General features: G+C 43.5%; 4 protein-coding genes across 8 annotated transcripts in view; all 4 read right to left on the bottom strand.

The window, feature by feature from the left end:
• Nucleotides 1-7,940: 7,940 nt before the first annotated feature.
• LOC311232121 (sushi domain-containing protein 6) lies at nt 7,941-23,023 on the bottom strand. The gene is made up of 5 exons (XM_084318811.1): nt 22,903-23,023; nt 16,058-16,169; nt 14,826-15,029; nt 10,209-10,350; nt 7,941-9,556 (listed from the first exon to the last, which is right to left on the bottom strand). The coding sequence occupies exons 2-5, from the start codon at nt 16,131-16,133 to the stop codon at nt 9,277-9,279; spliced, it is 702 nt and encodes a 233-aa protein (XP_084174937.1). The 5' UTR covers nt 16,134-16,169; nt 22,903-23,023; the 3' UTR covers nt 7,941-9,276.
• A 14,026-nt stretch (nt 23,024-37,049) lies between these two features.
• On the bottom strand, nt 37,050-41,164 carry LOC311236548 (uncharacterized protein). Its single transcript, XM_084324226.1, has 4 exons — nt 41,032-41,164; nt 38,787-38,866; nt 38,079-38,372; nt 37,050-37,182 (listed from the first exon to the last, which is right to left on the bottom strand). Exons 1-4 carry the CDS (start codon nt 41,054-41,056, stop codon nt 37,171-37,173), a joined length of 411 nt encoding a protein of 136 aa, XP_084180352.1. The 5' UTR covers nt 41,057-41,164; the 3' UTR covers nt 37,050-37,170.
• Nucleotides 41,165-44,506: 3,342 nt separating this feature from the next.
• On the bottom strand, nt 44,507-110,772 carry hif1al (hypoxia inducible factor 1 subunit alpha, like). Of its 5 annotated transcripts, none has more exons than XM_084323234.1 (15): nt 110,646-110,772; nt 68,315-68,505; nt 60,345-60,532; nt 57,382-57,466; nt 56,701-56,813; nt 55,518-55,714; nt 55,074-55,180; nt 54,614-54,761; nt 53,483-53,733; nt 53,205-53,371; nt 52,013-52,102; nt 51,356-51,507; nt 49,893-50,037; nt 49,680-49,806; nt 44,507-47,400 (listed from the first exon to the last, which is right to left on the bottom strand). In XM_084323234.1, the coding sequence occupies exons 1-15, from the start codon at nt 110,678-110,680 to the stop codon at nt 47,330-47,332; spliced, it is 2,067 nt and encodes a 688-aa protein (XP_084179360.1). In that variant the 5' UTR covers nt 110,681-110,772; the 3' UTR covers nt 44,507-47,329. The 5 variants fall into 5 exon arrangements, with proteins under 5 accessions (XP_084179360.1, XP_084179361.1, XP_084179362.1 ...); XM_084323235.1 differs by having other exon boundaries at nt 49,680-49,803; XM_084323236.1 differs by having other exon boundaries at nt 49,920-50,037.
• A 6,507-nt stretch (nt 110,773-117,279) lies between these two features.
• LOC311227892 (WD repeat-containing protein 20) overlaps nt 117,280-121,885 on the bottom strand; it is an 18,507-nt gene continuing 13,901 nt past the window's right edge. Inside the window, exons 3-4 of the mRNA XM_084313741.1 lie at nt 120,650-121,885; nt 117,280-119,290 (exon numbers count right to left, since the gene is read on the bottom strand). The exon at nt 120,650-121,885 is cut by the window's right edge and continues 279 nt beyond it. Of these exons, the coding sequence (XP_084169867.1) occupies nt 119,243-119,290; nt 120,650-121,885 (1,284 nt within the window). The 3' untranslated portion in view covers nt 117,280-119,242. The remainder of the gene's footprint in view (nt 119,291-120,649) is intronic.

Here is a 121,885-nt window from a genome sequence, read left to right as displayed (position 1 = left end):
AATCCCTTCTCAGGTAGTAGTCAAATGACATCAAATAGAATATCTATTCTCTGGAGCCTGTGGAGGACCTATAATGGGGGGGGGGGGCGGATTTGGCCTGGTATATTGTTTCTGAATATAATGACGCCTCAAAAATGTCTATAACCCACTGATGGTCAATAGAAAATATATACACCTGGCTATATTAAGGAAGCCTTTTTCATCACATGCTGATTAATATGACCCCTTCAAAAGCAGAAGCTAAATCAAATATACACGCACGCACCACAACTCTCCTCCGACCCACTCAAAAGGACCACACCTGAAACCCAAATTCCTTTTCTTTTGACTTTGCCTTGTGCAAGCCAAGCAGTCGATACGTTATGTTCAATATACCAGTAAATGAAAAAAAAAATCATGATATTGGGCTGAATGGTCGATGGCTATGTCAGCCGTGAGAGTGAAGATCTGGTCGACGCATCCCTTTCCTTTCCTAAAACCGACTTGTTCATCAATGATTTTACAGAATATTTAGCTGGGAACAGAAAGAAGTGAGTTTAGGATATTAGGAAGATCTTATGATGGCTAGGTAATTGCTTGTGACCTGTAGAACATAGTTTAAAAGTAGTATGTTTGAACATGATGTACGCACGTGAAACCGGTCTCATTTGACATGCCCTGAGTGGGAGTAAAACCCCGGTCTCCCGCACCACGGGCGATATCGCAGACCACTATACCAAGAGGTGAATTTGCTTCTAAGTAATGTGTCTGGATGCCTTTTAACACTTTCAGTGCCCAGCAGGGGGCTCACATTTAGTGCTTGAATGCCCACCATCCACTGCAATGTTAACGTTAATATCGCCTAATCTATGTTTTAAATTGGGCGGCTACGTGGCGTAGTGGGCAAGGCGCTCGCTACGAATGCGGAGACGCTGGGCTCGCCTGTTCGAGCCCAGCGCTCCACATTGCTTTCTGTTTAGCTGGTCGTTCATACTAATACACATTGGCCGTATTAGGGGGTGGGAAACTGATGGGTGGGAATCGGGCGTTGTGGACAGCGACTCCTACAGGTCGGTTGGTGCGCCTGCGCAGTAGAATCGGGAAGTGTCGGGGGCAGCGTGAGCCTCCCACACGTTACTCCTCGCCACTGAGAGATCGAGCTGCGCAGGTGAAAAAATGCGACTGCTGTTACCTCAAGTACCGGAGGGGACTTGTGCTATGTATGACTTAGTCCACATTGCAGCCGGCTTGTGGGAGGCAAGAAACAGCGTTCGTGACAGGGGAGGGTTGAATTGGATGATATGAAAATTGGGATGGGAGAAAAATATAGAAAATGGGAGAAAAAGTGGATAAAAAAAAAATCTATGTTTTAAATTATGGCTATGTGTCTAATCTGCCCGTCGCTTATCAATGACTCGTTTTCCAGTCAACATTGTCGAAGCGGATTGTTTTTTTATCGGTTCATTTCCATTTTATAGCATTTTGAAAAGCCCTCGTTTTTCAAGAAGAAAAAAAAAGAATCCCTGATAAACGCTGATGTACTGTAATATTCTAGAACGTTGTCATTTTTTGGCCTATTTATGAATCGTTTTCAAATAAACGCTAGATTATTATATTATGTGTACGTGTGCACGCTGGTGCCGCACGCTGAAAATCGATTCTCTCAGTTCCTGATCACTCTTACAGTCAAACAGCCATATCACATTATAGGGGAAAAGCTTATATCTCCGTGAAAACGGGTCTGATTATCCTAAGACTGGTAAAATAGATTCCTTACCTGAGATCAGATGGTATCCAAATGGATTATTCCAATTCCTGATCGCCATTCCAAAAATCGATCCTTTTATTGATCCCACGCATATACTCTAAAACACATATTACACGCTGTGCTGAGGGTCCAGGATGGGTCTGATCGGCTCCGGTTGCATGCGTGAGAGGTAAAATGTGGATTCCGTATTTTTTTTTTTCTCGTCCATTTTCATTGAGTCCAATCCAAAAGGGTGCGTTGCCATCTGGGAGACGATAGGGGGCGCTTTCTTCACATCTGAGCGCCTGGTGGGGCAGGCTTACCAACGGTAGACTCGGTTGATGAAATATGAATTCAGATCGCTAATAAAAAAAATCAAACGAGAATTCTCGTTATGGGCATTCAACCCGCGGGGTGATAACCCGAGAAATCTCGTTATGGGCATTCAAAGTGTTAAGGGGAGTGAGTTTACTTGCAGTACCGCTACGTGCCACAGTCACTTCACAACACATCAAGTCCATCGTGATTGTGGATATACTCACGGACCTCCGTTACACTCACCGCCCTAAACTCACTCAGGGAATCACAGCACCACTGAAACCGGTCTCATTTGACATGCCCTGAGTGGGAGTCGAACCCCGGTCTCCTGCACCGCGGGCGACATCGCAGACCACTATACCAAGAGGTGAATTCACTTCTAAGTAATGGGTCTGGAATCTGGATGCCTTTTAAGGGGAGTGAGTTTACTTGCAGTACCGCTATATGTCACAACACATGAAGTCCATCGTGACTGTGGATATACTCACGGACCTCCGTTACACACACACCAAATGGAAGGTTAGCAAAGTCCTTCATTACCTAACTGCTACAGGGTTTTCCTGGATGTACAGTATCTGTCACCATAGACCTGTTCACTGTTTACAAACATGCCATGTTTGAGCCAATCAGCAATACCAACTGAGTCACGTGACTAAGTTCGCCATTACCTGCACGAGTACAACAGGCGTACGAAACCAAGCCGCTCTCTGATTGGCCGACGCCTGTTTCTACACTGGTTAAGCTTAGGCACTCTTCGAAGTTGGTTATGGTTAGTTTGTCTTAGAGCGTGACGGCAAGTTCTTTCGACGGTTAAGCTTAGGCACTCTTCGAAGTTGGTTATGGTTAGAGTTTGTCTTAGAGCGTGACGGCAAGTTCTTTCGACGGTTAAGCTTAGGCACTCTTTCGAAGTTGGTTAAGGTTAGAGTTTGTCTTAGAGCATGGCGATAGAACGCCAGGCTGTTTGAAGTGGAAATGGGCAAAGACACAGCTCGTCACGGATTGGGCAAACGCGCCCTATCAGAGAGCGTCAGTCAGTGCCAATCAGAGAGTGTCTCCGAGAAATGCGGCTTGGTTTCGTAAGCACGCGTACAACAGGGCTCTATGGAGAAACCATTGATTGATTGATTGAAAACTTTATTAACAGATTGCAAAATGGGTACAATACAGTACAGCTCAATACAAACAACTGCTAAGAGGATGAAGACCAGGGCCCCGTTCCCCGTACCTGGATAACTGAGTTAGCCGGATAACTTTCGGTTAAGTCTGACTTAAGCCGGACTTTCCGGTTCCCCGTACCTGGATTGTCCAAATCACCATGACAACAGATCCAAAAGTTTGAGCCTGGTCGAAAGCAGGGTTTACGTTCAAGTTAGCCGGATGAAGCACAGCCACGCCCCCGCAAAGAAAGTGACAGCGCGTTTCCTGAAATTATTCCCACAGTCTAGGATCTGCTTTATACCATTCTGAATTACGTTTTTGTGCTCCATTCTTCCAGAGGGGGCTTTTGAAATGTAAAATAGACCCAAAATGCTGATACTAAATTCACTTTGTCCTAAATAATGCATGTTATATATACCGTGGCGCTCGCTCTGTGCGATGTACACATTATGTGGTTATTTTAACAACGTGCAGCATTGCAAATGTGAATCCCGCGGGGATATTTTTAATGATTGAAACCTATCGCTCGTTTGGCTCTGATTCCTTTCATATTCTCCGCTGTGGATGTTTAATGGAGCGCCTGGATTGTGTTTCATTCAAGCATAAAATTGAAGTGTCTATGCGTGGATTGTGGATCTTGTCTCGTTCATTAATGTATAAACAATGAATTTATCCCATCTGGCACAGTGGCGCAGCGGTAGTGCTCAATCCTGGCAACCCAGCGACCGGTGTTCGAAACCCCGTGTTTCCAATATAATTTTTTGGAATATAATATTAATGATTATACGCCAAAGTAGCCTAGTTTCAAGTTAAAATATTATAAATCTACATGCATTGAGGATGTCATTCTTTATATAGCTCTCAACGTGCACCAAATTGAATTATTCCTACATCGCAAAAAGAAGGGAAAGACTAGGTTTCGAACCCCGGTCGTCTGCGTGAAAGTCAAAAGAAGAACCCGTTACACCACAGTGGAGATAAGTAAAAGATCGACCATACATCAATCAATGGGAAGAGAGCCGTATCGTTATTTTGTATAACAGTTTAACTAATTATTTTCGCTAGCAAGATCTCATTTGATTATTCAATCCAGCAGGCAAGTTTAAAGAAATATAATCTGATTGATTGAGGTAATGAGGGACTTAAAATTAGCCTATAGATAACGCATTTAACTTGTCGGCGAGGCGATTGAGCCGTACTGCAATATGTTAATAAAGTTTTAAATCAATTAATCAATCAATGCCGCTAGAGAATCAGGATCTCTGCTATCGATACGTGCTGGCTTTTCAACTGGAGCGGCCGCGCGCACTTATCCTGGGTCTCAAGTCTGGCTTGAGTTAACGAGACTGAATCCACCTTCGAGGAACAGGAAAATCCCGGCTTCAAACATCGGGTTAACTGAATCTGGATAATGACATCTTGATCGACTTAGTTGAACCAGGTACGGGGAACGGGGCCCAGAAAAATACTTTCATCTTGTTTACATAAGGCTTAGAGTAGACGACAGAGTACAGAAACCTGCAATGGGCCTGGTCTACAAGATACACTACAGTACACCACTAAGATACCCATGTACATGTCGAAATACTTCCCAAAGGTCAGTGAATTCCACGACCACAACACCAGAGGGAGTTCCACAAATCATGTTCAACCCAGATTCGGCTCAAACAAGGGACTAAACACGGTTCACAATTATGCCACAACAATGTGGAACGCCCTACGGGAGGCTGCAATTCGAAACTGGCCCCGGTAAATGTCCAAACCCCCCCCCACCCAACCCCCTCCAATGTACAGTTTCTTCCTCCTCAAATGTATATATTCTCTTTTAGAATCTCTCTCTTAACAGTACTGTATATTTGTATGTCATAAATGTCATGATGAATTGAAAATGGGGCACCCTGATGTAAACAAGACGAAAGTCTTTCTCTGGTCTGCATCCCCTTAACAATTGTGTGTATTGAGCCGTACTGTATTGTACCCATTCTGCAATCTGTTAATAACGTTTTTCAATCAATCAATCTAGGGTCCTCCATCTTCAATTAATCAAGACCATGATACTCCCCTGACTAGAAGTTGTTTTCAAATGAAAACGGCTGGATGTCATTTAGTCAATTCAGCATGGCTGTGAGTGTGAGTCTTTCACCTTTTACATATCTAGCTTTGGCATGGATTGATTGTTTAGATCGCTAGCATGGCTAACACATGCAAATAATATTGTAGTCTGCCCCGTTGTTCTGACCAGGATTGCGTTCCTTTTGCCCCACTGATGCATTCACACATCGAGTCTGACGTATACAGCGAACAGGTCTATACAGCTGTAGTTTACTGGTAGCTGCATCACAGGATGGAAGGTGAGCCTGATGACCCTGTCTGCATGGACTGACAAACCACTCTGTATTAGGGGTGGGAAATCACCAGAGGCCCCACAATACCATATCAGTATCACCATATCATGATACGATAATTTCTGGATATATATATATATATTATCTAATAAGTAATAACATAAAGTTCAGTCTGTTCACCTCATTCCAAAAACATTTATTGCAGCAAAATGGGATTGTCAAGCAAGATTGTCTTTTTTTAATATTGATACTTGGCAAATATAATAGTGGCACACAAAATATTGCAATTCTATGCAATATCGATTTTCTCCCCCCACCTCTACTCTTTAGCCTTCTCTTTCACGATCTTGCTCTATCTCTCACACACATACACAGCCACGTTTTAGGCCTACTAGTCTGTCCCTTGACTTATATTCATTCCCTAACCCCCCACATTCGAATCTTACCAACATTGTGGTTTACCTACAAACACAACCACGGTTTTTCAGCACTTGACACCCACTGTGATGCCATTCCAACCCGCCTCACGTATCATGTAATAATGACCAACCCGCCTCACGTATCATGTAATAATGACCAACCCGCCTCACGTATCATGTAATAATGACCAACCCGCCTCACGTATCATGTAATAATGACCAACCCTCCTCAGGTATCATGTAATAATGACCAACCCTCCTCAGGTATCATGTAATAATGACCAACCCTCCTCAGGTATCATGTAATAATGACCAACCCTCCTCAGGTATCATGTAATAATGACCAACCCGCCTCACGTATCATGTAATAATGACCAACCCGCCTCACGTATCATGTAATAATGACCAACCCTCCTCAGGTATCATGTAATAATGACCAACCCGCCTCACGTATCATCTAATAATGACCAACCCTCCTCAGGTATCATGTAATAATGACCAACCCGCCTCACGTATCATGTAATAATGACCAACCCTCCTCAGGTATCATGTAATAATGACCAACCCGCCTCACGTATCATGTAATAATGACCAACCCGCCTCACGTATCATGTAATAATGACCAACCCGCCTCACGTATCATGTAATAATGACCAACCCTCCTCACACATCATGTAATAATGACCAACCCGCCTCACGTATCATGTAATAATGACCAACCCGCCTCACGTATCATGTAATAATGACCAACCCTCCTCAGGTATCATGTAATAATGACCAACCCGCCTCACATATCATGTAATAATGACCAACCCTCCTCAGGTATCATGTAATAATGACCAACCCTCCACACGTATCATCATATCATGCCCTACCCACAGCCATAAAATAATGTCCCTATACCCTCCTTCAAAACCGCTCTTAAAGAGAACCTACGGGTGGCTGCAATTAGAAACTGACCCCGGTAAATGTCCAAACCCCCCCCACCACCCAACCCCCTCCAATGTACAGTTTCTTCCCCCTCGAATGTATATATTTTTCCAGGTATCATGTAATAATGACCAAACCTGCCTCACGTTCACGTATCATGTAATAATGACCAAACCTGCCTCACGCATCATAATAATAATAACCAAACCGACCTCAGGTATCATGTAATAATGACCAAACCAACCTCAGGTATCATGTAATAACAATCAGTGCTTGTGTCTCAGTCAGCGGTCAAACGAAGATTGTTTGTTTCCATCTGTGACTTCTCCGGTTCATTCACCCACGTGTTGACCACAGAAGGCAGAAGGTCACTTTACTTCTCTTTTCATCTATTACGGTATTAAAGAGGATGTGCCAACTTCTTCATTTGGCAGTAACACCGACAACCCCTTCCAAGTGACCCAGGTATGTTGAAATAAAATACTTCCACTTTTACTGCCTACTATGTTGAAATACTTCCCTTATTAGTCAAAAATGTATTATAATATGTATCGTCTTTCCTTGTGACCTAGAAACACCTGTAAGGAAAGCCAGAAGGAGTGTAGACCTGTGCCACGTAGACCACAAGTATCCTCATTGAGAATCCATACAATATAATATTAGCATTTCATATATTCCTGAAGACACTAAAATATGAAAATCGGGCTGACAGTGGCTCAGGAGGTAGAGCAGTCGTCTGATAATCGGAAGGTTCCCGGTTAGATTCCCGCTCCTCCCGGCAGCGTGTTGAAGTGTCCTTGAGCAAGACACCTAACCTAACTGCTCCCAATGAGCAGGTCGGCACCTTGCACGGTTGCAATCTGTGTGTGAGTGAATGGGTGAATGTGAGGCATAATTTGTAAAGCGCTTTGGATAAAAGCTGCTATATAAATGCAGTCCATTCACGATTCATGAAAACCAGACCAAGCCGTTACAACAATTAAAACATTTCAACTTTTATTTAGCATATAATTCTGTGCAATAATACAATTTAAAGTACCTCATCACCTTCATCATGTAAATGTTACATTCCATATAATAGATTAACTTGATCCCCTAAGAAGTAAAACATGGAACAACACATTCAAGGTCTCTTGAGCACGTCCTCGCTCAGTGGAGGAGAATGAGTAACAGAGATCTGCACCAAACCAGCGAGGTAAAGAAAACAAGGGTAATGGTTTGGTAGAATCAGTCAAGGACTGCATACTAAACCCACTGGGGTGCGTTCCATTTTGGTTCCTGAACACTTCATAATGACCCTAAATATCTCGTAGACAGGAAAAAATCATCATTCCTGAACTGATCAGATAGCGTTTCAAGTTCACGTTCAAGGTGAAGATCAGAGTGTTATTTTCCACCCAAAGTGCCGTCTGCTCGTTTCAGATCAGCAGCTACAACATGTAACATCATCGCAAACCAAACTCCCTTTTTTGTCCTAAAGCTGAAATGACAGAGCTGAAGGAGATTCTAAAAGGGAATGTGTAACTGTATGGAATAGAGTTAATCACCGTGGAAACACACAGGTTTCTGGGATGGCAGTGGTACCACCTGCCGGCTTCACAAAAGTCATGTTAACGAACACCTCGGCCCCATCACTGACGAACAAGGCCTCGTCCCCATCACTGATGGGATAGACAAACGTCTCCAGCACAGCACTGGAAACACACACACTCACACTACAGACCTATATGTGTGTCATTCACCCTGATAAGTATACAATTCAGTGTTCTGTCTGTCTCTCTCTGTCTGTCTGTCTCTCTCACACTACAGACCTATATGTGTGTCAATCACCCTGACATATAAGTATACAATTCACTGCTCCGTCTCTCTGTCTGTCTCTCTCTCTCACACACACTACAGACCTGTGTGTCATTCACCCTGACATATACAATTCAGTGCTCTGTCTGTCTGTCTGTCTGTCTGTCTGTCTGTCTGTCTCACACACACACACCACACACACACAGAGACAGACAATATCTCACGCAGTATCTTACAATCATTACTTTTCCACTTAGAAACACACACTGAAAGTCGTCCTCTCCTTTAAGGCGGGACCTCCGGACATTGCAGCCAGCCAATCAGAGCTGTATCCGCTGTATATATATAAATAAAAGATAACCTGATAGGACACTTGGTCCTGGCGCTGGTGAGCTGCAGTCAAACCTATAGAAAGTGCTGGAGGAGGAGCTTTAGAATCAAGCCTGCTCCTCAGCCCAGCCGGGAGGTGGGAGGGGCCTCGAGAGGCTTCAGTGGGAGGCCCCTTCAGCTGCATGGTAGATAGGAGTTTAGTGCCGTCTAGTCTAGCTTCATCCTGCTCCGCGCGGCAGCAGAATGCAGCCGCTCAAGTGTCCTTGTCGTCGGCCTCCCCGCCGCTCGTCCTGTCCCGGCGGCGCGGGGGCACCTCCTCGTAAGGGGGCGGGGGGTGCTCCGGGCTCGGGTCCGACGGGTTCGAGTGATCGCAACCGGAGGGGGCCTCCCGAGCCAACAGAAGCTGCGTGGGGCCGGGTCCCGGGAAGGGGGTCACGCGTTGCCCCCAGCTCCCGTACACCGCCTCCTCGTAGGAAGGGAGGGAGACAGGGAGGCTGTCCACCACCAGGTCCATCTGGTCGGATGAGCGGCGGCTGGAGGCACAGGGGGAGGGAGGGAGGGAGGGAGGGAGGGAGGGAGGCAGGAGAATGTTACATTACAAGAGACACACACACATACACACACACACACACACACACAGCCACCATTGATGCAACCATGATAAGTCGATAACTTGTGGTAGTTCACTTCCCATGTCTGCAATCTTTCACTTCTCTCTCTCTCTCTGGCCTCAGCCATCAGATTAGCCGGCGCACTCCGCCAGAGATGCACTCTGACAACAAGGGTGCTTTCACATCCCCTGTCAATTTATAAGACTTCTCAAATTGGACAAAGTAGGTAAATCTGGCCACCTGAGACACCCATCACTGCTTTAACCTTTTCACTGCCACACTACAAATGGTTAAGCCTTTCACTACCACATTACAGAAGGTTAACCCTTTCACACTACAGACCTCTGTAGTGTGGTAGTGAAAGGTTAACCTTCTGTTGTGTGGTAGTGAAAGGTTAACCTTCTGTAGTGTGGTAGTGAAAGGTTAACCTTCTGTAGTGTGGTAGTGAAAGGGTTAAAACAAGCGAGTTTCTCATACTCTGTTGTGGAGGTATGTGCATCTCTCTAAGACCTGGATTGAAACACTCCAAAACGAGTCTAAAACGTACTTCAATTAGGGAAGGGCCTGGTTTTACCTGTTTGAGTGACAGGGGAAGAGGCGGGACTTAATGACCATGCAGGCGGTGGTGGTTAGCAGGAAGATGGACACACCCACTGCTGTCGTGGCGACGCTTGGGAGGGAGTGGGCGACTCTGTCCTCGTGGATAACATGCCTCTCTGAAGGGGAGAACAAAGAAAATACAATAGGTCATCAGAGGCCACATGGTACATAACTGTGCCTGTACATGCATTCCAAAACATTGTTATTGTTTACCTTGTCCACTTTGCTGCTATCTATTTTATGCTTGTTTTATATGTCTGTTTTATGTCTGCACTTCATGCATTGCTCATTTTATGCCTGTCTTTTTTTACTGCTGTGAAGCACTTTGAGCTGCAATTTTTGTATGAAAGGTGCTATACAAATAAAGTTATTATTATTATTATTATTATTATTATTATTATTATTATTATTATTATTATTATTATTATTATTATTATTATTATTATTATTATTATTATAAATGGTAAAAGGGTCTATTATGTAATACCATCCCCTTTTAGTCAGTTAGTCGACTATTCTGTCTTTATGGTCTTAGTCAATTAAGATTTTATTCGTTGAATAGTCGTTTTTCTTGTGCTTATTTACATGCTGGATGAATTATTACCAGGAAAACTACAAGGACACCTCTGGTAAGATTTAAAGAGGTCCTTCTGCACGACTGCATGTAGCAAACGCTATTTTACAGATTTTTCTATTTAAAATCAACTAATCGATTAGTTGACACAATTCTATTAGACTATTACTCAACTAAGAATGTATTGAGTGCAGTCCTACTCTTATGAGATAGTTGTCATGGTGTGTAGTCCCCTTATTCTAAAAACACTGTACGCGGTACCCCTAACATAATATGGGGCGACAGTGGCTCAGGAGGTAGAGCGGTCGTCGGAAGGTTCCCGGTTCGATTCCCGCTCCTCCCAGGCAGCGTGTCGAAGTGTCCTTAACCCCCAACTGCTCCTGATGTGCATGGTTGCCTCCTCTGTCGGTGTGTGAATGTGTGAGTGAATGGGTGAATGTGAGGAACAAAATTGTAAAGCGCTTTGGATAAAAGCACTATATAAATGCACCATTTACTATTTACCAATAACATTATACTACGGCTTGATAAGTACAAAACCGGCTAAGTATATCAATACGTGCACGCACACATACACACACGCATGCACACACACACACACACACCTCAAGTCAATACTAATCCAGGTCATGGCAAGACATACATGCCAGTATCTAACATGCAACCTATGAAACAGAGTTTGGGGTCAAGTGGTTCGTCTGTGACGGAAGTAGCTTTCCACGAGGTGCTGGCATCCAGCAGTGTAGCGGAAGGACTAGGCTTGATGGTTATTATGGTCGCTTTGCCCACTTCCTCTTTTCTCTGTACTGGCTCCCTGTCTTCCTGTCACGTCACAGTGTTAACTCATTCAGCAGGGCCACGCTTTAAAAGATAGGCATTTTCACTGTGCGTCACGATGTTTGCAGAGCTATATCTGACTATATTCTATATTATAGCTATGGAGACAATACTATGGCTCATTTGACAGTCACTATCTCTCGTCCAACATGTAAAAAATAGTACATTTTTCCATGTATACGTTCACGTGTTATCCCGTGGTGAATATTGTATAGTTTCAGAGTGATCCGGGCTAATTCCTGGAAGCTGAGTTATGGAGCGCTATGTGCATTTTGCGAAAGTCGTTCGTGTTGCTCACCTGGACACGATATTATTTCCAAATCAAAGGTATATGGTAATAGGTATTATGTTTCATCATGAAGGCATCAAAGGGGGGGGGGGGGTCGTTTTGTGATGCTCTGATCGTCAGCAGGGGCGGACCTTCCTACAGGCGATATAGGCGGTCGCCTAGAGCGCCACCCAGAGGTGGGCGGAAGAAAAAAAAATAAAATAAAAATCCTTTTTTAAATCTTTTTGTTTAAATTTAAAAAAAAAATTCTCTGTGCAGTTTTGGCGCCCCCCTCCACTCCCCATCATCACACTTCAAGGTTAGCCTGTAGCTCCTACTGGTTTCCATTTACAGTGCAATCCTTCTGGCCTTCCTCGCTGCAAAGTCATCAATCACATCAAATTGTCCAACTCCTGAGCCAGCTCCTTCCCATCCAAATCAGATTGCCCTCCATGGTTTAAGGTGTGTACAAGTGCCTCTGCTTGCTTCATCAGCTCTTGGTGTGGCAGGTCTTGGAGGTTGTACAAAATTGCATACCTTTCACCTTGGCACGTTTCTCGTCTTCTTCTTTTCTTCTCTTTTTAAACTGGATGGCCGGATGGCTTTTGCCTCTTCATAGTTCTCTAACGTTAGTCTTTCTTTCCTCAACGCTCAATTCTATAAACACTTGACCGATACCCATCAATGCACAGCGCTCTAGCATGTTCTGACTGTGAACACCTAAAGCTGAGGCTCAGACCGACCGACCGACCGTTTAGATTTTTGGCTCATTTTCCCTTATGTTAGAATTTTTTTTATGTAAAAATAATGGTTGCAGATATAGAGCAGAGTGGTGAATCTCGCCTAGGGCGCCAAATGTGCTAGGTCCGCCCCTGATCGTCAGCAATGGCATACGTTTTGAATACTACATACGTTGATCGTTGTGATCGATGTGAAATCATTAGGATTGATGTCATATAGTCCTTACCTTTACTAGGAGTTATTCCAAAATTAATATTCCAATTGTCTGATCGCGATTTCCAGTATTGATGTCCATCGGGTCTGTAGTGACCGACTGTCACTCCCCGATAGTGTTGACAGGCGTCACGATGCACCCATAATTAGTTCTCTACTCAGTAACACAGTTTGTGATGTAAATATAGAAGAATGTCCCAAGTTGCGGCTGGTACGGTTTACAGGGTTTTATTGTCCAAAAGTGAATGATAGTGAATGAAATGGTTCAATTCGAGCAGTTGTCAGTTGCTCTGTCTATCAGTTCCAAACAGTGAAACAGGTAGGAAAAACGAATCTCCATAACAGGTGCATGAATTACAGTAATCAGCTAGGTTACTTATAGAGGAGGTGTGCCCCTAGAGTTCAAACATAAATACGACACCTAGTCTAAACAATATAAATTCTAACATTTTAACAATACAATTCCACCAAGTCGGTTTCTGCTTCTACAGGGTCCCTGACATGAAATGGCACAAAATATGCATCAAGTGTGCTGGACGCGTTCCAAATTGCTCGGATGAAGCGTTTCACTTGCCGGGCTCCAAATTCTCTGCCCGGACCATATCAAATGTAACACAGTGTGAAATAAGTTTTCAAAGGGTAGGCGATACTGCCACCTAGCAGGATTCGGCCGGCATTGCACTCTGGAGGTCTCAGAATGAGTTCCAATGATAACACAGAGGTCCGTGAGAGTGTATAGAATATTAAAATCGAAGAAATTATGAAAACCCGAGAAATCTCTGGTTTTGGCGCTCAACCGCTGGCGAGATAACCAGAGAAATCTCGGGGTTGGCGCAGAAAGTGTTAAGAGAAGGAAGTAAAAAAAAACGAGGTCATAGCAAATAAAACGAACCTAGAGTCTGTATGTGTGCTTTGCATGAAGTAGGTCAGCAGATGAACAAGCTCTGTCGCTGTTGAGTGTATGTTTATCGAGGTGGTATATATATATATATATACCAAGAAGCAGCTCTGGGGCTTAATACTGTATTAGTACTGCATTATGGTGCTGAGGTAATACTACCGCCCTTCCTGGGGGATTTACGACCACTCAGGCACCATGGGTCAAGTAAGTGTGTGCGTGTGTGTGTGTATGTGTATGTGTATGTGTATGTGTATGTGTATGTGTATGTGTGTGTGTGTGTGTGTGCGCGTGTGTGTGACACAATCCATGACGAACATGTTGACAGCGAAATGCAGGTCAACTTCTTCCTAGCCAAATGAAACCTGGAGGATGATTGACGAAAACAAGTCTGAACTCATTTCTGCCACTTGTAGCCCAAACGTTTATTAAAATCAGGTATGTCGTTGAGTTAAATAGTCATTGCAGCTGAGTGGACTTCACACTCGAAGAGGGAAGGGGCAGAGTGAGTCATGGCACAATCAGTCAGCCTAAAAATACCACTTCTGTGATGAGCCATGTGGTAAATGAGTTGTGAACGCTGTAATACAAATTGGCTGGTTAGTCACTGAAACTGAAATCTGTAAATCTTGTTAGAGCTGGCGGTGGCCACCTCTGCCGTTGAATCTGGTGTCCATTCAGGTGAGAGGTGTTGGGAGTTCAGGAAGGTCCACAGCAGCGAGGTATTGACTAATCATCCAAGAGTAACCTTTAACAGTGTAAACAAGAGCCAGGCAAATAGCCGACACTGGCTAGGTTTGACTTCAGGCCACGCAGTCTCCAATCAGTGATGAGGGCAAATTTCAAAACAATAATTTGGTCGTCTGACAAGTACAGCCTGTACCCTCTTTACGCTCGGCCAACGTGTCCATTAAAGACATTCCGACCTTTGACTGGCTCTGTCTGTCCCTTTCATTACTGTCCCTTTTCTTCATGGAGATCCTTCACCACCACATCAATACAAATATAAACCGCATATAACATTATAGAAGACTAAACGCTGCGCCCTTCGCCGACTCACCTTTGAGCGGTACACAGACGGGCACAGGCGGCATCCAGCGGCTGTGTCGGCACCTGGAGCTACGGATCTTGCCGGGGACGTGGTAGCCGGGCTGACAGAAATAGTGTATGAAACTCTTCTGGGGGAAGCCTCGGCACGGGGAGGGGTCACAGCGGAAGCCCCCGTGTTCCGGCACCAGGGGGTGGCTGCAGTTACCCAGCCTGCCTGCGGGACAGAGCGGAGCAGACATCAAACGTGTGTGAGCGCGTTTCATCTGCTTCCTAAGGCTTTCTTGTGTGAGAATCGTGTCACCATATTGTTAGTGTGACACACCGTTGAATATCCTTTCACACACAATGCTGATTGTGTTTTGTGCAACCTGGGAACCTAGAGAGGAAGAAACTTGCACAAATTTCTCTCCAACTCGTGTGAATCATTTTCCTTTTTGACTGCAATGTTAAGAAACACCTCGCAAGTTGTTTATGGCAGATGTCACTCCCTGAGACCGATTTGCCATTGAAACAGCTGTTGTGTAAATGGCCCTTAATCATAATAAGCACATAGCTGGTTATGGTGCTTGGTGTAGTTTCTGTACTAAACTTGATGAAAATAGGGACATGGCAGAGGAAGATGGTATAAGCTACTTGTTCCCTAGATGTCTCATCTATATGACTTGCTGCTATTGGAGTGAAATGCATAGTTTACATACTGTTCACATACTGTATAGCCTGTTAAACTAGACTAAGATTTCAGCACCACACATAGTAATAGTAGCGTGTGTCTATGTTTGCTTCCACTTGCACTGTTGAAAAACGGCTTGAATTTCCTTAATGTCGTAACTCAATGGAAGTCCCCCACCGCTGCCCTCCTACCCTCCACCCCCACCCCCACATCAAGTGCATTCACGTGAGAACATGGGCCCATGTCAGTGCCCATAAACTTCTATTTTCCTGTTAGTTTCTATGCCATTTTGAAATAATTCTAAGCGGACGGTAGGTGGACTGAAGGAGACTAGGTCTTCTATATAATTCTGTGGAGGAGACTTATGCTACCAAGACAAAGTGCATAGCCGCTCCAGCAACAACTCTTTCACCGTTACTATGGGAATTTTGCACTTTTTATAATGAATCAAATTAAATTAAGAAATCGAATATAATTCGATTGCTGTACATGCTAGCTTGAATCCTGGCAACCTTAGACCTTATCCATGCAGTAGGTGAAGGTAAAGGGACGAGGGGTGATAGAGGTCATACCTGCGGTAGGATGTGGCAAGGAGGCCAGCAGTAGGAGTCCATAGCCCAGACAGAGAGACAGAACTGGTGTAGACATCAAAACAGACTTGCTGATGGCACAACAGGGAGCCACCTGCACAGAAGACACACAAACAAAAAGCACACCAAGTCTAAGGACACCAAGGCCTACAGAACACTTTTCGGCGACAGATTTATTTATGACTACCGCCATCATTTTACTGTTGACATTTTCAGCTTTGAGTGGAAAGGTTTTCATTCTAAACAGACTCTCAGCGCCTGTGGGACCGCCAGCCCTTTGTTGAAGCCCACCTGTCGGTCCCAGCTCTGGTGTCCTCCGCACTGTGGCTCAACAGAGACACGGGTGACAGCAGGTCACAGCTGCTGCGGCAACAATACAACCAGCAAGCCAGGGGCACCACTACTGTGAGGCCGGACCCCCTTTGACGTGACGCGACAACAATCAACAAATGAAACCACAGGGCCATCATCGGAGAGACTTATTAATACAGACCTTTTGGGGCCTGTGTGGAATTCGAATCGATGGAAGGTGGGAACGGGGTGGAAAGGAATCCCAAAAGGCGCGTGGCATAAGAGCGAAATGGCCGCCGTGTGAATACGGTTCAATGGCCGTTCTCGTTCAAATCAACATTCCTTGAATGGTGTTGTATATTTTGAAGAAAAGATGTCCGGACTCCGTCAATGCAGTTTCAACAGACTTTATTGAATACGAGCATCTTTAATGCTTCACAGCCAAACGCGGAACCCAAAGTGAACTCAGCGAGGAACATGTTACGTTTTTATATAATTTGGGACAGCATGATCACTTTACCATTATTTGGCACCACAACTACCCTTGGTGTAAATTACGACTCTGCTGGTTCAAAGGTCACTGTATGGAGAAAGGGTGCTGGACTGTCTGTGTTATAACATTCATCACTTTAGCGACAGTATATTGTAATGATCGGATTCCTGTGAACCTAAGAAAATAAAGGATTTGCACACCAGGTTGTTTCCTGTAACAAGTCTAGCGTCTAGGAGAGAAGACTCCTATACTATATATCATGGGCCCTATTCTAATTACAACTTGCAGCTGTAATAACGACATGGGTTGGTCTGTCATACAAAAAAGATATACCACAATGGTAATTTTGGCTAGTACACCCCAAAATGGCAACCGTAGGATTTTTGATATTGTACGGTTGTCATGGAAATCAGGACATGGACTCAGGACCAGCGTTCTAGTACATGACAAAGATTACACACTGGAAAGGCAAATAATGGTGAATGATAGCACTAGCAGCATAATAGAACTCTGGTTCTAGTGCTATAGACCTGTGGTTGCCGGAACCTCCTCATTTTTGTCCTGGTTGTCAAGGAAACACCCTAGTTTGGTCTTTCGATACCTAAATATTCTCTACAGTGATGGGAATAACGGCGTTATAAATAACGGTGTTACTTTTTTCAGTAACAAGTAATCTAACGGATTACTCTTCCAATCTTAATAACGCTGTTACCGTTACTGCCTAAAAATGCGGCGCGTTACTATGATTAAAGCAGTTTTTTTTCATCAGACCAACTAGATCAGGGGTTCTCAACCTTTCTGCTGCCAAGGCACCCCTGTGTTCAATAAAATATTCCAGGGCACCCCTACATACGATAAAGACTTTTCCGGTCTTGTCTTTTTTGCTACAATGATGACAAAAGTGCTTGCTTTGCTATATAATGCATTATTAACAGGTGTTTCAGGTCTAAATGGCTTAGTACTGTTGACATTACACTGCTTGTAGTAGTAAATCAAATAGCATATTTCTTTAAATAAAATTACAGAAAATTATCACTAAAGTGCTATCTGTTGCAGCTGCACACTTTTCCATAAAAATAGCATATTTGGATAAGTGTGACCATTTCTCAAACTGAAAATCATGTATTTTTTTTAAATACAGAAAAGGATCACTAAAGTGCTATATGTTGCAGCTGCACTGTCTGTTCTCCATAAAAATAGCATATTTGGATAAGTTTGACCATTTCTCAAAAACAGAAAATCATGTATTTTTTTTAAATACAGAAAAGGATCACCAAGTTACCATTTCTCAAAAAATATAAATAAATACAGAAAATAAGCACTCGTTCACTCAGTGGAAATGTCTAGCTCAATGCGAGGTCCGCTGCTGCTGGCTAATAATACGGTCAATACGTGGGGAGATCTTTGACAAGGCAACACGCATGTCATCCTCAAGGCTCAACTTGGCCCTATATTTTGTTTTCAGAGCTGTCATGGATGAAAAGCCAGCTTCACACAGATATGTGGGGCTGAATGGTATCAACACCTTAACTGCTGCATCATGAGATACTTGGTACTCAGCACCACACTCTGAAACTAGCTCTCCAGATGGTATCAGATGAGATTTCAATGAGTTCTTCCAAGAGTTTGGATGGAGATGTGTCAGGAAGCTTTGTCTCAATGTTGTCTGTAAAGTTTTTTTTTATCCAGAGTAACTTGGTGATCCTTTTCTGTGTTTTATTAAATAATGATTTTCAGATTGAGAAATTGTCAAACTTATCCAAATATGGTATTTGCATGGAAAACAGTGCAGCTGCAACAGATAGCACTTTAGTGATAATTTTTTTTTTTTTTTAAATAATAAATAATAATTGGTTTCAACATTAGGGGGACCACTTTAAGCTGGGGCTCCTTCTGCAGGACATTCTTTCTGGTGTACTTTTCTGCACCAATTTGTGCCTTTTCTGCATCAATTCATGGTGGAAAGAAATGTCACTCTTTATTTATGTAAAGGAAAAGACAACATTCAGGCACCCACTGACACAAATATAATGGAATATAATGCAATAAGGCTCTCAGGCATTCTGTATCGCTTTCAAATATTTATTCTCCTTTAATGGGGGGGGGGTCATCGTCATTTACCACGTCATTTACGACTGAACGTCACTGTTCCCTGTACCGCATACGATGTGGAGAAATTTTCTGAGCAATCATGAGGGCCGATTAAGTTACACTTACCCATGCTATTTTGTGGTAAATCTGTGGTGCGCAGTGTTGCTTTGCACATCCCAACTATCCTCTTGTGTTCTCCTATTCTATACCAACAACAAGACATGAATTGAATGCCTGTAACCCGGCAGGGTCAGAACCTTTCAGTCGACTAGAAATGATGAGCGTTGTCCTCAATGCTGATGCTCACCACTGTATCACTCAGCCCTCAGATTAATCACCTCAGGTGTGGTATATTACTCACCACTGTCTCCTGTACATCGAGGTTGGACAGTCCTCTCTGGCGGAGAGATTTTTTTGCACTGGCATCTATTTATATATAAAGCCATTGTTGGAGCTGTCCCCCCTAATATCACTTAATTATTGGACTGGTCCTCTGGGCCTTCTCATCCTCGCTCCAATGATTGGTTGACACTTCAGCCCAGAGTTTACACTGAACCCGGGAAATCCGCTTCTAGCTTCTGTGCCCACTGCCCCCGACATGCGGAACTTAAAACGTCTTAAAACTCAATACACTTTTTTTTTTTATCCACTTTTTCTCCCATTTTCTATATTTTCTCCCATCCCAATTTCGTATCATCCAATTCAACCCTCCCCTGTCACGAACGCTGTTTCTTGCCTCCCACAAGCCGGCTGCAATGTGGACTAAGTCATACATAGCACAAGTCCCCTCCGGTACTTGAGGTAACAGCAGTCGCATCTTTTCACCTGCGCAGCTCGATCTCTCAGTGGCGAGGAGTAACGCGTGGGAGGCTCACGCTGCCCCTGACACTTCCTGATTCTACTGCGCAGGCGCACCAACCGACCTGTAGGAGTCGCTGTCCACAACGCCCGATCCCCACCCATCAGTTTCCCACCCCCTAATACGGCCAATGTGTATTAGTACGGACGACCAGCTAAACTGAAAGCAAATGTGGAGCGCTGGGCTCGAACTGACGAGCCCAGCTTCTCCAGCATTTCGTGGCGAGTACCTTGCCCACTACGCCACGTAGCCGCCCAAAACTCAATACACTTAACTATACTAGTTAATATACTAGTTTAAATATCCAACGAACGAACATTTCACCCCAGTCTGCGGTTGTTTTCATTTGTTTTATTGATTTGACTTTCTTGTCTTTTGGTATTTGTTGTGTACTATTTCTCGACGTCATCTGAAATGAGAGTTGAACTCTCAATGCTTTTCGAGAACAAATAAAGGTTGGACGATGGAGAACTCTACCAGACGATGGAGAAACTCTACCAGACGGGTAGGAAAGATCTCATAACCGCTCCATCACAGCTGAGCAACAACAGAGTTGAAACAAAAACCTATCAACATGAATCCCTCTCCTTGTATGACTAACCCAGCACTCAGCCCAGGTTACCACCAGTGGGCCGAGCAGCACCCAGATAGAATACCAGCCCAGGTTACCACCAGTGGGCCGAGCAGCACCCAGATAGAATACCAGCCTTAAATACCGCCGTGTGTTTGATGTGTGCGAGTGTGTTTTGGCGTTCCACGTTGTGCCAGCGTATTGTGGGCCTTTAAAGTCTAGCAGTCATCTCAGGCTCAGCGGGGGAGGGCCCTCTGCCAACACACACACAGCTCCGTCTGACCCCAGTCTATGTGGGTGGCTGGGCTCTTAGTCATGGCTCTCTGTGGTATTATATAGGACAACTTCTGCTAACACGCTCGCCAAGTTCGAAACAGGGAGGCTCCAGCACCATTTCCCTGCCACACAGTCTATAGTATAACTAGTGGTGTGGTGGCACCGTGGCAGCTGCAAACATAGCTATATATGATCATGGTAATTAGGCTGAGTTGTGGAAATTCTCATATATACCCAGAGAAGGGGGCAGATATACTCTATACTTCCATATACCCAGGATTGCATGGAGTTCAACCCTGACACTGAGAATACGACGTTATCCAGAAAACTGGCATCATTCCAGTGCATTATGGGCAGCGGAGGTATTGGAACTGTAGGGTGAAATAGTTCCCTTTGTTTTAAACTGGGATTTGTATTCTGATTAAAAGATGAAGCACATAGAAACAGCAGTCCGATGCAGCAATTTTTTTTTTTTGCCTCAAATAACTTGTCTGCTGTCAGCGTTTGCCCCATCGACCCTGGGCCTATATGCAATAACACTGAAGGCTGTCTTCATATTTTTATATTCAGATCAAATTTGTATTGCCTATATTCATGTCTTTCTACTATTACTATTACTCTGCCTATAGTACCTCCCCTCCCCCCTCCCTCATGCTGCTATGACGCCCGAAATTCCCCAAAGGGATCAATAAAGGAATATCTTATCTTAATAAGCAGATAACCAGTCAAAAGGCGTTGCCCTTCCAGCACCAGTACATGTATGTCATGTACGTCATATATGTCCTGATGAATTGAAAATGGGGGACCCTGGTGGAAACAAGACGAAAGTCTTTCTCTGGTCTGCATCCCCTTAACAATTGTGTGTATTGAGCTGTACTGTATTGTACCCATTCTGCAATCTGTTAATAAAGTTTTCAATCAATCAATCAAACCATACACCTGGTCAACCTCCTCCCAAGTCTTCAAATGAACTCAACTGCTGACACAACTGCATAACTTGTGCTATTCAAATCTGGGCCAAAGGGTTGTGGTTGTTGGGTTCACGACAAACTCCATACAATACAGTTATTAAAATGGATGGCAGATCACATATTAACTTCAAATTACTTTGAGCCGCTTGTTTAACAACACATTAAAGTTAAACTGACCTCCACAAATCTGATCGGCTGGTTGATCAGTAGCCACGGGGTTGAGAGTCCTGATGCCGTACGTTGCTTGTTCTGCTCGGATTGTCAACTTGCTATACCGTGCGTTACGGTGTCATTATGAGAAAATAAAATTAACTGAACCTCACACCATGCATCACTGACATCATGTCCTGTTAACCACTTTATTCATTATAATCCGAAAGGCAAAACCGAAAGACTGATCCAAGATTATACAATAATAGCCTAACAATCTGGTCTCAGCTTTTCTCATATTCAGATCTAATTGTATTGCATGTAATTGTACTATCCCATACCTGTACCCCCTCCCTCCCCCATGTTGCTATCCAAGGGGATCAATAAAGGAATATCTTATATCTTATCTCAGCTCTGAAATAAGGATTGGGACCTATCAGAAGTTGGAACATAATAATATTTAGCATTATTATTCTTTCTACATCTCGGACACTTTGCCAGGTATAGCCCAAAACCAACTCGTCTAGTTAGTTGCTTTCCATGTCATACACACTCACACACCGTCCACCGATCAATGGGGAATTTGAGCTGCTCGCTGTTTTACCAATAATAACCCATGTCGTTGATTAGTGTCGATCAGAGGAGCGCACCCACACACTAATCAACGACATGGGTTATCCAGTAAAACAGTCAGCACTGCAGCTCAACAAATGCCCCCATTGTTCCCGACTCTGAGCTACAATCAATAGACGAGATAATATCCGTGGAAGGTTCATGAGATCCGCAACAATATGAGAGTATGTAAATACTATTGGGCCGTTATGTATCCCCCCCCCAGAGAGACCACCTCTGCATGCAGCAGTGTGTGAACCCTGGATCATGCCCGGGCAAATTCTACTCCCACTCTCCCAGCATCACTAATCACAGTTCACACATAATTTAAATGTTTCCTTCAGTCAACTTATGACAATATAGGTATAAACATTTTGATCTGGACAGCGACTACTGTAACAGTACTGTAAACAGTATATAACTGAAATAAGTACGTTATAAGTACACAACGCCTTAATTTTTTGGTTTATGCATGGACCAAATGAAAACCTTATGAAAAGATAAATTGCTTACCTGAAAAACGTATGCTACAGTGGATAAGATCCTGATCGGGCAATCCTCGTCTAAATGTAGTCCTGTGAACGACTGTAAAGCCTACAGTTTCAGCCAGAGCAACAACACACTATAAACCAATGGTCCTCACACAGCAACAACAAATGGACCTGTTTGGCTGCCGCTCGCCTTCACGCTCGACTTGTCGGTCAGCTGTGTTTGACAGAAGCATCGCGACTTCTCATTGGCTCCTCGTCTTCCCAAACCCCGCCCGCCAGGCGTACCGAGACTTCTCATTGGCTCCTCGTCTTCCCAAGGCCCGCCCAGTAGTACGGCGTGTTATATTCTGGAAATTCATATTCTGCCAATTCTCTCTCGCACATACAAGTCGGTTGACAGTTATTATAGACTCTGGACTCTTTTCGTATCACAAACAGTACTGTATTTGCAAATCTGGTATGTCATAAATGTATAGATGTAGCAGTACTGTCTATCTGTATGTCATATGTTACGATGAATTGAAAATGGGGGACCCTGATGTAAACAAGACGAAAGTCTTTCTCTGGTCTGCATCCCCTTAACAATTGTATGTGTAAGGGCAACCTAACAAGAAATGTTGCCAGTGAGGGAAATACTGGGTGAAGCTCTTTCCTACGCGTGATGCTTGTTGATAATAAAATGATGTCTTCTCCTTGGTTACTGTTGAGAGTTTTATTATTACTTGCGGTGTGGACAAATATAAGCATACAAAATAAACTCAAAAAGTGACTCAATGTAACTGAAAACAAACAAACGAGCACGGTAAAAACTAAGATAGTGTGGCTTCCCTGTGGTAATTACCCAAATTCCCTGCACACCTGTGAACCCATATAGACTGCACCTAAGCGCACATGAGCCCCGCCTCCTGAGCCCACTGCCTGCTAATTGGTCAACACTTTCATGATGACACGGTGCCTTCATACAGTAACATAAAGGCAGAAAATCATTAAATTGGCTACAACAGTATGTATTGAGCTGTACTGTACTGTACCCATTCTGCAATCTGTTAATAAAGTTTTCAATCAATCAATCAATCAATAGCCGCTAGATATCCACGACACCATGACCGCATGGCCCATACAAACTGAAACACTATACACTGATACACGGCAAGAAAGATTGATAAAATAACATTCATATATAATCCAGGTTTATATATAATACAAAAAAAAAAGTATGAACAGTACTGTCGATGCTAGCGTGTGTCACTGTGTTCTTTTTTTACTTGGGCCCACCTTCATGCCATTTGTTTTTTTTTATCCACTTTTTCTCCCATTTTCTATATTTTTCTCCCATCCCAATTTCGTATCATCCAATTCAACCCTCCCCTGTCACGAACGCTGTTTCTTGCCTCCCACAAGCCGGCTGCAATGTGGACTAAGTCATACATAGCACAAGTCCCCTCCGGTACTTGAGGTAACAGCAGTCGCATCTTTTCACCTGCGCAGCTCGATCTCTCAGTGGCGAGGAGTAATGCGTGGGAGGCTCACGCTGCCCCCGACACTTCCTGATTCTACTGCGCAGGCGCACCAACCGACCTGTAGGAGTTGCTGTCCACAACGCCCGATCCCCACCCATCAGTTTTCCCACCCCCTAATACGGCCAATGTGTATTAGTATGAACGACCAGCTAAACTGAAAGCAATGTGGAGCGCTGGGCTCGAACAGCCCAGCGTCTCCGCATTCGTGGCGAGCGCCTTGCCCACTACGCCACGTAGCCGCCCACCTTCATGCCATTTGTTTACCGTAAAAGTATTGCCAAATGTTCCCACTTTGTAAAGAAGTGTAAAGCTTCAGCCAATTCATCCTCTGCTGCGGAGTTCACTCAGCGGTTGAGTTATTCCATCACATAATCTAATGAATGACAACATGACGGAAGTGCTAAAAATATAATCATGCAGACTTCTCCGAATGTGTTGCTCCCTGGGGTTATATAAATGTCGACAATACAGACAGTCTAAACGTTTACCCTTATCATGTCAGTTTCCGGTTATGAAGATTAAGAAAAACCAGACACATATTAAATTTGAGATCATTATACAATTTATTGTACTCTGTTATTACCTATCTAACTTACTGTATAGAAACTTGGGGAAACACATACAAAACTAATCTGAATCCCATTATTATTTTACAGAAAAAGGCAATAAGGGTTGTGAACAATGTTAGTTATCTCCATCCTATAAACACACAGTTTTTTGAACTAAGTGCATTAAAGTTCATTGACTTAGTTGACCTTAAAACAGCAGAGATAGTTTTTAAAGCTATAAAGTTATCAACTGCCAAGTAACTTACAAATTTTGTTTAAAGAACGAGAGGTGAGGTATAATTTATAGTCAGGGGGCCAATCCTGAAAAGTGCTTCCGTTAACACTTTTGCTGCCATGTTTGGGTAGAAGCTGTCAACATATTGTTTTGGTAAGAGGGGACCTATGTAAGATGTTCTAGGGTGGTTGACAAGTTTGAACAATTATTTTGTGACTTTTAGAGGACATTTCAGGCAATTTTTTCAGATTGCCTGCTCGAAATGACATGCCCACAATAAATATAGAATATCTCCCCAATCACAAGGGCCATATAGATCATCCTGGTATCAAAAGAAAGGTGACAGCAGTGGGATGGCTGCAGCAGTGTCAGAATGTAAATGGATGTTACTGTGTCAGAGAAAATAGAGCTAGACCATTGAAAAAAGTTAAAGATTCAATTTCCGCCTAAAAGAAAACATGTTTTTAGAGTGAATATCAGCTTGGAAACATGAGATAGTAGCTGTACATTGGAGGTGGTTGGGTGGGGGGGTTGGGTAGGAGGGGTGGGTGGGGAACACTGTACAAGCAAAACTGTACATTGGAATATTGACAAAACCATACTTGGTCATTTACTGTACATTGGAGGGGGTTGTGTTAGGACATTTACAGGGGCCAGTTTCAAATTGCAGTCTCCCGTAGGTGTTCTTTGAGAGTGGTTTTGAAAGTGGGGTGATTCACATTCCTTTACAGCATTGGGTACGGCGTTCCACATTGATGTGGCATAATTGCGAAACGTGTTTAGTCCCTTGTTTGAGCCGAATCTGGGTTTAACATGATTTGTGGAGCTCCCTCTGGTGTTGTGATCATGGTATTCACTGACCTTTGGGAAGTATTTTGACATGTACATGGGTACCTTGGTCGTGTAGTGCATCTTGTAGACCAGGCCCATTGCAAGTTGCTGTACTCTGTCGTCTACTCTAAGCCATCCTAGGTTGTCAAAGTGGGCAGGGGTGAGGTGGGTTCTAGGAGTAAGGTCAAGCAGTAGTCTGACCAGTTTGTTTTGAGATGTTTGTCATTTTGTTTTAGCGCCTTTGAGGTGCTTTGGTACCATGAGGTGCAAGCATAGTCGTAGTACCCTTGAATGAGTGCTCCTGCCAGAGTCTTCAGGGTATTCTTGTTTACCAGAGAGGAGATCCGGTACAAGAATAGTGTTCGTTGGTTGACTTTTTTTTATTACATTGGATGCCATTTTGTCACAGGAAAGATTAGCCTCTAGGATGGAAACCAGGTAGGTAATTTCATCTTTCCTTGTAACAATATTGTCACCCACTGTAACTGAGAAGCCGTCGGTCTTGCTGAGTTTGTTATTTGAAGCGAAGAGAATGGACTCTGTTTTGCCCATGTGTAATGTTAGTTTGTTATCAGCTAGCCATATGCAGATTTTGCCTAGTTCAGAGCTGAGGGTTTTTTCAACCTGTAACTTGTTCTTTCTTGTTAGAGACAAGCAGGGCTGAGTCGTCCGCAAACAGGAACAAGTTGCAGTCACAAGCTGACGACATGTAATTTGCATAAATTAGGAACAGTAGCGGTCCTAGTATGCTTCCTTGTGGAACACCACAGCTCACTGGGAGGGGGGGGGGGGATAGGGTACCGTTTACCTCCACCATCTGTTCCCTCCCCTCAAGGTAGGATTGCATCCAGCTCACTGATGGACTATATCAAAACCAATTGCTTTTAGCTTTTCAATCAGAATGGAGTGATTGACAGTGTCGAAGGCCTTAGTGTCAGCTGTACGCATGTGGATTGTACAGGTTCCTTGGTAAGAAGCATGGGGACCAGCATACCAATTGAGTTGTGGATGTGGATGGGATGTGTCACTAGTGACTGTTTCCAAACCTTCGTTTGGTAGTGGGCCCTCTTGAGGTGCATTGACAATGCATCTTCTGTTGGTGGTAATGTATCAACATTGGCTTTAAGTTTTCGAAAGAGAGCGCAGCGAACTTCTTGTATCGAGTTGATGGTTGACTTAAGGTCATAGAGCTTACATAGGAACTGTTCTGCCAAGGATAGGGAAGTGGTACTTGGTACTTCATCCTCACCAAAGTTGTGGAGAAGACGCGGGTACTGCTGTCCTTTTTCCAATTCTGGTGAACTGGCTTGTAGTATCACATCCAGTGATGGCATGAAATGCCAACAGACCATCGAGCATCTCATTTGGTAGTGTGATTTGATGGACTTTGATGTAGCGTGTTTTCTTAGCTGTTCCTGCTTTCATCCAAACTGCTTGGCTTAGTTGGTTTGCAAATACAAGTAATAACAGCAACACATCTGTGTCTCTGCACTGAATGATTAGCCTCTGAACCCCTTTCGTTGTTGCATCAGCTGCATGTAGTAGTATGCGTGTATCCGCTTCTTCATGTGTAGCTTGTAGGGGAGATACATCAATCCCAGCTGCTGACTTGGCTTTTTCAGGATCCTCAAACCCTCCACTGATAACAATTTCCTCATCATAAAGCTGCACATGATTCTCAAGCTCAGTTGATAGGAAATGGGTAAGGTTGGCTTTGTTTTCATCCATTTCAATGAAGCTATTCCAGTTAGCAGGTAGCTTTACATCTCTACTCACAATTGTGCGAACCTTTCACTGAGTAGTGCTGCGTTTTGTTCTTGTTCCACTCTTGATGGAGTTTTGTTGGTACCGATCAAACACTATATCCACTCGGTGACGTTCCCATGTAGATTAGATGCCACTCTAAGGTTGATTTGCATTTTGAGGTCTTCCCATGGCGCTTACTAAGGCCATTCCATCAATGGTGCATGTTCTCATAACAGATGGACTGAGCTCTGTTTCCTTTGCACCAGCTTGTAGTATGGTGGCTAAGTCAGCTTTGTTTGTAGGCCTGAGCACTGAATCTGTTGTGGCAAGTGACAGGGGGACTGCACACAGTTCTTTTTGGAGAAGCTCATCCATGTTGACCTCTCTGCCACTCTCCATGGATACAATGATGCGGCAAAAAATATCCCTGTCAGGCTTCACATACTTGGATCGGAGTTGTTCAAGCTTGGTATCTGTGCTGTATAGGCTTGAGAATGTTTTCGGTTTTCTCTTGGTGAGACTGGCGTGGAAGTCTGTGTTCGTTTTGCCCAGTCGGTTTTTCACCAACTCAGTGATTGTTTTTTTTGCCAGACTCTGCAGCATGTGTAAGGTCATTCAGTATCTCTTCTGAGGCAACATCACCAGTTGTCAGGGACACTAAATCATACACATGCTCTTGTTGGAAGACGTATCTCTGGAACTGATCAACAAGTTGAATGACATGATTATCCCTCTTGATTCTTGATTGAAGGCAGTCTTTGTGAGTCTTCTCATCATCGTCGTCATCATGCGTCAGTCCAAACAGGGATCTGGTATCCTCTGCCAAGGATGCACGTTCATTGTAGGTGATGGACCAACGGATTTACCATTGGTTGATTTTTTTGTATCAATAGTTAAGATCATAGGAGATATTCACAGGAGATATATTGAGTGATAATATTACAAAATTGTTAGAAATTACAGAGCAAAGGCGGCTGGGTGGCGCAGCGGGCAAGTCGCTCGTCACCAACGCAGGAGACACTGGTATCGAGCCCATCTCTCAGCGTTGCTTCCGGCTTGGCCTGCCGTCATACTAACACAATTGGCAGGGGAAAGCCGGTCGGTGGGTCCTGGTCGTTGTAAACAGCGACTCCTACAGTTCGGTCGGGGCGCCTGCTCAGCGAGGGAAGGATCTGAGAGAGGTAGTGTGATCCTTCCACACGTTACACTCTCTCAGTGAGAGTCCGCGCTGCCAGGTGAAAAGAAGCGTTTGATTGGCTGGACATGTGTCGGAGGAAGCATGCGATAGCCTCCACTCTCCCAGACCGACTGTAGGGGGTAGGTGCGCAACAACCAGGAAGGAGCTCATGGACATCCAACGCCGAGGACGGGGGTTCCAGTATCTGGTGGACTGGGAGGGATACGGTCCCGAGGAACGGAGCTGGGTCTCCCGCCAGCTCATCATGGACCTCGCCCTGATCACCGACTTCCATCGTTCCCATCCGGACAAGCCGAGGCCGGGCAGGTCGCCAGGTGGCTCCCGTGGAGGGGGGGTACTGTGAGGGCTGGTCCAGCACTGCGAGCCTCTCAGCACCAATTACCATCACGCACCTGAGAGGAGTTTCCAATCAGCGCCTCGGGAGGACTCTTATACACGGTTTGCAGAACAATCAGTGTCGGGTCGTTTTGTCACTACCAACTCTACTGCTGTTCCCTCTCATGTTCCTCCAGTACGAGACATTTCGCTTCTCCGCCATCCCTTGGAAGTTGTTGCCGTTTTCTCTCTCTGCCTCCATGGACCCGTGCCTCGTTTTCCACTTCGAACTTGCTCCTGGTGAGTCTTTTGGAAGACTATTTTTCTATGAACTGATATCCTCGTTTTTGTCCTGGACTCACTGCCTTCGTCCGTTTTTGTGCGTTTCCTTAAACACTGAAGAATTGTTGATTTGTTTTGTTTCTGGACTCTTCCTCGTAAATTCTACATTTAGGGACTAATGACATTCTCTGTTTCTTTTTCCCCCACGAGTGGGTTAGCATAGAGCTGCAGAGCCGCAGAGTCAACCTTGCTAGAGGCAGAGCCACAGAGTCAACGCTGCTAAGGGCAGTGCTGCAGAGCCGCAGAGTCAACTCTGCTAAGGGCAGTGCTGCAGAGCCGCAGAGTCAACTCTGCTAAGGGCAGTGCTGCAGAGCCCACCTTGGCTAAATGACATTCCCCTCAAATGGATTAACATTATTGTTGCACATTTCTGTTTTGTGAAAATAAACACGCCCTTCGTTTTTGGCTAACTCTGAACTACCCGTCTGTGTCGTGCTGTTGGGGTTGCTTACAAACCATAACAATTAATTTGCATATACATGATACATGGGACACTGACAGATTTTTAACATAGCCTATCATTTTATAAAAAAAAATCCTATCTAGAAACACTGGTTAACAATATATTTCCAGGGGGTGCATGATAGTATCCGCTTTCCTACTCGACTAATTAGTAAAAATGTGATTATTTTGTATTGACGGCACAGATTTGCATGGGCAAAATTACATAGAAATGTGATCACTCTATTGATAGTGTTATTGTGATATTTGACCCTCAAAACATGGCTCTAGACACCTCATTTGTTCAGTTATCTGCAATATTGGCTGAGATAAACAGATTTTTTTGCGATTCTTTGATAATTGCGTCCTTAATTTGCATATAAATGATACATGGGACACTCTGACAACTTGTTAACATAGCCTATAATTTTTTTCACCTTTTTTCCATTCTAGAAAGTCTGGTTAGAAGTATATTTCCGGGGGGTGCATGATACCCCCCTCTATCTAACTAGACTATCCCTCATGCTGCTATGACGCCCGAATTTCCCCCAAAGGGATCAATAAAGGAATATCTTATCTTAATAACCAGATAACCAGTCAAAAAGCGTTGCCCTTCCAGCACCATACACCTGGTCAACCTCCTCCCAAGTCTTCAAATGAACTCAACTGCTGACACAACTGCATAACTTGTGCTATTCAAATCTGGGCCAAAGGGTTGTGGTTGTTGGGTCACGACAAACTCCATACCATAGTTATTAAAATGGATGGCAGATCACTATAACTTCAAATTACTTTGAGCCGCTTGTTTAACAACACATTAAAGTTAAACTGACCTCCACAAATCTGATCGGCTGGTTGATCAGTAGCCACAGGGTTGAGAGTCCTGATGCCGTACGTTGCTTTTTCTGCTCGGATTGTCAACTTGCTATACCGTGCGTTACGGTGTCATTATGAGAAAATAAAATTAACTGAACCTCACACCATTCAAAGTTGTGTGTGAATGTATCTGAGGACGTATTTGAACACACCTGACAACCTGACCTATTGTTATGCAAAGTAGCCAGGTGGGTACTTGGCGAGTTGGCGCATCAGTCAAGTGCAGCGCATTCCTGTGTGCATGCGCGTGCTTCTGCTCACAGACCCGGTTGCATGGCGTGCACCCCCCACAGGTCACACAAAGTAGGTTTCAACATTTATCCCAGGGCTTGCACAGGCTGGAGTGTGACACCATTGACATTGCATTATATTTAAGCATTACATCACACGCAGGAGTGGTTTGTGACCAATAAACCATGCCTAGGGGTGGTTGTTAGGCCCGAGGCGCAGCCGAGGGTCGTTAGACCCCCCTAGGCATGGTTTATTGGTCACAAATCACGACTGCACGTGGTGTAAAGCTTTTATACAACTGCCAGATTCATCCAACCTTATTTCTATACAATAAACACACATTAATCGAAGATTTATTGAAAAAACCATCCGCCAGAAAAAGTAGTTCCCACAACTCCATGTGGAAGCAGCTTGAAGTGCATCCAACCAAACTAACACATCCAACTGTGTATTATTGGAATGATTGAGAGAAGTTGCCTCATGTGGAAGCAGCTTGAAGTGCATCCAACCAACTAACACATCCAACTGTGTATTATTGGAATGATTGATTGAAAATTTATTAAAACGTTTTCTTTGCCCTATAGGAAAAAAACGTTTTCTTCGCCCTATTTTTTTATTTATTTCTTTTAGCCTAAACTTAACCAGTTGGAAACCAGGGGTACAGTAATAAAATTAGCAATCAACCAATCAATCAATTCAATAGACCATGCTCACTTAAAACAGCGCTGCTTCTCTCTCAGTCTGACTCCCCCGCTGTTGCAGACAGGAGTGTGTGTGTGTGTGTGTGCGTGTGTGTGTGTGTGTGTGTGTGTGTCACAGTGTGTGTGTGTGCGTGTGTGTGTGTATGTGTGTGTGTGTGTGTGTGTGTGTGTATGTGTGTGTTTGTGGGTACGCCAGCGTCGGACAGTGTGAGAGAGAACGCTGCAGTCGGAAAGTAGGAAGGAAGAAATTTAAATCAATCAATTAATCTATCAATCAATCCGCGATTTTTCTTTTGTTCTAGATTGAGTCAAGACCCATCAATTACATCATCCGACATTGTTTAAAATACTAACACATTCCCCTTGACAGAATCGCTTCATATTTAGTCGTTATGGTGCTTTCAACATAACCATTTGTTGTTCGCGATCCTGTTTTCTCCCGGAGTGAGCCGGGGAGGGTTATGTGATTTGGTTGTGGGCGGGTCCTGAGCCCAGGACCGTGGATTGTTGTCAATAAAGACGTGTGAATGGCCAATCAGAATCGAGAAATTTGCATGCCGTTGTATAATAGTGGCTAACCTGGCGGAGTCGTCGGTATATCAAGCATGAAGAGCAGCATGGATTGTGCTGAGAAAGGACTCTGCTTACCTATCCTTGGTAAGTAAATGGTGCTGGGGGTTCAATATTCAGAACTTACCCTTTAAATGTCATCAGCAACCAACGCCTTCCGCTATCTTTCAACCCCAAAGCTCTGGACCTTCTCATACTCTCTCTGGTAATTGGCTTACACTTCAGGTTCCTAGAGGCCCGACACATGGAACGTTTGGCAATGCACTTTAAAACTCAATTCTTAATTAGTATCTATTGGTCCGTTTAAATCTTTAATAGCAAACCACTTCACCACAGTCTGCATTTGTTTTGAATAATTTTTAATCTTTGAATTTACATCAATTAGTGTTAGTGCATGCAACAAATTCATTTATAATAATTTTGTGATCATGTTTTAATCAAGTAAACTTCCGTTGTTTATGGAGAATGTTGAATTTACTGGTTTCTCTCGCATTGATTGAATTCTGAGATCAGTTGAGTTGAGTTGGGTCACCAAGCGGAAATAGTATTCGACCGCCAAAAAGTGTGACAGACTCGGACTTGAGAAAAGAAAGAACTTGTCCCGAATTGAAAGTAAGTTCATCAAATTGATTTATGTTGGTGTTCAAGTGGGCGACATTTCCTCTAACGTTATATTGCTGTTTTCGTACAGTATGTAACTTAACCATTTCAAAAGTCTTGGTGTCTCTTGCCAATGCTAACTTGGCTAACGTTAGTCCCTCTAGCTAACGTATGCTTACTGTAGCTGGGTAGCTAGCTAACGTTAGTTAGTGCCTCTAGCTAACGTATGCTTACTGTAGCTGGGTAGTGCAAGTGTAATTTCATAGTTCTCCTAGACACCAAGGTTGGTCGTTAAGTCCATGAAGTCATGTGAAGTCATGCTTATGGCTCGTTACAAGACTGTGTTACAACACTGCAGGCATTCATCATAATCAGGATTCATACGCAGGCTTGATAAAGTAGCTACACCACCAAGGCCGCAGTGTTCCTAGCAAAAGGGGCCCCAATTCGCACCTTTTCAGAATCCCGTCTCCCTACTTCCTGATGCCCATATAAAACCTAAACCAATCAGAACGATCCTCCCAAACTAAAACGCACCAATGATACGTCTCTATTCGCTATGCTTTTTTTTTTATCCACTTTTTCTCCCATTTCTATTTTTCTCCCATCCCAATTTTCATATCGTCCAATTCAACCCTCCCCTGTCTTTCGAACGTTGTTTCTTGTCTCCCACAAGCCGGCTGCAATGTGGACTAAGTCATACATAGCACGAGTCCCCTCCGATACTCGAGGTAACAGCCGTCGCATCTTTTCACCTGCGCGGCTCGATCTTTCAGCGTCGAGGGTCTGGGCTTTGGAGGGGCCCCGCCCCCGTCGCTTCTTGATTCTACTGCGCAGGCGCACCAACCGACCTGTAGGAGTCGCTGTCCACAACGCCCGATCCCCACCCTTCAGTTTCCCTCCCCGTAATACGGCCAATGTGTATTACTGTGGACGACCAGCTAAACTGAAAGCAATGTGGAGAGCGGGGCTCGAACAGGAGGATCCTGATCGAGCCTAGTCTCCAGCATTCGTTGCGAGCGCCTTGCCCACTGCGCCACGTAGCCGCCCCTCTATTCGCTATGCTTATAACGTAACACTATGCTTTTGTTTGCTTTTGCTCTGACAAACCTGTGATATACACTGGCAGACTAAAAGTCCCTCCATGGATGTACTGTACACTTTCTTTTTCAAATAAACCAACTAACGTGAGTATTCAGAACCTTTATCTCCTTGCTTCATTTGATTACTTGATTCTTGTCCGACCTTGTTACTGTTTGCTTTAATGCCGGGCGAGAACCATCGTGGTCTGTACATTTAGATGCGCTCATAAGGCCTGTCCTGTGTTATTGTGCATTCATTAACCAAGACGACCAGTCGAAATCCACGACAGTAGCTAGCTAACGTTAGTTAGTGCCTCTAGCTAACGTATGCTTACTGTAGCTGGGTAGCTAGCTAACGTTAGTTAGTGCCTCTAGCTAATGTATGCTTACTGTAGCTGGGTAGCTAGCTAACGTTAGTTAGTGCCTCTAGCTAACGTATGCTTACTGTAGCTGGGTAGCTAGCTAACGTTAGCTATGGCTAATTAGGGGCCCGGTCAAACATGAGCGAAAAATAGAATGGGAGGCGCATTTTGACGCGAATGTGTGACTGGGCCCTAACGTTACTTAGCTAGCTAGCTCACTGTGTTATTGTCTAACTACTAGCTAGCTAAATTAAGTCCCATAGGTGATGAACAGAAGTAAGCTCAATTTCATCAGTGAAATTATTGTTTGTGTTTCAGGCTCATGGTAGAGGGGTCTATGGTCAAATTGTCTCCTTGTATTTAAAGTTATATCAATTAATTATAAACTAGTACATTTCCATAATGTTTTGAATAGTTAGTGCAGTAGACCTTTTTATTAGAATTATAGATCAGAGCTTTAATAATGTAACTAATAATGGTCTTGATTTATGTTACAGGGTTAGGTGCTGGGAATGTGGAGATGTAAGCGTGCACAGAAACTATCAAGTAGGTCCAAGCTTTTGCATCACTACAGGTTAAGGCATCCTTTAACAGCATCATAACACATTAAAACACATTTGGCTGGTTAGTGTTAGTGTCACGGGTGGGGGTGTGTCTGTGTGTGTGTGCTGATGTACCTGCTGGACCCTGAGAGGAGGACACGGCCCAGTGATGGTCCTGTGAGGATCTATATGCTTACCTGGCAGTGTGTCAGGCAAGTGCGCATGCAACAGATTTATTTATTATAATTTCCTATAGCAGTGCCATGCTATGCTGTCTATTCTTCCCTGGTCAGATGAGGTCCATGGAGTTCCAGTGGAGAGGGGAGGAGCAGTCCTGCTGAGATGGTGATATGTGCGGGAGCCAGTGACAGCAGGTGAGTACAGGGCCACCAGGTGTGGGTAGTTGATTTCATTGATGAATCTACACATGGAGGTGCCTCTCTCTTACGTTGCAGGGGTGTGTCGCTGGAGGGAGCAGCGGATTGGCTGGCGGGCGTGTAGGGGCGGTGCCATGAAGCCCCGGGAGCTGGTCAAAGGGAAATGCGTTCTTGACAGCTGCAGAATGAGTCGGAAGGTCTTTTTCAGTCTCTTTTTTCCCCCTCCTTCTTTTTTCCGATTTTTCTCCCATCCCACAGTTAGTCATTATGCCAATTCCCAACCCCCTTCCTGGTTGTTGCGCACTTTCCCCTACTGTTGGTCCGAGAGGCCGGAGACTGTCACATGCTTTCCTCCGACACATGTGCAGCCAGCCGGCAGCCAGCCTGGCCGCACAGATTCTCACCGGGAGAGTGTAACGTGTGGAAGGTCGCACTACCTCTCTCCAGATCGTACCCTTGCTGAGCAGGCGCCCCGACCAAACTGTAGGGGTCGCTGTCCACAACGCCCAGGACCCACCCACGGCTCCCCTCCCCCTAACTCAGCCAAACGAGTTAGTATAGCGATCAGCCCGAGCCAAGGCAATGCTGACTCTCCGGGAGTCGAGACCGCAGCCTCTTGCATTGGTGACGAGCACAATCTCCGCTACGCCACCTGACCGCCCTCCTGCTGCCGTGTTCACCCTGCTGTAGAACGAGTGGAGCCTCAAACAAGAGATACATTATTGCAACGCTGCACGCCATGAGTAAAAGGGATACAACATATCAGAATGCGCGCCTGACAAGCGAACTGTTTCCAGAGCAGTCAGTGATATCGCTACAGCAAAGCTCAGCAGTAAATTAGCACTTGTATTTTTCACAGCTCGCAAGCCTTACTGGCCTCCCAACACTTTCTTGGCAACAAGCTATATCTAACATAATTATATCAACGATGTGGACAAACAACTTTTGAGGAAATCTTTTTTCCCGTACTCAGCTCGTTTCCATTTTGCGATGAGAACTCAGAGAGATGATGAGAGGGCATGACAGGAGGCAGTGTTCTCCATCCCGCTCTCTCCATTGCTCATTTTCCTTTCGTTTCTGCTCCCCCTGGTTACTGCCAGCACTTCATAGGAATTATGCTGTCACAAATCACAAGTTGCTTCAGAAGAAACAACCAGTTGGAAGCCTATACCTCCAGTGTATGTTCACCAGGGCTGTGGCTATTCTTCCTGACCACGACACCCAGGACATGAAGTACTGATTATTGACTGAAGTTAGTAACGCACGCTTAATGTATGGTGTGCTTTACCAACCCTTCCAATGTCAATATGAGGGGAAATGAGCACATGTGCCGTGTGAACACAAGATGCTATCAAACTGAAATGAAAATCACCACTTCTCGTTTGTAACATTTGAAAAAAAAAAAAAAAAAAAATGCAGAAGGCTATGTAGGTTGTCGGGAGTAAAAACTGAAGAAGAAAATAGATATATATTTCACTTAATGATCTAAAAGTATGTTAACTATTTTAAAAGCAAGAGACTTGGGAGAAATGGGCCACAGCAATGTGTACCTGGACTAAACAGATTTAAAACTTACTAAACACTGCCATCATCTGGGCAAAAGTAGACAAGTCACTTGAGGACAGCTGTAGGAAAAACTCTTGCCATCCATTCTGGTTATGATGTTCATTGTTATGTTTATTACATCAGAGGAAGTATGTTTACACACCAAACCAGTAAAGCAAGCAGGGGGGCGGCAGTCATTAGCATAGTACTCCCCAGGGCAGATGTCACTCAGTGCTTCTTCTGAAATGACAAAAACACATTACTGTGGCATGCAAACATGACAGGTGAATATTTGGTTTGTCAGTGTTCATTTGTTTGTCACCGTTTAAATATTTAGACATATGGGGCATAACTTTTGACGGGGGCATAAGCCATAACAACATGCAGCACTGAACTGGTTTTGGACGACTGAAATATGAAGGTTATGTGGTCTCAACAGGCCTACTGTAACTAGAGTGTGCGTTTGTGTCCCGTTCAATCAGATGAAACCTCGCCTCCTTTATGACTCCTACTGTAGGTTATAGGGCCCCGTTTCTCTCACACACCCTGGACAGTGTGCTTCCCCTTCACTGCAGTAGTTTGCACAGAAGGGCCATTTACTCATAAAGCACTAGTGACCAATGCTAAACACATTCCTCTATCTTCACTCCATAAAGCAAATAAAATACAGGACATAATGACGGGAGAAAAAACAAAATAGAGGATGCAGGCTGTTGTGAAGTTTTCAAACAAAAATTAGAGTATAGTTACAGTACGAGTTAGTATGGTCTGGGGCTATACATACTAGCAGTGAACAAGGTAATGTAAAGTTCAGGCCTGTTCAACTGACACATCCGTCATGACCAGTTCTCGCTCAAACCCCTACAATTCACCGTGGCTGGTAACCTTTGAAGCTAGGCGTGTTACCGGTTGAGCTACATTCTACTGATTGCAATCATTAACATTATGCAACTACAAGGAGGGGTAAGACTGTGGACTATTCACCTTAAAAAATCATGCACTGATTAGTTTACTGAAGAGATAAAAAGACTGGTGCCCAATTTTGAAGGTTGCTGAATAATAAATCAAGCATTTCTATCAATTAGCTGCCACCTCATCTTTCACAGAATGTATGCGTGTGTGTGTGAATGTCCCACCTTCTCCTCATCGCTGCTGGAGGAGGAGGAGGAGGAAGATGATGATGATGATGAGGAGGAGCTGTTTGAGCCATGGTGCTCCTTATTCTTCTTCTTCTTCTTGTGCTCCTTGGAGCAGTCATCCTTTTTATGCCCGCAGTCTTTATCCTTTTTATCCCTGCAGTCCTTCTTATCCTTTTTATCCCCACAGTCTTTCTTATCCTTTTTATCCCCACAGTCTTTCTTATCCTTTTTATCCTTGCAGTCTTTCTTATCCTTTGACTTATCCTTGCATCCAGACTTGTCTCCGTCACCCTGAAATATGCATAAGAACTTTCATGAAGGTAAAAGGAGAATAAAACATTGATTCAGTTCATATAGAGTGTAGATGAGATCATATGGGGTGTGAGGTGTCCCGTTTCAATCAGAATATTAAATGCCCACCACCCTCAAAAAAAAAAAGCCACTAGTCCAGTTTCCACTACACTTACGTACGTACTGCAGAGACATTAAGAGTTGTCCCTGGCAAAGCCCTTAGCCAGCCCACCAGCCTTGCTGTCAAAAAAGCAGCTAGATTCATCCGAGCTCTGTAGGCCCCTATTCCCCATCATACAAAAGGCAATCCTGCAGGCTTTGTTCTTGAGACAGGTGGATCATATCTTGCAAGACAATCGGGACCGACGTTGAGAATTCTCCTGAAACGTTACATAAGCAATGATACGTTCTTACCTTGGACTTAGACTTCCCAAAGAGGCCCCACTCCTGTTCTCTACCAGATGCATCTACTTTCTTCACATCATCGTCCACAGCTATGGGGATTGGGAGGAAAGTGGCATGCGTTACACAGACTCTGGCAACTGAAATGATTAAGCAGTCCAGTGTGTAAATCCCTATAACCATTATACAGTCGAGAGAAACTCCACAGATAAACCTTTAGGTCCAGAGATTGGCGGTGATGCGTTGCATAGACATGATCGATTTAAAAAAGGTGTGATATTATGAAGTTACCTGCACAGGGTGCCTGGATTCTTAAAAAAATCGATTTGATCACTTTTATTCTTAGTCTCCTCTTAAATAAGGGCTGTAGACTACAGCTAGGTCTACTCTTAAACAAGGTCTGTAGACTACAGCTAGGTCTACTCTTAAACAAGGTATGTAGACTACAGCTAGGCCTACTTAAACAAGGTCTGTAGACTACAGCTAGGCCTACTCTTAAACAAGGGCTGTAGACTACAGCTAGGTCTACTCTTAAACAAGGTCTGTAGACTACAGCTAGGTCTACTCTTAAATAAGGGCTGTAGACTACAGCTAGGTCTACTCTTAAATAAGGTATGTAGACTACAGCTAGGCCTACTCTTAAACAAGGTCTGTAGACTACAGCTAGGCCTACTCTTAAACAAGGTCTGTAGACTACAGCTAGAACTACTTAAACAAGGTCTGTAGACTACAGCTAGGCCTACTCTTAAACAAGGTCTGTAGACTACAGCTAGAACTACTTAAACAAGGGCTGTAGACTACAGCTAGGCCTACTCTTAAACAAGGTCTGTAGACTACAGCTAGGCCTACTCTTAAACAAGGTCTGTAGACTACAGCTAGAACTACTTAAACAAGGGCTGTACTGTAGACTACAGCTAGGTCTACTCTTAAACAAGGTCTGTAGACTACAGCTAGGCCTACTCTTAAACAAGGTCTGTAGACTACAGCTAGGTCTACTCTTAAACAAGGTCTGTAGACTACAGCTAGGCCTACTCTTAAACAAGGTCTGTAGACTACAGCTAGGCCTACTCTTAAACAAGGTCTGTAGACTACAGCTAGGTCTACTTAAACAAGGGCTGTAGACTACAGCTAGGCCTACTCTTAAACAAGGTCTGTAGACTACAGCTAGGCCTACTCTTAAACAAGGGCTGTAGACTACAGCTAGGCCTACTCTTAAACAAGGGCTGTAGACTACAGCTAGGCCTACTCTTAAACAAGGTCTGTAGACTGCTCTAGGCCTACTTAAACAAGGTATGTAGACTACAGCTAGGCCTACTCTTAAACAAGGGCTGTAGACTACAGCTAGGCCTACTCTTAAACAAGGGCTGTAGACTACAGCTAGGCCTACTCTTAAACAAGGTCTGTAGACTACAACTAGGCCTACTCTTAAACTCTCACATTTGACAGGTGGCTGTAGGTGACCGACATTGAAATGTAATAAAAGGGAGATAAAACAGATTTCAAGAATCCACAGGTGAATTCATAATAGCCTACCACAAGGCTTCCATTCAAAGATCTCATACATCAGCAATAGACAAGTCACTCCACCACATGGTCGTCCATGTACTGCGAACTTGTGCCATGCAGGACATTTTTTAAAGAGCTTGCTCTAGTCTATGGAACAAATGAGCCTACCTACCTGGTCGGTTAAAAAGTGCATCTAACAAAAGGTAATTTAATAACAACTATAGAGAGATGGTTAGGCATGCAGTCTGGCACTTGTTTTATGGTATTCGTTTGTATTATAGTGTCCATTATTTTGTATATTGTTTAATTCTTGATTTACATTTTTATTTCAATGTGTGTCAAGTGTCAACTATAATTGTATTCAGTGTGCGTGCGTGCATGAGTTTCCCTAAGTTTGATTTTTGAATGATAGAAAAGTGTCTTACTTAATATAATAGTGTATGCATGTATAGCTGTTGCCTATAGTGACAGCTAATAGGGATCCGAATAAACAAATAAACAAAAGACACCCATCAATTTGTGTCTGCGTTACACGGAGCTCTGGAGTTTTACCCGACTGTAGCGTCTACTCTGCAACAGCCTGAGTTTGCTAACGCAAATCTGTTTGAAATACCGGTCTATCAGATAGCAAGCTGGGACGGTCAATCAATCAGTCTACATAGACAGACCCTGCTAACCAAGTTAATGACTTGAACACTTAAGAAGTTGAAAGTGTACAGGTTTTGCACAATAAAAAATCATATTAACTTACCGCTCGACAGGTCAAAATCTGCCATTGTCAGGTATTGCGCCGCACCTGTGTACAAATGATTATAGGCAATAGGCAAGTTCACTACAGGCAGCTTTGAACAGGAAACCCGAAAAAGCCGCACCTATGATTGACCACACCCCGCAAACTACTGTGGCTGGATGTGCGCCGTGAGCGGTTGTTATTGGTTTGTTTGATTGATTGATTGATTGAACATTTTATTAACAGTGTCCTTTTGACGAATGGCATCTAACAACAACAACAGTCGAACTATCAGAAATAACCACGTCTAACTTGACTGTTTCAGCCAATCAGAATCGAGAAAATTGCATGCCATTGTATAATACCAATTTGGCCTCACAGAGATGTCATTATGGCAAATATGCCAGACACCTACAAAACGGATTATCCATCAACATTTGCAATATTGGATTGCACTGAACTAAAAATGGAACGGCCTACCTCACTGGTGTTGCAAAGTCAGAGCTATTCGAGTTACAAAAGCACAAACACTCCGAAATCGTTAGTTGCCTAATGATTGACAAGCTAAAAGCAATTGGTTTTGATAGTTTATCAGTGAGCTGGATGCAATCCTACCTTGAGGGGAGAGAACAGATGGTGGAGGTAAACGGTACTCTACCCCCCCCCCCCCTCAGTGAACTGTGGTTTTCCACAAGGAAGCATACTAGGACCGCTACTGTTTTATTTATTTATGCAAATGACATGTCGTCAGCTTGTGACTGCAACTTGTTCTTGTTCGCGGACAACTCAGCCCTGCTGGTCTCTGACAAGAACAAGTTGCAGGTTGAAAAAACCCTCAGCTCAGAACTCGGCAGAATCTGCACCTGGCTCGCTGATAACAAACTATCATTACACCTGGGTAAAACAGAGTCCATTCTCTTTGGATCAAATAACAAACTCAGAGCGGTCAGGTGGCGTAGCGGAGATTGTGCTCGTCACCAATGCAAGAGGCTGCGGTCTCGACTTGGCTGAGTTAGGGGGAGGGAAGCCATGGGTGGGTCCTGGACGTTGTGGACAGCGACCCCTACAGTTCGGTCGGGGCGCCTGCACAGCAAGGGTAGGATCTGGAGAAAGGTAGTGTGACCTTCCACACGTTACACTCTCCCGTGAGAATCTGCGCTGCCAGGCTGGCTGCCAGCTGGCTGCACATGTGTCGGAGGAAAACATATGCGACAGTCTCCGGCCTCCCGGACCAACAGTAGGGGGGGGGGGGGGGGGGTGTGCAACAACCAGGAAGGGGGTTGGGAATTGGCATAACGACTAACAGTGGGATGGGAGAAAAATCGGAAAAAGGAGGGGGAAAAAGATAAAAAAAAAAATAATAATAATAACAAACTCAGCAAGACCGACGGCTTCTCAGTTACAGTGGGTGACAATATTGTCACAAGGAAAGATGAAATTACATACCTAGGTTCCATCCTAGAGGCAAATCTTTCCTGTGACAAAATGGCATCCATCTCCTCTCTGGTAAACAAGAATACCCTGAAGACTCTAACAGGAGCACTCATTCAAGGGTACTACGACTATGCTTGCACCGCATGGTACCAAAGCACCTCAAAGGCGCTAAAAACAAGATTACAAACATCACAAAACAAACTGGTCAGACTACTACTTGACCTTACTCCTAGAACCCACCTCACCCCTGCCCACTTTGACTACCTAGGATGGCTTAGAGTAGACGACAGAGTACAGCAACTTGCAATGGGCCTGGTCTACAAGATACACTATACGACTAAGGTACCCATGTACATGTCAAAATACTTCCCAAAGGTCAGTGAATACCACGAGCACAACACCAGAGGAAGCTCAACAAATCATGTTAAACCCAGATTCGGCTCAAACAAGGGACTAAACACGTTTCGCAATTATGCCACATCAATGTGGAACGCCCTACCCAAAGCTGTAAAGGAATGTGAATCCCTACCCACATTCAAAACCACTCTAAAAGAGCACCTACGGGAGGCTGCAATTCGAAACTGGCCACCGTAAATGTCCAAACCCCCCCACCCCCTCCTAATAGACAGTCTCCTCCCCACCGTATGTATACTCTCTCCCCACCGTATGTATATTTCTCTCCCACCCACCCACCCCCTCCTAATGTAGTCTCCTCCCCACCGTATGTATATTCTCTCCCCACCGTATGTATATTTCTCTCCCACCCACCCACCCCCTATTAATGTACAGTCTCCTCCCCATCATATATATACTCTCTGTCAGGATCTATGGGTAACAGTACTGTATATTTGCATATCATATGTCACAAATGTATCAGTACTATATACCTGTATGTAATGTATGTCCCTATGCCATAAATGTCATGATGTTATGTATGTTGTGTATGTCATAAATGTCACTATGAATTGAAAATGGGGGACCCTGATGTAAACAAGACAAATGTCTTTCTCTGGTCTGCATCCCCTTAACAATTGTGTGTATTGAGCCGTACCGTATTGTACCCATTCTGCAATCTGTTAAATAAAGTTTTCATTCATTCATTCACACTCCTGTGGTGCTGTGATCTTCTCTTCTGCACTTTTCACAGGCTCTATGTCTGACATGGAGATAGTCAGAGAGAGTGGTCTCATCCCACTACTGGAGAAACAGATAGAAATTGGCAAAGAGGCGATGGCCTAATGGCCGTCCGATAAGGGCTTTTTGATAGAGGACGATATCAAGTCTGTCGGACTGCAGTTAAACCTGCCACCCTTTGCAAGGTCTAAGAGGCAAATGCCATCTGGAGATGTGCTCACAACTAAGCGCATCGCAAAGCACCGTGTTCATGTTGAAAGGGCCATCGCTAAGATAAAGAAATTCAAAATGGTGTCAGACCGAATTCCCAATACTAGGTTGGGGAATATAAGTCAGATCTGGTATGTGGTGAGCATGCTCTCAAACTTCCAGCCACACATTCTCAAAGAGTGAGGGCACCGGACTGTATAAATCCTTGTATCTTCCTGTACATTTTACTGTATATTTTAGAATGTATGTACATCAAAGTGACTAGTAACTGCAGGGTTCAGATAAATGTAATGGGTTAAAAAGTACAATATTCAAAACGTACACGGACCCACACACAGTCCCGTTTAGAACAGGATAAACGGCACAGAGAAAGTCTTGCTTTGAAAAGGTAGAGAGTTAGATGATAAAAAGGCACAATACATTTAGGAAGAGCCAATATTATTACATATTATGTAAACTACACCTTTTAAAGATGGTAGTGGAGGGGGCTAAGATTTACCATTATGCAAATGTTGACAGCTTATTCTGGGTAACAGATAAAAAAGGAAATACATTGTTCAAAATCCAATCCAGTCTTACATTGCACTTTGAAATGGCATTGATATTCTGAGATTGTAAAAGGGCCAAAAATTCAACAATTCATATTTAGCATAAAGACGAGAATCAAACATATACTCTTATAAATCCATGGATGAACACACACACACACACACACATAAAAGTTTATCTGAGAACTGTAATGACATTGCAAATATTTCACATTAGCAAAATACTGCAACTGAAACAAACTGTGCTTTCAACCAATATTTCTGTTTAGTTTAGCAGAATCCTACATACATGATCTAATTTCAACGTTAAAATCACAAAAAAAAGAAACATGAATAGTAATATTCAAGAACGTTCAATTTTATATGTGTATAATGTATAATATGTGAGTACTGCAAGGTAACCAGATTACATAATAAAATATATAGCAAAAGGAACAAACATGGTGGATAATACCGTACTAGAAGTGCCACTCACAATAAAAGAGCATTAAAAAAAACTTTCAATATATAATATACTTTTTTTTCTCTCAAAAAGTTTAGTATGTAAAGTATATAAAAAGACCGGTAGAAAGATGCCACTGACAGAGAGAAAGTCCCTTCCCTTCCCCTTGACCACCATGTGACCCTATGAACGGTAGTCAACGGCGACAGACAACTCTTTGAACCGTTTGAATTATGCGATGTTTGTCTGTTTAAAAGTGCAATCGTCAGCCAGCTAACGTTACGTTGTAGCATCAAGCGCTATCGATAATGTTGGCTAACGTTAGCTTAACTTAGCGGGTCAATCGGCTTTAGTGACTCGCAAAATGATCTTTTAAATTGACAAACGTTGCGCGTGTAATTCGTGTCATGACTCAAACGGGATCAAATTTTTTTTGTCTCTCGCCATCGACTATCGTACATATTCCTCTCGAAAAACATGGTCCCATTGTGGTTGGTGGAAGGGGAGCGCCTTCGCATCTCCATTATTAGTTGTCCGTTGTTGTCCCATAATGTGCGCTGTTAGGAAATCAGACGAGGTAGAAGCAATGAAAGCCTGATCTCCCTCATCTGAGAACCTCGAGTGAGTGAGACTGCGTTCAGATTTCATACTATAATCCCTTTCGCACAGTTTATTTGACCTCAGGAAATGTAAAGTACTGTATAAGTCTATAGCTGAGGCCAAGCAAAAAGTAGTACGTTTTTAAGAAAAGAAAAAAGGTTGCATTTTTATAAACAACCCGACAGTGTGTTGAGGCACGGCAGCGTTTAGAAGGGACACTTGGAAGGACTGGATGGGATCAAATCCATCAATGGTGTCAAGAAGACCCTATTACACGGTATAAACGCTACCATGAAATGGCATGTCTTAACAACCCCCAGCCCTTTATCCTCCACCTCTGGGTAGACCTGATAGTGCCGCTGTAGGCTACCAAATGAATGGCGACATCGCCGCCAACACTGCGATTAGATCGAATGCATATCTGAACGGATGACGTGGGATACATGTTTGGACAAGTTTCACAGACCGATGGTGTACAGTTTAGAGGTTCAACTGCCTGAGTGTGTATGCTATATATTTCGTACTGCACGTGTGTACTGCTGTAGTTTGCATTAGAAAGACCAGAGAGCTACATTATGATTAAGATTTGATCCTCTGCTTCTAATCCATGCCACTGTGTATCATGAGGTAAGATTGGAGTATTTCGTCTGACGTTGAGACGTGTGCGCTTGTTTTGTTGCGTTTGCTGTGCGTCATTAACTGAGTACTGAGACCATAGTTATCCATGGGATTTTCTCCTGCTTTCTCCTACTGCTTTCCGTCTGTATATTTCGTTATTTACCCTCGCTCCTGCTTTTGATGTGAAATGTAGGCGCCCCCGTCTATGAAAGGAGAGTATTTCTTCACGGCAAGTCACTTGGGGAAAACTCCAAAACGAGGCCGAATGTGAACACAAATAATTGGAGCTACTGTTAGCACTGGTGACAGCTAACTACGACCGGAGGCGCTGCAGGGGGGTGTTATAATCACTTGTGCCTGAGTATGTGTTTCTCTGTCTGTAACCACGACAACCTGCACATCTCTTGTCCGTTTTGGCCCAAACCTTGTGGAAAGGTTGACGATCAGCCAAAGACCTTTGCACCGTTCATAGTATTCCACCGCAGAAATCTTGGTCGGCAAACACAGGTGATTGTAATCAAGTAACAGGTGATTAGCATTCAACGACAACCGTGGTCAATGGGCTGTGGCATTGCGACATATCGGTTGGTGTGAAATGTCATGAGAATACTATAAATTTAATAAAAGATTTATCAAATAGTGATTTATGATCAAAGTTTGGTGGAATACTAAGGATCAAGATGGCGAAGTACAATATTTCCAACGCTAGGTGGAGACACAAGCTAGGTCTCAGCCTACACACTAGGCTACAGAGCGTCTCCACAGTCTATCCTCTAAACATCCAGGACTAGAGGGTGCGTTTACAGGTCATCGTGTCACGACTAGAGGGTGCGTTTCCAGGTCATCGTGTCACGACTAGAGGGTGCGTTTACAGGTCATCGTGTCACGACTAGAGGGTGCGTTTACAGGTCATCGTGTCACGACTAGAGGGTGCGTTTACAGGTCATCGTGTCACGACTAGAGGGTGCGTTTACAGGTCATCGTGTCACGACTAGAGGGTGCGTTTACAGGTCATCGTGTCACGACTAGAGGGTGCGTTTACAGGTCATCGTGTGCTGTAGCCCGGGAGGCGCGTCTCTCTGAGAGCCATGATCGTTTTTCCTATATGCATTCTCACAAGTTCACAGTGATTATATTAAACCATCCACATCAAATCTTCAAAAACCCTGAATGTCTTCGGTTCGGTTTGACCTTAAAAGCAACAACGTCAAACGTGCTGTTTTAGCATTACGTAAAATTTGATCGTGTGCAGACTGTGGCGTTTGTGAATCCTACGTCGACTTCCTCATCCCGGCAAAGCGTCCGGTCCGATGCTTGATTGGCAGGCGTTCCATCAAGTTAAAGGTGACAGAGGTGCCAGGTCCGGGTTGGGAGGGCGGGACAAAAAAACGTCTCTCATGAGAGCTGGAAGAGGGAGAGAGAGAGAGAGAGAGAGAGAAGAAATTAAGGAGGAGTGAGGAGAGGAAAAGAGGAATAAAGAGGGTTGGGGGCAGAAAATTACAAAAAGGAAAACATTGCTAGTTTGGTCATAAGGACTTAAAGATAACATTCAGCCACTATATGTCGCACTAGAGCACCAGCATGTAATTTATCCAATCAGGTGCATTCCATGTGGGGAAGTCGGAAGGGGGGGGGGGGGGGTGGGGGGGGGGGGGGTAATACTAATATATATATTAATGATTACTCTACATCAGTGGTTCTCAAACTTTTTACACCAAGTACCACCTGAGAACGTAGCTGGCTCTCCAAGTACCACCATATGACCAGTGTTAAAATACAGTCTATTCAGCTATGCACAGTTCACGCAGGAGGCAAATGTATTCCTAATACCATTATTTATTGTTAACTTTTGTCAGACACAGCCACAATGTACAAAGGGATAGCACTAGAACTAGCAAACTCTTCCACACAACTCATACAATGCAAGGGGCATTGAGAACATAATAACTAACATTCTCACCAGGGACGTGCACAAGACCTTAGAAAGGCAGGTGCCTGAAATCATAAAAGGGCATCAATTAGTAAATGTAATGCGAGCGCGCGCAGCGCGCGAGCCCGATTTTTGGGGTTAATACAAGTATATCATGGTACATTCAGTTTCACCGATAGATGTCACCAAAACTACATAGTGTCCCTTTAATAACACAATATGCGCTCCAGACCAACAGCTGCGAGAGAGAGAGAGAGAGAGAGAGAGAGAGAGAGAGAGAGAGAGAGAGAGTATGCTCCGTGATTTTCCTGCACTAGCAGCAGCAGACAGGGAGGGGCTGGCGACGTGTTTCACGAAAATATACAGTGCACTGCAAACCCGACATTTTATTTTGTTGGGCAAATACCTTACCTGATGTGTACTCTTGCTTTGTTTTAGTTGAAATAGTAACTGTAAAAAAAGAGGTCTCGACTCGAGTGTGAGGGCACCGTGAGCTCAACAACAGCTGGATATCAATTTCCTGTTCAGTGCACTGCTGGCCCTGCGCGGTTTACATGTTGGCTGGAAGGACCTATTATTTACGAGAGGGGTGGCATTTCTCTCTCTTTCTTTACCTAATATTTAGATTCTATCGTGACATCTTTCATTTGGAAGGGCAGGGCAGTATATATATATGTGCAACTGTATAAAAAAAAAAAAAAAAAAAAAAAAAAAGAGGGTGGCATAAAAAGGGCACTTTCTAATGAGAAACGAAAAAGGCAGGTACCCGGGCACCCCTTCACCCCTATGTATGCACGTGCCTGATTCTCACATAGCAAGTGAGAAAATTAAGAACAACTGTATTTCAGCAAATGTACACAAAAAGTTAAATATTTTCAATATATCAAATGCAAAGTAAATTCTGGGGGGGATTATTACAGGCTAGGCATGTGTCAATGATTAGCAACAACACAGATTTTGATGGATTTTTTGTAATGTCAGATTTAACACCAACTCTTTTCAGAAAAGTGACAGAAAAGTTATGATCAGGGCTAAAGTTGAATTAAAGATTTATTACTGTTTAAACTGCATTACTCTCCGTCACAGTGATCTCCTGGTTGTTCCCCACTTAGGTTATCTAACTATCGCGCCGCCGCAACCAGAAACACTGGCCTGGCCTGCTTCTAAGTTCAGTGGCCTGACTGCAAAAAGGAAAAAAAAATTAAAATTGTGCTTTTTTGTAAATGTTTTCAAGTACCACCAGCAGTACCACCAAGTACCACTAGTGGTACGCGTACCACAGTTTGAGAACCACTGCTCTACATAACAATTAATCTATAGCACCATTAAATACTATCTTAGTGTGTGTGTGTGAATCTTCCTGCCTTTTCAAAGGATCCATTTCATCATCTCCATTGTCATGAAGGAATAACAACTCCCCCACCACACACACACACACACACACACACACACACACACACACACACACACACACACACACACACACACACACACACACACACACACACACACACACACACACACACACACACACACACACACACACACACACACACACACACACACACACACACACACACACACACACACACACACACACACACACACACACACACACACACACACACACACACACACACACCCGGTGACCTTTGCTTTTCTGGCCACGAGGAAAGTACCACAGCTGCTGTACATGTGTTTACGCATGCACGTGTGTGTGTGTGTTTGTGTGTGTGTGTGTGGACATGCCAACCTGCTGTTTCACATAGTCCTGGCATCCCTCCTAAGATCGGGTCCCTGTCCGTCAACAGCTGACTCAGCCTTTGGGGGCTTGGCTCCAGTTCCAGATCTGATTGGTCAGCTTCCCTCAGGCAGCCCTGCTGAGTCCATAAACACACGAGAAATCAGAGGAGACAACAGAAACAGGTAGATATATTCATGTTCACCTGTTTCAAGCACTACCCACCCCGTCCTTAATGGGACGTCTTCTCACCAGTAGCTTGTGACTGAGCAGTAGTTCCTGCTCTATACTGAAAGAAGAGGCAGCATGTCTCCGTCTCTTGTCTTGAACCACAAGCTGGCAACGCATGTCCTCATCTGGGTCATGAGTCCTGAGAGAGAGACGGAGAGGAGAGAGAAAGAGAGAAGAGGAGAGAGCAAGAGATGGAGAGGAGAGAGAAAGAGATGAAGAGAGAGAGAGCAAGAGAGAGAGAGAGCGAGAGAGCAAGAGATGGAGAGAAGAGAAGAGAGAGCAAGAGACGGAGAGAAGAGAGAGCAAGAGACGGAGAGAAGAGAGAGCAAGAGGCGGAGAGAAGAGAGAGAGAGAGGAGAGAGAAAGAGACAAAGAGAGAGAGAGCAAGAGAGAGCGAGAGAGGGAGAGAGGGAGAGAAGAGAGAGCAAGAGACGGAGAGAAGAGAGAGAAGAGAGAGAGCAAGAGACAGAGAGAGCAAGAGACAGAGAAGAGAGAGCAAGAGAGAGAGAAGAGAGAAAGAGGCGGAGAGAAGAGAGAGCAAGAGACAGAGAGAGAAGAGAGAGCAAGAGGCGAAGAGAAGAGAGAGCAAGAGACGGAGAGAAGAGAGCAAGAGACGGAGAGAAGAGAGAGCAAGAGACAGAGAGAAGAGAGAGCAAGAGGCGGAGAGAAGAGAGAGCAAGATGCGGAGAGAAGAGAGAGCAAGAGACAGAGAGAAGAGAGAGCAAGAGGCGGAGAGAAGAGAGAGCAAGAGGCGGAGAGAAGAGAGAGCAAGAGGCGGAGAGAAGAGAGAGCAAGAGGCGGAGAGAAGAGAGAGAGAGGCGGAGAGAAGAGAGAGCAAGAGGCGGAGAGAAGAGAGAGCAAGAGGCGGAGAGAAGAGAGAGCAAGAGACAGAGAGAAGAGAGAGCAAGAGGCGGAGAGAAGAGAGAGCAAGAGGCGGAGAGAAGAGAGCAAGAGGCGGAGAGAAGAGAGAGAGAGGCGGAGAGAAGAGAGAGCAAGAGACCGAGAGAAGAGAGCAAGAGGCAGAGAGAAGAGAGGAGAGAGCAAGAGGCGGAGAGAAGAGAGGAGAGAGCAAGAGGCAGAGAGAAGAGAGCAAGAGGCGGAGAGAAGAGAGGAGAGAGCAAGAGGCAGAGAGAAGAGAGCAAGAGGCGGAGAGAAGAGAGGAGAGAGCAAGAGGCGGAGAGAAGAGAAAGTGAGGAGAGAAAGTGAAGAGAGGAGAGAGAAGAGAGAGATAGAAAGAAATACAGAGTTATCATCCAATATCACAACATCACGTTCTCGTGTCAAAATCTAAAACCGTCTCATGTGGTTCATCTGAAGTGTCTCAACATCGTTCCACAACATTATCACAATCGTCATTCTATCGCACACCGTAGCCTGATGAGATCAGTGGTGACCTCATGGCGACTGACACAACCTACATGAGCAATGGAAACACACAGCGGTGGTTAGTTAGGTACCGTTTCCTGCTGCGTTGTGGGGGGGCAGAGGAGGAGGAGGAGGATGGTGGTGCGTCATCAGTGTCAGGCATGGTGCTGAGGAAGGTCAACTGAAAGTCGTCGTCCATGGAGATGTAAGGAGCCAGCATTTCTAAGTCCATTGTCTCCGCGTCCTGTGACGAGCACAGATTAGATTCGATTCAAATGTATTGTCATCATACAGCACAAGTACAGTACAATGAAAGGCGGTTTGGCATCCAACCAGAGTGCAAATGTAACAGTAAAGACAAGGCAGGGGCTTAGACACATTTATGTTTTATGCCCAGTTCTGGAGGATTATACTTAAAAACTAAAAATATATAAAATATTTGTTTTTCCCTTTTCTCCCCAATTTAGTCGTTATACCAATTCCCTACAGTGGAAGGTTCATGCTATCTCCCCCAGATCTCCTCCCTGCTGAACAGGCACCTCGACCGACCAGTAGGAGTCGCTATTGCAACGATCAGGTCGATTACCCCCACCGGCATCCCACCCGCGAACTGTGTTGGTTAGGACGTCTGACCAAGCCGGAGATACCACGACTGGGAATGGAAACCAGGTCTCTGTGGTGGTTTCAGACTTTTCCCCCCCAACCGTCTTATTTTTCATCTTTTGTGTTTTCCCACACGCTGGTCCTACCTGCATCTCTCCATCCTCCTGGCCGTCTGAACGGACGGCAAAGAACCGCTCCACCTCGTCCGTCTTAACCGCCTGGTCCTCACTGGGACTCTTGAGGACGAAGGATGAGGAACGGAAGACAGAGAGAGAGAGAGAGAGAGAGAGAGAGAGAGAGAGAGAGAGAGAGAGAGAGAGAGAGAGAGATCAGTGATGTGATATCTATTGTAGAAGATGACCATCACTCTCATCGGGTCAGGCTCATGTAACTCCGAGGAACATTGCTTTTAAAACAGATGTTGACTATGTTGAAAGGAGCTTGAACTGATAAACAGTTAAAGACATTTATAAACAGCAGATTGACACCTTCTGGACTTTTGACAGTATGCGTTTGGACATTTACTGTACTCACACATGCACACATGCACTGTACTCACACAGGCACACATGCACAGAGATTCCCCTTACTGTACTCACACAGGCACACATGCACAGAGATTCCCCAGGCCTGAACATGCAGGAGAAGTACCTTCTTACATGGAACAAGGGACAATATCTGCCACCTGCTGGGGCTCCAACCTTCAACTATTTAATTAACTTTGTTTGTATATGGAAGTGGATAATTATATTGATGTGATGTATTGGTGGTGGTGATGATGGTGGTAATAATAATAATAATAATACTTTCTGATGCTGGAAGAAGGTTTGATCAAACAAATGACCAGCCCTGGGGTTCTTGATAAATTAATATAAGGGTTTCACTCCAAATATATCAAACATATTAGGCTATATGACACATTTGTTTACACATACTATACATACATACAAGCAACTTTCATACACCAAGGAGGGTCAGGTTTCACCATGTACTGTATATACTGTACATAGATTTACACCAAGGAGGGTCAGGTTTCACCATGTAATGTATATACTGTACATAGATTTACACCAAGGAGGGTCAGGTTTCACCATGTACTGTATATACTGTACATAGATTTACACCAAGGAGGGTCAGGTTTCATCATGTACTGTATATACTGTACATAGATTTACACAAAGGAGGGTCAGGTTTCACCATGTACTGTATATACTGTACATATATTTACACCAATGAGGGTCAGGTTTCATCATGTACTGTATATACTGTACATAGATTTACACCAAGGAGGGTCAGGTTTCATCATGTACTGTACATTTTACACAGAGGTTATCTTACCGATGGGGTCACAGGATAAGACGGTGAGGATGATGATGATGAAGGTGGGCTGACGACATCAAAGATAGGAGAGAGGAGCTGCCGTAGCTCCGGAGTACACAGGTCCTGGGGGCAGTCTGGTACTGAGGAGGGGCTGGGAACACTGGTGAACGACAGCTGCGCGAAGTCTGGCGAGGGGAGGAGGAACGTAAGTACAGTACCAAAGACAAACAGAGTCCTTCCTCTGTTTGTAAAAAGAACGTTTGAATGTGTGTGCGTGTGCGTGCGTGCGTGCGGACCTGCGAGCGGTACGATGGTGTCTCCACACTCTGGCGCCAGCTGCAGAAGATCCTCTGGGTTCTCTTTGAGCTCGAAGGACACCTGCGCGGGACTGGAACCCATGGTCTCGCTGCTGCTCTTCTCTGGACTGGCTTCACCGGGGGTCGCGGCCGCGGCCTCTTCCGCTTCCGGGGGCAGGGGTTGGGCTTGAGGCGCCGGGCTGCAGCGGGTCTGCTCGGTGGAGAACACCACGCATGGCTGCTCCACCGCACTGGAGAGGAGCGGGGGTGGAGCAGACATGATGATTGCATATCAGAGTGGAGAGTGTGATTCAAGATTCAAGATTTAAACAGACAGTTTGTCGTTAGGGTTGGGTACCGTTCACATTTGAACCGATACCGGTACCCAACGGTACCTTTTTTCGGTACTTTAGTCTCTAAAAATGTAATCTACCTACCTCAGTTGTAAAAGATTTGTCCAAACTTCTAATTATTTATTATCATTATTTATTTAGAACAATTTGTATATATATATAATATATAATATTGCAGTGAATACTGCATCTAGCTTTGTAAAGTGTAACCACACTTGCGACCGTTTTCGGCTTGCCCCGACTGCTTTGTTGTTGAATCGAGTCAAATCCTAGGTAAGTGTGTATTGTGCGTGTGAACGTTGACGTGAATGTGCAGCAAACTTCATATATTTTTTTAAGTACCGAAATGTGGCACCGGTGGATCTCACGTGAATCGGCACTCGGTAGTACCGACGTGATTCGGTCGGTACCCTTAAAAGTACCGGATTCGGTACCCATCCCTATTTGCCGTACAATGAAAAACTAATTCCGTCCGCCCTACACAACATCACACAGAGCACACAATAGAATGAACAACTTAAATACAAGCAAATGTTAAATGCTAAAAATAAGGAGATCTTGGTAGAAGATATATACAAGGCAAGGCACGAGTGAGTAACATTAACATTATTGCACGTTCCGTTCACAGTGTAGGATCAAGTCGTTTACAGATATAAATATATGGAGGTGACACTGGGTCACAGCAGCAGTGATGTGAAGATACAAGGGAATAACTTTATTAAATCGACTGTGTGAGGATAATGGTTGGTTTCAGCCGGTGGGATGAGTCACTGCGTACCTGAGGATGAAGTTGAGACAGACCACGGCCTCCGGCTGGGAGGTCTTGCTGTTGTAGAGCACTGTAGCCTGGGTCTCTGCCCACACGAAGCCACCGCTCTTGGCCAGGAAGCGGTAGTGGCTGGTGCACACCTGGCCCTTGGACAGCACTGGACAGGATGGACAGACGGACAGGAGATTTACACTCACATTCTTTATTTTCTACCCGCTACAAATGTCAACATTTGTGTTAGACCATCATAGTGGTGTATGGGGTTAAATCCTGGGTGATTAAATGTACTAATATGCAGGTATATAAGCAAGCAAGCAAGCAAGCACGCACACACACACACACACACACACACACACACACGCACACACGCACACACACACACACACACAGTGAATCCAACACGCCATCTTGTAACACTACTGCAGTGAAGACACATGCACACACACACACACAAAGCTTGGAAACTCACAGGTATGTAGGCTTTTGTTGACATGATCAGAGTCCAAGGCGTGATGGAACTCGTACGCTGAACGGCCAATCAGATCGTCGGGATCGTAGCCAACCAATTCTGTTACCCTAGAAACAGAAGCATGGCGGATCGACAAGGAAGGGTAAATCTGATGAATGAACAAATACCCTCTCATATAGAGGACAATGGGCACAAGCGAATAGAATAATCTAAATTTTTTTTATATGTACAGGACCTGTTGAGAGACAGAGGAAGAGAGAGGGAGTGAGAGAGATATTCTTGTGTGTAAAGACAGTTATGTGATTCTGTGTTTGTGTCTGCTTGTGTCTGTGTGTGTATGAGTTTATGTGTGTGTGTGTGTGTGTGTGTGTGTGTGTGTGTGTGTGTGTGTGTGTGTGTGTGTGTGTGTGTGTGTGTGTGTATGTGTGTGAGTGACCTCCATACCTGCCCTCACAGTGAGTGAAGCAGAGGTCCATGCTGTGACGTGTGAGGAAGGTGCTTGTGTCCAGGGGGAACTCCACACTGGAGGGGTGAGGGATGGGTTCACACAGTAGTGTTATCACACTGCCTAGAGGGGGCGACGTGGAGTCACTGTTGCTGCTGCTGGTCATGGACCGTATGTGACCTGTACAGTGGAGAACCTGGAAGAGAGAGGGTGTCACACAAACAGACAGATACACTGGGCTCCTAAACATTCTTGCACAGTTCCATGACATATTATGGCTGCATTCCCATGAATATTTGTCACTACTACTGCTACTACTGTTATCACTATTATCATTACTACTTGCTAGTTCTATGTTCTATTATTATTACTACTACCTATCCTACCTGCGTGTAGTCTTTTACCAACGCACTTGCAGTTCCGTGTTCGGGTTCCGCGATCTGATTGGCCACTGACGTTTCTCTCAGCGCCAATCGCGCTACGCCTATTTCTGCCTCTAACAGCCTGCTAGCTAGCTAACGCCTAGTTCTATCACTGGTTAAGCTTGGTGACTCTTTCGAAGTTGGTTAAGGTTAGAGTTTGGAATCAGGGCTGGTGGTCTATCGCCCTGCTCTAAGACAAACTCTAACCTTAACCAACTTCGAAAGAGTCGCCAAGCTTAACCAGTGATAGAACTAGGCGTCACGCGATTGCACCAGAACCAAAAATCAATTGGTGCTAGTGTGTGTGTCTCTGTGTGGACCCACTGTACTAAACTGTATCCTCATAACATACTCTCTGGAGTAAAGGTGTCCAGTTACAGTCAACTGGACCCCTGTCATGTGTGTGTATGCGTGTGTGTATGTATGTGTGTGTGCATGTGTCTGTGTGGACCCACTGTACTAAACTGTATCCTCATAACATACTCTCTGGAGTAAAGGTGTCCAGTTACAGTCAACTGGACCTCTGTCCTCTGCGTGTATGTATGTGTGTGTGCATGTGTCTGTGTGGACCCACTGTACTAAACTGTATCCTCATAACATACTCTCTGGAGTAAAGGTGTCCAGTTACAGTCAACTGGACCTCTGTCCTCTGCGTGTGTATATGTGTGTGTGTATGCGTGTGTGCGTGTATATGTGTGTGTGCGTATGCGTGTATGTGTGTGTGTGTGTGTGTGTGGGGGGGGTGGGGGGTCATACTAACCTTCCATGTGGCAGACTTGATGTTGACAGTGCGCCCTCTGTTGGTCAATGTGCTCTTCACACGCAGGAAGAAGTTCCTTTCTGTGTGCGGCTCTGGGAGGGGCTTCCTGCAGCCTGCAGGGATCAGACTGCTGCTCAGCATCGGACTACAGGGGTACAGCTAGAGCTAAAGCTTTCTCTGATCTTTGCTGTTCTCGCGTTTTTACATTATGTGAGAAAATCTCAAATAGAAGGAAAGAAAGAAAGGAAATTGTATCACAAAAAAAAGGGGAAAAGGAAAAAGAAAGAAAGAAAGAAAGAAAGAAAGAAAGAAAGAAAGAAAGAAAGAAAGAAAGAAAGAAAGAAAGAAAGAAAGGGAAAAGAAAGAAATAAAGAAAAAAGAAAGAAAGTAAGAAAGAAAGAAAGAAAGAAAGAAAGAAAGAAAGAAAGAAAGAAAGAAAGAAAGACAGAAAGACAGAAAGAAAGAAAGAAAGAAAAAAAGAAAGAAAGGAAAAAGATACATATTTTTTTAACGAAATCGTGAACTGGGAATAATTATAGTCAATATTATCGGTTAAAACTGTAGGTTGCTGTAATAATTGTTGTTGTCCAAATGATTGTTGTCTGTGCGCATCGAGGCTTTAAAACATAACGTTAAACACATAACGCTGAAACATGTGGTCTACTGGCGTGTTTGTCTGACCTGGTCGAGGAGTCAGTAGGTCCCGCAGCTCCTCCTGGTCACAGGGGTGGATGAAGTCGTACACGCTCTGCCCCAACAGCTCCAGCTGGGCACAAACAACAGACCGTGAGCTCTCCTCTCAGCAGCACTTTGTTTAAGTGAACACTTCACTTTGTTTAAGAAACCCTGAATCTGAATGATCACAACCTGCTTGTCATTTCAATCTATGCGAAAAGTACTGGCACCAGTGTTTAGGTTTTTGAGTTGGTTCAGAGTAAATATTCTGTTTCAGAGCTGAGACCATGACTATAGAATAAAGATAATTTGGATATAAAAAGAAAAAGAAAAGGTGCAGCTGGGTGGTGCAGCGTACTAAGCGCTCGTCACCAACGCGAGAGACACTGGTATCGAATCCGGCTGTCAGCGTTGCCTCCAGCTTGGCCGGCCGTCATACTGACTCAATTGGCGGTGTCAGCGGGAGGGAAGCCGGTGGGTGGTATTCTGGTCATTGTAAACAGCGACTCCTACAGGTCGGTCAGGGCGCCTGCACAACAAGGGAGGGAGATGGTGAGGGTAGTGTGACCTCCCACACGTTACACCTCAACCAATGAGAGTCCGTGCTGGCAGGTGAAAAGATGCTGCTGGCTGTCTCCTATGTCTCGGAGGAAGCATCTGATAGACTTCAGGGCTCCCTAGACCGACCAGTGGGGGGCACATGCGAGCAACGACCAGGAAGGGGAGGGGGGAATTGGCATAACGACTAAATTGGGATGGGAGAAAAACACAGAAAAAAACAGGAGGAGAAAAAGTGGATAAAAAAAATATATGTTCTATGGGTCTACAAAATCAGTCTCACATTCATTGTGAATGGAGCAGCTCCAAACTTAAAATTTGATGACATCACATCTTACTTCTCTGGTTTCTGGCTTTGGGAGAGAATAGCTCATATTCACAAATACTGATTGAAATGCAATGGAAATAACATATTAGAATATTTTATTTGAGTGGTGTTCCCCTTTAACTACATAAAAGGACTAAAACCTTTGAGAGACACATGCTAACAGGCTCAATTGTCTTCCGCTAACAAATGCCAACAATTTCTACTTTCATCATCTCAAAAACACAACACTGGTGCTAAAATATCTCAATTCCTTAACAACAAACAAATAGCAACAGTGGTTCAGGAGGCAGAGCGGTTGTCTGGTAATTGTTGGAAGGTTCCTGGTTTGATTCCGTCTCCTCCCGGCAGCGTGTCGAAGTGTCCTTGAGCAAGACACATAACACCCTAACTGCTCCCGATGAGCAGGTTGGCACCTTGCATGGTCGCCTCCACCGTCGGTGTGTGAATGTGAGGCATATGTTGTGGAGCGCTTTGGATAATAGCTGTTATATAAATGCACCATTTACCAATTACCATAGTAGGGGAAAAATGTGACGATACATATTTTCAGAGTGCATGTAGTGTAAACTTTGATGTTCTATTCTAATCCATTTTATTCTGTTTTTCTATAGGGTATAGCAACTACAGAGAATGCATTCAGAATTTCCATAATCTCCTCTCTGTGGCAGCAACAAACACTCTGAAGCCCTGTCAGTGAATTGCCAGTAAATGGAAGGGTAAATGGACGCCTTTATCCAAATCGATTTACGTATGCCTTACATTACATTTACATTTTGTCATTTAGCTGAACGCTTTTATCCAAAGCAACTTGAAAGTTGTGTACAACAAGTCAGCAGGAAGGGTAGAACTCTTTCAGCTGAGTAACAATGTTCATTAAACAGTGTTGAAACTTGGGCACTGCGGTGTTGAGTGCATAGTAGTAGAGACATATTAGTATAGTAGGAAGAGTGCATGATAGTAGAGGACAGTGAGAAGTATGTTTTTAGTCGACGGCGAAAGATTGGTCAGGTTTCGGCTGTCCCAACTGTGGTGGGAATTTCACATTCACACACACATCCACTCACCGACGGTGGAGGCAACCAGGCAAGGTTGCCAACCTACTCATCGGCGGCGGTTACTTCGAAAACGCTGCTGGGAGGAGCCGGAATTGAACGGGGAACCTTCAGATCACCAGACGACCAGACTCTACCCCCTGCGCCACTGTCGCCACCAGTGGCAGTAAACTTTGGGTACAGTATGTCACCTATTCCGGGTAACCGAAGCTAAGCAGACGTACTGTGGCAGGGCATATGATAAGCCAGAGGGCCCAGGGCAGATAGCAACCATCCATCTATTCTGGGCTCTGCATCATAGAACATGCGTACTATGACAACACGTCTAGGCCGATACTGTACATGCATGATGAGAGACCTAAGGAGTTCACAGTCTGGTAACTTTGCTCTGCAGGTCCATCCCTCTGTGTAGATCTAGTAGTGTAGCTGTAGCCTAAAGTGGATGTGTTGGATAATTCTGCTTCGTGTTTGTTCACATTTAGGGAATTACCTTGTTGCATAAGTGACCATGAAATGAAATATTAACGTTGTGGCTCGACGTTGTGCACTTAAATGACAAATGACCCATGACTGCATTGTGCTGCATAGTTCGCCATTGCTATAAATAACAACATTAAGGCTTTGGTTATGGATTTTGTGCTGTCAATATCTAAATGTAGAGGTTGCTTTGTGTAACGCTATTTTGCAGAGCTTTTGCGCTCCCGGATATGCTAATAACAGACCGTTATCCAAATTTAACATTACTTAATTTACACTTGTGGTGCGCAATTCTCACACAGTCGATGTTTAATACATCTCTATGATAGACAAAACTAAATCTGTAGTGAGCCCAAACAACACACTGTCAACATTACGTTAGAATAAACTATTTTTGATATTTGTGAATCGTCCAAGAATCGTCCAAGAATCTAATGCCCCCCCCACTCCTATACAGTACCTGTGTGATACCAATGTGTTCTAGAGTATATACAGTATACAATATGTACCTGCGTGATGCCGATGTGTTACAGAGTACACAGTGTACAATATACCTGCGTGATGCCAATGTGTTTGTTGACTCCTTCAGAGAGGTAAATCATGTCTCCCTCATCTGTCAGCACCATGAGGAAACCAGCCAGAGCGCAGGGGTAGAACGCATCCATTGACTCCTCCTCCTCTTCCTCCTCCTCCTCCTCCTCCACGTCCTCTTCCTGCTTAGGTTCCTCCTTCTCCCTCTCACCTGAAGTCATCATCATCAGATGGCACACAGACACACTGAGGATTTGTACATAATGACCTTCTTGTACTAATATACATTTACAAAGTGTGAAAACTATAGCAAGCTCATCCACATTTTGACAGCATTGCAGTTGGGTTTACATGCACATTCATATTCCTCAGGATACTAGTATTCTGTCTATGATTTGGTGCATTAAACAACATATTCCATTTACAATAGTCCTAATAACTTGGATATGATGATATTAGGCAAGATACTGAGGTACTGTATATAAACACTAACGATAGGTTATGAATATAACCGTAGTTCTATTAGTTTTAGTGACGCTCAGCGTCATATTGCACATATCTCGCTCCAGTGTATATGCACTGAATAAAAACTTCACAATGTACCTTTACATACTAACATCCGTCTGACCACACCCCCATCTGCTACCTACATAAGCAGGGGTGGGGCCACACACTCATCTCCTTCTCAAATCATTTCACCACAAGGAAAGATCAAGGGCCGCAGTGGCGTCTAGACGCTGAGCGTCACTAACACTAATAGAACTACGGTTATATTCATAACCTATCGTTCTATATCGTGTTAGCTTCCGCTCAGCGTCATATTGCACAACAGGAGCTGAGCGGGAGCTAAAAGCTTGACAAATGTACCCCGCTGAGGCCCCCCACAACCATCAGAACCGGGGAGGACCGAGCCCCCCGACCCTCCCTAATGGAGGGATACCCTCCCTATTGGAGGACGGGAGGGAGACAGATCCGATCGTGTGAAGAGGAACTCGAGCAACTCAACGCACAGGGTGAGCAGACCGTGGCTTGACCCCACGACTACGCACACGCACAACCCGCATGCCACCAGGGAACGAACGGAAGAAACAAACCTCGTTACCGCCCCCAAAATCACAGGGTCAAGAGCAAACTCAACCCTGTGGCAAGGCCGTAGCAGCGGAGCGCGAAGGAAGACCCAGACCCAGAAGGGACTGGAGCCCCCCGGAAAAAGGGGGCCCGGAGAGGTGAACGACGCCACAGCATCAAGAACTCACCAGGCGGTCACTAGTGACACCGCCCCCCACATCGCCAGCGTATTCGGACAGGGCCCATCCAAGAGCGGGCCCTTCCCCCCACTAGCACGCCGCCTGGCACACTGACCCTGGCATACTCAGGCAGTCAGCACGGCTGTAACTCGAAGCACTCAAGAGGCTACACTACAGCGGGAGCAGGCAGCGTACCGGGGAGACGACCTCCAGAAGAGGTCGATCCCTCAATCCAGGCAGCAGGCACTTGGCCCTGAGCCTGGAGCACTGCTGACGAGACAGGCGCCAAAGGGGTCAACTGAAAACAGCACCCCGGCGGAAGGGGCGTATGCTGGCATTGTTGCGCACCATGACAAAGCCTCCACCAAAAAAACCCGACTCTCCAGAGGGGCCGAGGCAGAGAAGGCTGACACGATTGGCAGACGTCATGAACGTGCAGGGGCACACTCAACCGGGTAACCCGGGAGTTGACTCCGCTCCAACACACCAGGGAATCAACCACCCTCTTGGTATCACATGCAGTGGTTGTTCCTATAACCCCTCAAGAAAAAACTCCAAAACACACCTGCGGGTATACACTGGCTATACCGCAGTACAAGTGTTTCAGTTTTCAAAAAGGGGTTATCCCAGGCCTACGGGTCGACGAAAACGACTTCGGACCGGGCCCGGCGGACCGGGACGTACACAGGGATGCCAGAGGAGTACTATAAAAACCACCTCAACAGCCCCCTCTCAGCCATGCGTAAGCGGGAGAAGAGAGGGGCGAAGAGAGCCCCTTTATGACAGCACAAGGTACAACATGTACAAAACAACAGTGTCTCCATAACGCCCAACCCTGTGACACCCGGGCCGACCCGGCATTTTTCCCCCTGAAAAAAGCACAAGTCCCTCAGGGTACCAGAACAGAAGATCTGCGTCCGCGGCGGACAACGGGTTAACTGACCTGGACCAGCGTGACCAGACTCAGTCCTGTGCCCTAATCACGCCGACATCCCCACTCCAGGAGAGGGGGTAGGTACGCGTGTCAATCTAAACATTATAGAGGGCGCCACCCAGACGGTCCCATTTGTACCGCGCTCAGTGGCCCACCCCAAGGGCGTGAGACCCCTCTACCTATGTTTTGATCTATTCCGTTAGCATCCCCCAGATATGAACGAGAATTCGTCGAGACAAACCTAGTAAACTGGCGCTCGGAAGAGACAAACTCCATCCCAGTTGCCCTATAAAAATGCAGTTTTAATAAGGAGCAACCAAGGCGCACCAGCCTCATGCGTGATTCCTATCAGAAACACCCAGAGCCAGCACTATGTACGCGTCGAGACCCAAAACACATCAATGGATAGTCTAACAAGACACCAGATACCGTTCCTCCAAGCCGCATGGGGAACGACAAGAAGCCGTTTTTTTTATTTAAAATTTTTCAGAAAAAGAAAAAATAATACGGACATGGGTCCTATGCGACACGGCTGAGAGAAACACCACCCCGTCAACCACACTTCATAAGAGGGGACAGTGAGCGACGTATCCCTATGACGGGGGAAACCCATGACTCAACAGACCTGTAAGGCGAGGAGTCAGGGAAACCCTAAACAATACCCCGTCCACCTACTCCAAAAAGGAGAGGACGGGGAACCCCCAGAGAGACTTCCCACGCGAGCTGTATAGATTGAAAAGAAATATTGCAACATTGAGCTATGTAACACTTGGGTTAGGACTCTCCGAGGAGGAGGCTCTGAACCAATACACACTCAATAATGGAATTGAATCGAATACACATACAATAGAGGAGAACTCCTTTTTGAAGTTCTACTCACCTTGACAATCTGAGGAGGAGGCTCTGAAACTCTGAGGAGGCTCCCTCACTGGGAAGGAGGGTCCGAACTCACAGAAGGCACTTCTCCCTGAGGAGGAGCTTCGTGAGGAGGAGCTCTGACAACTCCCTGAAACAGATCCATAACATGGAACCTGAACAACTCACGGAAGTCTTACCAATAGAAACGCGCTCAGTGACGTACTCTATGGCGGGGGAATTTCCGCGGTGCACACGCCCAATCTTTCAGGGCGTGGGACCAGGAAACTCCCTCCCCCCCCTACCCTGTAACGTGCCGAACAGCAACGTGACAGGAACCCTGAAGGACAGGGGGTTTTAACCCCTGACCAATCAGAAAAGGGGAGGAAAGGTTTACCAGTTCACCCCTTTACGACCCCTCACCCCTGATACGATGCAATGACAAAGTAGAGCATGACCCAGTCATAGCATGCTACATGAAGCATCTAACAGCTTCACATAGCTCATGTGCTAACCTGCTATCTGATTTTTACTAAGGAAAAAACACAGAACAGAGATGGCCCCTTTAAGAGCCCCGGTACCAGACTTACACATGTGCTTCTGTGGGCCCAAACCTAACCCAGTTGTAGATCTCAACGACACACACAACCCTTCATCACAACAAAAAATGGCAAAAGTACACTCTTACTACAGAGGAACGCCGTTTTTCATAACGAGAGAGACATAAGTCCTTGATTACGTATTGGCCACAGGCCTTGCTAAGCACACATGATAGTGACCAAACAACCTTTTCCCTAGGAAAAGAATAGTTTCTCAAGCGGAAGCACAACCCCAGCAGCTTAAGCTGAGGGTTACATCGTATCCCCACAAACACAGTGACACAATATATTGTAAACAAACATGTCTGAGAGGAGGGGGGGAAGCCCCAGGGAACCCGGGGGGGGTCAACACCTCCTACCTTACCCTTGATACGACCAGGTTGAACAGGTACCCCTGTTAATATGTGAACATGCTGTTCATTGTCATCACAGGCTGAGAAAAGGATTCATTCCTCAATCACATGTCACTAAGCATAGCTTCACAGGTTAATTAACCCACTTAGTTGTGAGTTCACCCACGTTACAAACGTTACATGAACACACATGTTCTCATCACAACTAACCAGTTCATTTTTACACAAAACAACACCGATTTTCTATGGAGAGAGAAGCTATACCAGTGACAAGACAATTCACACTAGGGCTGCAACTAATGACTAATTTGGTAGTCGACTAATCTGCCGATTATTTTTTCGATTAGTCGACTAATCGAAAACCAATGTAAACAACAACAAAAAAAAAAAAAAAAAAAAGGATTTTTTTTTTTTTTAATTACCTATCTTTGTGAAAGTGGCTTCTCAGCTCTGGTCCAGCTGAAGACAGAGCAGAGGAACAGATTGGACATTGAGCATGACCTCAGAGTTGCTTGTCTACCATCACCCCAGACTTTGAGACTCTTGTCAGGACCAAACAACAACATCATAACATGATGATCCCATAGCAAATTAAAATAATGACTCATGAAACATTTGAATTTGGATCTTTAAGCCACTTTAAATGAAAATGTATTTGAAGAACAATACAGCAATCACTCATAACAAGATAAATAAATTAAATAATACAAATTAAAGTGGAAGTGTACTTTAAATAACTTTTGTTTGCTGTGTGTGAGAGGAGTCCGTGTGTGTGTGTATGTGTGTGTGTCTTACTCTGATCGCTGTGTGAGTGAGAGGAGTGTGTGTACTGTGTAATTTGTGTGTGTGTCTTACTCTGATCGCTGTGTGAGTGAGAGGTGTGTACTGTGTAATTTGTGTATGTGTGTGTGTCTTACTCTGATCGCTGTGTGTGAGTGAGAGGAGTGTGAATGTGTGTGTGTCTTACTCTGATCGCTGTGTGTGAGAGAGAGGAGTGTGAATGTGTGTGTGTCTTACTCTGATCGCTGTGTGTGAGTGAGAGGAGTGTGTATGTGTGTGTGTCTTACTCTGATCGCTGTGTGTGAGTGAGAGGAGTGTGTATGTGTGTGTCTTACTCTGATCGCTGTGTGTGAGTGAGAGGAGTGCGTGTGTAATGTATTGTGTGTCTAGTCTGATCATCATCTCCTGCAGGGGAACAATGTTTTCAATGTCCAAAATTTGCTATGGGATCATCATGTTATGATGTTGTCTGGAACCCTGAGAAGCCACTCTCACAAAGATAGGTAGTGCAAAAAAAAAAAAAAAAAAAAAAAATGTATTTTTTTTTTTTTATATAATTTTTTTTAATGACTAATCGACGCAACAATTTCTCGTCGACGATTTTTTATAATCGACGTCGTCGATTATGTCAACTAATCGTTGCAGCCCTAATTCACACACAACATGCGTCGTATCCTCAATGTATTGCAGCAACACACGTTTTGGAAACATCGTTATTACAAAACATTTAGAAGGGAAGGAAAGAAGAAGTGTTTAAAGTCCGGTCAGGACTCCTACCTCCACCCTGAGCGCAGGCCGAGAGGACTGCAACACTGGTTAACGGGACACCGAAGTCGAACCCGGCATCTCCTGCGTTGGTGACGAGGGTAATGTCCGCTACGCCACCCAGCCGCCGTTCTCCATGTTGACGAAGTCCTCGCTGGCATGGCACCCGGGTGTAGGGTCGACTAACATCCTCTGTCAAAGATGACGTCGTAGTCAGAGTGTTTAAGGCATGTTATAGTCACAGTAACGTTCAACAGTGTAGCATTAAGCTAACAGCCGCCCGCCTGATAGCAACAAGCTAACGTTTCCTAGCCTAGTGAACGCAACAAGCTAGCGCCGCAGCTAACAGCTGACTGGCTAACAGTAGGCCACAAACTAGCACGCCAGCTAAGCAGCTATCACCTGAACTGTACACAACGACATAACAAGCCACACTTCAGACAGGCCACCGCCTGAAACCCCCCTCATCCTAAGAGAGAAGAGAAAAAGAAATGCCAACACAGTTTTCAACAGTGATTTACCAGACATACAGCGGAGTCGGCTCAATTCCCATACGGGCTGCAGCCGACTTGAGCATGGAACTACCGATAAAGAAGATCCATGCCCACATTTCCTCGTGTTTTAGGGTGTACTCTCACATTCATGTGAAAGATGGGGCCTACACGGGACAGAGAAGCATCCGCTTGTCCAGAGAATCCCGGGTTCAACCAGGTCTCGGTCGCGGCCCACTAGTTTGACCATCATGGGCGTCAGACCAGGATCCTCCGTCCGCCGCCTAAGAAGCCGATCAGAGGACCCCAATCTGGGACCGGCCTTCGTAAAATTGTCAGCTAATCCCCATAGCATTAACAGACAACTGGCGCTCGAAAGCAAAACATTACTCACCCAGCTCGGAAGCAACCAGTTTCAGGTGCCTCCCACAGTCCAGCTGTATGACCGGAGGTTCAATACCTAACCAGCCACAGCAAGGAGGACTGCAGGTGGGGAGTATATCAGCGACGCGAGCCCCTAATACGAAAAAGCCGGTGGAGGTCAGAATGATCATCATCTTCCAGACACTCCAGTGACGAAGACATTATCGCCGTATTTTCTCGAAATAGTGAGAGAGAAAATAAAGATATAACGTCAACGTATCTCCTTGTTCTTCCTTTCTTCAGATAATACTTTCTTTCCCATTTCAAGTGATTGGTATACAGGCACTCTCTTGGGGTGAAATTTGAGAAGGAGATGAGTGTGTGGCCCCACCCCTGCTTATGTAGGTAGCAGATGGGGGTGTGGTCAGACGGATGTTGGTATGTAAAGGTACATTGTGAAGTTTTTATTCAGTGCATATACACTGGAGCGAGATATGTGCAATATGACGCTGAGCGGAAGCTAACACGATATAGAACCTGTTTACTGTATATAAACACTGTAACCTGTTTACTGTTGGGTTTTGATACTGAGGTACTGTGTATAAACACTAATCCGTTTACTGTTGGGTTTTGCATAATAAACCCCTCATCCCACCTATGACCTTAACCAGGATATAGCTAGTATGTAGTATCCAGACCAGAATATTAATATGCATGTTTAAAAGACAAGACGGCCACAAACAGAGTTGGTAATGAATCTTTAGCACGCTGCATACTGAGTTGATAACTTCACAAGTCTTTTATTTTTTATGTTGCAAATTTAAAACATAGCTAAAATAAACATTCTCACAAGTAAATACACCACTCACAAGCTTTATTGGAGTATGTGATACTACAGGTATATATCATGTAATACTGAAACAGAAACCTTCAATTGTTTATGATCCATTTCCATAGGAAGCCAGTCTATCGCATTTGAAAGTAAAACGTTGTCACTGCAAATCCCTGAAGAGTTAATGCAAATCCGCTTATATACTAAATCCATTATACCAACAGCAATTGCTTTTATGAACAAATAAACACTACATGGCCTACAGACTTTTTAATGTAAGCTATATTATACTCGTTAGAAAATATTTGTATAAAATGTGTGTGATATAGAGTGCTTTGCGCTCTCCATTGAGTTAAATTCCCACTGGAGCCATACTGAGCAATGTTTCCAGTCGCTCCATTGTAAAGTGCTTTTAGTAGTACTAGTACTACAAATATGCTATGGAAATACAGCAATCAATTAATTTGTATTGTGTTTTAAAGACTATGAGCTGTTAACCCTTTCACTGCCGCACTACCAAAACGGTTAACCCTTTCACTGTGACAATACACAGAAGGTTAACCCTTTCACTGCCACACAACAGCCGGTTAACCCTTTCACTGCCACACGACAGAAGGTTAACCCTTTACTATCACACAACCGACGGTCGAACCTTCTGTCGTGTGGCAGTGAAAGGGTTAAAGCGAATAAAACAGAGAGACTCATGGCTCACTCTTCTCAACACTGTGGGCTGTGGGTTCTGCTTGGCTCTGAAAACCCAACGGGCTTCCTTACCTGCTCTGAGGAGGTGCTGCATGCGCAGGAAGCTCAGGGTGACCCTCATGATGGCGGCCTTGTCCAGGTGGGAGGAGACTCTCCGCGGGAGGGGCAAGGCGTGGGCCAGCTCGTAGAACACCTCCGTCTCCTGACTCCGCCTACATCTGGCCGCATCGCGGGAACGCACCTTCCGCTGCTCCGAGCTGCTCCTGGAGGGCAGGGAGAGAGAGATGAAGAGGTGTAAGAGAGGAGGAGAGAGAGAGATGAAGAGGTGTAAGAGAGAAGGAGAGAGAGAGATGAAGAGGAGGAGAGGAGGAGAGAGAGAGATGAAGAGGTGTAAAAGAGGAGGAGAGAGATGAAGAGGTGTAAGAGAGGAGGAGAGAGAGAGATGAAGAGGTGTAAGAGGAGGAGAGAGAGAGATGAAGAGGTGTAAGAGAGGAGGAGAGAGAGATGAAGAGGTGTAAGAGAGGAGGAGAGAGAGAGATGAAGAGGAGGAGGAGAGGAGGAGAGAGAGATGAAGAGGTGTAAGAGAGGAGGAGAGAGAGATGAAGAGGTGTAAGAGAGGAGGAGAGAGATGAAGAGGTGTAAGAGAGGAGGAGAGAGATGAAGAGGAGGAGAGGAGGAGAGAGAGATGAAGAGGAGGAGAGGAGGAGAGAGAGATGAAGAGGTGTAAGAGAGGAGGAGAGAGAGAGATGAAGAGGTGTAAGAGAGGAGAGAGAGAGATGAAGAGGTGTAAGAGAGGAGAGAGATGAAGAGGTGTAAGAGAGGAGGAGAGAGAGATGAAGAGGTGTAAGAGATGAGAGAGAGAGAGATGAAGAGGTGTAAGAGATGAGAGAGAGAGATGAAGAGGTGTAAGAGGAGGAGAGAGAGATGAAGAGGTGTAAGAGAGAAGGAGAGAGAGAGATGAAGAGGTGTAAGAGAGAGAGAGAGATGAAGAGGTGTAAGAGAGGGGGACCCTGATGTAAACAAGACGAAAGTCTTTCTCTGGTCTGCATGCCCTTAACAATTGTATGTATTGAGCTGTACTGTACTGTACCCATTCTGCAATCTGTTAATAAACTTTAGTTTTCAATCAATCAATCAATCAAGAGATGAAGAGGTGTAAGAGAGAGAGAGATGAAGAGGTGTAAGAGAGAGAGATGAAGAGGTGTAAGAGAGAGAGAGAGATGAAGAGGTGTAAGAGAGAGATGAAGAGGTGTAAGAGAGAGAGAAATGAAGAGAGAGTAAGAGAGAGAGATATGAAGATGTGTAAGAGGAGAGAGAGATGAAGAGGTGTAAGAGAGAGAGAGAGATGAAGAGGTGTAAGAGAGAGAGAGAGATGAAGAGGTGTAAGAGAGGAGGAGAGAGAGATGAAGAGGTGTAAGAGAGAGAGAGATGAAGAGGTGTAAGAGAGGAGGAGAGAGAGAGATGAAGAGGTGTAAGAGAGGAGGAGAGAGAAGGGCAGGAAGCAGGAGGGAGAGTGAGGAAGGAATAAAGAGAGAGGGGAGAGAGATAGAGAGAGAGATGAAGAGGTGTAAGAGAGGAGGAGAGAGAAGGGCAGGAAGCCGGAGGGAGAGTGAGGAAGGAAGGAAGAGAGAGGGGAGAGAGAGATGAAGAGGTGTAAGAGAGGAGGGGAGAGAGAGAGATGAAGAGGTGAGGAGGAGAGAGAGAGAGATGAAGAGGTGAGGAGGAGAGAGAAGGGCAGGAAGCAGGAGGGAGAGTGAGGAAGGAAGGAAGAGAAATGAATCGGAGGACGAGGGAACGGGAGTGGGAGAGAGTAGAGTATATTGGAGAGGACACAGGAGGGATGATAGATAGACAGATATAGATCGATAGATAGATAGATAGAGACAGAGAAAGACAGGAGCTGGCCGACAAACCTCCCCTGATCATAACCCTGCTGCTCTCAACCCACTGTCTCTGTCTTATAATTCTATGGTCTCCAACCTCTCCTCTCTTTATATCTCTCTCTGTCCCCCCTCTGCCCATCCTATCCAGGGTTTCCCATTAATTACCTAGACTGTGGCGGCCCGCCACCATCTAATTAATTAGTCTCGCCACGGTTGTATAATGAACAAAAAAAAAACAGTTCAACACAGGTAACCACTTTTGCGTAATTTCTTTGATGGCTCAAATGTATGCTCTAGTCCAGTGGTTCCCAAACCTCTCCTCGAGACACCCCAGCCGTTCCATGTATTTGTTAAATTCCACCACCACACCTTGATTCAACTAATAAAGGGCTAGTTAAGTTGAATCATATATACCATAAACACGGAGATATTGTTTATGTCCTTATTTCCTCCCTCTTTCCTTCCCTGCACCAGTTCATATTGGAACGTCCTGTACTGACGGGGCGAGGGCTAGTCAGGCTAGAGCTACAGGACTCACTCTCTCTCTCTCTCTAGTCTACAGACACATGCTCTTATTCACAGAGGGCATTTGTACAGATGATTATATTATTATAGTGTCATGCACGCAGAGTACCTAGCCCACATGCACTCACAAGACATTTACTGTGCAGGCAATGCAATGTTGTATTATGCAAGAAGAAAAACAGTAAAACAAAAAGTACCTTTCCTGAAACATAGCTCACACCATAATTGCAGAGCCAAAAGAAGTTTAGCAGAGATAGATTGTGTTTTACGAAAAAGTATACTTGTTATTTCATCAAAAGCACAGTCAAATAGAAAATAGGTTTTGTTTAAATTTCTCCCAAATCACATAAGCAAAATCCTTCCTCATTGAAACTACCCGTTCCTATAGCGATGTTCCTATAACTGAATGTAATCGTGCACAAAACAGTCTTTGTCTTTTGGATATATTTAGCATAATAATGGTTCTGCGCTATAGTTAGTCTTGAGGCAATATAGCTATTCCTAAGACAATGTGTTCTTCATTTTGGGTTATACCACATGTAAACAGACCATCTTTATTTGTAATATTTACTCATATTCTCCTGAATATCACACTCGTTTTCTTTTTTAAGTAATGGTAAATTGTTCTTTTATTTCACTTTGCCATCAGAGGTTTACTACTGAAATATCCCTCTAGTGAGTCCCTGCTGTTCACACATGTTTACAACAAGCCTATTCCAAAGTCCATTTGTGTCTGATATTTCCCAGCCAATACCTACACTAATAGCCAGAAATAACATGAGTTTATGAACTCCCAGAAACGATCGATCTGTATAGAAATGTATTACAATTTGCACACATGCGGACACAGTGCACACATAAACACACAGAGCACACATAAACATACATGCAGACACAGTGCACACATAAACATACATGCAGACACAGTGCACACATAAACATACATGCGGACACAGTGCACACATAAACATACATGCAGACACAGTGCACACATAAACATACATGCAGACACAGTGCACACATAAACATACATGCAGACACAGTGCACACATAAACATACTATGCAGACAGTGCTCACATACCAGCCAAGAAAAGATATGTCCCTTTAGGAAATCCTTCCCCACAACCAGCTCACGCCCCCCCCCCCCCGACCCCTCTAAAATAGAAAGACAACACTTCCAGGATCAACACACTGAGGAACGACACACTGAGGAACAACACACTGAAGATCAACACACTGAGGATCAACACACTGAGGTACAACACACTGAGGATCAACACACTGAGGATCAACACACTGAGGTACAACACACTGAGGATCAACACACTGAGGATCAACACACTGAGGATCAACACACTGAGGAACGACACACTGAGGAACAACACACTGAGGTACAACACACTGAGGAACAACACACTGAGGAACAACACACTGAGGATCAACACACTGAGGAACAACACACTGAGGAACAACACACTGAGGAACAACACACTGAGGTACAACACACTGAGGATCAACACACTGAGGAACAACACACTGAGGATCAACACACTGAGGAACAACACACTGAGGAACAACACACTGAGGAACAACACACTGAGGTACAACACACTGAGGAACAACACACTGAGGAACGACACACTGAGGATCAACACACTGAGGAACAACACACTGAGGAACGACACACTGAGGAACAACACACTGAGGAACGACACACTGAGGACAGGGTACAAAATAGTCACACGCCCACCGCCACAGGCTTGTAGATATAATGTTTGGCCGTCATAAATTAAGGCCTGGGCGCCATCTGGCGGCCAACTAAATCCACTGCATGGGTCGGGATTAATATGATGCAGGGAGTAGTCCAGCTGAGCGGGAGAAATGTCGTGGGAGCGGGCGGAAGTTGCCCAATCTGGAACAATCTCCGGGGCTGCAGCTGGACCCTATTGGATGCGGGCGTGGTGAGTTGAAACGAAAGTGAAACTGTGTGTGTGTGTATGAGATGCGCTCTGCTCACGAGATCAAGTTTGTAACATGAGACGCACATGAGATCTGTCTTCATCCGTTCTTTAGCCTACTACAAAAAAAACCTGCAATCGCGTTTTTGATTGTGCTCTGATATTTAATTTTGCATTTGATTTGACCAAATATGTGGAGGCATATTCCCGGAGTAGCTCCCCCGGGTCCCCCCTCAAAATTAAGAAAAACAGGCGACAACATTAACGTTGACGAGTCAGTTGCTACCACCAGCACCACCGATAACACTGCACCTGCTACTAGCGTCGGTGTAGTTAGGAAATTTAACCAGAAATGGTACACATCTGATTCCGGGAAACCACGAGAATGGCTTAAATTTGAGGGGGGGGGGGGGGTAAAGTTTTGTATACCATGTCGTGCCAAAGCAACGGATAAAAGAAAACGAAATTCATTTGTCATCGGGACGTCGGTGATGAAACTGGAAGCCATCAAAAGCCACGAGACGTCACGCTGTCACAGGGACTGCTCTGTTGTATACAAAGCACAGTCTACTCCGCTCCTGGCTGCTCCGACTGTTGACCAAGCTGTCAGAGTCGACTCTGGCTAAAATGCGGATACTATTCCGTAACGCCCACGCTATCGCGAAAAAATCAAGACCATACAGGGACTTCGCCTGGATGTGCGAGTAAGTTTATTGTGTTTTTTTTATAACGTTAGTCCAGCATGTTCATATAGGTGTGTCGGCTTTCACTTTCAGCTAATTATGGTTGTAAAGCCTACCCAGTGGAATTGTTTACATAACAATGCATGATATTATATATTATTATATTATTATTCCATACAAGGCTGGATGCATTACAGACTCCGCTAACATCCCTTGTTGCCTTGTAGGTGGCAAGTATGGATTTGTTTATCTTGTTTGAAGTTGTTTTAATATGTTCTTTAATTCTTTTGCTTCCATATTGTAAATAAATTCGCAATAAATTATTTGCATTTAAAACTATTAACGCTGACTCATTCCTTCAGTCCACTCAAAATTAGGCTAATATTCCTTATGTTGTTTATGATATTAATTGAAAATAGCATACGAGAGTATTATATAGTAATAATAACACATGGCGATATACTAAAAAGCTATTTATAATTTTTGGCTTGTAAAAAATCTGGATGGCTGGTAAGTCAAAAAGTTAAGTTTGTTCCCTGACTGAGGATCAACACACTGAGGATCAACACACTGAGGATAAACACACTGAGGAACAACACACTGAGGAACGACACACTGAGGAACAACACACTGAGGAACGACACACTGAGGATCAACACACTGAGGATCAACACACTGAGGATAAACACACTGAGAAAGAATAAACGCAGCCATGAAACCTTTATCGCCACAATCACTGATGTCAGCTTGCAACGCTGGTTGGAACAAACACAGGCCAGCTGTTACTGGGCTCCACGGGCAGATCATAACTCACTAGTTACTGCTAAGCTCAGCTCACACTGCAAACAAGCAGAATCTCCCCACAGCATCCTTGCTTTTTGGCGTCATATAGAGCACCATAGATGAATGAATGATGATCATTACATTTATATAGACACTCAAAGCGCTCCCCACAATGTACCTTGTTGTTTCTCCTTCACCACCACTGGTAGCACCCAACCTTGGGCTACGCAGGCTTAATGGCTGCCATACACCCTACTCTTTGCGATAGGCGTCCTGTCCTGGGTTCTTTAACGACCGAATTCAGTCAGGACCTCGGTTTAGCGTCTCATCTGGAGGACGGCGTCAATATAGAGCACCATAGATATACTTAGATACTGATAACCACAGCTTCCTTGCTTTTTGGCGTCATATAGAGCACCATATATATACTTAGATACTGATAACCACAGCTTCCTTGCTTTATGGCGTCATATAGAGCACCATATATATACTTAGATACTGATAACCACAGCTTTCCTGCTTTTTGCTAACTGATATTACTGGACAAATGTACACAAATTCTTGCATCTGTATTGGAACATACAGTAGATATACGTAGGTATGTGTGATGTGTATTGTGCTGTTTGGTGGTAATTGTGTTCATTAACAGGCGCTAATGAAAACACACATTTCTTTGAGTGTATGAGTGTTTGAGCCTAGGCCTAGTACATATAGCCTACATAATACAAAGATACTGAAATGCAGAATTTGTAAGCATACAATTTCTCATCCCATTGTAACTTCCTCCAGTGTATAGGTTTAAAACTCTCCCTTCTATCAGGAATTCTGTCAATAAACAGAGTGGAAAACGAGGTGTGACATTTTGATGATGTGGTTGATAATGTTGTGGTCCTTAATGTAGCTTGTAGCGACAGCGGCTCAGGAGGTAGAGCGCTTGTCTGGTAATCGGAAGGCTCCAGGTTCGATCCCCTCTCCTCCCGGGCAGGGTGTCGAAGTGTCCTTGAGCAAGACACTTAACCCCTAATTGCTCCAGATGAGCAGGTTGGCACCGTGCATGGTTGCCTCCGCCATCATAACCACAACTATCTTCATAAGTGGAGCGCTGCCCCATGCCACTATCCCCACACCACCAACCTGCAGGAATATTGCTCCGTCCAGCAGTTATCTCATGAAAGGTGGGATAGAACAAAGGCTGACCACATGATATAATAATAATAGGGCTGTCAAAATTAATGCTTTAACTTGAGATTAATTTAAATTATTTAAAGCATTAAAATAAATTAATCTAGATTAATCTATGGAGTGAAACATCTTCAATCTTAGCGCCGCGGATATAAGAAAGAGGTCTAGCTGAGTCAATGTTGATGGTTTTGTTTTCACAGGAGAGAAACTGTATTCAAAGAAAGCTATTAAAATAGTCTTTGAATCTAAATATACTTTCTTTGTGTTGATTTTACATTAATTCCATGATTTTACTAAAGTAAATATCTGTTACAAGCTTCGGTCTTAAGTAGAAAAATGCTATTTTGAATCTAGATTAATTACAGAAAATTGTGAGATTAATTAGTTAATTATTTTTATCTATTGACAGCACTAAATAATAATAATAATAATAATAATAGGCTACATGTTTTATGTCTAATTAAAAGAATATGCAACATAAGACTCAACCTTTACTTAGTTTTGGTAAAAAGCACAAAGCAGTCTGAGACACAACAGCATCTACTTCGAGATTAAGCAATTTTTGTGACATGGAAACGTCACAAGGTCTGGGTGTGACATAACATTTAATGACTGTTTAGATGGAGCCTACCTACTGTACCTAGCATGAGAACTGGGTTGCAGATCTTTGTGGAGATATACCAACTTTTTAATGGAGTCCCTGCTTGTGATTTTCTAAACCAGAAAGTTCAAGTTTCACCTCTAGTTTACGTTTCAAAAGCCACACGCTTTTCAGAGAAAACGGATTATATTTCCCTCAGCTATTGTGTCTCCTGCCTCAGCAGCCTGTGCTGTCAGCCAAATGAAAAGCACATAGATAGTTTATCATCACGTGAACACTCCCTACTGTAGGGCTGGGCGATATGGCAAAAAATCATATCGCGATAACGATATGATAATGTTATCATATTTCTCGATATCGATAATTATCGAAATTGTTATAAGTAAATTTTTTTATTTTTTTTTAAACAACAGATGTATGTTTATTTTGCAGCAATTCTTTGTCGTTGCCGCCATCTTTAGTGTTACATCCCCTCACACTCCAGTTCTCAGGCTGCAGCTGGTTTAAAAGTAAACCGGCTTCTCTGCTGGCTGTGGCTCCAGGGGAGTTGAACAGTTCTGGCTCTGCTAGTTTATTTTCGATCTTTTGGCGCTTTTTTGGTGGACTCGTGACTGGAGTCTAGCTCTGCTAGCACACATAGCCTACTGTGTACAGACGGTTTCAAACTGTATTTTAAATTAGAAAGCAAACAAAATAAATGGACAAGAGAAAAATAAATCTCAATTTGGTCAGTATTGTCATTTGGACAAGCAAAGCCATTACTTTAAGTTGCAGGCAAGAAAGACAAGTCTGTCCACTGTCTCTGGTTTTAAAACTGCCCTGTTGCAGGTCAAAAAAAAAAAAAAAAAAATCCGATATTCGATATCGATTATTAAAATATATCGCGATATTTATAGTTATCGTTATATCGCCCAGCCCTACCCTACTGTCATTCGAACTGCAGCTTATCATTTCAAATAAAGTTCAAATAAACCTACAACGTATGAAGGAGTGGAAATAAAAGCAGTGTTTATTTCCAACAAACAAATTAGGGAGAGAAGAACAAATACCTGCTGCCAAACACTATTTCAGCACCACAGACCGCTGCGCCGTAGCCAAACCTGTTTCAGCACCACAGACAGCACAGTAGCGATCTAGCTTTTCATTGTCCAAAGAAAAGCTTCTGGTCATTTTCTAAAGGTCCACGTTTTTTGAGGCTATGGAGGAAGACAATAATTATGGTCGAGGGGTTTAGTGGTCATGTCATATAGACAGAAGACCTGAGACGTGCTGCTTCTATCCATGGTGTGTTTGACACGACCCCCACCCGATTTACACACTTTCATAATAGTTGTCAACAAATGTATTTGCGGTTTTAAGAGGTTGTGTTGTCTAGGTCAAATCTGTACTAGGGTCAATGACGTGACGCCTATTTTTTCTGTCCCACTGAATTTCTTACCTTAAAAAAAAACATTAAAATTCATAAAAAGATTACATGTATCTCTAATACCTTCCCCATATACAGACCCACTCTAACTCCTCCAAACATTTGAGTTATTGGTCATTTTTCTGCTATCTGAAGTGTCAAATGTCCATGTGGGGCGACCGTCCAGCATTGACTTCTATTTGGACAAATCAAATCAAATCAAATCAAATTTATTTATAGGGCCCGACAACACACGTTAATGTCCCCATGGGCCGTACAGGTCTTCTTTAAACAGGTCAAGAAGACAACATAACAATAAGTCAAGAACAGAACAAGAACACCATAGGGTCCAAACATTTTTTAGATGAATGCAAATAAATGAAAGAATGCAAGCACTCCCAGACATACCCCACGCGAAGGTAAGGAAAAACTCACTAAAACCTAACAATAGGGAAAAAAGCTCCACAGGCAGTGTGGAGGAGAGAAACCTTAGAAGGGCCGTTCAAGGGGGGATCTCCCTTCTTAGATGTTGGTGATAGTAGTGTTGCAGACGGACAGTTGGTAAGCAACAACAAACAACCGGCTTAAAATCACTTTAAATCTATTTAAATATTTCCCTTGCCCTATTTGGCATAATTTCAAACATGTTTTGCATTCATTGACAACATTATGAAGCATTTGCACATATACTTCCATCATAATATACAAACGAATGTTGTCCGCATATGTTAATTTTATGAAATATCATCTGGGGCGACCATCAAGAAAACACAATTGTGGGACTTTTATTTTGAAACCACCTCAAGGACAGGATGTTGCATCAGCCAGTCACATGTGAGGGACCCAGAGAAACAACTAGCAGGTTAGTAAGTCTCTTTCATATTGGAAAATAAATCAATTTTTTAACTGCTGTAATGTAGTTGCCACTTTTGGATGTCTTGTGGGACGACCGCCCCAAAACTGTGAATAATACGTTTTATCTGAAAATCTATATTTTGATGATGAATTTGATAGTGACATGTGGTAAGAGCTAGCTAGTTTGGTTTATGTAGCTAATGGTTAGCCTGTAATATTTGACTGACCTTAAAAACATCATCTGGGCGACCGAGTATCATGTGGGGCGACCACTGCTGAGTGTTTTAGATGATAGATATATGTCCTGTATTTGTAGTTTCTGTATATTTATATTTTATTCATGATTTATATACATAAAGTTCTTTGTTTTAGCATAACTCTTTGTATACTTTAACATATATTTTTAACATTTCTGTAATTTTTCATTCCTATTTAGGAATTAACGTTTCTTTTTTAGTATTGTACAATCTTACGAGATTTTTTTTTAAACGGTATAGCATGACATTCCATTTAGGTAATTGTACATGTATTAGTCATGTTTAACTAGTTTAACCTATTTTCTAGATGGCACAAACAAGCAAACAGAAGACTGCTCACTACAGACAGCGGGTCAATGCAGACCCTACAGCAAGAGCCGACTATCTTGCCAGGAAAAGAGAAGGTAAAAAAAACTATAGGTAGGTAACATGCAGTATATTTTTCTCTGGTGTATTTCAAACTGTCATGTTAGTAGGATTAGGAATGACCTTTTCTGTAATATCTTGAACTTAAGTTTGTATGTAATTTAGCCCACCATAATCAGTATCACATTATACACCATTGTTTCAGCTACCAGAGAAGAAAACAACAGGGCAAGATTCCATATGTGAAGTCAGATGAGCTATCGGAGAGGGAGAAGGCTGCATCCAGAGGTTACAGGGAGAAGGAAAAAGATGGAAAAGGCGATGCTGGACCTGACACCACTATCCATGGAGAACACTCCACCAGTTCTGGCTGGTGTAGAAGTAGAGAAGAGCAGCAGGGCAAGCTGTGGTGGATCCCCTACCTCTAAATGAGGATTTGAATCACTAACATTTACTTTGATTCTACAGTAGGTTTAACATCCCTTGAAACCATAGGTTATATACCCAGCTCATGATCAACAGTAACATATTTCAACAATAAATGTTCAGTGGATTGCACTGTGCAACATCTCCATTATAATCTGATCAAAGTTTGTTTCGTGTTTGATATATCTTTGGGGAATGTTGACTGTAGGAGCCAAAGCTATATTGTATTGTATGGATGTTTATATATTTATTTTTATAACCTTACATTGACACGGCATTAGGAATATTGATTGGATTTAGATAAAGTCATTGAACCGTCTTTTTGTCATAATAACACATTCTAGAACATTTGTGATGTCACAGTATGATGTCATGACTGAACGTTCTAGAACATTTGTGATGTCACAGTATGATGTCATGATCGAACGTTCTGGAACATTTGTGATGTCACAGTATGATGTCATGACCGAACGTTCTAGAACATTCGTGATGTCACCGTATGATGTCATAACCGAACATTAATCATTTAACTTAAATGTAAAAAATATCAGTGTTTAGTTTTTTGGTGTGCTTCTTATTCTAGGTGTTCAGGTTGCCTGATTTGTTAAAACATGCACATGTACCTCAATTTGAAATGCCTGCAGTTTACCATGAGATAATATAAAAGGAACTAGGGATGGCACCAATCCGATACTCAGTATCGGTATTGGTCCGATACTGGCCAAATTCACAGGATTGGAGATCCGATACAGGCCGTAAAGCATGCCATCACGTGAACAGTAGTAGCGTGACAACAACGTTAGCATTAACTAAACGTAAGTCAACTTGTTAGCAGCGCGCCGCGATCATGTCAGCTGTGTGGAGTTATTTTAAGCTCAAAGAAGAGAAAGGCAAAACAGCCTGTGGTGTTATGCTAATGTGTGTGCATTAATACGACACAGAGTACAGGCCACCATACTGGGGTCACAGACAGGTACACAGGGCAGAGTAGACTAAGAGCGGATAATAACGGACCTGTATGGTGGAGCTAACAGAATGAAGACACGCACAAACAAATACAGAGGACTTGCATGTATACTTGTGGAATAACACGACACAGCCAAGTGTAATATCTGCGACGCAAGTATTTCTAGGGGTGGCAGCAACACTGGAAACTTCAACACCACACAACACTTGCAGATTAATCATGGAAAGGGAGTATGCCGAGTTCATATGTGCAACGAATGCCAAGAGGAAAAGTTTTGTTGCAGCAGCTAACATAGCTGGAAACCATTCAGAAGCGAGAGAAACTCCCTGCAGACAGTAACAAAGCAAAGCTGAAGAAAACCGAGAAAATAACCACATTTATTGTGCTGGACGACCAGCTCCTTTCTGTTGTTGAAAATGTAGGTTTCCGACGCTTAGCCTCACTTCATGTTGCCAAACAGTCATTATCTCTGACACGGCTATCTCAAATAAGTACAATGTTGTGTTTCTTTTTCAAATGTAGCCAAGAGTAAAGACCCTAACCCTATCAAAACAGCAGTCAAAGTGTATATTTTCAGCACTATGTTTGTTTACCAATGATTGGAAACTCCACGCATTGTACCGGTAAACAGACGTTTTAGACGTGAGGACAGGAAGCCGTCATGGAATCGCTGTAGTCTTATTAACGTATTAACTAAATAATTTGAACAAAATAAAAAGCAGCAGCACTATTGCATAACTGAGTCATGTGTGGTATGTATTTCTTCCTTTAGGGGAGTTTTTGATTTGGCTTTTTTTTTTTATAGATGGCTAGGTTAAACACAGGTTTTTGTTTTTTAAGGGAGTATCGGATGGGTATCGGTATTGGCAGATACTCAAGGCTGTGATATCAGTATCGGACATGAATAAGTTGTATCGTGCCATCCCTAAAAGGAACTGATACAACTGTGTTGTAGTTGTTTAGCGTTGATTTCATCCATGCAACTATGTTGGTGGTTATTGTTTATTGACTATAGAACTGTGTTGGTGTTTAATTTTTATTCCATACATACAACTCTGTTTACCTTTTATTATTGACTTAAATTGTTAATCCCTGTCCAATGTGACTACCATCACAAAAGTGATGCTACTTAATCCACCTTCTTGCTCTCATACATTGACAAAACCAATGATGATATGAGGACATGAAAATGGACATTTGTGAAATGTTCAAGTTCCTGAAGCATGTAATGTGTATTGCACTTTAACTTTTTGAATGTTTAATGTTTTTAACATTTGTGATATTTGAATGTTCCTGACGAAGCTTGTAACCTACCGTGCCAACTGATTGACGGAGCTAGAGCCCCGGGAGTCGGTGTTGTATTTGTACAACACTGTGTACTTCGGCGCACACCTCACATATCGGCATGTAACTCGAGAACCGCTGAACGGATTGTGTCACGCTTTAATTCGATATATATATTGTATTAAAATATATGCACATAACCAATGATTGTCAATAACTGTACTAAATTCAAAATAGAATATCCATCAGTTTTGGCTCAAATATTAATCACTGGTATACTATGCTTAAGTGGATACTATCTGTACACATTTTAAATCAGTTTTATGGGTTTTAGAGCATATATGGGTATTGTACTGTAACTGCATTACGAGGGAGACACTGCCATTATAGAATAAACTTGTGAAATCATGGTTTACAAAAAATTTAAGGGCACACAAGCCTGTCTTTCTTAAGATGTATATTTAATTACTGATACCTGTTAAAATATTAGTAATGTTAAGGAAATATATTAATTTTGAGATAAATTACGGTCGCCCCAAATGACTTATTAAGGCCATGTCCTATTAATTCAACTTTAAAAACATTAAAATCTCTTAATTTGTTTTTTTTGCATAAATGCATGTATACACTACATTCCAAATGTTTGAAAAATGGCCAAATATATCCTTATTTTTTGTATTTTAAAATTGGCCTATTGAAAAGTCTTATCCGTCAATGACCCACTACTGCTGTGCCACACCTCGCTAACCTTGCCTCCACACAGTACTAACTAGTAACTAACTAGTAACTAGTCTACTAACTAGTGTGCCTTTGCCTCCACACTGCAAGCAAGTCGCCGTCAATGTTGTCATTCCCTTCTTCGTCATTTGTATTTATAATCGACAACATAAAGGCTACCTGCGCGCTACACTGTATCAAAACCTGCTACATTGCATCAGCGTGGAAGTAGGACAGGCCGATGAGTCATCATCAGCGTGGAAGTAGGACAGGCCGATGAGTCATCATCATCAGCGTGGAAGTAGGACAGGCCAAGGCGTTATCATCTGGGTCTGTGCTCGTTGCTTTGACAACCTGGTTTTAGAACGTTTACTATCAGACGTCTTGGAATTCTTTTGCGAGTTGCATCCAGTCTCGTTGCGAATCTTGATCTCAACTGGCCTTCACACGTCACACCTCTTGATTCGGGAATGCTGGTGTTACCGGCAAGCTGTCTAAGATCAGTGGTTCAGTGTAAAAAAGCAAGCCGGCATGAGGGCCATATAACTCTGTATGATAGCAATCATGCACTATAATGCTGTATATACTATATATAAATATATTTATTCTTACCGTATACCGTATTATACCTGCATATAATCCTTTTTACATATCTGTAGATAGATACTATACATATTAGGGATGTCCCGATCCGATCATGTGATCGGTATCGGGGGCCGATCACGCGATTTTCCGAAGATCGGGATCGGCAAAAAAATAAATAAAAATCTGGAATTTCTTTTCTTTTTTACCTTTATTTTTTTTATTCAACAAACATGACCATGTTCACGTCTTAAACTCATACTGAGGCCTTAGTTTTGGTTTTAAATTGCATATCATCATTCATTTATTTATTGTCACACAGAGCAGAAGAATTTTGCCAAAACAAACCAATAGTATCCAGCTGCAGAACGGCAGACCAGCCACACTCTCAGACCCAAATAATTTTTTATTTATTTATTTTTTTTAATCCCAATTTCTCACATTACATTCACCATGAATGTTGACGTTATCCAGGTGAAAAGTTAACTTAATTTAAGCGAGGCATTGCAATCCTTGACATAAATCATTTGATGTATAATTAAATCAAAGGAAATGCATTTGGGTCTGAGAGTGTCTGCCGTTCTGCAGCTGGATACTATTGGTTTGTTTTGGCAGAATTCTTCTGCTCTGTGTGACAATAAATAAATGAATGATGATATGCAATTTAAAACCAAAACTAAGGCCTCAGTATGAGTTTAAGACGTGAACATGGTCATGTTTGTTGAATAAAAAAAAAAAAAAAAAAAAAAAAAAATCCAGATTTTTTTTAAATTTTTTGCCTATTCCGATCTTCGGAAAATCACGTGATCGGCCCCGATACCGATCACATGATCGGATCGGGACATCCCTAATATGTATAGTATCTATCTACAGATATGTAAAAATGAGTAATGAGTTTAAGACGTGAACATGGTCATGTTTGTTGAATACAAAAATTAAGTAAAAAAAAAATAAAAAATCGGATCGGGAAATATCGGTATCGGTAGATACTCAAAATCACATGATCGGGATCGGATCGGGAGCAAAAAAACGTGATCGGGACATCCCTAATACATATCCCTTTACCTACTCTTACTAGTTACACTGCTGGCCAGTATGACTACTACCATATTGTCTGTATACCTGTATCACTGTACATATTTATATTATAACTCTGTACATACATTTGAGTAGCACAATACTCAGTAATACTAATTTATATATTTTATACCCAGTTTAATCCGGTGAGGGTACAGGTATGGAGCTGACCGCAGGGTGACCAGGGTCAGGTCGAGGGTACAGGTATGGAGCTGACCGCAGGGTGACCAGGATCAGGTCGAGGGTACAGGTATGGAGCTGACCGCAGGGTGACCAGGGTCAGGTCGAGGGTACAGGTATGGAGCTGACCGCAGGGTGACCAGGATCAGGTCGAGGGTACAGGTATGGAGCTGACCGCAGGGTGACCAGGGTCAGGTCGAGGGTACAGGTATGGAGCTGACCGCAGGGTGACCAGGGTCAGGTCGAGGGTACAGGTATGGAGCTGACCGCAGGGTGACCAGGGGCAGGTCGAGGGTACAGGTATGGAGCTGACCGCAGGGTGACCAGGGTCAGGTCGAGGGTACAGGTATGGAGCTGACCGCAGGGTGACCAGGGTCAGGTCGAGGGTACAGGTATGGAGCTGACCGCAGGGTGACCAGGGTCAGGTCGAGGGTACAGGTATGGAGCTGACCGCAGGGTGACCAGAGTCAGGTCGAGGGTACAGGTATGGAGCTGACCGCAGGGTGACCAGGGTCAGGTCGAGGGTACAGGTATGGAGCTGACCGCAGGGTGACCAGGGTCAGGTCGAGAGGGTACAGGTATGGAGCTGACCGCAGGGTGACCAGGGTCAGGTCGAGGGTACAGGTATGGAGCTGACCGCAGGGTGACCAGGGTCAGGTCGAGGGTACAGGTATGGAGGTGATGGAGTTGTTTCCATAGATTGCTTCATGACAATGGAGCTGATTAATCTGTGTGTGTGGTGTTGTAGCACAAAGACAGGAAGACACCCACAGTGACACCAACGCAAATACACAGAGTGCAGAGTATATCCTTCACGTGGAGGATATCCTCTGCTTTCATGATATCACTGAAATAAGTTTCCCTTTCAACAGGAATAGTTAGCCCTTTGTGTTTTGAGGATGACATATTAAGACCTTCACCTCCTACAGCTTATAGCTGAGGGCCTTCACACAGTACGTGCCCCTGATGTCAAGATGAGAAAAGACTATACGGCATATCTTCTACAGATGTTGATGTTGTTATGATTGAACCAGCAGAGATGGATGGCTGCCAACTAGATAATGTTGCCAGCTGGAGGTGCGGTGGGCTGATCTCATCCATTCACATGTCAACACAGCGGACGGTGGGAAACAGGCCAGATTATGTGAAGAAAGCAAACGCTATTCTGCTTGGAGGACCTAACCCTGTGCCCGTCCCTTAAAACAACACAAACAGACAAGTCGTATCTCCTAAGCCATCTCGGCTGTCTGGACCATTCCCACGAGACGGATCGAGCATGATTGTGCACGCGCCTATACACACGCATACACCCTTGAATCACAATCCCTCGTAATTCTATCTATGCATCACGAGATACGTACATAAAAGTTATTTCAGATGTGGGATGCTATGGGACATAAAGTGTAATTAATCTGTCCACGACGCAGGCCTCAGGCTGGTGGATGCATTGCATATAGGGCAGGCAGATAGTCATTTATCATATGCATTATCGTTTATAGGTCTCTTGACAGAAGACATTTGACCTTGGAGATAAGATAACAAATTGGTAAAAGCTACATTTAGTTCCGTTATATATCACTACTTTATACTTATACTATACTTCCTGTAATATTTCATACATCAACATTAAATTGTAACACCAAGTAATAGAACCTGACTGATGCTGGATTTTTGGGGCCGATGCCGATATTTGGGAGTAAGATAATTCTGTCACAGGGCTCCTTGCTATAGTAGGACAAACATATCCGTCGACTCAGGTTTGGTGCAAACAACCAGACAGACAATCAGGGGCCAAAACATGTTTTTTTTTTATCCACTTTTTCTCCTCCTGTTTTTCTGTGTTTTTCTGTGTTTTTCTCCCATCCCAATTTAGTCGTTATGCCAATTCCCCCCTCCCCTTCCTGGTCGGTCTAGGGAGCCCTTCACCACTTCCCTCCCTCACTGTGCAGGCGCCCTGACCGACCTGTAGGAGTCGCTGTTTACAACGACCAGAATACCACCCCACCGGCTTCCCTCCCGCTGACTCTGCCAATTGAGCCAGTATGATGGCCGGCCAAGCCGGAGGCAACGCTGACAGCCGGATTCGATACCAGTGTCTCTTGCGTTGGTGACGAGCGCTTAGACCGCTGCACCACCCAGCCGCCCTGGGCCAAAACATGTTTATAGATGAATATAACAATATACATACAAAGTTTTTATATATAATCAAAATGTCTATCAGCTCACATGTTCAAAAGATGTGTAATAGCTAGTAATTTGTGCTCGTCACCATGCCCTTCCATTTATAATGTAAATGTGGTAATTATCACAAAATAATAGGGGCGTAACAAATTACAATCTCAATATATGTTTGTTGGCTAAACTAGGCATCTGCCTGCGACCTATCAGCGTAGCGTGAAGGGGGGGGGGGGGTACGCTATGCACACACACACAAATGTATATTGTTCTGAGCCAATCCAAGCTGTGTAGTATACTATATTAAATAAAATATAGTTAGAGCTCTGTAAGTATTAAAAAAAAAGGGAATCTTATCGAAATCTCAAAATGGAAATTCTAAATAATGCACATGGTACATACAGCACATTCTGTAAGATCAAATACTGTTCCATTTAATCGCCAACACAGCATACATCACATGTCTAACACTGAGAGCCATGTAATGAATGAATGGAAGCTCACAACTCTGACACTTCTATATTAGTACAATGTATTTTCCATAGGCCACAGTAGCCTATATTTAAGTCTTTATTAGTCTATTTACAGAAGCACTTTAAGAAATTATAATGCCATGCATAGCACTGAGAATACCACCTTCTGAGGCTCCTCGCGTTAAGCCTGAAATAGAGTTGGTTGATAATCCAATATTATCGTAATCATATTGCAATGAAATGATGATATTGTGTTATCGTTGCATACAATTCTGTCAGCCAAAAATAAATAATCTAACCACATATGAACTCAGATGTGTCTCAAAATGAGATATTGATATTTGACGGAATGTTATTTGAAAATAGTTTTGGTTTGATATCACAGTTTACATTATCATGCGATGAACTGATATTTTGCATGCATGGAGAGATATTGTGATATACAGTATATTATTGATTTAGGAAATTAAGATGGTTATCGTGATATGAACTTCTTTCATATTCACACGGAAAAAAGGCTGTAGATTGAACTTAAAAACACAGTTTTATTTCGTATTGCTTTAACCTTTAACAAAACATGGAACATAAGATACATCAGTAAAAGGCTGATATCGGCAGACGGATATATATATATATCTGTCTAGCCTTAATATGAACACACTTCATACCCCTCCTGAACAGTCAGACATTCATACATGAAGCAGTAAGGCCTCTAAGCTGCAGTAATAGGCAGCATGGCTATCACTGACTCCTGGCCGAGTGCCAGAGAATTCCATGTCGGAGGAGCTGGACAGGGCAGGGTGACAGGGATCCTGTGTGATACTGTTCATTTAATTTATGCGAGTGTAGGGCTGGGAGGTGTACTGAATATTAAGCCACACCGTCATGGAGCCATGGGCTTTTACTGCACCATCGGCAATGATATATATACAAATCGTAAAATTATACATGAATCTAGGGAATTGTCCTTGCAGCAGTATTATAAAGATTAGGGATGCACCGAATGCACCGAAAAGGGTTTTAGCACCGAAAATATATCACTGAATGTCAAATAACGTGTTGTTGTGATGACGTAATCAAAACGCGGCTACAGACATAGCATGCGCAACGTGCAACGTGAGCAGCTCTTCCTGCGTTCTACACAGCCTGTGACAACTCCTCTTGGGACTCACGCTGTTTCTATGTAAACTTGATTTAAAAAAAAGAAAAGAAAAAAAAAATCTAACCCTGACTAACCTTACTGTCATGCACTTGTCCTAATAAACTAACCTACACTAACACGCAACACTTGATGAACATTGTTACTCAGCTGATAGAGTTGTACCCTTCTTGCTGTCTTGTCATACAGAACTTGTAAGTCGCTTTGGATAAAAGCGTCAGCTAAATGACTAAATGTAAATGTAAACTCTGCGAGCAACACATCCAATAAATGTGTCTTTAACATGCTTTATATCCTCGCCATTACTATATGGCCGTCACGGTTAAAAACCTTTTTTAATTAACGTTAGCGTTGAGCTAGCTAACAGCGCTTCCATTCCTTTCACCCGTCTCTCTTAACACTTTCAGTGCCAGCAGGGGGCGCACGATTTAGTGCTTGAATGCCCACCATCCACTTCAATGTTAGCGTTAATAACGCCTAATCTATGTTTTAAATTATGGCTATGTGTCTAATCTGCCCGTCGCTTATCAATGACTCGTTTTCCAGTCAACATTGTCGAAGCGGATTGTTTTTTTATCGGTTCATTTCCGTTTTATAGCATTTTGAAAAGCCCTTGTTTTCAAGGAAAATATAAATATTCCATGATAATCGCCCTTTTCTGGAATATTCTAGAATACACAAAAACGTTGTCATGTTTCGGCCTATTTATGAATCGTTTTCAAATAAACGCTAGATTATCGATAGTATATGTGTACGTATGCACGCTATATAGGCGATCTGAAAAATCGATTCTGATTTCCTCAAAGCGATCGCGCACACACAGACAGATCACACATAGGGCAAACGCTGAGATCTCAGCGAATACAACTCTGATTATCCCAATACTTGTAAAATAGATTCCTTACCTCAGATCAGATGTTCTCCAAAAAGATCATTCCAATTCCTGATTGCCATTCCAAAAATCGATCGCTTTTATTGATCCAACGCTACATACTGTACACATGTATTCCACGCTGTTCTGAGGCTCCACAATGAATCCGATCGGCTCGGGTTACATGCCTGAGAAGTTAAATGTGGATTCCGGATTTTTCTTTTCTCATCCATTTTCATTGAGTCCATTCCAAAAGGGTGCATTACCATCTGGGAGACGATAGGGGGCGGTTTTTTCCACATCTGAGCTCCTACAGGGGCTGCATACCAACGGGAGACTCGGTTGATGAAATATGAATTCAGATCGCTAATAAGAAAATTAAACGCTAATTGGCGTGGTGGGCATTCAGGCATTGGGCTGATAAAACGTGTTATCACGTGGTGGGCACTGAAAGTGTTAAAGGTGACATGCATTATAAATGTCATTTTTCAGTCTCTAGCATTGTATTATAGTAATAGGAGTTAGTATCAATGTGTTTTAGTGTCTAAATACCATATTGGCGGATTGCTCTGATTCAGCTCAGATCATTTCCTGCTCCAGTAAATTAGGCCATCCTGATTTGAAGGCCTGCGTGACGTTACTCAGGCTCTGGGTAGCAGACAGTGATGTGATTGGCTCTGTGGTTGTAGCTAATGCCCGCCCACAATCTACCTAGACTGAGGCGGCGGTTACACCTTTCGTTTAATTTTCGTTTCATTGTCAGATGAGTTTTGCCGCAACGTGGCAGCCTCGAGTCACACTTTAGTTTTTGTCACCTGGGCACAGTGATGTAGTACACTGCCAAAGCAGTAGGTGGCAGTAGGTGGCGAACATGAAGGCAATTTCAACCAATCAGAACTTGAATGTGCCAATACACTTCCTGGAAGTTCCTGCAAAGAAATGTCAACAAGGCGGGCGCCTATGGGCGCCACCATCTTGCCTATTTACCCAATGCAGCAATTCTTTTTCAGCAAAGCCTAATAAAAGTGCAATAAACAAAACGGATACATTCACTGTGTGTTCTGCCTGTCATTTGTTGATGAAACAAAACTAACATCAACACAAGTGACCACCAAGAGCGGATAGTTTAGTCTAAAAAATTATCGGTAGCTACATTGTTAGCTGCATGCTAACGTCAATGGAGTATGCCATTATAACAGTATAGTATTGTGGCTAGAAGCTAACGTTAGCTCACGCTAGTTAGCCAGCACCAAACTGATGATATCGGGAGCTATCAGTAGTTAGATAACATTAGAGACAACGCTGTGTGTATTAAACAAAGGTGAATAGATGACTGCGCCATTTTGTTTAATGCTTGTTAAGTTGAAAGAGGAGCTCTGAGCTAACAGGGTCTGATAGCTAATGTTAGCCAGCTGCTCATGCAATCGGTAATGCTAGCAGAATGAATGGATGTAAACTTTATTTAACATATTGCATAATGGGTACAATACAATACGGCTCAATACAAACAATTGTTAAGGGAATGCAGACTGTTGTAGCTTGGACTGGGGTCCTTATAACAATAACTTGACAACACATGGTAGCTGCAGCTATTTGGGACACAGACACACGGAGCTGGGAGCTCTGTCCCAAACACACACAGACACACCCACACACACAAACTCTGTTGTCACCGGAGGGCACGCAATGGTATCTACTGCGCATGGGCGTTTTCGCAACAACGGCTCCGTGCAGACTACACGACTGTTGTCGGCGAGTTTTTTGGCGCTGCTCCAAAACGCAAACACAATTTAGCGTTTCAGCTAGGGCCACAACGTATCCACCAAAAAACGCCAAAAAACGCATTTCTGTGTAAAAGGGACATGAAACGTATTCAAAAACGTATAAAAACGATCACAAAAACACTGTGTGTAACATGCCCCTGACTGTACACAGCGAGTGGAAACCACTTCCTCATACTCTGGAGGGAGAGAGAGAGATAGAGAGCATTCGGGAGCACTTGGGGGGGGCGGGGGGGGGCCTATTAATATTATTTAAGTTGTTTTGCCATAATCATGTAGCTAAAAAATAAATAAAAAAAACATTATATATATATTTATATTAATCATTTTCGGCCTTCGGCATTCGGCCAACTGTTTCCTATTTTCGGTATCGGTTTCGGCCAAGAATTTCCCATTCGGTGCATCCCTAATAAAGATTGATTAAAATATACCTTTTTGAATGAAAAAGCATCATGATTATATTACAAAAGAAAGAAGATGACTGTAATTTGCACTGTAATCGTCATACTATTCAAAATAAGAAAGATATTGTGATAGCATGTTTGACTATCAAAAATGAGTGTGTAGCCTACACTTTTTTTTTTAACCGTGACTAAGCAGGTTGTGTAAATTGGTCAGTCCCAAAATATTCAAAAAATTTACTTTGCCATGACATTTGCACAATGATACATATTGTTGTGCCAATGCATCACAAAGAATATCACCAATGTGCCTGGTGGTGGCGCTATAATCAAAGGTCAAAACGTCAAACTTTGAAAAGGCACAACTCGTCCGATTGACACAAGATTTTGTACAAATCAGCTATCTGCCTACAACTTTGCCAACAGGACCATCTCTATGTCTGCCATATTGGATTTTCCCCAATTTTGTGTGTGGCATCTGGTTGTCACTTGGCCAAGCTACCAGACCTGAACTCACACCTGAAGGTTTTCACCTACAAAGTTGTTTATAAGCCTTACCTTAACTCAATCAGCGCCAGACCCGAGGAAAGTCAGGTTAACTCGCCAACCGTTCAGCGCCAGACACGAGTATAGTCGGGCTTTCATCGTTATTTATTTTATTCTATATTTGTATTCATTTCTCTCACACGGACCTCTGGGTTACCATAGGGAACCACTCTGAGATCGCTAGAGTGCAATACCAGCCGCATCCTGATAGGTGGCAGTATCGCCCACCCTTCAAAACCTTTTCTTCACACCCGGTGTTACGTTTAATTCACTCCGGGGCCGGGCGCAGTTTTCTTGGTCAGGCGAGTCTAGCGGTTCACTCGATGGCATTGAAACGCGTCCAATGCCCCCGATGCATGTGTTGTGGTGGATTATGATGGCGACACGATGGACACCAATACTGGAAATCGTGATCAGACAATTGGAATATTCTTTTTGTGGTACCTCCTAGTGAAGGTAAGGACTATACGACATCAAACCGGCTTTGATCCAACAATGATTTCATATTGATCGTTGCGACCATGTGTAACATACTCCAGAACGTATGCCGTTGGTGACGATCAAATCATCAAAAAACTACCCCCCCCCTTTCATGCATTCATGATGAAACATAATACGGTACCTATTATATACATTTGATTTGAAAATAGTAGCGTGTCCAGGCGAGCAACGCCAACGCTTTTAGTAAAATTCACGTATTCCTCCATAGCGCCGTTTTATGGAATTAGCCAGGATCACTCTGAAACTATATTTATATTCACCACGGTATAACACGCGAACGTATACATGAAAATGTTTATTCTTTTTCACATATTGAACGATTTCGTTTTTTTTGTATCTACTTTTTCTCCCATGTTCTATTTTTCTCCCATCCCAATTTTCGTATCGTCCAATTCTACCCTCCCCTGTCTCGAATGCTGTTAGGCCATGCCTCCCACAAGCCGGCTGCAATGTGGACTAAGCCTTACATCACGTGTCCCCTCCGGTACTCAAGGAAGCAGCAGTCGCATCTTTTCACCTGCACAGCGCGATCTCTCAGCGTCTGCGTTTGGAGGGCACGCCGCACCCGTCGCTTCCTGATTCTGCTGCGCAGGCGCACCAACCGACCTGTAGGAGTCGCTGTCCACAACGTCCGATCCCCACCCATCAGCTTCCCACCCCCTAATACTGCCAATTGTATTAGTATGAATGACCAGCCAAGCTGATAGCAATGCGGAGAGCTGGGCTCGAACCCAGCGTCTCCTGCATTGGTGGTGAGTGCCTTGCCCACTGCACCACCTAGCCGCCCGAACGATGAATAGTTGATGTCAAATGAGCCATAGTATTGTATCCATAGCTATAATAATTAGAATATAGATATAGCCCTGCAAACACCGCCATGCATTCCTATCTCTTAGAGTGGTGGCCGTAGTAGGAACAAAGATGCTCTAGGCCTGTGGCGCTGAATGAGTTAAAAGGTGCTATAGATAACATTGAGTGACTAGATGTCCCACTAGAGCACCAACATGTCTCAACTAGCAGCACATTTATCCAATCAGGTGCATTCCACGTGGGGAAATGGAAAGTAGGGATGGGATACATGCACGGCATTGCACGCAACATGTAAATAACAAAATAAATGTTGGACCCGCCAAATAAATTCAGAAATGAAATCATTTCTTTGAAATACTTTTATTCTCCACCATTCTAAAAGCTCTGTTGATGTATTATTAAAAATTAATAAAGATTTGTCTACATAAACATTTTATCTATAGCACCTTTAACCCTTTCCAAGATATAGCCATTTTCCCCACGACATGTAGGACTGCCGCCATAAACTGTGGTCACTCACTCACTCACACATGGACATTTAGTGAGGGACGTTTTGGGCAACACATGCGCAGGTCATATAGGTGCTTCTAGTGACGCCTCACCCCACGTCTCCCCTAAATCATCACCTGCAACGGGATAATCCACATTATCCAGCTTTCAATTGCAACACAAAAGCCGCCCCCCCAGTTGCTAAAAATGCTCCGTCTGATCCGGATATAAGAGTCTGAAAGCCCTGCCAGCTTTGCACCCCACGGCTTTGTCGAATGCTTTATAGTTATTATTAGGGGTGCAGATTAGTTTCTCTGCTGACCCTTTGCAGACCCTATTACAATAACATGGAATGTAGAAATATAAATCAAAACAACCTGACAGAATCACAGTAGAATCTATTTGGCTTCTGATCATATAGCCTAGGTAGGAAACGCTTCCAATTCATCTAACTGGATTGGATAGTTCCAACTAGGGATGTCCGATATTATCGGCCGATATTGGCATTCAAATGTGATATCGGAAAATATCGTTATCGGTTTTAAATTTCTTTTTCTTTTTTTTTCTATAACCTTTATTTACCCAGGCAAGCAAGTAAGAACAAATTCAGATTTTATTTATTGTCAAAAGTATGCATAATGTTGTGTTAATTCCACAACAAGAGATATGTAATGTTAATTACCTGAAATTATTCCATTTTTTGGGGGGGGGGGGGGGGGGGGGGGGGGGTACCCTGCATATATCGGTATCGGTTGATATCGGTATAGGAAATTAAGAGTTGGACAATATCGGTATATCGGTATCGGTAAAAAAGCCAATATCGAGCATCCCTAGTTCCAACCCATCATACGTTACGCACGTCAGTTGCTCCGTTTACACTTTGGGCGGAATCCACAAAGAATGGTTTGCGCGAAGCTAATCGCACCCGCGGATTGTGCTCTGTGTTTACGAGCTATCCACTAAAAGCACATTGCGTGGATGATACCAGCGTTGACACGCCCATTATTTTTCCTGATTTGCTCGCAGGGATTCCTGACAGCAGCGCTGTTGGCAGATATCAGTCCGGACTTCATTGTTTTCCGCAGGACCATTATGCATATTCTTACATTTACCGGCGCGTTGCACCAAATACCACGGTACTCTGTTGCGTGTGTGACGTTTTCCCAGAGAAGGCTGCTTTGTGAGCGGCCCTACTACGTCGTCGCTCACACAAACAGAGGAGGAAGCGGACAGATCGGACCGGCATTGATTCTGCTCACAATATGCCAAAGCGAAAATGTACATTACAGATTAACTGCAGAGAAAATGCCCAATTTACCGTCCCGGTCGAGCTGTGCGAGGCGAGAGTTTGATGGCAAAGTTGACTGAATTGATTGAAGTATGCAACTATACAGAGAGATAAAGAAAATAATTTAAAACTATTTTGATGCCTCAAAATTATGTTTTGGTTTGATTTATGATGATATAAAATGCTTATGATACAATCATTCTTTTTGTATTTTATTTTTTTATTATTTTTTAAACAAACACATAAACAAACATGACAACACACGATAAGATATACAAGCATTAGTTGACAGTGCACATCCAATGAAATCACATTTTAGTTAATTGTCTTATATAGGATATACCCTTAATACCTGTTATCTAAAAACCTACACACATATGCTCCAGCTCCTACCCCCCCCCCCACTCCCGGACCCCCCATTGGATAATCCATCCATTTTCCCTCGCTCCTAACCAGACATTACCATTATATGCTAGCTTTTATTTTCTCCACCACTTCTAACCACAATGTCATTTTGGATTCATTGAGACCCAAAATTCTTGCTGTAGATATTTCTTGATAGATCACATCGAGATATGTAATAATCCAGACCTTTCGGCAAATTTTTTCCGGTTGGAACCATTGTGATGCTATCAGCTTTTTAGCCACTGTGATACCCGATAAAGCCAATCTCTTTAGCTGTGGATGTACTGCATTCTCAAAAACATCATTCAGCAGTAATACAGAGGGGTGTACAGGTATATTCCAAGTTAAGAGATTTGATAATTGCTGGGTCACCTCTTTCCAGAATATCTTAACTGGTGGGCAGTCCCAGTACATGTGCATAAATGTCCCCTCGTCCCCATTTGTACATAAGGAGCATTTGGAGTCTTGTATACGACCCATTTTTTTCAGTCTTATAGGAGTCAAGTATGTCCTGTGAATATAGTTAAGATTGATTTGTTGATGGTCCGGGTTCCTTGATGTGAGTCGAACATTTGCCCAGGCTTCTTGTCAATCAAAATCACTTTCCAGGTCTGGTATATCCCTCCTCCAGACGGAGTCTAGGTGGAGGGTTTCATATGAGGACGTTAGTAATTGATGATAAAAATCTGAAACAAAACCTCTTGATGTCTCTCTTTCATAGAAGAATTTGTGGTATCTGTGGTGTTCAATTGGTTTCGTTAATGGAACACCTTGAGTCTTCAAACATAACAATAACTGTAAGTAAAAAAGATGTGTGGACTTGGTGAGATTCAATTTTTTCCGTATTTCTTCATAACTACAGAAACCCTGTTTGTTAAAAACATCCCCTAATGAGTGTATGCCTTGCTTTTCCCATATAGGGAATCTTATAGGTCGTTTTCCAATCAAGAGTGCATTGTTATTGAATAAGGGAGTATGATTGTGCCATTTATGTGGGTTAGGATATTTTTTTTGTGTTTCACGCCATATCCGGATCGCATGAGTAATTATGGGGTCAAATTTCCGTTCGCAATGCTTGATTGATAGTTTAGTGTATGCTATGTCCTTCAGTCTATGTGGGGCTACTATGTTTTCTTTAAATTTTCTCCAGGATACTAATGCTTGGGGATCAAACCATGTTGTCAATGGTCTTAATGTGTACGCCTTAAAATAGTGGAAAAAATCTGGAAATGCCATGCCACCGTCTGCTTTATTTCTCTGTGCGGTGGACCTTTTTATACGTGGTGGTTTGTTATTCCAAATAAATTTGTATGTGGAGGAGTGTAATTTTTTCCAGTAACCCTCTGGAGGGGGTAACGGTAGCATTGAGCTGAATAAGTTGATTCTAGGTAGTACGTCCATCTTAACTATTGATATCCGTGCCTGTACTGAGTTTCTAAGTTTTGCCCACCTATCAAGGTCGTCTTTGATTTTGTTTTGGATTTTTGTGTAATTGTGCTTCACCGTTTGTCTTATGGTGGGGAATATTTCCACTCCCAAACATCTAAAATGTTTTACCATAGGTATCTCTCCTGGGAGGGTTATATCTTTTTTTGCAGGGGCGTTAAGTGGAAGGAAAGCCGACTTCGGCCAATTTATCTTGAATCCCGATAAATCTCCAAAGTTCTCAATCAACTTGAGCAGATGAGGCAGTGTGGTGTTGGGGTTTTGCATGAACAGTATTACGTCGTCCGCATATAAACTAATTTTATGTTGTGTGCCCTTGATTACGATTGGTTCTATGGATTGGGATTGTCTTATATATTGTGCTAAAGGTTCTAATGATAGATCGAATAGTCCGGGACTAAGAGGGCAACCCTGTCTAGCTGAGCGTGATACCGGAAAGATTCCGGAGGTGATTATACCTGTTGTAATCATGGCCGATGGGTCTTTGTATACTACTTTAATCATATCAATGAAACCTTTACCTAACCCCATCTTCTCTAATACTGCCCATAGATACGACCATTCCAGCCTGTCAAAAGCTTTCATTGCATCCAGGGACAGCATCGCCTTAGGTATGGTGTCGTCCTTGTCGGCATCTAGTATGTGCAGTATTCGTCTTATGTTATCAGTGATCAGGCGGCCTCTTATGAAGCCAGTTTGGTCCGGATGAACTAAAGACGTCATATGCTTTTGTAATCTGATGGCTAATACCTTAGAGTACAGTTTGATATCGGTTCCGAGGAGGCTTAAGGGTCTGTAACTACCGCACTCGGTGGGGTCTTTGTCTTTTTTGAGAAGGACTGTTATGAGTGCAATATTGTCGTTCTTATGGAAGTTCCCCTCCTTGACTGAGTATAAGATCATATTTAGTAATAAGGGTCCAATTATGTCCCAACAAGAGAGGTACATTTCTGGTGGGATACCGTCTCTTCCAGGAGCCTTACCACTTTGCATTTCGGATATGGCCTTCTTGAGTTCCTCTAGTGTGATCGGTGTTTCTAACTGTTTAGCGTCATCCTCTGAAAGTTTAGGGAGAATAATTTGATTAAGATATGTGTCCATTTTGTTTTGATCGAAGGTCGTTTCTGATTTATATAAGTTGGAGTAGAATTCTTTGAATGTCACGTTTATTTTTTCAGGGTCTGTTTCAAGTACTTGTTGTGCTCTAATGGTAGTTATATCTGCAAATTTTGCATTAATTCTTATCGCATGGCTAATAGGTGACTAGGTTTAGAACCTTGGGAGTACTGCTGTTGTCTTGTGCTACGTATTTGTATTTCCGATTGTTGTCTGTATATGGCATTGATCTCTTTTTTTAGTACCTTAACTTGATTTTCTAGTCGAGTTGAGTTGTTGTATTGTAAAGAATTAAATAACGTTGAGTAAAGCGTTTCCAGTTCAGCCAGTTTTGTGCATCGATTCTTGCGCATTTTGGAGGAAAAGCTATCAGTGAAATCCTTGATCATTCCCTTTACCGACATCCATATTATTCTGGGGTCTTGCACTGAGTTTGCATTTTCCCGTAGGAATACTGTAAGAGCTTCTTTGAGTTGTGTAATGAATTCCTTGTTATTAAGCAGCATCGAGTTAAATCGCCATCTTGGGGCTCGGGAAGATAGTATACCAAATGTTCCTTTTAGGAGTAAATAACAGTGATCTGATAGTGCATTGGGTATCATTTCCACTTCATAGTTATCAAATAGTCTCGGGGATGCAAAGACATAATCTATTCTGGATAATGTGTTATGTCTCGCAGATCGACAAGAGTACTTTCGGGTCGTGGGATTAAGTGATCGCCATAAGTCATTTACACCTGTAATCTTCGACCAATCCTTTAATGCATTAGATGAATTATTTTGTTCGCTGGAAAAGGCGAGGTAAGATTTGTCCATCCTTGGATTCCAAATGGCATTAAAATCCGCACCTATTATAAATGAGTAATCGGGAAGGTCTAACATTGCTTTGGTTAGTGTAGTGAAGAAACCCACTTCGTACAAATTTGGGTCGTATACCGCTACCAACGCTATTTTCCTGTTCTTGTGTACAATCTTAGCTATAGTTATCCGACCATCTACATCAGACCATACTCCCTTTAATTCAATATTCAACTTACGTCTAACGACTATGGCTACACCTCGAGTTCTCGTACCAAAAGAAGAGTGACTAATATTATGATATGTGTTGTCCGCTAACGTATCTATGTCTTTCTCTAGAATGTGCGTTTAGCTTAGCAGAGCAACGTCCACCTGTTCTTTTTTCATCAGTGTGAGCACGCTTTTGCTTTGTGTTGGTTATTTATTCCCCCAGTGTTCCAGATCATTATATTCAAACTAGCCATAATCTATACATGTTGTTGTGTAGTTATTGGCAATGCTTCTGGAGTGCGAGGCAACAATAGATATACATCCAACTAGTGATGGTCCCGTTGAGAGCCGAGCTTAAAAACATACATATATACAAATAAAAATCCCCTTTCCCCCCCTCCCACGAGAGTCGTACAGGATTGTGTCCCATAGACACATCCTACACGTATGACTCCCTCCCTTAGGCCACCGGATTACCCAAATTGAGCTTTGTAATCCTATTCTTCCTATGCTAATTGCCATAGGATCTAAAACTTTCATTCTAATTCAATAGAATGTCGCTTTTGGTCTTGCGCCTTCCCATTAATGTACTAACAAAAGTATGAAAAATGAAAAATATACATTCATTAATATATTCATTTGAACCTTCTACTAACTTATGTAGGAAACATCAGAAAAAAAGGAAAAGAGTGGAGATAAACACCAACACCTTAAAATGAAAAAAAAATAACAATGAAAGATAAAAAATAAAAAAGGAGTGAGAACTAAAGTAAAACTCATCAGAGAAAAACAGATAAAATAAAATTGAGTAAAGATAAAAAAGAGAAAAACAGACTTTTAGTGTGCAAATCTCTAAATCAGTGGAGTAATTATTTAAAATATTAGAATAACCTTGTCGTGCTTATACATTTAGATGTGGCTAATGTCTTTTTTTTTATTTATTTTTTAAGCCTTATTAAAGCCTAATTAGACTTCAGTCCTTGAATCCTATGCTTATTCACACCGGATGTTAGTGTTAAATTTACAGGCCTTCTTGAAGGGGTGCATTATATTCTAGAAGGTTGTAGAATACTAGTAAATATGTAAACACTGCTGTTATGTTCCAGAATGATCTTCCTACCCAGGGGTCATGACCTTCTAGTATTTTCCGGGATATTCCTTTGTGTCCCTGAGCAGTCGAGAGAGGAGCCCAGAATGTTCCAGAATGTTCATATTGTCAATGTTGGATTATTGTCTCCACAGAGACCAGAAGACTGTAAATATAATGCCTTACGAGCCATATTAAACATCTTGTGCCTTATTGTTGCCAGCGTGCATATCATCTGTTACTTTTGTTGAGCCGTGGTAAAGTCATTCTAATAAAATTACTAAAATACAAAGAGAAAGAGAGAGATGATTAAGCTTATCTGATTCGAGCCAGTGTTGCGTCCTGCCCGGGGGGACCAGATCCATGTTGCTTCATGTAATCTTCGGCGGCTTTAGGCGTGCGTATTCCCTGCCTAATACCGTCTTTTCCCAAGATCGATAATAGTGCCGGGTAGTTAAGGATTGGCCTGAGACCACTCTTAAACATTCTCTGCATCACATCCTTGTAGGGGAAATGCTGAGCGATGGCCTCCTTACATAGATCTTTGTAGATAGATATTGAATTTTCACCATATTTCAGTTTCCCCCTTTGATTGCGCGCTGCTCTAATGATGGCGTCTCTTATTACCGTCTTACGCAGGGTAACAATGATAACTCTCGGACCGTTACCTCTTTGGCCTCGTGTACCGACTCTGTAACATTGGTCCACTGTCGGCGCTGTGGGAAGGGTGTTATTACCTAAAATATCTACTAACACTGTTGGAAAGCTGTCGTCTGTGCAATTGACTGATTCATCCAGCCCCACAATGCGGATATTATTTCGCCTGTAGTAACGTTGGGTCTCAAGCTGCCTCTCCATTGCTTTCTCTTCGACTTCTTGTATTTTCTTCCGACACTCTTCTTCCACCTGTTTTATCTCCTTCGATAACTCTGTTAATCCATCGTTGATGTTCTTCTCGTTCACTTGGACCATCTGTGTAATTTCTATCACCGTATTCTCCACTGCCGTGATTCGCCCGGCCTGTGCAGCGGCTGCTTTCATAACCTCTTCGAATTTAGCATCGACGTGTGCTTTGAATTCATCTTTGAGTTCCTCGATGTGTAATTTGAAAGCTACCATCTGATCCTTCCCTACTTGTATCTGATCTTTTATCAGGATAGTCAGAGAGTTGAAGTCGGGTTGTGAAATTGCACTGCTTGTGTCAGTTGATGTTGTGGGTGCAATGATGGACCCGATGGGTTTGTTGGAGATTATCTTCTCAAGTTCCCCTGCTTTATCTTTTACGGTATTTTTACACGTCGTTACCGTTGTGTTGTCAACTGCTGTCTCCCTCTCGGGGCCAGTCATCGTTGGTCCCGGTATATTCTCCACTATAGTCCCCCCATCGGGGCTAGTCAGCAACGGTTCCGCCGTTGCCTCGCCTGTTGTATTTTTTGACCGTGTCAAAATAGGCGCCGTTGGAGTATCTGTGCCGAATCTCTTTCCAACCTTTTTCTTATCCTTAATATCCATGTTGAGTCTTTATGTCTTTTGATATAGTTAGTAGAAGGTCTTATCAATACATACAATGTGGTTTAATCTCTTTTGGTATTGTTCAAATAAGGGTTGTAAGCTAAATTAACATTGACGGGAGCGGAGCTGTAACCAAACGCGTGTCGCTTCACATTGCGTTCAAACCGGAAGCCTATGATACAATCATTCTAAGGATTATGTGTGTAATAAATTCGTTTTGTACACTAATTGCAAGTTACGCATATATTTGTGAGGTTACTGTTTTATAATTTACATTACATTGAAAAGATACAAAGATATATTCTTGAAAGCTTGATTTTCTAATACAGAAGAGGTATTATTTAGATTGAACATTAATTCATATTTTCTTTGTATTTATTTTGTCCAGTAAGACTTGAAAATAGCTTTATTAAGTTGTAAAGCCATGGCATACAGTATATTCGATTTCATAATTATATTATATTCTATTGTGCTTAACTTAGTTCATATTTCATTTTATAATACACCACCCCTTTATTGTGATTATAACCTAGACCTGTATAATAATAATAATAATAATAATAATAATAATATATAATAATAGGGCGGCTACGTGGCGTAGTGGGCAAGGCGCTCGCCACGAAATGCTGGAGACGCTGGGCTTGTCAGTTCGAGCCCAGCGCTCCACATTTGCTTTCAGTTTAGCTGGTCGTCCGTACTAATACACATTGGCCGTATTAGGGGGTGGGAAACTGATGGGTGGGGATTGGGCGTTGTGGACAGCGACTCCTACAGGTCGGTTGGTGCGCCTGCGCAGTAGAATCAGGAAGTGTCGGGGACAGCGTGAGCCTTCCACGTGTTACTCCTCGCCACTGAGAGATCGAGCTGCGCAGGTGAAAAGATGTGACTGCTGTTACCTCAAGTACCGGAGGGGACTTGTGCTATGTATGACTTAGTCCACATTGCAGCCGGCTTGTGGGAGGCAAGAAACAGCGTCCGTGACAGGGGAGGGTTGAATTGGATGATACGAAATTGGGATGGGAGAAAATATAGAAAAAATGGGAGAAAAAGTGGATAAAAAAAATATATATATATATTAATAAATTGACATTCCCTAATATAGTGTATGTAAATGGAAATGTATGTGTCTGATAAAGAGATATGGATATACGTGGATGAAAAGGTATGGATATATTATTAGAAGATTGTATAATTGGTTGATATGAACATAAATAATGTATGTAAGCTAAATAGTATATTATGCTGTATTGTATTATGAATTAATTATGAGTAGGTATTGTTGTATTGTATTATGAATTTGATTAGGAGTATTTATTGTTGTTTTAATTGTCTGTATGACATGTGAATGTTGTGAGTGTATAGAGCCTGTAAATGTATTTTACGTGGCATGGACCCCAGGAAGAACCAGCACTGCTGTGGCTAATGCTCCAAATAAACGTACATTTAAACTTAAACCGGCGGCTGAGTGGTGCTCGCCACTAACGCAGGAGATGCTGGTATCGAGCCCAGCTCTCGGCGTTGCTACCGGCTTGGCCGGCCGTCATACTAACACAATTGGCAGTGTTAAGAGGGTGGGAAAGCCGGTGGGTGGGGATTGGACGTTGTGGACAGCGACTCCTACAGGTCGGTTGGGTGACGCCGGTGCGGGGGGCAGCGTGAGCCTCCCACGCGTTACTCCTCGCCACTGAGAGTTCGAGCTGCTGCGGTGAAAAGATGCGACAGGCTGCCTCCTCGTGTACCGGAGGGCACACGTGATGCAAGGCTTCTATCCTCACTACAGCCAACCAGTGGGAGGCATAGTCTAGCAACGTTCAAGACAGGGGAGGGAAGAATTGGAAATACGAAATTGGGATGGGAGAAAAAATGGGGGGGACTGTAAAGCATTACCCCAGGAGTGCGATTGAGGCATCTAACGCGCATCTTTAATAAGCCAAATGTGCGCTCGATCACACCGCACGTTCTGATGTGAGCCCGGTTGTATGCTGCATTGCTGCCTCTCCCACGTTCGTTGGGTTACGCAGGAGTCATCAGCTAGCCCATGGAGTTGATATCCGCCATCCCCTATGATACAAAAGCGCATACTTTTTCCTATATTTGCAATGAATATTACAGCACAAACGTTTTCTGAAGAATACTTTTAACCAGGTATTGCCATCCATGGCTTGCATCGTTCGGTACAGACTGCTGTTCCGAAAGATGACCCAGGGAACTTGGCAACCACATTAGTAATTAAATTACTGGCGTTACACACCACCTGGATATTGTTGATATAATAGGTATGTTTCCTATTTTGAAAAACGTGCTCAGGGTGGTACAATTGCAATGTGAGTGCAGGCAAACAAGCCCACGACATTGGGGAAGCCGACAGTGTTAAAAAAGGGCAGCTTCGTCACTTATAATTGTACTCTATTCTATTGTACTATATTCTATTGTGCTATATTTAATTTCGTTTATATCCCATTTAATTGTCGCTTATATAGAAAAGAAGAAAATAACAAACTTCAAACTGAAGTGGGAAACCAACTCGGAATACATAAATAGAGTTTATTATGGAACATAACGTCACAACATTGACTGCTCAATATCATCCTTGATTTCATCCAGAGTGATATTCTCCTTCGAAATATTATTTCGCGGTCACGCCGTTACTGCTGCCAGATCACCTGTGAAGAGGCTCATTTATATAAAAGGGGACATGCCAATTGCACCGGACGCAATGCTGAAGCAACGCATGGGCCACCTTCATTTCACCCGCTGCTCGTCCTTTGAGAGCGATATGCGTTGGGAAAAGCAGCGCAAACCCTTTGTGGATTCCGCCCTCTATGTTCAAGAGACAAAGAGCTCAAGTTCCCTGCATAACAACGGTGTGCGAGAGATTCATCCAATTGAGGGGAAATCCTGGAAAGATCATCACCTCCTCTCCTGTTGTGAGGACTACAGTATGTCCCCCCCCCCACACACACACACGTGTAAGGAGCTTGCCAGCTGGGATCAGCTTGCAGGAACAGTGTGTCCCTGTACAGTGTACACACAAGTGGAGAACGGCTCTGTTGGCATGATCTGACTGACATGTCTCAAAACTATTAGGGATGCACCGATCCGATATTGATATCGGATATCGGCCCCGATATGACTAAAATAGCTGGATCGGGTATCAAAATATATATATCGGATTTTTTTTTTACATTTTATAATAATATAATATAATAATAAATAACAATTCAGTACATTTATATCTATGTGTTCATTTGTTACATTTTGTTTCACTAAGTTAGTAAAGTAATGTTTTAAGTCAAGCCTGATGTTGTCTTGCACAAAAGAATGATCCCAGTCTCTTCCACACAGTGAGGCATACAGTTTATTAATTGAACAATGGGTATCGGATCGGTACTCACTCAGTATCGGCCGATACCCAAAGCCCAGGTATCGGTATCGGGACTGAAAGTCGGATCGGTGCATCCCTAAAAACGATGTCTCTTGTGCATACCTGTGTGTATGTGCATACTCAGTATGTATGCAGGCTACAGTACTGTAGTGTCCTCCGGCCATGCTACTGTAGCTAGGAGGGACTTTAGTCTCTACACGGCCCAGTGTTGGCCATTCATGGCCTGCAGTTGACTGTACCACCTACAGGCATGTTGCTCTGTCTGTGCTGGCTAATAACAGAGCTGCTTGGCACACAGCCAGCGGTTGTTGTGCAAGCAGGATGTTGTTGATTAGCCTCTAGACAACCCCTGTGCAAGTGTGCAAGTGAGAGAAGGAAAATGCGTACACACACACATTCACATGCAGACACGCTTGCACTCAGTGGGGCATATGCATGCACACACACACTTAGTAATCTCTAAGGCCATGGTTACACTTACAACGTTTAATTTTCGAATTATTTCGTTTGCATGTCCAAGTTAAAAGGCAACGCCGTTTTGGCAGGCAATTTCGTTTTCCTAGCGGCAACGCTCTTAAAAGGGGTTTTCATTTTGAAAACTCGTCGGCAACAGTGCCATGTAATATGCGCGAGCCAGATACGGAGCCGTTCACGCCCAACGCCCATGCGCAGTAGACACCGACGTCCGCGTGCCCTTGATATGACAGATGATGATATCACAGAACGCTAGAACAAGACGCAAATATTATTGCTCAAGATGTAAAATACGCTAGTGAGCAGGGGAGGTATAAGTGAGCAACGCATGGAGGACAACCCGTCACTTTCAAACATTCTATCGGCTATTAATAAGATGAACAGCGGCATGAACGAACGATTCGCCAAACTAGTATTTTTATTATATGTCCTTTTATCGCGCTGTATAGACAGCGTGAGCCGCCACGCACCTGCGTATTGTAAATGCCAGTGTTGGAGCTGGAGAAAAAAGGCTGGTGAAGAGACGTTGGGCTGAGTTCGGTTAATGATGCCATAATTCTCTGCTGTGCTTTTAGGCACACACACACACACGCACTCTGTGCTCTCTCTGTCTGGCTTGTGCACGCGACAAATACCTCCCGCGCATACAGGAGACAAACAACGTCTAACTTGCCTGCGAATACACAATGTTCTGAAAAGTTAAATGAAACGAAATCGTTTTGCCTTTAATGTAACCACAGCCTAAGTGTCTGTTAACTTAAATACAACAGCAAGGTACAGAATAACCACCAGGCAGCCCTGGGAACACAATGTCCTCTGGTAATGTCTCTATTGGCCAGAACGGACTGGAACATGGGGGGGGGGGGGGGGGGTAGAGAACAAGTGAGAGAGGGAGAGTGAAAAGGTGGGGAGAGTAATACTGTGCATCAACAGACTATAAATCACCAGAGCAAAGCTTCTGCACACACACACACACACACACACACACAGTACACTCCACGTCCCTGTCGGCATGGCGATAAGAATTTCAATAACATATCAAGCACAGGCCTGCAGGGGTGCAGCTTGGCTCCGTTTTGTCAGAACACTGGTGTTCGCGGACACAGAAACATTCCCTTCCTTGCGGTAGAGCGAATGGCTCCGAGTTGGTGTGACGGCATGCCAAGCACCACTGAGCTGCGGTCATGAAGAGAGCTCCCTGCTTCAAATGTGTGGCCAGATTCTCAGACATGGTTCAAACCTCAGACATTCGAGAGGGCAACGTGAATGTGTTCGCTTCACCGCGTTTACCAGGCGGAGAGGTCACCTGGGGTCATGTTGACGGAGGAGATGGAACAACCGCACCTTACTCTAGGTGAGGAACTTCGTTTGTCCGAACAGTCGTGATTGGAGGAGCAAGAAGAGAGGGCGGGGTTTGAGATAGGTAAATTGTTGGCAGGGAACAAGTAACAGCGTTATCCCTGAACAACTGACCACAGCAGCCTGACATGTCTGTTTGAAACATAAAGGAACACAAACACGCCAACATTATGGGAAATGCACTTGCCGTCTTCTTCAGAGTCAGACAAGAAGATATGTATCAATTTTCTCTCAGTAGAAAGCTATCTGGCTGCAAGCTAGGCTAGTCATTTAGCTGACACTTTTATCCAAAGTGATTTTTTTTTTATCCACTTTTTCTCCCATTTTTCTATATTTTCTCCCATCCCAATTTCGTATCATCCAATTCAACCCTCCCCTGTCACGAACGCTGTTTCTTGCCTCCCACAAGCCGGCTGCAATGTGGACTAAGTCATACATAGCACAAGTCCCCTCCGGTACTTGAGGTAACAGCAGTCGCATCTTTTCACCTGCGCAGCTCGATCTCTCAGTGTCGAGGAGTAACGCGTGGGAGGCTCACGCTGCCCCCGACACTTCCTGATTCTACTGCGCAGGCGCACCAACCGACCTGTAGGAGTCGCTGTCCACAACGCCCGATCCCCACCCATCAGTTTCCCACCCCCTAATACGGCCAATGTGTATTAGTACGGACGACCAGCTAAACTGAAAGCAAATGTGGAGCGCTGGGCTCGAACAGGCGAGCCCAGTGTCTCCAGCATTTCATGGCGATCGCCTTGCCCACTACGCCACGTAGCCGCCTATCCAAAGTGATTTATACAAGTTCTGTACAACAAGTCAGCAGGAAGGGTACAACTCTTTCAGCTGAGTAACAATTAGGGATGCCCCGATCGATCGGCCACCGATCGTTATCGGCCGATACTCAGTATAAATATGCAATCTGTGAATTCCGATAATTAGTCATATTCGCCGATAGCGGAAACCGATCAAGCGAAGCTCTCACTCGCTGTCTGTCTCAGACACACACGACCTGCAAACTGCCGCTGCTCCTCCTCCCTAGCCCCGCCCGCCCCTGTGTAGAGTTTGTAAACAAAGAGGTGCGGCTCCTCTGCTCGAGTCTGTAGTGCACTGCATTCGACCTGCGCTAACGTTAGCTACCTAGCTATCGTTACTGTTTAAACAAAATTACCCAGTCAACTATTCACGTTTAGTAGGCATTGTCTAACGGTATTTAGCCGGCTAGCTACCGATAGCTCCTGATATCAACAAATGATCCAGAAAGTCTAGTAGTTCATGTTCATACCTCAGTTAGCTTGCGTTAGCTGACGTTCGTTTACTGTTCAAAACGAAATGTCCCATTGAACTAAAGTTCTGTCTTAACGTCATCTAGCCGGCTAGCAGTAGCTACAGATAGCTCTTGATATCAATGTCTTATAACATTGATTTAATGCGTATTCGAGCTGAGGGCTTGCTGAATGTGAAACGACCAAAGCACTTAACGTTACCAATGGGGTCCCGCTGCAGCGCCGGAGAATCCTTTTGAGCTGGGCTACTAGAGTACACACAGACAGTGGAGCTGTTTGCAGATAGTGAGCATTTTGACTTGTTGCGTGGTGGCGATGTCTCGCAGTCGCATATAATACAAGTACAAGTCTAATTATATAATATATATATTTTATAAAAAAAAAAAAAAAAAAACTTTTTATATAAAATAATTTTTAATTTCTTTTTAATCAAAAACAATCAGTATCGGATCGGTATCGGCCGATATGGATCACGACGATCGGTGATCGGTATCGGTGGCAAAAAACGTGATCGGGGCATCCCTAGTAACAATGTTCATCAAACAGTGTTGAAACTTGGGTGCTACGGTGTTGAGTGCATATAGTAAAGACATAATTTAGTATACTAGGTAGTAGGTAGTAATATAGGCAAGGAAAATAATGTAGTGGAAAAGTGCATGATAGTAAAAGAAAGTAAGAAGGTTAGTGTTTTTTCTTTCATTTTTTTCTCTCTCTTTAACAACCTGTCATCATCCATTGTATTCCATAGTATTCTTACTAGAGGTTGACTTGGCTCCCTGTCTCACCTGTGGGATTGGTACTATAGACAATATTATACCCATATTTATGGTTTATTGTCTAATAGGGTATCTGTGTTGTCGTATTGTGAGGTTTTTCTTTTGTTATCATGACTCATACACATTTGTTGTTTAAAGTAATGATGAAAAAAGTCAAATAAAATATAGTCAGCAAATATTAAGTCAGACTTTTCTGAAGTATTTGAGAATGTTAATTGAAAATTACAGTTTTGATACTGTATCACATTACCTTAAATTGTATTATCTAACATGATTTTACCTAAGCAAATAGTGTGATATATATTGTATTTGGTATTGGAAAAGAGTTCTTCTGAATACCTTGATATCAATATCAATATATATTGCATATATATTACATATGCATATATACAGTCAGTGGGATTATGAGCGACTGCACAATCAGCACAATATCGCCAAAATGTGGTTATTTATGTAATTGCTGAGACAATTGCTTTGTCAACAGCTGAGGTAAAAAATTTGAATGTAATATAAGATTCCCACTCTTGTTAAACTAGAAAGATATTCTACACAGACCCACAATAGCTACAGTATGTGAAACACCATTAGTTGCCATTTAAAAAACAAAAACTGCAGCATATGACAGGACAACACACTGCAGCACCCACTCTCCACACTTTAGAACACCTAAACACACTTTATATTTATTGGTAAAGGATTTGCACTACAACCCATACCTCAGTACACCTTACTGTAAATTGTACCTCATCCCATTTCTGCTTTGCACTATATAGTATTGTATATTAGTATATTGCATAGTACTATATTGTATGGTAACTCAGTTACTTCTATTCTGCATCGAACATTGTACATGTATATACTGAACACTGTGTCTACGTACGTGACTTCTATTTTTACTTCTATATTTTTTACATGCTATACTATTTTATCTTATTTCATACTTATTTTTTGTCTAGCAGTCTCTGGAGCGTAACAGAAAGAAGCATTTTGTATAAAAGTATTCTGTACTTCTGTATGATTGACAACTATTAAAGAAACTTGAACTTGACATTGTAGTACTATGCATTATTGCAATTGCCCCCCCCCCCCCCCCCAATGAACTGAGCAGTGTCTAAGCCTTCAAAAAGCCACATAACAACATGACAAAGCCCTGCTATTATTATAAGTATTATTATTAATAGTTAAGCGGTACAGTTAAGCTTGTTGATCTTCACAGTGTGCCTGCAAAGGTAAGCATGAAATCAAACTCATAAAGTACACACCACCTCCTGCAGCAAATGAAGGCAACGATGCTACATTCAAAGACTACATCTAGGCTTGCACAAGTCATAAAACAATATTCACTGATTCAGTCAAATCAAAAGAGACATTTCATAGTTATACTGCGAAATGTACAATGTCGTGAACGGGGTGAATCATGATGAATTGAAAATGGGGGACCCGGATGTAAACAAGACGAAAGTCTTTCTCTGGTCTGCATCCCCTTAACAATTGTATGTATTGATCCGTACTGTATATTGTACCAATTCTGCAATCTGTTAATAAAGTTTTCAATCAATCAAGTTATTTGTGCAGTAAGAGCACAGGCGACCATCTTTTCAAGAACTCTGCACATTATAGTCACTAAAGCATTTCCCGTGTATATATAGGCCTATACAAGAAACATAATAAAAAGGGAAAATCTAAATAAAGGAGATAGCCAACTCAAGGTGAGTCCAGCACAGCCAGGGCCTATAGAGGCTGCATTACACTGTAATAACAGCCAGTAGCCCAGAGCTGTGTTTCCGATAGAGGCAAGACAAAGGGATTAGTAAAGTCAAAACAAAACGGTAGATTATATCCCGAATGATTCTTTCTATAGAACTGGTCTGACAAAAATAGAGCTATAGCACAAAATGATCTGACCTGCACTCACCGGAGAAAAATACAAATGAAAGGCTAAGATTTCGGTTATTACACCATCCTATTCCTAACCAGCTTGGGTTTACGCGTCAAATCCACGTCTAGCGACATATCTGGTCGTCGTTTGTCGTTATCGTTGTTCTCAATTTAGACCGGATCATAATGCATGACCAAGTTAGACCGGATCATAATGCATGACCAAGTTAGACCGGATCATAATGCATGACCAAGTTAGACCGGATCATAATGCATGACCAAGTTAGACCGGATCATAATGTATGACCAAGTTAGACCGGATCATAATGCATGACAACGCGTGTGCGAAAGTTGTGCAAAACGGAGCAGCCAGACAATACGAGAGGAACACTCCGTACACAAGGTCCCTGATTCAAGACAACAAGTTTAAAGCATTTTGTATTCACTCTTACCGTTTGATTGTGACCGGCTCCTGCGTCTCTTCCATGATCAGACTGTTCACTGCCCGTGGGCCGTTCCGATAATGCTTTTATTATTGTTTATTCTGGCATGCTGCGACCCGAATGATCTTAGCACGCCCCACCGAGAGCTTCTGCCAGACGCGTTATTTTCTTCCGTAGCCGCATTTTGCGGAGACGCTCTCTGATTGGCCACTTCATGTGCGCCCAATCGTGTGACGCCTGTTTCTAACAATTTAACGTTTAACTGAAAGCTTATGCACGGCGCTTGAGTGATAGTAGTATATTGAGCGAGTAGTTAAGCGATAGTAGGGCTAACGCGATTGGGCGCTGAGAGGCCAATCAGGGCGCGCAAACCGAACGCGGAAGGACAACTGCGAACTGCCTTGGGTAAAGCAGAGGTAAAGTATTCACGCACACCGCGTAAGGCACTCTTTCGAAGTTGGTTAAGGTTAAAGATTAGAGCAGGGCGATAGAACCATAGTATATATGGATAGAACACCAATGCGACTACGGAAAAAAATAACGCCACGCCAGAAGGCGTGAACGCTTAAGGTAGTCTTCCTCTACTTGTAGGATTGTGGTATATTTGTCTCTGCCGCCATCTACCGACACGGAGAGCGATGGACAAACCAGTTTGCCACTAGTACTATCACAAAAAGTATCACAGTACTCACTGACAGTCTCACTGACTGTGGGAGCCATTCATTATTTCCACATTTATTTAATATATTTATTTGTTATGTGGTTTTGCAGAATAAATTTGTTTACAGCCATATTATTTAAGTTGTTATATGATGAGTTGCAGCTAAATGCTTTTATTTTGAAGGGTTTTGGGTAATTGGGGAGCACAGCTGATTTAACTGATTAGAGCACAGCAGCAGTCAGTGGGCACCACTGGGAAGGTGTGTTTTTTTTTTTTTTTTTTCAGCGTCAGGGAGAGACAAGCAAACATCATTTTAAACATCTTTTTGCTGTCTTATTCTTTCATCCAAATAAATGCCACAAAAACGTCAATGGACTGATCTGCGTAAGATTAGCTATTTAGCTGCCTGGTGCTTCAGTGGCTTTTAGTTTTATCGTTTGTTGTTGACAAATAGCCACTACACTGACATATCTTATTATTTGACTTAATATACTTCTCTCTCTCTGACACACTAAATCCCATTTGCCGTGGAAAACAGTCTCGAGGCGTATGGCTGTACAGCTGTTTTCACTGTGACTGTGTGATCTGTCAGTATGCAAACAATGCAAAACGAAACAGATGTGTATGAACACTTAAGGCAGGAGGACCTGATTGATTGAAAACTTTATTAACAGATTGCAGAATGGGTACAGTACAGCTCAATACATACAATTGTTAAGGGGATGCAGACCAGAGAAAGACTTTCGTCTTGTTTACATCAGGGTCCCCCATTTTCAATTCATCATAACATATATGACATACACGACATACAGATAGACAGTACTGCTACATCTATACATTTATGACATACCAGATTTGCAAATACAGTACTGTTTGTGATACAAAAAGAGTCCAGAAAAGTATATACATTTGACGTAGAAACTGTACATTGGAGGAGGTTGGGTAGGTGGGGGGGGGGGGGGACTGTACATTGGAGGTGGTTGGGTGGGTGGGGGGGGGGTTGGGTTGGGTTGGGTAGGAGGGATGGGTGGGGGACACTGTACAAACAAAACTGTACATTGGGATATTGACAACCATACTTGGTAATTTACTGTACATTGGAGGGGGTTGGGTTAGGACATTTACAGGGGCCAGTTTCGAATTTTGCAGTCTCCCGTAGGTGTTCTTTGAGAGTGGTTTTGAAAGTGGGTAGTGATTCACATTCCTTTACAGCTTTGGGTAGGGCTTTCCACATTGATGTGGCATAATTGCAAAACGTGTTTAGTCCCTTGTTTGAGCCAAATCTGGGTTTAACATGATTTGTGGAGCTCCCTCTGGTGTTGTGATTGTGGTATTCACGGACCTTTGGGAAGTATTTTGACATATGACACATTTGAATAATGAAAGACCCTCACCACCCCAACAACAGCCTGTTCATGCTGCTGAGGTCAGGCAGACGCCTGCGAACACCAGCTACTAGGACAGAGAGACTTCGGCTCAGCTTCTTCCCCCAGGCCATCAGAGCCTTGAACACTGAACTCTCCACACACAAGCACACATGAGCACACACACGACACACACTGTACACGCTCACACACTAGCAGCCACTTTAACATGAGCAAGCACACACTCATGCTGCACACGCCCACACTTATGGCCACTAAGGAAAGGTCACTTTAAGAATAGTATAGTATAACTTGAGATTGTATAATATAGCATGTACATAAAGACCCAGTGCCTCATCCGTAGCTAACAGTGTATTGCACTACCACAGGACCTAGCATGTCCTACCATGCTCTGTAAATAACGTATGTACATATACCGATATGCCCTACTCTGTTTACTTGTTTTATTGCACAATGTCGTTCTATGGGATTCTATTATATGTGATCACTATTGTATTATGCACATCGTTGCGGGCAAGACCACCCGCATTTCATTGTATACTCGTATGCCGTGACAAATAAAACTCTTGACTTGACTTGACTTGATGTACATGGGTATCTTGGTCGTGTAGTGCAGGGGTTCCCAAACTTTTCAGGCCGGGGCCCAGAAAATAAGGCGTCAGAGAGCCGCGGCCCAATGCACATCGTCTGGCCTTTTTTTTTTTTTTTTTTGCCAGGCGACCGATTTTTTAAGCCAAATATCACTTCAATCCTATTAAGTTAGTTCAAGTTAGTTATTCATTTATATGTGCTATTTATGAGAGGGCTAACTTGTTGCAAAATAATAATGATAATAATAATAGCCTCATTAAAATACTATTGTTGCTTCGGTTGTTTTCAGCGTTTTATGTGCATAATCTGTTATTTAGTTTGAAATGTTCGTTGAAATAAGTAGATTTTTCGTTTTTGTTTATTTATTAAGTTAATATAAAACCATATAGTCACATTTTAGAATACAATAGAATAGAATTTTAGAATACAACTAGAAACACTGTCCTGGCCTGCTTCTAAGTTCAGTGACCTGACAAAAAAAATAAAAATAAAAAAATAAAAAATAAAAAAATAAAAAATAAAAAAAATGTTTTTTTTTTATTTTTTTATTTTTTATTTTTAAATCATCTCGCGGCCCATCCGTGGCTGCTCGCGGCCCACCTTTGGGTCGCGACCCCGACTTTGGGAACCACTGGTGTAGTGTATCTTGTAGACCAGAGGTAAAAAAGGCTGGACAGTAATCGAAAGGTCGCTGGTTTGATCCCCGCCACTAACAGGAGGGTGTATTCCAGCTGTGAGCTGGTGACTGATATTACATCTACGGTGCCCACCATCCTGCCTAAGTGCCCTTGAGCAAGGCACTGAACCCCCCAAAAAATGCTCCAGGGGAACCGCACTGTGGGCAACCATGTGATCTGACCTCTCAGCAAGCTATAACACTGACGAAGGAATAAGTAATTCCGAAACATGTTTGTTTCAGGCTGCCATTAAATACTTGAACCTGAGAGTGCTGGTCCAGCTTCACTGCTTCTTTTTTATATATTACTTATTGGGATTTCAGCACCCAGTGTCGAATTTTGAGAACGCGGTCTATCTTGACATCTGACCTCTCTGATGAAATGCATATTGCATATAATATATAGATATTATGTGTGGGGGACTGTGTGTATCTGTAGAAGGGATATGCGAAAAAGACTAATTTAAATTGCCTTGTGTACATTGACAATAAAGTAATCTTCTATAACCATGCTTTTGGCATCAAAACTTCAATAGTAATGATCAATGCTTCATTATTTCTGCGTGCAAAGTTTGAATGTGGCGGGTGAGTGAGGGCTATGGTGTAGGTTTTCTGAAAGTTCTCATGACTACATAACCCTTGTCTGAGAAGAACAGACTTTCAAAATTAATGTTGGAATTATTATTTCTAAGCTATTTTTACGCTGATTTAGGCAAATGTTTGGAGAGATAAAAGAAAACAAAAAACTAATCGCAATCGATGCTTTGAAGCAGTAGTGTCTGGGGCTTTTGGTTGCTACGCGATCGTTTGTAGCCCCCCACCCTTTTTATTAAAATGTTACCTCAGTCAATCCATTTCTGGTTTTAAATGTTCAAACCGGTTAACCTGCGACCCCCAAAATTGGCCATTTTAGTTTTAGTCTTTGAGGACTGCATACTTTTTTTGCAAACCAAAACAACATACTTTATACTTATAGGACATGCATGAGCCTGGTCTCCTTTGAAAGATGACATTCTGAAGTTTCTGAAAATCCACTTTTAGTGCTTATGAAATAGAGGAACATATGTCTGAACTTGAGTTGTAGAAAAAGTTTTTCTGTAGTAGTTAGTAATCCAGAGGTAGTATTTCCCCAGAAGGTGGTATGGCTTACAAATACATACGGACCCATACCCTGAAGCCTTATGTAGTACATGTCCAAATATCATAAAGATCCATTCAGAAATGAGTGATTAGGAGTGATTTTGGTAAACTGTGTACAAAAGAAAAACTCAGTTTTCTCATAGACTTCAATTAATTCGGCTGTTTTTCTCTTCCCGTTTTCGCTCGTTAGTTTTTTAGATTCATACATCCCCACGTGGGGTATCATTGGAAAGCCACACTCATTGACTACAACCCTCCACAATCATTTTCGAGATCGCCAAATGATTGACGGAACTAGAGCCCCAAGAGTCGGGAGTGGTATTTTGCGCAATACCGTGTACTTTGCACAAGCCTCAAATACCGGCATGTAACTCGAGAACCGCTGAACGGATTTTGTCGCTATCGACAGGCAACAAATAAGCCTTCAATTCGATATATATGTATTACAAAATATGCACACCCGAGCCACTAGAGGTCACCAAAGTGCCGGTGGGCAAATCGTCCCTTGCAGCTTAAGAGGTTTAATTAACACGCATCACACTCACTTCTCCATGGATGATGTTGCATGTAGTACACTATGCATACTGCACTCCCATGCACCGAATAGTACACTTATTAAATACTTTATGTATTAAGAAGATACTAGCTTTTTGGGGTGGACTGACTAGGATCTCTCTGTTGGGAAAAAAGAGAAACCTGTGGATAAATCACTGACATGAACCAAAAAGAGAACATGCATGATTAGGGTTTAAAGTTTTAATAACAGATCTCCATATATAAACTGGATACAGTGATGTCATTCTGCCATTAAATTCCACCTGAACAGGCATAAGTGAAGAGCGTGTGTGTGTTTGTATGTTTGTCAGTGTGTATGTAATAATGCACAGTATACAAAACCAAAAACACCATTGCATGCTATGTTTCAGCTGCTGTGAACGGTTAGAAAATAGAATAATAATAAATAAAAAAAAATATGACTAATGGAATGGTATATCTTCCCTTGGCATGAAGTCAGTCACTCTCACTATGTGGTCGCAGTGTAGTACAAGGCATTGGAATAAAAAGGTAGTCTAAGGCTACGTTTAGACAAGCGTTTTGTGAACAGAAACCGCAAAAGTCGTCTTGCGGTTTCACTTTTAATTTTACGTTTAGACAAGCGTTTTGGGGTGGAATTCTCCGTGCAGACGACGCTGTAACGACGGAGCCCCGCTGTCACACGATTGGCGCATATGTCACATGACGTGCTGTGAAGACCCGCCCTACTCTGCCTCTGATTCGCAGACTGTGGATGGGGAATGTGATTGGACCAAAGCAGAGTCACTCACAGACAGTGGGTCCACTCACGCCGCGGGACAGATTCTTGTGTATTTAACCCTTTCACTGCCACACGACAGTTAAAGGGTTAACCTTCTGTCGTGTGGCAGTGAAAGGGTTAAAAGTACTGCCAATGTAGCCTTCAGGTGATCTCCGTTGATATAGTCAGACATACTTGCTTTGTTTACGTCTCGGCTACTGGCGCATACCTGCTACCTGTGACGTAAGCAGTACGCGCGACCAGAGCCGTGACAACCCTTTCGTCATCGTTTTAACAGATTTATACGGTTTGACAGTTTAGACGAGAGCGCAAAGCTTTTGCGTTTCTAGGAATTCCACCCTGGAAGGTAGTCTCACTTTTTTGCGGTTTCACCCCGTAAAAAACGCCGTTTCCGTATAAACGAAAGGCACATCCGAAAAAATATTTTTGCGGATTCACCTGCTAGCGTTTCCGTCTAAACGGGGCCTAAGTATTCAGTGTTCACTGCATTGTTGCATCAATTTGGAGCATGCGTTTGTGTGGATTTGTGTGTTATTCTGCTATCGGACACAACTGCTGTTCATTTTAGGACAAGAACTATGGCAGCTATACAGACAAATCTGGAGAACTTTGTAGAGACAAGAATCGGTCAAATGATGAAATTTGCTAAAGTTGTTAACAGTCACATTAGGATAATCAGTTGTTTCTCTTTAGTTTTGCTTGACTTGTGCCTATTTTACCATTGATTCAAAGTTGGCGACAATGACATGTACGACACTCCCATTTCAATAACGTGGAATATAGAACATGATATTCACTTTCTTCTTACAAGTTTATCCATCTAGTTGTTCCGTCCCCCCCCCCAGTCCCCCCAAACAGATACGTTGTTACGCTGGTTCACCACTAGAGGGCCGTTAGGCAGAACTGCGGCGAGAGATTGAGGTTAAAGGCTGAAGACGTGACCACTTCTCAAAACAGCACTTCTGGAGGATGTGGTTTGGCCCAGAGCGTCTCAACATTAAGATCATACCTGTTCCATTAGAACGCAATGGAATATATGATGTTGTTGCTATGACAGCCAAAGAGAGGGTATGTACTGTATGTACCAAGAGAATGCACTCGTACCAGCTAATATTCTGCAGCTTGGCTGGATCTGGTGGTTTGTTTTATTGGTGCAAGGACATCATCTCGGCTCACACTCTCATTGGAAGTTGCTCCACTATTTATAGACATATTTGCACACAGGTAACTCTATAGCCTGGACAGGAGCGCATGGTGCTGGGCATGCCGATAGCTGAAAAATATGAACACGCTCACCATACTGGAAGTTGCCTTCGATTACCATCTCCTAAGAGTCAGCGTTAACAATCGCAAGTTAAATCAAATTCAGTAGCTTTGCTGGACTAAAATAAGAGCCAATGAACATGGAAAAGAAACGCAGACAGAACCTGTTCAGAAACACATTCTCTGTGGTCCTTTAGAACCGGACAGAATACCGCTCATGTGCCGACTATGTACTGATTTCTAACCGCCTTCCCATCCCAGTTGCACCTTGCGGTCGTTTCAAACCTGGGGGGGTTAGGAGTCGTTGTTTCTGAACAGAGCTCAGATCAAGCAAGACACAAGTACCTCTTGCCTCCTTCACGTGAGTTCAGACTGGACTGCTGTGATTTACTGTATGTGCAAAATCTTGGTGAGAGGCATCGCAGGTGCAACAGGATTGGAGCCTAAAAGCGGGAATACACTGTATATGATGCTTCACCATCGGGGTAGTGTGTTCCCGACCGTGTATCGGCAGATTTTGCTGATGGAACGATCGCAAGCGGTTTCACCTCACAGAGTGCGCAGTGGCGTGTGTGTGTGTGTGTGCACGAGTTATTAAGGTGTTTTGGTCCACGCATGACGTTCCAAGAAAATTAGGATGCCTCTGGTCTATCACTGGGCTGGTCAGCTGAAATGTACAGCTAGCAGCCGTTATATATAAGATTGCTCTCTATACTGACCCAGGGTCAGTCCCGTCATCTTACTGGACCCCTAAATGCCTCTCCTTTTCGACCGATCACGCTAAGCTAGTTTTCGGGGACGTTTTTTTGACAAACAGAGAAACTCTTATCACACAAAATAAAAACACATGGACAGCTTCAAGTTCTCTAAAACATTCAATTTTAACTGTGGTTGCTATGTACAATATAAGGATCTTCATATATTAATATTCTTCATCTTCGTGTTTCCGTCATCTCCCTCAGGTCACTATCTCCATACACTTTTTGACCTTTCTTCGTATTTAGAGTATTTCCAATATTTACAGTATAAATTACTACACAGTGATTAAAATAAATAACTTAAATTATGACGGCCGTGGCTTTTGCAGTGTCTTCGCAGGATGGGGAAGGAAGGAAGGAAGGAGGGATGGAGGGAGGAAGAGCGATAAAGTTTGGCCCGGAGTCCGTCTTCTCCTCTGTGCCTCTGGATGAAGACGTAGTCGGTGTAAGGGGACGCACAGAGACAGAGGAAGCAGGCGGTTGACGGGGGAAGCGACAGTGGAGGGTTGATGGTGGGGTTTGGCACGCAGCCAGGTGGCGATGAGAGTTGCATCATATGGGGTTTAATACTGCAACGGTAGGTAGGGTTTGGTCATTGGCCCTTATTTGACAATTGACCCATCAATCACCCCCCCCCCCCTCTTCTTTCGATCCTCCGGTCACAACCGTTCATGATTGGAGGACGGAGAAAAGAGGGCGGGTCAGAGATGGGGTCAGCTGGGTGAAGGAGGCGTGAGGAGGGGACGGGGGTGGATGGATGGAGAAATGAGGAAAGATGGGTGGGAGAGAGAGGGAGCGGGGAAGGCCTCTCCTCCAGCTATACCACCGTGCCGCTGGGAGAGTTCCCGTTCTGTGCCGTCAGGTTCTGAACAAGAGGCACAGAGAGAGAAACACACAGGAGGTTAGATGACTGTGGTAACAATACAAATATAGAATTCTGACAAGATATTTGTTTGTTTGATCCCCGGGATCAAATAGCTGTCAATCACAGAGAAGTAGACCCTATACAATATTGCTTTAAAACTTTGTGGCACTAAGGTGCGCTAGATACATTTGTAATGTAATCTTTTTTTATTTAAATTTTAATTAATTAATTAAAATAATACACTGAGCTTTTAGAAAGGCTTAATTAATTCACTTGTTATTTCAAATATGTTGGCATGTCCAAAAGTAATGTTGCGTGCACTTCCCATTTCCCCAGTGGAATGCACCTGATTGGATAAATGACATGCTGGTGCTCTAGTATCATCACTGTGCCTGTGCCTCACTGCATCACTGAGCACAGAGTGGCAGTTACCATCTTCCTGGACTTAGTTTGAAACAGCACTGTGAATATTACACCTACTGTAGACCTCAGTATATTTATACTGTATTTATTTACTGTATATTTTATTCCATTTTTATTCTATTTTACTCTACTCTTATCTTAGGCAACTTGATTTGATTGTTTTATTATTCTTATTCGTGACCTGTTCTGTCTAAATGTTTAAATGTTGAGCGATTTGCAGTGTCAAATTTCCCACGGGATAATAAAAGTATTTCTATTCTATTCTATTCTTTAGTGCGACATCTAGTGGCTGAATATGATCTATGGCACCTTTAACCAGGTTAGTCCCACTGAGATTAAAATCATGGCCAAGATCGGGTGCAGTATATGTAGTTTCAGACACAACGTAAAGCTGGCGTGAAGACAGTTGAGCTAAAAGTGTGATACAACAAAAAGGTGCAGGGAAATACAATCATAATATGTATTGATAATATATTATCAATTCAATCTACTGATATCATAGTCATCATTATTGTCCCAACTGGTACTCCTCCAAGCAGGTTAAAACATGCTAACAATGATAAATTATTTACAAATACAATGGGACCACCTAGGGCTTTTCCCCTCAGCAGGCTAGCTGTCAATATTCAATATTATAGAACATCTCACAGACGTGGAATATGCTATTTAAATAAATATAGTCTCTACCACAGATTTAAAAAATATATTTTCAGTAATAGCAAATAAAACGGGCAATAAACTTGTAAATTCTATGCATTTTACACCTGCTTCGATGTGGTAATAATATGTAAATTACATCGTTAATATTCAAAATGGCCTCATCTCAGCATATTCATATTCAAATAGAATTCATAGGGAGAATTGAAAGCACCTAGTATATTGGGGTTATTCTACTCGGGTGGGGGTGGGGGGGGCGGGACTAGGGATCGAACCTACCGCTTTCCCCGGCCGTGCCCAGGTGCAGATGAGCCCCTCCTGGCAGGCCGTGATGATGCAGTCGTCCATGAAGACCAGCACGGTGAGCCTCTCGTGGGCGATCTTCTTGCAGACCAGGGGCTCGAGCAGCGGCACCTCCTGCATGCGCGGACACAACGTGGTGCCCAGGACCTTGGCGGCGTCCAGGCGGCTGCTCCGCGGCGCCACGTTGATCTTGTCGTTGCTCTTGCTGATGTTCCCCAGGCTGTGGTAGCGCTTGTGCTCCTTCTCCACACTGCCGCTGCCCCCGGATTTGTCCGACTTGCGCTCCTGGAGCGACAGGGTGGCGAAGCGGCCAATGCTGAAGGGCGTCGTGTTCCCTCCTCCTCCTCCTCCTCCTCCTCCTCCTACCCCGCCGCCGCCACCTCCTCCTACCCCGCCGCCGCCGCCTCCTCCTCCACCACCTCCTCCCCCCCCTCCTCCACCGCCTCCCCCTCCACCCTCAGAGGTGCCCGGGCCTTTGGAGGCGTTGGCTACTGCAGGATGGGGGAGGGAGTTGGAGCGCGAGAGGGAGCGAGGGAGAGGCAGTGGGAGCGTAGGTGGGTTGGAGGAACCTGTGGTGGAGCAGGTGGAGGTAGAGGTGGCCGTGGTGGTGGTGGTGTTCGGCGGGTGATGGTGCCCCTCCACCCCTCCTCCTCCGCTGCCACCCGTGGTGCTGTTGACGCTCCCGCTGCCAGAGTCGGGCAGAGAGGGTCCGAACGTGTTAGTGAGGGCGCGGGACAGGGGCAGGCGCGGGTAGAGCACGTCGTCAGTCAGGTCCCACAGACAGAACTGGGTGTCCTGGCCCACCGAGCCGAAGCGGTACGTCACCGAGCCGCCCCCTTTGGAGCTGTGCCGCGACAGGCGCGACAAGGTGCTGCTGGTGCGTACTCGGCCAAAGTGCATGGGCGGAGGCGCCCCCTGGTGGAGGTCCTCCTCGCTGCCGCTCAGCTCCATGGGCTCCTCGTCCTCCAGGGAGGTTGTGAAGGGGTCAAAGGCCACCACGTTGACCCAGGACTTGTGGCCGTGGCCCCTGGCGACCACACGGCTCTCTGCGAACGACCAGACGGTCACCAGGTCGTCTTCCCCGCCCGTGGCCAGGTACTTCCCGTCGGGGCTCCAGGAGACGCAGAGCAGCCCGCCGAAGTAGCTCTTCATCACCCCCTGGAGCTCCATGGAGTCGAAGTGGAAGACACGCAGGCAGCCGTCCTGGCCCAC

The sequence above is a fragment of the Notolepis coatsorum genome (assembly GCF_963971535.1).
Source record: "Notolepis coatsorum genome assembly, chromosome: 1".
In the NCBI taxonomy this organism is placed as follows: domain Eukaryota; kingdom Metazoa; phylum Chordata; class Actinopteri; order Aulopiformes; family Paralepididae; genus Notolepis; species Notolepis coatsorum.
The sequence above is the reverse complement of the archived record's forward strand: the minus strand, read 5'-3'. Positions and strand labels throughout refer to the sequence as shown.

Bases quoted from the DNA above. Each gene is read 5' to 3' on its own strand.
- LOC311232121 (XM_084318811.1), bottom strand. From the start codon at position 16,133: ATGTCTACACCAGTTCTGTCTCTCTGTCTGGGCTATGGACTCCTACTG. The intron at 15,030-16,057 runs GTATGACCTCTA...TCTGTCCCGCAG, and splicing joins CTTGCCACATCCTACCGCAG to GCAGGCTGGGTAACTGCAGC. The intron at 10,351-14,825 runs GTGAGTCGGCGA...TCTCCCCTTCAG, and splicing joins CGTCTGTGTACCGCTCAAAG to AGAGGCATGTTATCCACGAG.
- LOC311236548 (XM_084324226.1), bottom strand. From the start codon at position 41,056: ATGGCAGATTTTGACCTGTCGAGCG. The intron at 38,867-41,031 runs GTAAGTTAATAT...CAATCCCCATAG, and splicing joins AGATTTTGACCTGTCGAGCG to CTGTGGACGATGATGTGAAG. The intron at 38,373-38,786 runs GTAAGAACGTAT...TGCATATTTCAG, and splicing joins TTGGGAAGTCTAAGTCCAAG to GGTGACGGAGACAAGTCTGG.
- hif1al (XM_084323234.1), bottom strand. From the start codon at position 110,680: ATGGAAGAGACGCAGGAGCCGGTCACAATCAAACG. The intron at 51,508-52,012 runs GTAGGACCAGCG...TGCTCGTCACAG, and splicing joins AGGAGGATGGAGAGATGCAG to GACGCGGAGACAATGGACTT. The intron at 47,401-49,679 runs GTTGGCATGTCC...TCCCTCTTCCAG, and splicing joins AGGACTATGTGAAACAGCAG to CTCTCATGAGAGACGTTTTT.